We start from the raw sequence: 144,179 nt of genomic DNA on the forward strand, positions 1-144,179 counted from the left end.
TTGACCAATGTGTTTAACACAGTTTAACACATTGAATATTTTTATTATTCTTCTTTTCCAAAAAAAAAAAAAATTCTATTTTTTTTCAATCCTGCCCGACATCCTAAGTAATCCTAAGCATGAACATGTCAAACACACTCATCAGAGTTTTGTGTGGAGGTTGGGCGGAGAGTTTTCCCCGTTTAGGACGGCTGTACAGTGCAGGTCTGGGGTAAAAACACAAAGCGGGGCTGGGCTGGGGCTCCCAGGGGCCTGAACCCCAACACAGAGCAGGGCTGGACCGGCTGAGCGCTGTGGCAGAGCGGGCTTTGATCTGCGGAGCATTAAACGGGGTTCCTGCGGGCCTGCTTCACACTCCGTGACGCTGGGTCTGGGGCTCCTGCTGAGTGCTCTCTCTCACACCACAATGACAGGCGCTCTCAAAGCGCAGTTCCGCTCTCACACCGCGTACGGACACATCTTCACAACCACCCCCAACGCACACACGCTCGTTCAGGGCTCAGAGTCAGCGCACACACACACACACACATTCAGGGGTCAGAGTCAGCGCACACACACACACACACACACACATTTAGGGCTCAGTCAGCGCACACACACACACACACACACACATTCAGGGCTCAAAGTCAGCGCACACACACACACACACATTCAGGGGTCAGAGTCAGCGCACACACACACACACACACATTCAGGGCTCAGTCAGCGCACACACACACACACACACACATTCAGGGGTCAGAGTCAGTGCACACACACACACATTCAGGGCTCAGAGTCTGCACACACACACACACACACATTCAGGGCTCAACGTCAGCGCACACATTCAGGGTTCAGTGTCAGTACACACACTCATTCAGGGCTCAACGTCAGTGCACACAGACACACATTCAGGGGTCAGAGTCAGCGCACACACACACATTCAGGGTTCAGAGTCACACACACACATTCGTCCAGGGTTCAGCGTCTGCGCACACACACACATTCAGGGCTCAACGTCAGCGCACACACACACATTCAGGGTTCAGAGTCTCCGCACACACACACTCGTTCAGTGGTCAGAGTCACACACTCACGTATCAGTGTGAACGGCAGTGTGCTGTCGAGGCAGGCTCAGCAAACCCATGCTGATGTAATTACAGTACGCAGGGGGGGTGCGCGTCAAACTCAAAGCACATAAACACAAAAAATAAACACAACTGTCAAAACACTGCAACTGCCTGCATATGCAGCGAACGACTCGTCAAACAGTCACAATTTGTCCTCAGGGAAACCCTTTGTTAAATAAAGAGCACAAGTTATTTGTGTCTATGGCAGGGCAGAGTGGCTCAGTCCTAACCCCCACGGCCGCTGTGGTGAGTGTGGGAGGGAAGGAGGGTCGCCCCTGAGCTGCTAATCTCGCTGGCGGGGCCGGTTTTGAGGTTGCCTTCGTCTCGGCCCCCGCATTTGGCCCCGTTCCCTCGCTGCTTCCCGGGGGCCACAGCTGCAGAATCAGTCCAGCGGCTGTGAAAGTTCCAGATGCACCGCAAACGGACAACAAAGCCGGGCTTAAACCTGGGACCTGCCGTCTATTCCGGGTCTTTCCGACTTTCCAGCCCCGTGCTGGAAAAATGTGTGGGTCTGGCTGGGATCCAGAACTTAAAACACTAATCCCATGTAAGACTCCATTTGCTTACAAATCTGTATGCATTCAAATACACATGGGAAAAGATCACCTTACTGATTAAAGGATCATTGCTAATTTGCCATTTAGAATTCCATAAAAATATCATTTTAAATCTGACATCTTGCAGGTTAACTACCATTTAAAACTATAATACCACAGAACAAAGCAAACCAGTGACACAATGTATGGAGCTTACCCTATTCCAAGAAGAAACATCCTGAACCAAAGACTAACACGAGAAAGTCACCAAAGTAATCCGTTAGTAGGGAATGAATGACTTAATGAGTTAACCCAATTCATTACCATTCCCCACATTCCCGATCCCTCCCATTCCCAACTATAAATATGCTCCATGAAACCACGCGGCAGCGCCCATTGATCACATCCCAGGAATGTTGGGAAAATAAACACGTCTAAGCCAGCTCACAATGGGCCCGATTCTCACATCAGACGGGGCTTAGGTTTTATGGGCACATAGGCTGCTGTGACATCACCCAGGAAGATGGAAAGTAGCTTCAGCACTAGCCTCTTGAGACTGCCATTATTCTAAAAAGCACATAACCGTTTTGACACATGCATGCAAACAACAGTTAAGCGCTGTACCACGAATTCCACAGCCAAGTTTACAACGTAATTTTACAGGGGAACTGCAGAAGGGGGCAATTTTCATCTTTGCTTGAACGGGAGAAGAATCCTGCTGAAGATTCTCACAGATCATTGCCCTCTCTGTGTAAGGTAACCAATGGTCGTCTGTCAACGCAATGTTCAAATATGATAATATCAACCCCCCCCTTTTGTAAAGAGAATCAAATGTATCACTTATATACATAAAATATGAAAAACAGCACGGATATTTTCAGTCCAGTTGCAGAGTCAGGGCATAAGACGACAATTTTAAAAATAAGGAACAATGTAAGATTCAACCCCAGTCATAACCATTAAAAATCACAGACAGAGAAATAATTTCCCAGGAAAAATAAACATCAGGTGTACTGAGTATCACCATATAAAAATACTCCTGTAACACTTTGTATCAAACTCGTATAAAAGTACAATTTTCCAACAAAGTATCCACGTGCATCTCCGCCACCTTTCTTAAAAGGCCCTGTTTAAGCAGCAGGTGAGGCAGTAAGAGAAATGCTCAGAGGAGATCCATCATAATGGCTGCCAGACCCAGGAGGAATATCCTACTGCAGTAGCAGCTTCATGATAAATGACATTTCCCCACTATCTTTATCGAGGGCCAACTTGAATTCATCACGTGGCGTGTCATGGAAATTATGGGCAGAGAGGATTTCCACTAATGTTTTGGATAGTTTTGGATTATGCTTTCAAAACATCTTAAACGGCTGTTTTTGTCGGACTTAACAGATATACGCACTTTGCACAACATGCCAAATTACTTTGTTGACAAGAGCTTTGCTTCGGTTAGCATTTAAATGAAAATTATGCACAATTACGGTCTTAAAGCATCACTCAAACGAGCCCCAAAATATGTTGATACAGAGATGTGCAAGTGTTGGCAGTTTCGTGACTGCAGTTGGCTTTGGCTACCGCTTGCTCAAGTTGCATTCCCACCCAAAATCCCAAAATCAACAGATGAAAAAACAATACTTGTCAGATTGAACATGATTGGCCAAACCTATTTTACATGTGGAGAACAGAAGACTACACATTTGCCACTGTGCAGCAAATAAACTATTGTTCTTATGCTGAATAGGTGACCCGTTGTATTATATTGTAATCTGCTACACCTATTATTGTGGACTTCCTGCGTGTCATCATATTCCAAAGTCCATTGGAAATTCACTCCACTCTCCAATGACATCAGAGTTTGAGTATAAAGGAGGCTGAATGTGTCATGCAAGGACATCCGAGGCCTTCAGCCTTTATTTTCCCAGCGTTTTTGATGCATTATTACACAAGGATACAAGAAACTGTTTACGTAACTCAAATGACCCATTTCAGGATGAATATGCCCGTGTGACAATGGAGCTGGCAAATTCAACGTCAGAAAGACCTTGTGCTCGCCTCTCTGGGTTTTACATAAAACACTCGACTGCATCTGAAGAAATGACAGGAGTAGCTTATTCACTTTTCCCAGCCATAACGATAACTGTACTGTATAGTCCAATTGCAATTCAGTGATTGGCATTCATTAAAATATATCCCAATACAATTCGCAAGAAAACAATAGTCTAAATAAAAAGGAATCTCTGACCCCCTGTGGGAGAGGAATAATAATAATAATGATTATAAGGGGAGGTAAAATGTTTTGGAGCGCTGAAAGACAGGGTACATTCCTACATCGCCCTGTCTGTCCATCATGTCTGATAATGCACACACTGCACACTGCGTCACAGAGAGGCAGCCAGCAACACCACTGCGTGAGGAACACGGGAGTGTCACGTGCAGCACCTGGAATGAGCGTGGACCGGCCTGTGGCCGGAATGCGTGGCGGAAGATGGGAATCAGCAGCCCGGAGGACGGCATTCCTGCCCGGAGGGCGACTACGACATACCTCCACCGCAGCATGCGGCCAGGCCCGTAAACACAGGCTAAGCGCCGGGCTAATTGTACATTACAGGCCCATAAGGACAGCACAGATTACAGCCAGGCCTGGGGGGGGAATCTGCGGTTAGACTCTTAATACCACGCGGTAAGCTCATTAGCCTGCACTGGAGACCCATTGCGGGGCATTTTACTGGCAAAATCATTTCACACATGGATGTTATTTACCATTAAAACTGGTAAATAAAATTCCATCCACCATTAATTGCATGTCCTTATTCACCTTTTTCTCATGGATTTCAGTCAAACATCTCGGCAACTGGGAGTCCACTTCCAGTTAGCAACTGGGAGTCCACTTCCAGTTAGAAATTCACTCCCAGAATACTCAAGCTCAAGATAACATATAGGCTTAGCCTACATATTTTTCAAGGCATAGACATAACTTAATATCCTCAGAGCTATTTTGGTTGTCATTAGTCAGGCACACATTACTGTAGGCTATATGAAAGAGGCCTTATAGAGCTTTACTGCAGCACAAGTGCACGGGCACCCCGGTGTCCAGCGATGACATCATCCTTTAGGCCAGGATAAAAACAGTCAGGCAGCAGACATCCTGTCTCTCCCCCCTCCCCCCTCCCCCCTCTCAGCTGCTGCCCCTGAAGCTGAAGTGACTGTCCGTGAAAGACAGCCTTTGTGCCGCTCTGCCCTCCAACTAGAGCGCAGCCCATTGGCCGCTGGTGCACTCTGAAGGACCCGAGTCAGCCAATAGCATGTGTGATTGTGAATAAAGTGCGTACTGAACACAAAGAAGGAGAAGGTGGTCTGATCTGGCACTTCTGTGAGACTCCGGTGGACCTAATGCTTTTTCTCCTCACCTGCCACGGCCTGGATTCGGGAGAGCACAGACAGGCGTGTGATGTCAGCTGCTGCATCTTATCACATCACTGCTCACTTGTCAGGCTCACACAGACATGGGTGGGAGGCAGACAGGTCATGTGCAGCTAAACAGGCAGAATTACAGCCACTCTGTCCAACAGAGGGGTCACTGGACTCTGTCAGTCAGGCCACCCAAAAGTGCCCCATCTCTGGGCAAAACTGGAGCCAACTGGCCCTGCGACACGGTCAGCCAGTCAACCCTGGCACAAGCCAGATTCCATACCAGACACGTGGGGCTGAATTTTAATGAGCATCCAGAACTGAACTGAGAGATGACAAAGTCATAATGTATTGTGAATTAAAAAGTATCATATATTGTGTGTGAGAAAACATACATGCAAGCCCAGTTTCAAACATCTACAAGCGTTTCTAAAGCAGATCCACACATACGACCACTGTCCTGGTAACCATGGTTATTACACCGAGGATAAACATTCCAGCCACTTCAAGGACATGTGCTTGTGAGATGAATACACAGAACGGCAGGTCAGCTGAACAGAAATGAACCATGCATTTTTGCATGTGCACAGGCAGAACAGAAGACATGCATTCTTGTATCACTAAACCGTGACAAGGATACTTGAACGTGTACATTAAAACGACAGGTTTAACTTTTAACCTATAGTCTGGATCAGTTTCACCTTAAGAGGAAGCTATGAGCCTGTGGGCCAGTTGATGCTGTGCAGTCTGGACTCAGAACAGGACCATGGGGTCTGGACTCAGAACAGGACCATGGGGTCTGGACTCAGAACAAGACCATGGGTGCCCAATGAGTGAGTAAGAGGAAGATATAGTACAGTAAATGTTATTTGGCACACAGTTGTATCCAAAGCGACTTACAGTTGATTAGACTAAGCAGAGGACCATCCCCCCTGGAGCAATGTGGGGTTTAGGGCCTTGCACAAGGGCTGTGCAGATTTTATAATGATCTGATGCTGTTATGTCATGCTGTCATTCAGTATATTGTGTCAACATGTTACTGATACACGGCCATATTTAATATTCAACTCTGCTGAGATAATCAAAACTAAAGTCTATAGATTGTGTTAAGACTTTCAGCAATGTACAAAACTGCCTACAAAACAGCCTTACAATAAAAGATAACATCAGAGACACCAGAAAGAGAAAGAACAATGCCAATCCATTTCCACTGGAGATCTGTTGTTTACATCAAAGCTCAGATCTCGACGCTTCCTTAAGCAAGCACAGCCAGGCCTGTGTGACTTAACCCTGATAAATAATCAATTACTCTGACAGGAATGGCTAGGGTGCATAGAAGTGTCCGTTAAATGCACAGTTCATCCCTGGACTAAACAATACCAGCTCAGCTCTTTAGACCTATTTGCCACTGCTAAATGCCTTTTGCTTGGTGCGGTTATAAAATAAATAATGTAAGGTATTCTCCATTAGCTTCTAATGGAGTCATAATATGTCAAAACTGACACCGTTTCAAACATGCTAGAGCCAGGCCAGCTGTGAAATTAAATTAGTTCACATTTTCAAAGAAAGCTACAGCTGATCAGAAACAAAACTGAGACAAATGTTTAACTAATGCAGTCTCTTTTATAAAGGCCCTGAAATACTAATGAGCTAAATGGTGCGGACCGTTCTGTAACATAACAACATTAACACAGCCATATGCCGTCTGTGATAATTTCTGTTATTTATTTGAAGGCCCTGCAACAGCTTGTGATCTATAGAGACATTTGTGAATTTATAAAAGGAACCAGATTTTCTAAATCCTCTCATCAAAGAGCCATTTAATTTAATAGTTGTCCAACGTCCACGTTTCAAACATTGTTTCCTAAAAAGAATATAACTAGATTATGAAATGGATCCAGTAATGTAAATTTAGGCCATTCACAAAGATGCCCTTTAATTTACCACTAAGTGATAGCCATCAGTCTCAATTCACTCATTTATTCACAGAAATGTGTTCAGTGTTAACTCAGCAGTGAGAGTGTGAGTCCAATAAGTGATCACATACTGTCAAAAATGTCCTCTAATATTGTTGATTCAACACATTTTACTGTGTTGAGCATTTTAGCTCCATCACCAACGTTGTACAGGTGAAATAGTGCACAAGAGACAACGCATATCATGACAAACAGACCATTTCACCACATAGCTTTCTTTAAGGAGTCAAGTGTGACACTGAAAGACGTAGCAGCTTCACATTTCAGGTCTAGCCACGGTCGTTTTACCTATGGGTTACATTTACAGGCAGTGAAACTAAAAACATCCATGAACTGCAGTATCATGTCAATTCAACAGCTAAAATGTGTCAATGTTGATACAGCAGTCTAAAACCAATTCATACAAGAAGCAGAATTGCAGCTATATGTGAACATACTGGAGCAAAAATATTTTAAACATGTATGCAAATACTAATTTCTCAAATTGTTTTGGTTGATTCCAATTTGATTTTGATTTGCATAAAATAAAAGCAAATTTCTCCATCAAAACATGTCTGATTATCAATCTGCGCACGAAACGTCAGACAGTTCTGGTATAGCACACTATGCTCATTTCACATAAGACTGTAAGGAATACATTAAAAAATGAAGAAATACCAGGAAGGTAAGAAAGGTGCCTCATCACTCATTTTTTTCAGACAGGAAAGTCACAGAGCAGATTCAGAGGCAGCTGCAGAAGGCATATGGCAGCTTTGGGAAGGTGAAGATTATACCCACCCAAAACCATAATCTAGCTGACCCATCGTTAGTTAAAGATTTACCAGGACTTAAGACAATTACAATTCTGAGACCCTGGCTGTGAGCAACATGAAATAAACATGAGCATCCTTATTTTCCAGAACTCACAGACTTTTATAGGATGTTATTTTTTTTATATACCAGTGTGTAAAGTTTATTTGAATTACAGTAATCTATTCTGCACAGGCCGACAGGACATAGGCAGACACAGTCCTGAGTGGTTCCCTGCAGGAAACCCTGCCACGTGGATCAAGGTCACTGCGCTATTTTGCGGACTGAAGCCAGCCACGCCCTTGCAGGATCAGGATTCCCCCCCCCCCCCCCCCATGACTGTGTGACACATATGAAATATTTGCTTCTCTCCTGACGGAAGCCTGTTTACCCCAGAGCTTCTGGGACACAGATCTTCCTGAGACTCACAGGAAACCCTGGGGTGAGTCACCGGCACAACAAACGGTTATCCAAAAATATGATTCCGTGATAGATTGATGTCGGGCCCTGATGTTCTGACACAGCAAGGCGTTCATTTCGAGTAACAGGATGCAAACTGCCACCGTCACCACCAGGCAAATTCAGAAGTACCAGTCAGGTGACAGCTCTTTTCCCTCTACTGAAATCTAAAACACAGTGGCACAGGAGATGAGAAAAGCAGTTCACTCCCACGTAAACAGGACAGCCTCAGAAAAGATGGTGACAACAAGCCCATTCATTTAAATACGGGCCTGTATTTACAGTCTGCAGATGTATTTACTTTATGCTTTCACCATTCAGGCAGCTACCAGCAGTTATATCTGTACAAAAATATTGCAGAATTCTACAGCTTTGCACATAAACCTTGCATTAAGTACAATACTTATCAAGATTTTTGTGACTAAGATTTTATTGCCATCATAAGACCTCATGCACAGATGCAGCATTGTCTTCAACCATTGTTATGAGTTTGTACACAGTCAACAAAAAAGTTTGTAGTCAGTCAAAAATAGTTTACAAATGATGGCCTGTGGTCATTTTCACATTTTTACATCATTATGCATTACACAAAGTAAAAACTTACTGAGCATAAATGCTTGTGGAACTAAAGCATCAGAATGCCTGAAAATGTAGACCCGTGTGATAGATGGCAGTTCAGGCATGAATGTTTCTAAAAGGTCATTAACCTCCGCCCTGCTCCTCATAACAGCGATGAGATGGGGAGAGATTATCTTGCCCATTACAGAAAATGAACTCTTTTCATGAATATCTAATGAACATCCTTCACTAAAACACTTCATTTCCACTGTAATAATCTACCCGGCCTCATTCTCCTGTAAAATGTAAAGAATCAGCACACTACACTGAGAGACCTGACATGAACATTCAGCAGAACTGTGCGATAAATCTCCATGTTCTTCTGACAGGGAGCCTGGGGTGTATACAGTTTTGTGCTGATGACATCACGTATGGGAATCTCTGGAGAATCAGCAGAGCTGTATTATCATACTCGTGTGAAGGGCCCATGTAGTTTCTCTGGATAAACTTCACAGAGTATCATCTTCCGATTGTGATCCGAGATGTTATTGTAGGGCGGCCTGTAGCGTAGTGGTTAAGGTACATGACTGGGACCCGCAAGGTCGGCGGTTCGATTCCCGGTGTAGCCACAATAAGATCCGCACAGCCGTTGGGCCCTTGAGCAAGGCCCTAAACCCTACATTGCTCCATGGGGGACTGTCTCCTGCTTAGTCTAATCAACTGTATGTCGCTCTGGATAAGAGTGTCTGCCAAATGCCAATAATGTAATGTAATTGTGCTGCTGTCCATATCTCTATATGGTACGTCCAAACCCCAGCAAGTAGTGCATCAAACGGGTGCATCAAAGCAGATTGCATCACATTGTGGACTTTTAAACAGAGCTGTTGAGCAATATGATGCAAGTTTTTTTCCTTTTATTTTTTTTAAAGGACACAAAGACGTCAGCTGTCTCTTGGGACTCTGTGGTCATACTGGGCTTGGGACCGCTTGCTTTCAGTCAGGAGTCCGAACGGCTTCATAAACCGTAATCGTTTCCACATTCAGCGTGCCTTTAAGAAGGGCTCGTTTCCAGATTGAAGATTTGCCTTAAAGGGCATCCATGTTTACTCTGAGAAAGATTAACAGTAATTAACCTTGCAGATGTTGAGACTGCGCATTACTCCCCAGCACGCAGAGAGGAGGAACTGCAGGGGAAGATTACAGGAGGCTCTGAGATCAGAATGCATCATCTCTGTGAGCCCCGTTTATAAACAATGCGGTCTGTCCTGGTTTTTAACTCAATGCACCCTCCGTGCTCTTTAATGGCAGCAGGAAGCTCTGATAAACTCTCCATTCGGGGTAAACAAGGGAGGCTACATGAGCTTGATGGTGACATGAATGATGATGACTGATAAAGGAAAATCTTACGGTTCTGTGAGAGAGCAGGAGATGCGGAGCGGTAGGGCACGTGTTTACAGTGGAAAGCGGAGAGGAAGAGCTCTTAAACTCGATCAGATGGCCTGGCACCCTGTGCCAGGGCAGAGCTGCGTGGATAACGCCAGCGTTCCTGGGGAGGCAATGACTCTGCCTGGCCTGTTGTTTTGCTGAGGACATGCTGTAAAAATGTACACCAACAGCCTGTATCCCTCTGACTTCACACACAGCAAGCACAGATCGACCAAGCACACTGTTTGAGACTTTTCTGCCCCCCCTGCAGGCCCTGAGCTGACGCTCACACTTAACAGTGTTTTATTAAGACAAACTAAAACCCGCCAATTCATTCCAAACTGCTTCCCAGAGAGTTAACTTCAAACTCTACATGTCCTTCCATTGTCCTGTATCTGTGTTTGGTTTTAAACTTCTGCATACAATTAAACAGCTTCAGTTGGTTCTTGCCTTGGCTAAAGGACTAGCACTGGGCTCAGGAAACAGCCAGGGCTTCAGCAACAGAGGAACTGTCCACTCTGTGCATTTTTGTGCCGATTACACAGGCCACTGGAGGCGAAGACTGCAGGCTGGAGCCCTTTCGCCCAATCCGGGCCGCCTCTTAGCTCCAGCCAGGACCTCTCACCTCGGCCTGAGAACGATCCACCTCCGAAGGCTTCCTTTCACACGGAGAAAACACCCCAGGCCAGGCACACACCTGCTGGAGCTATCCAGCCCTTAATCACCCTGTTAACATATCTTTAGGAGCTGAGAGCCATCTCCACAAGGGCCCGGCTGGGTGCCTATCTGCCCAGGAGATGGGAAGCGGAGCCCAGCCAGATGGAGGGGAGCCATGCTGGACCCAACTGGCTCTCCTACATGACAATCCTCCCAACGTTACTATGGAGAGCCAGAAAGCCAACCACCCAGCGGACTGGTATGTGTGTGAAGTCAGGCAACAGCTGGCCTCCCCCGCTTTCTTACAATATTAATTACTCTCATTGTGCTAATGGGGCACCTTTAAGCAGGGCCTTTTACGAATACAACAACGGCTTGTAGCTGAATTCTGAGGTGGGACTTCTTTGCTCGCATGCAAATTTTGACACAGTTATGCAGGTAAGGCTTTCAGACTCCAGAAAGCTAAACTCTGCTCTCACACACATCTTTGGCACAGGGACCACACAGCTGAAGGCAGTGGCGTCAGTTCAATAAAATAACACGCATACTTTTTTGCCAGTAATATTGTTTCAGAACAGGTTGTGTTAGTTCTGAGCTCAAGGGGCGTAAATAAGCCATCGTCTCCAGTAACCGCTTTTCAGCTGCAGGCTAGATTCTGCTCAGTGCGCTTTGTTTTACATCATTTATTCATCAGAAAACAACGCAAATTCAGCGTCAAAAAGTTCTGCTAAACTACAGAAACTAGTGCATTGTGGATATGCGTTAAATGAAAAGTTTGTGTTTTATAAAAAGCAGCATGTGGAGTCACCCGACACCGTAGCGCTCGGAGCGACACGCTGAATTCCAGAGACAGGTGAAGAGAGGAACTCACCCGTGAGAAAGCAGCTCCGCTCCTGTCCCCAGGCTCACCGCGAGCGTCTCAGGGAACGCAGAGAGGATCCGTGCATCTGGATTCCTGCGGCTGCAGCCGCGCCAGAGGAAAAGGGCCGGAGAAGGACTGGAGAACGGGGTGACAAAAACATAAACCAGCAGCTCCTCACAACATGCGCTCCCTCTCTCTCTCTCTCTGAATGTCAGCCTGGCGACTCCACCAGCGTGCTCCACCCCCATCCCTCTCTTCCTCCCTTCCTCCCAACCTCCCTCCCCTCTCTCCCCACTCCATCCCCCCCATCTCCTCCTCCCTCCCCCCTCTCTCTCCCTCCAAAACCCTCTGCTTCCCTCATTTGCCCGTTTCAGCACGTGAGCTTTCCGCCCTGACCCTGTGTGAATGCAGCAGACAGCTGGGCAGGAGCGCCCCTCCCCCAGCAGTTAGAGTCCGACGAGGGGAGCCTTTCCGCTCATTAACGGGAGTGCTGTGTGTCCTGTCCTGGGATGGACTCGCTCAGCCTTCAGCACTGTGTGAAGAGGGGGGGGAACCCTAACCGTATGAAGGCTGTTAATGTAACAGCCCTGAGATCACTGACAACATCACAGTTCAGCTTAATTAAACACGGTGACATTTCTGTTCGTTAATGTTAAGAGCCAGTGAGTGAATGCTTTTCAGCCTGCAGCTGAGAAGATCCTTTGAGGCACTTTGAGTCTAATATTTTTTAATAAACAGTTTTGGTCTGCTGTTGCATTTGAATTTTGGTATCTGGTATTTTGGTATTGAAATCGTTCCTAAATTTAAATACTGAAAAGCAACCGTCCCACCCACCCCACCCAACAGGTGCTGAGTAAATTTGACTAAGGTGACTCACCTGACTAAGGTGAAAAATACTCAATGCTGAATTTGGGTAAATAATATCATTATAAGAGAGATACATCATAATAATTGAAGACGTGTTAAAATGGTCCTCCAGAAGATCAGATAAGAATCAATTTGGGTACTCAATTTGGGTACTCTATAATGAATTTCGCTGAGCCAAACTTTACAACAATAAGATGTATTCTATTCAGAAATGCACCGCTTTTGTGGTGTTATAAGACAGGGTGTGATGGGAAGAGTAAACAATAGCTCTCCATCACTTCACACCTGCAGAAGGCGTGGACATGGCTCTATTCAGGTGCATCTGACTACCAGCTAGAGCAGTAACATGGGCACAGGTCGAGCAGAAACTCCCATGGAAATTATGAGTCATCTGAACAACAGTCTGAACTCCTACAGCCTATCGAGCAGTGAATGTGAGCATGGCCAATTCATTCAGCCCTTCCATCAGGCGCCACTGAATGGAACTGACAGCAGTATAATTACATAGAATTACATATAGAACAGAGAAAAGTATGCTCTGAGTGCATTTAAAATTCAATGTGTCAATCAGTCATCATTTTATCGCCTCTGAATTGCAAGATAAATATTACAATTCTAAATACCTTGTGAAGTTCCTAATCTTGTGACTAAGATTAACCCGTACCTACCAACAAAAGTAAAGTCTAACATTAGCTATTTAATTTTCATTTAGATCACTGATTATTATTCAGAACGCCATCATCAGGCCTCCCACATTCATTAATATATAAAGGCCATTACTAAAAACTCCATTATTTTAAACTCATAGCTTAACATTTTAGTGTAATCTTTTTAACACATAATGAATTACAAAACACATTATGTCTCATTATTTAGACCCATTTGTTCAAGCAGTACCCATATAGCCTAATCTTTAAATAATCAATATAGTGTAATATAGTGATATAGTGATGCAAGCAATCATTACCAGGGAAAGGAGCATATTAAATTACTTCCTTAAACAATATATTGTGTGACGAAATGGGAGTGATCATCCCAAACTCGTGACAGTCCAATTATGTGAGGAAAAAGCACCAATTAAACATGACAGCATATGCATGTAAACATGAATGCTCAGTGCTTTCCAAACACACCCTCACCTCTTCACCCCAAAAGCTGAGAGAGAGAGATCTAATTAACTCAGATCTCCCTGGGGAATGTATAATAAAAAAATATTAAAATGAAAGATTCTGGGAATATTCAAATCTATATTAACAGCTTTGCCTGCAGAAGAACATCATCACTCAGAGTTAAGGAATTCCTGAATAAAAAAATGAATCACTGTCAAACTGATACATGCTAACCCATCACTCACCTTAATTAACCACTAATACCCATTCAAGTCTAGGCATAGTTAGTTCAAACCCGAGCAGGTAAGCTTTACTGCAGTGAATAAAAACTAGGCTAGACATAAGCTAATTCCATTACTTCTTGACAAATGCAATGATCTTTACATGAAAGGTCTGATTAAATCCAGAAAATCGGGCAGAGACATGCCACAATCTTACATTTAATGCCTTTATACAGGTATTTCTACCTACCTGTCTTAAGCTGACATCTTACATTTGATTTGAAAAGACAGCATTCATTGCTAGTTGTGTCACACTGCCAGCTATAATGCTCAACTTAACAGCAAAAAGTGATAGTGAAACTGACAAGTTTGAAATTAGTTAGCATTCCAGCTGTCAGGAAATCAAGCGTCTTTCACCGGTCTATGCCGATTTAAGGACAGCTGAGCCATCACAAATGGCATTGTCAGGAAAGTGAGTTTCATTTTAACATCTGGAATGATTTCCCACTCCACTGCGAGCAGCAGAGTTAACAAAGAACACGTGCAGTAGGCAACTTCACTGCACAAAACATTAAGCTAATTCAACTTTGAAACAAATTAACACTCTCCACAGGGAACATCCTTCCCAGCACATTTAGCTATTGGCATCGGACTGAAAATCTTCTATTTATCCTACACCATTATTTTAAACAATAGAGGGTACTGAACAGAGCCTAAAATATACATTTGCCTTAAAGCACGTATAAACATTAACATTAACCTGTGTTCATTTATGTGACCTTTATCCAAGACATCCAGGGTTTGTGAGAGATTTTAATAGCAATTATAACGGTGAAAATAAAAACCATCTAGACTGCCCTGGGCTGCACAACCTGAAAATGCTTCCAATAAAAGTGCATATTAATTAGCGGCACGCATAACTTAATCAAGGGTTTGTATAAACAGGTGATGTCGGACCCGAGGGAAATTCCCATCAGTGTAAATGAACAATGCTCTCTGTGTCACCGGATGGTATGCTCCTCAGCTCTCTCTACGAAATGCCTATAGAGAGGAACTATGGCGTAATCTGAAAATACCTCCAACATGTACTGACATGCTCAACAACACCTTTCCAGAGTAGAGCTAATTGAGCTAAAATAGTAGCCTATACACCATTAAAAACCAATGCTGCCAGACTTATAGACTAGACTACATTTTTAGCAATGTTGTGTGAAAATTAAACTGAAATATAGAACTAAATGAGATACTACACTGCTTGACAAGACTTTCTACATTCCTCAAGTGCACAGAATTCAGAGCTGAGCATCTTCCATAATGCTACCTTACGGTTATTTATCTGGAAAATGACCTGTCTCCAGTGTGCCGTGCCACTCCTACCCAAATAAAGCAAGCCGCTGTCACAAGCTAAAAATTTGAGCAGGTTTTCCACCCTAGGGAGCAAATTTCCCCTAGGCCAGAGGAACAAGCAGTACACATGGGTGAACACTGCCTCTTAATCCATACAGGGCAGGCTGAAGCCTGCACAACACATTGTCTTGCACAGCTGACTGGAGACATAGCTGATCCTGGATCAGTATTTGACATTAAGCAGGGCATAAACCAAGCCGAGTGTCGGGGAACAATCAGTCTGGCGTGTGTGGGTGTATGCGAGCAGTCGGCTGTGGTCAGCCTAAGCAAAAGGATTTGAGCCCCGATTCTTGTTGGTTGTCCCATCAAGTCAATCTGCGTACAGCAGAGTTTTGACGTGGGAGAAGGGGTGCATGCAGATGTAAAATACAGGCTGGTACTCGCCGCTTGAACTGGGCTGTTACTCATTGGTTTCCAATGCTACTTTTGTTTGTTGCCCATGTGCAAAATGTTGTGTGTACCCTTTTGAGTAGCCTGCTGACCACTGGTCCAGGATCAGATGGGTTGAGGGACGGAAGCCCAGATTTTCCTTGATTCTGGTAAATACAAGCCTGCCTTCTCTGTACTCTTCAGCAGTGCATGAATCAATGCATGCAGCAGTTACAGCAGGCATCAAAGCCAAATTATGAAAAATAAATTAATGACATGAAAATATGTTGGGCCAGAAAATTCAAGACAAATGGGACTGCCTTAAGTAAATGAAAACCTCTTCGACTGACTGATGGTCATTTCCCCCTCAGCCACTTTTGCATTTGAAGCAGTTCAACAATTGATGAACGTTAACAGAAAACAGGTGTGTATCACCGAATCTGTTCCAATTGGAAAGCTAACGTTAGTTACCTCAGGAAGACTGAATAAGCGGTCTTGCATGGATGTAAAGTAGCATTAACATCAATACTGTCATTGTCACTGACTGTACTCATTGGCAGTGCTCAACTGTAGCTCACGTTACTGAGTTAGTTTAGTAACTGTTTAACATTATGTAACAGTTAATACTACTCATAGCTAGCTTTCTGTGTCAGTACACGATAGCCATTTTCAACAATCTCCAGTCCAACTGTGACTAGCTAGCCAACTACACGTCTCAGCATTAGCTAGCTAAGTTAACCGTTTTTACTACTAGGCTAGTTAACTAATGGACAGGAAGGCTTGATGGGTTTCTGGTTAGCTATTTTATTTCCTTCAACAATACTGAGCCAGCTAAATTAGCTAATTAATCTAGCCTAGCGCAGCGCTACTCAACTCTACATCCCGCGGGCCAGTGTCTGCAGGTATCTGCAGGCGCAACTTACACCACCTGATTTCAACAATTAGTTTATTACCTGAAGCAGGTAAAATAATTGGTGAGATCAGGTGGTGTAGCGCACGGTCGGAGCAAATACCTGCAGACACTGCGGCCCGCAGGACGAGCAGTTGAGTAGCGCTGGCCTAGCAAATTAGCTAGATACCCATCTGAAACGCACAAAGCTGGCTTTAGTTAGCTAGCTAGTTAACTCAACGTTACGAGCTGAATTCTGGTTAGGGTAAAATAGCTATGAGTTCATGGTTATCAAGCAAACAAACACAACTAGCGATAATTTGACGTTAAATGACTCACCTGGCTCCAACAACCCCACGATTGAAACGTGATAGAAATTAAGCAACTGACGTTGCGCTAGTCCAACGGACAATTAAGTTGCAGGCAGCGACTTAAGGTTTCCTTAAACTGCAAAAATGAAACTATATAAATGGTTTGAAAAACATTCGCTTAACTTACACAATGGAAATAAAATATCAAACATGCAAATTATACAAGGTGAAATCGTTTTCATTAGATTAACGTTAGCCAGTTTATGATGAGATTGACTACAAACGTATCATCCCATCTAATTTACTTAGATCTCCCTCCTATGTCATCATGGTTTTGATGAGCTAATTTGGAGGTGTCGACCAACAGCTGTATTCCACGTGATAACCGATTTTACATGAATCTGATTTAGATTTCTGAAAAGATGTGAATTCGCTGACAGCCATGCTTGAATTTATTTTAACCATATTTTATTGTTGGACCCATGAGGACGTTTCAAGTGAACATTTGACACAGCGATGTTTTTCCATTCAGTTTCTACATAACAATCATACCATTGAAAAAGACACATTTAAAATCAGAAGTGTTTTTTTGTTTTGTTAGGCCAGTACAACATTCTTTGCATATGTAATCCGTGGAGAACCTTGCTAGTTAATATTACAGACAGTTGCCGTGGCACACGGCCGCACACAACGCCAGGCACTACGATTTATTTCCAGGACCCTCTTTCATAGTTTGGGTCTACACCTTTTTGAAGGCACGACCTCCCATGCTAGTGCATACCTTGTCATCCTGTTACCTGCATTCTCGGGGGATTTTACTTAGGTAATGAGACAATTGTATACAAAAGGAAATTCAAGAACCTAGTGGCACAAGTAGCAACCTAGTGGCTCTGTTGACTCAAAATCCATCCCATGTTCTACACTGCTGTCTACTACAATGTTATTTCAAACATATTACTTACCATACGAAAAACATATTGTACGCCATGGCTTTCTTACATGTTCACATTAATTTGTATGTGAATGTGTGCTGAGTGTTGCATTTTCTATATGGTGGTGAACAGTGTTTGGCCTCAAGTAAATTAATTTCAAAGTGAGTAGGCCTAAACTGTAGCTCGCATGCAATATTTGCATCATACTGTCTGTTAAGTTGGTAGGCTATATTAACATTTAAGTTGGAACCACAAGAAGTCACTGGCAGGGAATGGCATGGCAACAATATCCATGTCCGAATCAACACACTTGCCTATTGAGTGTAGAAGTTGTTTCATGAACTTGTACGAAACTTGTGCACTCAATAATAGGCAAGCGCACTGATTCAGACAGTAGGATTTTAAACTATGAAAGCACACAAAGGCGGACTCCTCCTTCCAATTTTTTCCAGTCCTTCCTTTTTCTTTTTTGTCAAATGTAGCCAGTCAATATGCCCACAATAAATGCTTGCACAATACTGACATGTTACTACATTAGTCACACAATTTGTACAAGTTGAAATGCTGAGGATAATTTATCTACAGTCAAAAGTTAAATTGTATGCTCTCCCTCCATTTCTGTGTGTGTGTGTGTGTGTGTGTGTGTGTGTGTGTTAATTTATGTCTATTTGTACTGAATAGATAAGCATGTATTGTGTGCATATTACTCAGAAAATCAATGGTAGTACAGTATTGTAAAATATCATCAAGATTTCTTGTCAAATAACCTTGATTAGGCACTGTATGATGCCACTGTTTAAGCCTCTATATACCATGTCAGTACATCAATACTCAATCAGTTACATCAGTGACAACAACAATTTCAAACATAAAATGATACAGTAGAATGCAGCAATGATTGACAATACACAAGAAACATTCATTGTTGTTCACTTTGGTAATTAATTCTTTGTTTGAATCTTTCCATCAATATTAATGAAAAAATATATAAAGATAACATGGCGCTCATAAATAAGGCTGTATTCATAGTTCACAAATAAATAAGAGTACTGATAAACATGATGATTTAATTGCTGCTTTTCAGTCACCTCATGGGAAAAATCGAAATCGATGCCAAAGCTGTACATGATGAGTGTAAATGGCTCCCCTGTGAAAAGAATAATGAATATTTACCTAAAAATTCTCAAGATTGTTTGTGCATCATCCAAACTTTCAGAGACACTGTGATACTCCTCTCTGTAAAGTTGCATTTATCTTGTCGATCAATACATAAGGGGGGGAGAGTAAATATTACTGCTCAGGGTTATATATAAATGTTTTATTAAATCTTGAATTATTTGAATCAGAGAAAAGAGTGGAGCTCTGCCCTCATTCTAATGCCCAGAAGGGAAAGACAATGCCTATTTGGACTATTTTGAGACTGCAGGACTCTTGCCTCTTTCCAACATTTAAGTTTCAGGATAAAATCAAACAGGGCTACTGCATTTTATCACAAGCAGCATCTGTCCAGTTAAAACATCATTGAGAATGTGACAATAAGCCCCTTTTAACATGCGTACCTCCCCAAATGTAGGCTAAAAATACAAATTTGGGTACGAGCATCTGAAATGACCAAACTGAAAACACCTACGGTAACTGACATTATTTGACATTGTGACATCATTTCATACTGTGTGTAAGCAGCTTTCCCTGCAAAGAGGTGCCCTGTCTACCTGCACAATTCTCCCATTTCTCCAGCACATCCACCCAGAAGAGAACATTGAAGACACAAGATTCTGGGCTACGCTAAAAAAAAAAGATGTTCAGAAGTAGGATAATCAGAAGTATGCACAACATTAGGCCAACTTATTAAAATGAAAATGAAAATAATTTAACACAAAGGGTAGATATCGTGTGGAGGAATTAGCATGAGCGAGGCAGACACACAGGTGTGGGTGTGGTGCAGGCAGGGTCTCGGTGTGCGCTGTAGCTTCAGCCGCTACAGCTGTGTGGGTCCTCTGCTACGCGCCTCGCTGCCAGGAGGGGGCGCCGTCACCAGGTTCCTCAGATACCCACAGGGGTTCCTGTTAAACGCGGGGGGTTTCCTCCCCGCACCTCCTTGCGAGGGAAGGGGAGGCTGCGGAGGAGGTCTGCCGGAGCTCATGAGTGGCTGCACCTCCTGCTGCTGCGGGGACTGGGGATCCTCCTCCTCCTCGCCTGGGTACTGGAAGCGGGCGCTGAGCGCGGGGGCCGCGCCTCCCGGCCATACCCCCTCCTGCCTGCAGATGGCAGTCACCCGCGGGTGCTGCGGCTCGGCCAGCACGGGAGGGGAGGCCAGGCTCTCCAGGGACGAGATGCTCTGGTTCCAGGCCTGCTGCAGGTCAATGGGAATGATCTTAGTGGTCTCCATGGAGACGCAGACGGGGAGGGTGCCTCCGTCCCCCTTCCAGGGCAGGTGTTTCTCCGCACTGGTGGGAGACGGGGGCATGACGGAGGGACTCTGACACACCTCCATTGACGCTGAGGCTGAGAGAGACAATGGAGAAACAGAGCTTTAACAAAGGACAGCAAGCAAACACTGTTCTGCTAAACTGTTTAGATCTGTTACTTCTACATAAATTATCTGCAAGATAAAAAGACTTGAATTAAAAGGGTTGAAACGCATTTAATTCAGCATTTGTGGCCTCACCAACCTGAATTTGGTTCCACCTTTGAGATTTCTTCTGCCTTGCGGGCCACAAAGGTGATGCCTATATCCTCTTCCTTCTCTTGATCAGAGTTTTCACTCTTCTCTTCCTCTGATTCTGCGGTTAGGACCACCGGAGCTGCAACCAAACAATGTCATCCTCTACTACTAAGTTGGTTTAATTGATTGGCACAGCACCACGCTGAATGTGTCTCTGATAAGAAATACAAACTGATCATATAGTTTAAATGTATAAAAAAACTGTTTCAACTATTCTGAATCCCCTACCTGTGTCTTGCCAGCTGACATTTCTTCTTGGCTTGCCATTGACATCTAGCTCCTTTGCGTCTGAACCCTTGCGCTGTAAAATAAACCAGCATAAAATGTTCGCTCTTATATTCATTGTGCTGATAACTGTTACTGATTAGGGGCTACCAGATACTGTGTGTTACAAAGAAATTAAACAGTAGCCTCACGCAAGAACTATTCAGATACTCATACTCTATTATGAATATGAGAAACAATATCTTAAAAAATATATATATACATTTGTTTAAAATGCAAATATTTTTGTAATTCTGGGAAAGTATGTATGTTGAAAATACCAGTTACATGAATCTGAATTCTTCTTCATAAAATGGAGAACTCTTGCCCTTGTCTACACTCAAATTCAGCACAGCTGACAAGATCAGATTACTGTATATGTGGTCATCTGTTCAGACATAATTCATACGGGCTGTACTTTCAATTCCATGCATTTAGAGCGACTTCTCCTATTTGGTGTGTGCCTATATTAAAAATGTACATTGTAACAACCAGCACGCCCATCATGGGGTACTGTGTGACAGTAGAACATTGGGAAATGATGATGGATGTTGGAGCATTTTCATTCACATCCAATACCTCAATAAACTCTGTGGTTGCTTGGTTCAGTTCTGGACAAATATGATCCATATGTGATTTCTTGGGTTCAGAACAAAATCACTTAATGTGACATTTGTCATAAAGATGGATATGTATATGTGACATAGGGTACACATTTAGTGTAATCTAAATACTTGGCTTGAAACCTGAAGATTGTAGATTCAATTGTTTTGAATCGTGGGTGGGCTGCCGCTGTCTCGGAAATGAAGTGACAGTGGAGGCACACACAAGGATCAAATTTCCCAAATGTACCCTGAAAATTCTGTAATGTTCCCTTTGGGAACAAAAAATGAGCAAATTAATTATATATTGCTGGCTAGGGGTACAATTTTATGTACCTATAGGGTACTGCCCCAGAGACATTTGTCCCTTTTTAGGCACTTTTCGTACCTTTATTTTTGAGAGTGTTGAGAATAGTCTTTTACATGAGGAACCTTCATAAATATTCAGGTCAAAATATATAAGCTATCTAAGCTGTCCTGGATAAGGGCATCTGATAAGGGAATCGTTATTAATGAAAGATGCTAAGCACAAGCATGACTTAAGTTGAAATGAGTCTACTGAAAAAACACACATCCCTCATCCCTCATGCCAGTGAATAGAATATACTTATCAACATTTCAGCATTGTCATTAATCAACACGAACAGTATCAACAGCCTCGAGTCGAGCTCTGAACATCTCCTCCCACAGACGATCAGTCATGACCCATTAGATGCTGCTTCTGTAAGGGTTCTGTCATCAAAGTGCCTTTGAGAAGCTCCTCTAATTGGTCTCACATCACACCGAGGCAGTGCAACACAGCACCACAGACCACTCTGCTCATTCCTGCGCTGTGAAACCTGCCATGACTCATTGTTTTAGGGTACTGGGGCCGTAATGACTCCCTGCAGGAAACATTATGAAAGGCTGCTATTGATGACAGAGGCCTGCCTTTTTCTGGCTGCGCTCCTTCTTGTGACGACCCTTGCCCTTGTGACGGGTGGACTTGAAGGACTCGAGGCGGCTGCGCATGTTCCTCTGGAACACCTCCCGGTCCTGCCTCTCCTTGTCCCCCACCGTCATGAAGTGACGGCTGTAGTGGGCCTGATACTGCAAAACAGGAAGTGACACCACGTGGCGAGGGATTAAACGTCAGAAAAGACCCGAGAGAGAGACAAGCAGCTGAAACAGCTGGTAGCTGGTTGACCAGTTAGACCAGCTCCATACTCCAGCTCACGATATGTTTTGAAACAGCTGGTAATTGGTATTTTAAGCTGGTCATAGCTGGATTCTACACCAGGGGGGTTAAGGGGATGTTCAGTGGGAGGACAGAAACATCATGGGATGTTTTAGGGAGAGGTGAAGGTCGAAAGGGTTGTGATTTGGACTGACTGGTTGGAAGATGAACAGGATAGGAGGATGGAAGAAGACAGATGACTGGCACACACACACTGAACACAGGGCAGAGTGACAGAGACTAGACACAGGGCAGAGTGACAGAGACTGAGGGACAGAGACCAGTTGGGAGGATGTGGGCTTTACCCTTCGCCGAGGCTTGTACAGGTTCCCCGCCAGGAGATGGTGAGTCTCTGTCTCCTCCTCCACCTTCCCGCTTGGGACCATGTCAATGACCTGCAGGTCCAGACACACTCCACTCTCATTCCCCCGTCTGCCAGAAACAAGATGGCAGACACACATCACTCTCATTCCCCCGTCTGCCAGGGGCAAGATGGCAGTCACTTACCAAGGACTTCCTGTGCAATCCAATGCAAGAACACTATCCTCTAATCATCACATTTATTGATTGTTCATGCAGTATTCAGACATATGTTCACGCTTTATTGAAAATAACCATTCATGGTATAGTGTAGCTATTATAAGGACTCACATGCATTATAAACACGCATGTGCATGCACACACACACACACACACATTCACAGAAGAGCATATTGCTGTACTCACAGGTAGTTGGAGACGTTGGTGACGTCTGAGAATGAGGTCCTGCTGGCCATGGATGGCAGAGAGAGCCTGGCAGAAGTCAGCACATTTCCCCCCTGCAGAGACACAGAGGAACAGCCTGCTGGCTAAAAACCTTCCCATCATTCCCCACAAAACCCTACGGCCTCTTCAACTGGACACAGTACCACTAAAATGCACCTTTTCTATTTTGAAGAAAAACAATAGATGAAAAAACAACAGGCATTCGGCCATTGTTAAAGATTCATTATCTCATGTGCATCTATAAATGTTTTTGCTGAAGTAATTTGCCTTGATAATGACTGCTAATTATTATTATTTGGAATTTTTGATACAATCAACATAATGCCTGCAAATTGCTTTATATCGTTATGGTAATGCAGAAGAAAACGGATTCTCTAGATGAAAACTGATTCTCTAGATTCTCTGATTCTCAACAATGCAAGCCTGTTGAAATCAGTCAGAAATATTAGAATTAAAAGTCTCCTTATATAACCTGAGTTATACAAAGAGCAATTGAGTTCACTTGACATGTTGGACAGCTTAGAACCATTAGCAGCCTTATCCTTATGTTACATGTGCTTTCTCCTCTTCACCATTTCAAAGGGATCTAATCTAAATCCAGTCAATCTTTGTGGTCCTTCAAATAACCTTCACTTAATCCTCTTTTTATTCATAACTTCACTTCCCCTTTCTGTCCTTAGGCAAAGTTTTAGTTTGTTCTTTCCTCCCTGTTCATGACTGGGTGGTCTACTTTGGCAAAGAATAGTTTTTAAAAGGCTTTTTGGCTAATATTAGCAGCTCAGAAAAGCACAGGACGTTGTGTGACCTAAAACTAAAGGATAGAGGAAATTATATTTTTCCTGGGTTCCGAATAATCAAAAATAGCATTGACTTCATGTCGAAAGACAAATATTGTCAATCCCTCCACTGTGCTGTTGAAGACCACCATCTGTGTTCCTGTGGTGCATATACCATGAGCTGTTTGGCCTCATGAAGGCGTCCACTGCTTGTGAAAGAACAGGGGTTCTGCCGTATTTGTAACTCAGTCATGTTTCTGTGCATGTGCCTATGTGCATGTGTAGAATATGGATAACAGAGTAATCATTGTTGATAGTATTCACAGAGGGACATTTCCTGTCTTCCCCAGGATAGAGTGAATGAAAGGAGAGACAGGGCCCAGTACAGGGTAAGACACAGCTTTCAGGCACTGCTGTACTTGAACAGCATTTACATAAAGAAGCTATGAGAGCACAGGCTAATTCATCTCATTCCATACAACTGTTTCAATCTGTCAAACACCTTCTTGTGTTTCCTGTAGGAAAACTAAATGTGTACATCATGTACAAAGTATAAAGTTTGGCCAGGCATTTACTCATAAATCAAGCACATAGGCACTGCACAAGTGGTCGTCAGTCATGTCAAATTCATTAAATAAATTGGTCTTTATCAGAATTAGTTTGTCGATGACTAACTCAGTGTTATGCAGAGACGTGTTCGGTTATGTGTTGGAAAACTGCTCCATCTGGTGTTCTTGTTGGGGATAACGTTAAAAAGGGGTAATATCGTGCTTGAGAATGGGATCTTGTGGTTTTCATGTTTGTCCTGGTGCTGACACTAAGCTTTGGGTTCAAATATTCTATTTCAGAAGGCAAACACCCTATAATGTGTTACTCTGTGCACTAAACTTTGATGAGCCCATATTTTAAAACAAAGCATCTGTGAACCAAACTACATTGAAATACTATATCCATACATTAGAAATGACTGCACTATATTCCTCCTCTCAAAAGCAATCAGTGATTGGGTGGTTAGGTTCTAACTATGTGGGTGGCCACAAGTCTAACAAATCCAAACAAGCTTTTACAGGAACCACACTCAGCCACCCTGAAAGATTGCAATATTTAATCTTTACAATTTCAATTCCGGTTAAATTTGTAAGATAATCCATCTCAATGTTCTTCCTGTCCCAGAATGCACTGGTTGAGACTGCTGTCTCTGGAAGCTAAGCACAAGGCTAGCACACTGCTAACACCATATTAATCAATTCTGCACAGTCAGACACAACCAGCAAAGCATACAGTCAGCTTCATTAGTGTTTGAAGAGAATACCTGCACATGAAGTGATCAAAAAATGCAATTTGCCACAATAAGCATGAAAAACAAGAGAAGCAATGCAATCTGCTGTTTGCATCAGCACTTTACAAGCTGCCTGTAGAAGTGATTCCAATGATGCATTCTTTAATAATGAAGTCAACATTGCTTTGTTTGGATTGGGATAATGTTTAATGAGGACAGCCATACTAATGAGGATTTCACAGACAGCACGGCTGACTTCGCCAGTGTAACGACTTTGAACCTTCATACAGTGACTCACACTTATCAGCAGAATGTGCAATTAACCTTTGCCTTTTTGCCAATGTTTACTGCTGCCAGCGGAACTGAAACAAGCATACGGGGAGGGTCAGAGAGTGAAAGCAGCCTAATCACCTGCTGCACTCTAAGCCCTGCAGCCTTGGAAGAGTGTCTGTTGCATTCTGACCCGCAATTCAGGAGCAGTACTGAGCAAGTCAAATGAGCAGCCGTCCCACCTGATCTATGAGGCTGATGGCATCTCTGATGTTGATCTTCTGGTACACTTCCCAGAGTTCACCTTTGTGGTACACAGACTTTCGCATCAGTAGTTTACTCAGATAGTTCTTGTCAAACTGTTCCCACCTGCATTCGCGAGGAGGGGACAAGAAGAGGATGCCAAAAAAAATGTGCACTTATGATGACGACTTATGTTTAGAACAGCATTCCATGTGTATTTTCCTAGTTCTGGATGTGATGCTTTGACTTGTGGTAGAACCTATGCACTTGTAAGTCGCTTTGTATTAAAAGCGTCTGCCAAATGACAAAAATGTAAATGTAAATGTAAAATGATGCTGTATGGGGAGCATGCCTTATGTACAAAATATGCGCTCAAAAACATCCAATATACACAAAATATTAGACGTCAGGGATCACCATAAACATCGTCATGTTCGTGCAGTTCTTTTGCTGTGATAATACAAGGTGTTTTAACTCTTTTAACAAGTGAAACGATGGCTCTGTCACTTCACTAGGCAGGGATACTGACTTGTCTCTCCAGTGGTGGTAGCCATTCAGCCCAGCGATGTCTTCCACTGCAGTCAGGATGTGGTCAAATGCCTGTAAAATGTCAAAATTTGAAGCAATCCTCATTTTCTGAATGGGCCTGGACTCTTTGTATGCTCGATTTTGCTAAACACATCTCTTAATCAAGAGAATGTAAAGTAGTTTCTCCTTGTAACAAACAGCACACAGGCAGGTTCAGTTTTTTATTTCTGAACTATTATCGTTCCACAGCTACAGTAGGTGTTTAAAGTAGGTACCACACTTTCAACCTCTCTGTCAAAGTGCTTCATACAATCCCTTTTCAAAAAAGAGGCAAAGAGTGCATTACAAAACAAAAATGCAGTTATTTGTCAGAGATCTCAAATACTGATCTTTATAATAAAGGGCTAATATACCGAGAGAATAAAAACTAGCAAACAGGAATCATGACAGGAGGTCTACAGAATTTTAAAAATGTCAGGTCACTGTAAAAAAATGAGCTTTCTTTCTTGAGACTTTCTTTTAAGATTTTCCACCAACTGCCTTTCTCCTAAACTGTAATACCTAGTTGTACCCTCTCATTGCTCCAACCTCCGTTTTTGGAGGGTACACACTAACACTCGAGTCCTCCGAAATACAGGATCAATTTCCTCCCTGCCTGCCCTTTCACTGCAAACCAGCTGAGCTGCCACGGCTCCTATCCTGTAGCACCGTGCTATTGATACAGCTGTCACAGGAGCAGTGCGAGTGCCCCATCCATCAGCAGTGAAAGGGTGTGGGATATCAGGCTGACTGAATGCCTGCCCTCCCAGGGCAACATTTGGCCAAACATTCAAAACGCCAATACGTTTCCAGCGTGATTGGACCCGGGCCACGGGGAGTATCATTCCACTCACAACTGGGGAGGCTACATTTTACACTTAATGACTACCACAGGGGCTCTGTGTATGATATGGAATGATTCTGCATAGCACTGTCATAGGATCCTTAAAGGAATGCACTGACATTTTGGGAAATATACCTTTTTTCCGACTTAGATCGTTGATTAATCTGGTTAATTACGTTTCAAATAACATGTTTAACACTGTAGCAATATTCACATGGCTTACATTGCTTTCATAGCTCATTCTCATTTCTCTAACACTGTCCTTTTATTCCCACCTCATCAGTGAGAGACCATCTTAAAGGGACTACTTCACAATGTTACAGTGTGTTCAGCAGTTATAGTTCCAACCGTCTAACAATGTCGCTCCTTTAAAAACAAAATTTCCCGCACATGTATTTCAAATACACATGATATCTTGTGTAAATAAGACAGCTTCAGAGTTGCTGTAAAGTGTATTTCTTCACTTTGAAGGAGGTAAGCTAGTGACTCCTGTAGGCTTCAAGTCTTTATGCTAAGCTAACATGTTATGCTAACATGGAAACCGAGCCAGTGAATGCACAAAAATGAAAATTAAGTCGAACATCTGGGTAAGTCTGGGTAAGTCAAAGAAAAGGTATATTCCCCAAAATGTTGCTGTTTTCCTTTAATGGCAGTAGCTCATCTCTGTACATGTGTAAACTCACTGGGACTGACTGACACAGTTTGTACAGTCCTTAACACAGACAATGAGGGGACAGATGGTTCACTATCACTGGGCCAGTCTGGAGGAGTGCAGTCAGAGGAGAGCAAATCCTCCATTCATTCTGCTGCTCTCTTCACAGAGACTGGGCCTGTCTCTCCACAGAAACTGGCTCTGCTTCTGCGCAGATAAAAAGCACTGTGATGATAAACTTTTTTCACTCGAGCAGTAACACCAGCTGCAGTGTTTAAAAATACACTGACGCATCAGTGCAGAAACTGCCTGCAAGGTCATCGTTTTTTTTGAGCTAGTTCCACCACCTCCTGAAAAAGTTGCAACGAAGATAATTCAATTTAATGGCCAATTAATCAAACAGGAGTAGATTCCCATAAATACAGATTACACCACACGTTATGAAAACCTTGAGCATGGATCTGAAGATTACCTATTTGTCTTGCTCTTTATGCGATACTAAGTACTCTGTAGCTGTTATTTTTGTTGTTAACTTTTTTTACTTATATTGTAAAGGTTCAGCATATTGAAGTTTTAGGATTATACACCATTTTTTAACTTACTAGTATAGAATTGTTCAGACAATAACTCTGGTTAAGAGCATCTGCAAATGTAAATTAAATGTAAATGCAGTGGTTGATGTGTGAGGTGCAGGTGTGGTGTATTAGCACTGTAAACCCTTAAAGGTACTTACAGGTACTTAAGCTGAATTTCTGAAGCAAATGTCCAGCAGTATACAAGGATTATATGTCAGAAATATTCATTCATAAGAAATATTAAATAGTGAATCTGGCTTTAGATCAAAGCAAATAAATGAAAACTGCAGCACTTGTGTGAAGTGCTGACTCTCCCCATGCACAGAGCTGCAGAGGTTGCGTATTCCAGACCGTTTATGAAAAATAAGGCTTGCAGCGCGGCGCTCACCCTCTCGTGGATTTCCTCGTTGATGGTGGGCTTGCGGTTCGTGCTGCGGGGAACCTTCAGCCACTTCACCAGAGGCTTGATGGTCAGGCCCTGCGCAGTCACAAGCAGAGGGTTTCAATTACCGTGCAACATGGGCCCTGGCAGATCTGCCTCCCGCAGACCAGTGAGGCCAAAGGTGCCGACACATTCACTGGGCTAATCGCAAATTCCTTTGGGATGTCGGTGGGTGAGGAAATCACAAAATCCACAATACATTGAGTAAACACTGAATTCAAAAGGTGATCATGATTTTTTTAGGAAAAAGCAACACCGCTTTCAGTAGAGCTGTCAGCAGGTATATACGGTATATATATCGTAGATAAGTTCTGGTTACAATTGGAATAACATTGCTAACAATAAACATAAAGATATGTTTGACTAAAGTTTCACCACAATTATTTCTTTTTCATCACACCTGCCACAGTTACTGAAACCACCATTCTGAGAGCAGAAGTGTGGAAAGCCCCACAGAAATGAGCAGACACATTTAAGACAGAGAAGTTCCAGAGACTGGATAAAGAGCACGTAGCTACTCTACTCTAGGAATTTCATAACTTGGTAGCTAGCATGTAGCCTCTCACAGTTTGTAGCATATTATCTAGCTGGGTTATCATGCTACGTGACTATCCAGGAATAGATCAACTAGCCACTGATGTAATCATGTTTCATGTAATTTCCTATGTGTTGCTCACACAACCCTCTTTCTCAAGGCATTCTGATTTTGTCATACAACATGACTGTGCATTTTATCATTGGATATAACTTAGGAAACAGGTCCAGGCTGCTTGACTTGAGCAGGAGACAAACCTTGGTCATCTCCTGTCTTCACCGATTGGTTGGTGCGGGTCAATTATAAAATCGTCATTTCAATCGTAATTGGCTATTCATTATTCATGATCCAGTCAACATTGGAGCTATCTGTGATCACATGGATGTTTGCCCAAGGGCCCTGTTACACTACTCGGGTTACAACATTGGGTTTTCCGGTTGTCTTTGTTAACACGCTTCATGATTTTTTAATACCCGATTCCAAATCATCTTCCTGGTTAAAATGGCTGATCCTTAGGATGTACCTCGGCGCAGACCTGACCCGTGCTGGCGCCACCTGCCCCACTCCCAGAAGACAGTGCAGCGAGGGCTGTAATCGGAGGTCACGGGGTCTCCCAGGCCCCACCCTCCCCATTCATCATAATCACCGCCTGTGCCTCAGAGCTGGATTAGTCATCTCTGCAATTTAACCTCCTCTCTCCTGAAAATGTCAGCCCCTGCCAGCAATTACCTTTTATTGGAGAGAAGGCTGCACAGAGACAATGGAACGCAGGCCCAGAGAGACGGGAGCTGAGCCTGGGCAACAGCTACAGTGATAATTACACAACAACTAATTAGGCTGCTGTTTTATCTCCAGTGTGCTATATTCATTTCACCAAGCTGCTGGGAGCGGACTGGGTGGAATTTCAGTGGAATGCCCTGAGAGGTAATAAGATGCTCCTCCAATGGCCTGTATCGGTTTCATTCTCATTTGTTTCATCCTGTTTGGAGATTGAGAGAATAGGGCGCAACAAGGCAGTTTTGCGTAAATCAATAAGGCATGGATTGCTACAGGGAAGCTGTTAAGCGATCATCAGAGCTCCATGTTAACAATTACAACCGAAAACACCTACCTGAAACATGACTGTGAAGAAAATCACGATGATTGTGGTTGCCACAAAGTAGTCCTTTGCTTTCACATGCTTAGTCTTGAGCAATATAACCAATGCAAATGCGACTGCTCCTCTCAGGCCACCGTACGACATCACCACTTGGTCAATCTTGTCGAGCGGAACCAGTCTGAACCGGTTCAACACCCAGGTCTGCATAACAACACCTACGAACACAATAAAGAGACACAGTCACCAACGAACAGCTGACAGGCAAACACATTTTTAATAATCACCGTCAAATGAAACTGCTTTGCAATAATCCAAAATTAATACAATTTGCAATTTGGCATTATCCGGAGTCAAATCTCTCTCGTTCTTTCTCAATAAATGATGTCTGTTGATATATTGGAATAATTCCAAGAAATGTTCTTCACACAATGAAGAATAAATATCTCATTCAGTGTGCCCAGTAATGTTCCATCCATGAAAAGATGACTTTCACAGCCGATGCCAGTGGAATGGCCTCAGCACGGTGTGGATAGAGTGATCAAACTCACCTATAGCTCTGAACAGCAGGATGAAGATGAGTGTGCAGGCAACCAGGCCTGTGTCCCAGGCCCACTTGGACTGATCCACCGCAGAGATCCCCAGGAAGATGAAGATGATGGTCTCTGCGATGCTGGCCAGTGTCTTCATGGTGTATTTGACTGTGGTGCGGGACTTCTGGGAAATGTTGGCCTCCACATACTTGTTGCAGCCTATGCCACAGAAGGTCATGCTGCCAGTGGGAAAAAGGTTGATGTGAAAAAAGGAACTTACTCCTGAGAGAAATTAATCTGTTAAATGAACGGTAACCTGGTGTCCCTTAAAGACATTAAGGAAAGGCAATTTATAGCCATGAATTCAATTCCGAACTGTAGGCAAGTACTCCAACAGTTTCATTTTGAAACTCTAAATTTGTATGTTCAATCCCCAAGTGTGGTGCTACGATTTTTCCCTTGGGCAAGGTACTTAACCTGAATTATAGAGAATATCTAACTGAATACATTATTATGTAAAACATAAGCTGTGCAAGTTGCTGTGGATACATTATCCACAAATTCTCTGTTAATTAATATTATTTATTCAGTATGTGTGCACAAACAGATATTCACACACAGTGCATTCAGGCATAACACAACTACAGTTGTAGTGCACTGAGATTACACAGCATGGGATGATATACTTCTTTTATCACTCAGACAATAATATCTGCTCTCAATGGTTTACACTGTATCTTTATACAGATCATTTTTACAGTCATAAAAAAACAAAGCTCTTAGTCATGGCCAGAAAGATGCGGAAAAACAGCAGGAGAGATGTGTTTTTGACCGAATTAGCAGATTTGTCCATTTTGATAAGAACATTTATTGAATGGTAAAATAAAGGTTATGCAGTATGCAGTAGTAAAACTTAAAAATGTCAACATGAAGAAAACAAAATAAAATACAATTGAATTGATAACCTTTCCGTCTATTGTAAAATGGAAAGGGTACTTGAGCTTGAATGCCTCCGGCGGAGATGAATTCATTGGTCAGATGAGGGCGCTCTGGCTTAAGATATGAGTCACCATTTGGTGCCATTGACAACACACATAGGTTATAAAATATGATGAATGCACACAAGGCAACCTTGAACATACACCACTGAAAATATTGCGCTAAAGCTTGCAACATACCATGTCTCGATTTACAGACCACACTCCCGTCTGATCAAAGCGAGTTATTAACCCAGTCATGACCCACACATTGAAATACACCCCGTTCACACAGGCTGCTTTCTTTGTGTAACTAATCTTAATCCTGCTCACAGAACACAGAGTTGCAGTATGTCATGTCACCTCAATTTAAAATGGACGTTGGCTCATACAGATGGAGATATACAGTACATACATCAATCTTGAGCAGGGAGGAAATGGGATAGGCATAATATGTATTGTAGCAACTATTATTACATAACTGCTATGAGACTGATATCCTCTCTCCTCTCTGGTGTTGCTTCGAGTGTGGGTGATTTTGGAAAGAAAGGCTCCCTTACACAGCGCTGCCAAAACAGATAAGAAAATGCACCATTCTTACGCAACAAGTCCGAAAAACTGTGGCGATAAAAGACGGCAACAGCGTCTCTGCTTGTGTCACACATGGTGGAGCCCTGTAATTTCAGCCCAGCTCCTGACAAGAAGTAATTTGGGCCATCTGGTTAATTTGGTTGCTGGTGGAATACTGATTGAGGTGTTTCATCAATGCCTCTGCGCCTCTGCTCTCACAGGGCGGCGGGGTGCACACCCACTTCCGCCTGCGCAAACCGCAACCTGCTCCCCTCCCTGTGCCTTGGCTTCCTCTTTCACTGCAGGCCATGAATTACGCCCCCGCACTGTCCACTCTTTTCTGTCCACTATTCCCTGCACTTTCACCCGTCAAGAGGGTGAACCTCATTAATGTGACTTTCCTCGTTTCTGTAGAACGTTCCGGATCAGCGGGGCCCATCTCTGTGCTCCTCCTGTAACAGGGACTGACTCACACAGAGTGCCACATGTTTTGGTATGACTGTGTGGTTTTTTTTTTTTTTTTTTTTTTTTTGCTTGACTGTGACTGTGATTGTGACTGTGCTGGAGGATTGTCTCCTGCTTAATCTAATCAACTGTACGTCGCTCTGGATAAGAGCTTCTGCCAAATGCCAATAATGTGAGGGACCAGTTGCCCCGCAGTTTTATAAAATGGCAGGATGTTTGTGTCCGCGTGCAGGCGCTACTCACGAGAGGATGGCCGACAACGAGAGGAGCTCGGCCGTCAGGTAGGCCAGGTAGACCAGCAGGAAGATGAAGAGGGGCTCGATGATGCGCACCTTTTTGGTGAAGCGTGTGATGAAGGCCAGGATGAAGGCGAAGATCAGGCCGACTACTGTCCCCCCAATGTTGACGACGAGGAAGGAGGCTGGGGGAAGAGCAGAGGGGAGGTTGCCATAGACGACGCAGACGGTAATGGAGCAGGAAAAGCCATCTCCATCCCCTCCCCAAGAACACACTCCCACTACACTACTACAGTCTTCCGTTGTTTCCATCAAAGAATAGTGATGAAATTACACAGAGGACTCTTTTTTAACATCCATTCAAGGATCCCGTTGCAATATACCAATATCATGACAAAACTACTAATTATCCCCGCAGGCTTTAGTCATGAGCAAAAGCCAACTTGTCATTTTGGTAAAATGACTACACAAAGATATTTGTAATTTTTCTTACCAATTCCTTTAAAATAATCTGCCGTGTCAATATTCCCAGGTCCCACCTCCACAAAAGAGATGTAAACTTTATATAAGACCTAGGGAGAAGGAAATTATATAAATTATCAAAGGTTATTCTCTTTTTTTCCATATTTTCATTTTCATCCAACACATTCTAACCTCCCTCTTTCTGTGCACCAATATCACCTCTCAGTATGTTAGGGCTACATATTCAAATAGACATTGACATAGATTGATACATGCATGTTTTTGTAAATAAAGCACATACTGTATATCATATATTGCTTACATTTTTTGTGCATTTAACAAAAACAGCAATGTGTAGCTGAAAAATACAAAACTTAATTTAAAGATCTCACAGTGAGGGTCACCACTTTACTAAGCTGTTCACCATTCTGATCTGATTACCATGTGCTAGTGACCTAATGATCTTAAACTAATCTTGGAATAACCCTGAGATCATGATTGTGTTAGTATTTGGCGTAGTAATCAGCAAATAATAATATTTCACATTTATATAATCCATTACATTACATTAATGGCATTTGGCAGACGGTCTTATCCAGAGCGACGTACAACAAAGTGCATACCCATAACCAGGGATAAGTGCGCTGAAAGACCCTAGAAGGAAGTACAATTTCAACTGCTACCTGTACAACAAAGATAAGGACCAGGGCCCATTAGAATTTTTTTTTTTTTTTTTTTTTTTTTTAACGAACAAATAAACAAACAAACAACAAAGCAAAAGTGACCAAACTTAACTATCCAAACACTTAACGCTTAATCCATAACAGTTAATCCATAATACTTGGACTAATAGTCCAATTCATTAATGAACAAAAAGGTTCTTCATACGAATGGTTTACGTTTCCTGAATTCCAGCACGTCTGTAAAGAGCTAGCCTTCATCCGCCATTCACTGTTTACACAGCGTGTGTGAAATTAAATGCACTTCATTCACTGTGGGATACACATAGTAGGTTAAGTACGGAACTGTCATAAATACCCATTGTCCGTGTCAAAACCTGTAAAACTATGTTTATATGTTGCTGGCTATATGATTTTAGTATAGCCAGCACGGCTTAGGAGTCACAACTTAAGGGCTTTCAACTTAAGACAAATCAGTACAATACCGCAACAGCTTGTGCCCTAGCACAGCAGTTACATAACAGCTCATTTATAAATGCAGAGAACATTTTACAGGGGATTAATGACTCTCATTACGTATTTACAGTATGTCGATCATCTTAACTCCAGCTAAAGCGTCAAACAGCCGTTTCACAAAACCATGGCTCCTTTTCTTTGAACTACTTATTCTTTTTAAGAAAATGACTTTTAAGAGACCAAGCAAAATGCACATGCAACCGATTTAAAACTAGCAATCTGTAGAAGGTTTGTATCAGATTGCAGTGCAGTTACTGTGTAAAACACAATCGGCGCTTAACAAGCCTTCAGGATCAAACTAATATGATACTATAAAGTAAATCTGATACCAAAACCCAGACATCGGAGTGATCACGGCAGAGATCAAGGAATTGAGGTGGAGGTGGAATAATTCAATAATGAGGCACATGGACACATGCCTTTATAGCTTAGTTATTACAAAGGGAATTGAGGGCAAGTGAAACAGAATGCATCAAAATCAAATCAAAAGGTCGTGGAAATGACAGGGTTGAACTTTATGTCACTGAAAGTACCACCAGGTGGAACAGTAATGTTCATTCCAGCAGAATGTCAAAAGGTGACTGAAAGGCTTCTGTGTTTCAGTAAAATATGCTTGTTCGCAGCGAGCCAGCCAGGGTCATCCGAGCAGAGAGATCAGCCGGAAGATTAAGTCCAGAGTTTAAGGGGTCACGCTAACAAAAGGACCTTGTTGAGGCGATTGAAGCATTCCTGTAAAGACGGTGGCCATGTAGCCAGAGTCTGCGGTGCGGTGCGAGAGGGAATTCCTGATGAGACTAGACTCAAATCCAGGCCATGCTGCCCCCTCAGCATAGTCAGTGCTAAAGACTGGAGCACAAGCAGGGACCCAGTGAGAGTTTTTGTGATGAAAATTAGCTCTAAATCCTCTGCGTTCAAGTTAAACACCGGCTACATTTGGTTAAAAAAGTGAAAGTTTTCTAGCTGAGTAGGACATAACCAGGCTGTATCCAAGTACACTGGGGTTAAGCTAGTCCGTTTATATCAAAACGTCTCTTGACCTAGATCCCCCCTTCCCTCGAGACATCTAAATTCTGGCTTTTGCTCACTGGGGACATTCATGTGAACTGATTACCCCAGGGCCCTGCTCTTGGCCATGCCTAATGGAAAGAAAATCAGTGACGAAGGAAAAGCAGAAGCTCTGCTTCACAAGCTGTGCACTGACCCCTGGTTCCACTCCTTATGTATGCATACTGACAATGAGTACAAGAAATCCACTGACTCACCACCGTGACAGCGTCGTTGACCAGTGACTCGCCGAACACGATGATGAAGAGCGTATCGTTGACGTGAACTTCCTCGAACACGGCCAGCACCGCCACAGGGTCCACAGCTGAGATCAGCGCCCCGAACAGCAGGAACTCCATCATCCCCGCCTCCACCTTCTCATCTGACTCCCCCGGGAGACAGGAGGTTGGGTTAGGGAGCCGTCTGCCACAATTCATCCAAGACTTCCCTCAACACTGCACTGTCAGAAAAGGTGCTGAGGCAGACCAAGTACTCCATCCATGCTGAACTCTTGCTCTATTTATAACAGCAAACTGTCAAGAGGATTTAAGCTGTACCCATAGCAGTCTCTGACAAGACTGTCCAAAGGAGATCTGGAAAAACTGAGGGCACTCCTTACAAACAAACCTCCACATGGACAGGCCCAAATCAGGTGGTCTCTCTGTGGCCGCAAGACATTTTAGATGACTTACAGTTCATTAGACTGAGCAGGGGCCAATACACCCTTGAGCAATGTGGGGTTAAGGACCATGCTGAAGGGCCCAACAGTGGCACTGGTCTTATTGTGGCTACACTTGGGTTTGAACCAGCAACCTCCCAGGTGCCAGTCAAGCACCTTAGCCAGAACTTGGCAATACAATCAGAACAACCCATATTTGTGCTGGCTCTGGCACGCTCTCTGCTCAAACTCACCGATTATGCCAGCCAACTTCACCCCATACAGGCTGAAGCCCGTACAGAAGGCGTTCCACAGGGTGCCCACCACGGCGTACATGAGGATGGCGCCCAGGTTATCGAAGAACAGGCGGCTGGGCATGAAGTAGCCGGCATCCCCGACGATGGTGGGCAGCAGGAAGAGGAAGAAGAGGCTGGGCTCCAGCTGGTACAGCTGCTTCTTGTTGGCCACCAGGACGATCCCGCCCAGGACCAGGCCCAGGAGGATCAGGAGGCAGCTTTCCGGAACCACGGTCGTGAACCGGTGGGAGAAGTGGAACACTGTGTGGAAGACAGGGCATGCCAAGATTTATTATCCGCCTGGGGTGAGATTTCCAATTTGAGACGACCTTGCCTGCACACACTCCTGCTTCCATGTATCATGCACACTTCGAGGAAAATAAAAACCTTAATCTACTTGTGCAATAAAGTACAAATATCTTCAGTGGATTAACAGACAGCTCTGTGTTGTCATCATATCGATAAGTCAAATCAAAGGAAATTGTGAAAGTAGAGTAGACACTCTTGCAACTGACAGTGTTCTGTCAAGTAGTATAAAGCATCTGTGTACATTTCTTTATTCAAATGTGTAAATATATTTGGTGTGATATTTGGTAAGGGAGTGTGAAAAATTGAATGTGAGATTAAAGCTGAAAGCATAAGGCTGAAAGTATAAAACTCAGATGAGTAAGTCTTGGCAAGAAAGATATGAACAACATACAATATGGCTAATAAAGTATATCGTAGTATAGGAACCTTACATACTATAATGTACAAGTATACACAGCTTGCAAAGAAGGTCCAACAAATGAATACACATAATTGTCAGGAATGTATAATAGAGTTGGTATCTCAAGCAATACCCTTTAATGTTTCTCATGTTACCTTTCAAATTACTCTCATCATGTGACATCCTTAGCAGAGTCCCCCAGGGACCTATTCTTGGCCCCTTTCTGTTTATTCCCTTTGCGCAATAATATCCTCCCATACCCCATTCACTGCCATGCTGATTATATGCAGCTTTTATTCTCCTTTCCACTGTAAATTTGTCTCAATGACATTTCAAGCTGGACTACCAGTCGGCATCAATGCTGCCAAAATGTAGTTATTCTACCGATCAGTGACATCCTCCTTCCTCAAGGAACTCTCCATTACCCTAATTAAATAACATAATGGTGTCTGCCATCTAGAGGCCCTTATGCTGTCCAGACTGGACTACAATTCTTCCCTTACTGATTTCCCGGCATGGGCCACCAGTCCTCTCCAGATCATTCAAAGTTCAGCTTATCTGTAAATTTCCAAAGTACATACCACACCTCTCCTCATTTCCTTAAACTGGTTACTGGCAGCTATTTAGTCCTCGACACCCATTTTATTCACGCACACATAGACTACAAAGGTAAATACCATTACTAACAATGCACTATTTACCGAGCCCTTCGAACTTATGCAAACAGACACACATGGACCAGTCGACATGGACCTACCACCAGGGGTTTACCTGATTTATTTCTACATATGTGTGTTACACTTACTGAGCACTTTATTAGGACACCTACTTATTCATAAGATTATTGAATCAGCCAATTGTGTGGCAGCAGTGCAATGCATACAATCATGCACGTACGGATCAGGAGCTTCGGTTAATGTTCACATCAACCATTAGAATGGGGAAAAAATTTTATCTAAGTGACTTTGACCATGGAATGATTGTTGGTGGCAGACAGGGTGGTTTTGCAGAAAATGGTACGAAAAACAAAAAACATCCAGTCAGCTGCAGTTCTGCAGGCAGAAACGCCTTGTTAATAAGAGAGGTCTGAAGACAAGACTGAAGCCGGACTGGTCAAAGCTAACAGGAAGGTGACAGTAACGCAAATAACCACACATTATAACAGTGGTATGCAGAACAGCATCTCTGAACATACAACGCATCAAACCTCTAAGTGGATAGGCTACAGCAGCAGAAGACTTAATAAGTCAAAAAAATAAGTCTAATAAATACTTAATAAAGCGCTCACTGAGTGTATACTGAACCATGTTGTAGAAAGACACATTAGACTACACAGTGGCCCTGTTAAATATTAACAACCCCACATATGTAAGGTTTTTCTTCACTGTAGTTACATTTGAGTCCTGTTTGTTATAGATGCTGAGACCAATTTAATAGATTCGCACAAGCTGTGTACCCATACTGATTCCACGAATGGCATGGCAAACAATTTGATACTCTTATAAGAACTGGTTCAATTGTTAGCGCACACATACACATCAATTAACAGTTTAAAACATTACATGTAATGCCCCACTGGAACCTGTTTCGCACAGTGTATAGCACACTGAACCATCTGAGCGAGCGTACAAAATGCGGTGAGGAAACATTACATTAGCAACACATTTTAGAGCAACCATTCCTTTCGGTAAGAAAGGTTGTTAGAGTAATATACAGTATATTTGCACATGACCTGTTAATTTATCATGAGTCAAAATGGTTTGCTTGCTTTTAGGATGCCTTATCCAATCAGTGTGCTGATACAGTCACTAATGACAGATACGAGAGTTACAATGATTAGCTAAGTCATGTTCCCAGCCTTTCTGAGTACATTCTGAGGGCGTGAGCAACATAAAAGCTCTTTCTCTCTTCATGAGATTAATCAGAATACTGTGAATCATCAGAGAGCCGATTACACTCACACACACGCACATACACACGCACACACACACACACACACACACACACACACACACACGCACATACACACGCACACACACACACACACACACACACATATGCACAAAACATGCATTGCAGATACTGTACATACAAACATTATATTTGAACAAATGGCTACAGTAAGACGAAGATAAAAAAATATCTTCCCTGCTGAAGAAAATAGCTCACGCTAGGTTTCGAAACAGTGGTTAGTTGGTTGACCAGTTCAGACCTACTCCATACTAAACATGGTTTGACCAGCTCAAGCTATGTTTTGAAACAGCTGGTAACTGGCAATTTAAGTTGATCATAGCTAGATTTTACACCAGGATTCACAACACATTACAGGCTAGTCAGATGAAAAACAAGTTTCACAATCCTTGCCCACATACTGTTTTTAAAAAGTAAATTAAATGGGCATATTCAAAGTGAAAATATATATCTAGATCCTGGATCATTGATGAGACAGGTTCACCCTCACAATGAACTGTTAATATTTATCTATCAAATCACACCAAAACCTGTGATTGTATTCATGAAGTTTATGGCAAGCCAAGGGTGAACAAACTGGGTTATATGTACTGTATATGTGAGATATGATAACTTTACATGCTACTATTTTGCAAAAGTGAGGTATGACATATTAATTCTATAGAATGTGTGTAATGACAGTTACAGTGAAAACACAATGCCTAGCCAAAAGCAAGGCTTCAGTGCTTCATGCCTCTGCTACGTAGTCACTGTAGCGCAACAGGAAGACTTCTCAATTTGACATCGCAACATTTTCTTTCACTTGCCGTATCACCATTGTTCTTCCTGACTGCAAAGTCATTTCCTGAAATACTCTGCTTCCTTACAGCAAAAAGGGCAGGGTGAAAATAAGTGTGAACATTGCAAAAGTCTTAGAATTCTTTCCCTTTTTTAAATACAATTCAGAAAATGTATTGTACAACAGTAAATGCAATGAGTAACATCTGTGAAATTGATGAATCCAAAAAATCCCAGCTATGACAACAATGTAAAAGACAACCATTCTCCTCCAAATCAGAGAAGCCTTCTCCCTCTACCATACATTTCAGACACAGAACAAAGTCCTGCATAGCTTGTACATAACTCCATCCATCCATTGTCCTCTGTTATCATTCCAGCAAATGGCATTATCTCCAAAATGAGCACACATGGTGAGACATCATCTGTGGCAGTTAGAAAGAAAGATTCTGACATTCCTCTTTCTGTGCTAGTCTGGGATACACACAATAGCAAGAATCCTGTAGTTGTTTATTATTTTTTAAAACGGCATCATGTGAGGGTGGTTTTAAATAACCATTGGCACGCCATGCTTTAATGATCATAACTAATTTACAGTTAACAAACTAACCCATTCTGTCTATCCCCACTCACCCCCACACCAAGCATCACCTCATATTCAGCTACTGGTTTCCTGTTGCAGTCAAACATCCTCATACAGACTGCCCCCGCTCATTGGGTTAGTCATCTCTGCTTCCAGGCTTGTGCCCTGCGCTTCACCTTAAATATCCCCTCATCCGTCCTCTCTGCTACACTGTGCGTCTCCATGACGATGCCCATCGTCCATCAACTGCCGTTTTCTTACTACAACTGACTTCTGATTTACCCAGGAGTTACATATTTGTGTTTTAAGAGGTTATGATGGCTCCATGTTGCCTTCAGGCAGCTACCACAGCTTGTAGTTTCATATGTACGTTATCATAATGTCCAATAATGTTTTCTGAATGACCCTGAATGCTGGTGTCAAAACATTTAAATAACACATATAAAAACATAATTTTATTCTGTTACTAACAAAATACTGCTTCATTGATTTGACAATGACACGTTTAATAACGTCTTTATTTGGCTATACATTTATCTTACCAAAATCTCAAGACAAATGATAGCATTAAATGTTTGTCCAAACCATTGCAGCTGAAAAGCCTCTTTCTGTTAAGGCAATCATTATTTCAAAGGAAAACAGGATGTGCTTCCTAGAATTAAAACCAGCAACTGTTACACAATGAAGCCAGTACCAAGGAGATATAATGATATAACTGCAATGCCATGGTGATTCTATCCAAGATGCATTAATGGCAGCTTGCTTCATTTGAAAGACAACAGATGGAGGCTATGCTGGTCTCAGAGGAAAACATTTCTTATGGTATTAGCTGAATCCTGGCAACAAGATATTTACTTAATTTATTAAATTAAACATGTATAAAACAGTGTAAAGCTTCATTAGTCTTAACTAATATCTTCCTCCTTTTATTTCTGGCCAGTTCCTTAAACACAAAATTGATTAACAAATTGTTTCACACAATGGAAGCATTGTGTTAACATTAATGTATATATATTTAAAAGTAATCCGTTCAGATTCTACTACAGGTTGTTAGCATTATAAATATGAGACAGGAGGCTTCTTCATATAAAGTACTGTAACCACAATATAGAGTTACCATAACTGCTATGAAAACTTTTTTTAATTTGGCCACCCAAATATCTGGTCCATCGCCATAAAATGAGGCCCATACTGCTGTTGCTTGTGTGCTGGATTCAAACCCTTCCCGACATGAGGTGTGTGAGGGAACAGTGAAGAGCTCTGTGTGGTTGTATGAATACAGAGAGGACTGGAAGCGTGCTACTGGCTTCCCAACCTTGCATTAGTTTACCTTGGGACCTCTACTTGAGGGCCACAAACATTCTCAAAATCTCCACATTTGGGGGTGAGGGAAGAACTTAGAGAATGTGAATTAGGAGACAGCACTGAGATACAGACCATGTTGAAATTCAGGAGGGACAACAGTGAGACAGTGAGACTTAAACAGAATATTGATGGTCCAACACAGATCAGACATCTCTGAGACTCAAAGGAGATAACATGGAGAGTCAGAAAGAACACAGAGCACACTGACACTGAGACACAGAGCAGACTTACACTCAGAAACAGAGCACACAGAGACTCAGACACAGAGCACACTGACACTCAGACACAGAACACACTGACACTCAGAAACAGAGCACACTGACACTGAGACACAGAGCACACTGACACTCAGACAGAACACACTGACACTCACACACAGAGCACACTGACACTCAGACACAGAGCACACAGAGACTCAGACACAGAGCACACTGGCACTCACACACAGAGCACACTGACACTGAGACACAGAGCAGACTTACACTCAGAAACAGAGCACACAGAGACTCAGACACAGAGCACACTGACACTCAGACAGAGCACACTTACACTCAGACACAGAGCACACTGACACTCGAACACAGAGCACACTGACACTCACACACAGAGCACACAGAGACTCAGACACAAAGCACACTGACACTCAGACACAGAGCTCACAGAGACTCAGACACAGAGCACACAGAGACTCAGACACAGAGCACACAGAGACTCAGACACAGAGCACACTTAAGACACAGATGCATTTTGATTGCTAACAAAGCAGCCATGAATGATCCAAGTTTTGGCTTTCCAAAATACTGACCGTTTTTGTAAGCTTTTTCCTAGAATAAATCAAACTCAGGAAATAGCTAGACTCTTTCGTAATTTCCAAATACGGGCATAACAAGCGATCCGTTGTAAAAATGTTCCATTAGCACGTTTATAGTTCGCTGTTTGGAGGCCAGTCTCAGTGCCTCATATGAATGAACACGAAGCATGAGAGAAACGTCTTGTCCAAGGTCAGGTTGGATCAGGGTGGACCAGGAATTGATGCTAAATTGCTAATGGTCATTTTGATAGACGGGAGCGGCTAATCCGAGGCTGCAGGTGTCAGAACAGCCTTCGAAAAAATGCTTCTTCTTTTTTTTTTTTTTACACCGCAACACAGAGTCTAAATTTACTGTTATAAAAAAAGACATAAATTTTTAAACCCATTGGCTGGATATTTATTAGGCAAGTCCCCGTCTGGTAGGAGTATGCACAGAATGTAAACAATGCAATAGAGCCAACATTATTAGAGGTAGAGGAGAATTCCTGAAATCTCTTGTTGTTTGCTGAACTCAGGACATCTAAATGAAGCCAAATATGACAGCTTTGTTTTGTGCGCAGTCGAAATAATTAACAGAAGAAACGCACAGGTTTTTGGTAAAGTAATTCCTCTTTGTTCGTGCAAAGCTCCGATATTCAGTGTTCCTCTACAGTTAACTCTTCTCGTTGAAAAAAACATAAGCTATTCTTTTTCTTCAGTGAAAAAACTTTCGAGAAACACGTCTGTTACCACTCCAGCTCGTGGATAAAACGATTATGGTGTAATCAACAACAACCTGATGCATTTCACACGACGTCGACAAGTTTATCCTAAAATGCAAGATTCAAGTTGACCACTCACGTATTTTCGCGACACTGGCGACCAGAATCCATATGGCGATGATGTAAGGTGTCTGCACGTAATTCCATTCCCACTTAACAATTTGGTATCCCCCACCGTGGTGAGACGATTCGGTCGTAGGTGGCTCGCACGAGTCTGCGGACCTTGCTAAAGCTATCCCAGCAGCATCACTACGCTCTTCGGAAAGAAGATGAGGAGCTGTGGGGGACGGCACCGGCGCAACGGCTACATCACGTCCCGCGCGAGCAGATGTCTCAGTCACTGAAAGGTCAGTTACAGCTCCGCTGGCTGTGGACAACACCAGCAACAGAGTGACGAGCATCTTCTTGGCACAATCAACGGACTGTCATGTTATCCTTCATACATCTGACGGAGAAGCGTAAAGACAGGGGTGAGCAGTCACCGGCGCGTAGTACAAAAACACCTCTCTGCCTTGGCGAGAGCGGAGGTTTCGCTCTGGCGTATCTTAACACGTGATGGCTCCCAAGAGAGAATAGGAGAGTTTTATTAAAGCGCTACAACATCGCAGTGACATCAGCCCTTGCGTATATTGAGCCATTGATTTTGTCCACCACTTATATTGTTTATTTAACCTATTTAAAGGGACGTTTACCTGTAAAACGGATATTATTTTTGTAGATGTAGGTTACTGTAATCCAACTAACCAAGTAAAGGACGATTTGTATTCACTTTGATTAAATGTGTGTTTGTGGTTAACCCCGATTATACTAAAGACTAACTGGGTGGGAAAAGGAACTACAAATATATACGTGTGGGTTATTAAACATCTAACACCTTGGGGTCCACTCAATTCTGAATTTTTATAATCCGGGGGATGTTGATGTTTGGAAGATGCTCTACATCCACCTGCTGGCGGTACGGTCACATGGATCTAAGTTATATATGATTTCGAGTGCTGGACATGTATAGATCTATGCTGTAACTACTGTAGCTAAGCACCTTTGAACCATTATACTGGTACACCATAAACTAACGATACGCGCGCACCACCTTGTGGACAAAAGGGAAATATAAATGTAGGCTATTCCGTTCAGAATCAGGACCACCAGGACCATTACTGTGGTATCCATTAAAAATAAATGACCGAGAAAACAAATGAAAAATGATATAATAAAGGTGTTAGTCAGTTGCCATATGTCCCTCAGTTTAATACCAATGCTTAGATTCAAAATAAAAATAATTTCTGAACTCTGACAAAGCTCATTCAAATCCATGAAAATTTATTTTGAAAGGAAGACATTGCATTTTTTATTGATACATCAGTCATTTGAAAACATATGGGTCTTGTATGCATACATTTAAAAATTCAGCATATCATGGATTAAAACAAGGTGAAATAGCATTCAACAGACAAACACTGCTTCTGCTAATGTGCCTCATAAGACAGTGGTAGAGAGTTTTGAACACCAGAACATACCGACACAGATATATTCATCTTGTAAACACGGTGTTCAGAGCAAAACAACCCTGCTCATAAAGAATACCAATTTAAACAAGGGAATACATATAATGTGATATACAAGTAAGTATTACCAAACAAATATTACTACACCTAACACTCCCAGTGCAAAAAAGCAATATCCACAGAATAGATGTATCATTTTTTCCTTCACAATACACAAACCAAACATTGCCATTTCACAGGCGAATAACTATTGTGACCTCAGGTTTAAATTTAAACAGTCCACATGGCACCCAAGTCACTGTCAGAGTTATGTTGCTTCCATGATACACTGTGTGATCGAGGTCATGGTGACTTGAACGGATTTACTTAATTATACTTTTGCTTTGAAACTGATGTGGACAACGTGAAAATAACAAGTTAATGTAATGGCATAGCCTTTTTCAGCTTGTTCTTATAAAACCATGTAAGCCATATAAAACTGAACTAAACTCTTCAAGCCCTAAACTGAACAGAATCCAACATGGACCGTGATGGGACACCTCTGTACAGTCCTTTGTCAACTTGAGTTAACCCAGAATGCTTAAAACATAACATTATCAATTCAATATATTCAAAAATACTTACTTCTGTACAAAATATTCAATTAAAACTTTCGACATTGTAGCTTAAAAGTATGTAACATCAACTCATCTATACACATAGCAACTGAAAATATGTCTCTAGCATGCACTGCTCAAATATATTTTCAGATACCCAGCTTCCTCTGTTCCATCGTGGGTCTGAGGAAACTCAAAGAAAACACTTTTGCTTATGTTTGTGTTCCAGCACCATTTATTTGACCAAAGCCTTCGTCGTTCATCTGCTGTCCACCTGGAAAGTTTGTCTGCAGCCCTTCTTGAAGCGAGTACCCGTTCCACAACCACTTGTCGCACAGTTCCCCTCCTGCCTGTGGGCTCGTGGTACAGTTTTCCAGAGGATTCTCCCTGGCCACTCACTCATTATCTCAGTGCAGATGGGCCTCTCCTCACATCCGCTCACTGCCTTTGCACAAGCCCAGGGCCTGAACCATGTTCTCACACACGCTCACTGCCTTTATTCACGCCCAGGGCCTGAACCATGTTCTCATACCCGCTCACTGCCTTTGCTCAAGCCCAGGGCCTGCACCATCTCCGAGGTCAGTCCACTCTTCAGGGTCCTCCGCACTGGAACACAACACACACACACATCACATAAACACAACCATAAACACACACACACATACACACAACCATAAACACACACAAACGCACACATCACAAACATACAACCATGAACAGACACAGTACATCACATATACACAACCATAAACAGACACACTACTACACAACCATAAACACACACACACTACATCACATATACACAACCATAAACACACATACTATATCACATATACTGTACATATTCATAATCACACACATCACATATACATAACTATAGACACATACTACATCACATACATGCTGGCACACAGACACACACTCACATGCATGTCCATATGTACACACACACACACACACACACACACACATTTATTGATAGCGATGTAATTTTATGTCATTTGACATAACGGCCATCATAAATGTCATTTTACGGAATGTGTATGACAGTGTTACGCCAGCCTTATGTTGAAGCCTGGGTTCAAGTGAAGTGCAAAAATCACTAAGCGTATGACACAGAGCAGAAGGGATCCCTGGGGAGAGGGGTGGGTGCAGTTGTGCAAACACGTACAGCGGTTTTCCCACCGGGGCCAGTCTGGAACTGAAATTCACAGAGCTACTTTCTGGGTGGCATTCAAAAAGGAAATGGCAGTTGGTTTACGGGGCAGTGTTATTTATGTCTTGTGAAGAGCCTTGTAGCCGACTGGCATTCCAACACCTTACCCTGCTCACTCCCGATCTGGTGTTCACTCCCGCTATTAGAGCCAGTAATGGGAGAAACTGCAGGGCGATATGCTGCATGCTTGAGATAATCTAATCTCAGTATTGTGTGTGGCTCAAAAAATAGACTAACGTTGAGAAAGGAAATGGTTATTGGACTAACTTTCATTGTTTTCAATATTCAAGGGAACACACTCATCATCAGCACGCTCTAATGTTTGACGTTTCCACTGAATGTGTGATGCCATAATAGTTGAAACAGACAATAGGTAAGAAAATAATATATTAATAACGGCATGATACCAGCAAAGACTAACAAAGCCCAAGCTTGAATAGGGACATCAAACTTATTAGCTGCCAGTGCTCCTCTCCAACAGGGAATTAATGGCCAAGGCTGACAGTATGACTGCTTAATGCAGCATTGCTTTCATTTTACAGTCAGTATTTTACAATCCAATTGAATAGAAATATATATACATATATATATATATATATATATATATATATATATATATATATATATATATATATATATACACACACACACACACACACACACACATACATACATACATACATACATACATATATACAGTATAGGTGTCTGGTATTCCATTGGAATTAAATCGTGTCGGTGGAGATGAATTCTTTGTGGACTGTGAGTAGAGGGCGCGGGGCGGTAGGGTGCAGGTCTTTGGTACGATACTTACAGGACTTCCTATTGAGGCGTGAATGTTTGCGTGTTTTTGGACTGGACGGTCTCTCGGTGGGGTTTTGCGTGACGGACTTCACCAAGCGGTCCATGATTTCGTCCGTGGCGTCGTCCTGTGGGTTTTGGTTGTCCTCCTTGCCTACGGACATGTTGGGTGGGTTGACCTGGCCTAAACCTGGTGAAACACAAAGAGCAGCATATAAAAACGCTGTCTGAACACAGCCCCCCCCCCCAAAAAACACAAAAATAGAATCAGACCTCAAAACAGCACCACACAAACATGGCTTCAACAAATGTAGTACATGCTGTATCCTCCACAATTAAGCCAAATTGTTCTCATATGATAAAATCTTTTCTGAGAACACTGCGTCAGCAGCTCGAGGCCCACAGCAGACCATGTTTCTCCGTGGGTCAGACTGATCCCCAGGCCGACAGAAAGAATAAAGAGCTAAACGCTAAGCGTCTGAGAAGCGCTCCAAGCACAGAGTGTTCTGCCCCGGCGCCTTACTTCTGGCAGCACGGCGTCGGCGAACGCCGGGGTCCCCGCTGGCAATCAGCATGTTCTTCATGTTCTCGTGCTCCTCCTGGGAGGGTTCGGGCTCGTTTGAGCTGCGGTTCGTGCTTTCCTCAGGCTGGGGCTGTGGTGAGACGGCACCGGAGAACTTCTCCGTCTGAAAATGGACAAAAGAGGAAACTCAGCTTCCATAGAGTATGGAGTATCTAACCATCTACGGTTTTAATAGGATAGGAGACAAATTCTTCATTCTATGAAATTGAGGGTTTATGATTACAGTAATATAGTACACGTTCCTCAGGGTTTACGGTACAGCACACAGCACACACAGCTGCTGGTCCTGAGCCAATGTCGGGGGTGACATTGGGGTGACATTGGCTCATGTAGTAAGAGTGGTCATCTGGCAGTTGGAGGGTTGCCACTTTGATCCCACCCTGGGTGTGTTGAAGTGTCCCTGAGCAAGACACCTAATCTGGAAATGCCCCTGACAGGCTGGTTGGTGCCTTGCATGTTAGTGTGTATGAATGGGTGAATGAGAAGCATCAATTGTACATCGCTTTGGATAAAGGCGCTATATAAATGCCAACCATTTACCATTTAGCTCGCCCTCACCTCAGTGATCAGCTTCCCGCGCGTCTTGGTCCTCTCACGGTGTGCGGCTCGTTTGTGTTTCTGCGTCAGCACCCTCTCCCTGGAGGTGCGGTACTCCAGGGCGAACTCGCTGATGATCTTGCAGAAGTGCGTGATCTTGGTGTCCCGCACCGAGTAGGAGGGCTGACCGAGGAACAGCAGGAAGGAGTGGAACCTGCCCAAAAAAACCGTCCCTGTGAGGCCAGGACACTTCCCCTCAACACACCTTTAGACGCACCCTAAATCTGCTGTCCCATGAATCAAAACGCTGCATTCGACAGCGTACGGCAGTGACTGCACGTTGAAAGAAACTAGCGCTGTCGGGGGGTGAAACTTCATGTCATCCACCCAGGAAGCAGTTAGTTTGTTAAACTACAACAACCCACAACAATATGTGATAGTAGTAGGTTGTCTGCGGTTATAAAAGGCTAAATTGTGAACTTGCTTTGTTAAACCAAACATTTTCTGGTTCAAGAAACAAACTGGGCTAACTCAGCTATGTAGCCCAAGTGAAATGGCTCTGTATGGGCTCTGTGTTGCTAGTGGAGTAGGCTACACCTGCCTGCTTCATACAAAGCTGTGATTGGCTGGACACCTAGGAAAGGTCAGCTTCAGACAAGGTCATAGTTTAAACGATTTGAACCCTGATGGCTCTCAACTTGGGCTTTATTTTGAGCTGTGCGCCACGCCAGGCTTAGCGTTGCTGCCAAGTCAAGCTACAACACTCCTACAAACAAAGGATTTTATATGCAGTCATCTTTGTTTCATCCATTTCCTTCACAGATGCCAAAGATTGATATACATGGCTTCCGGAATTTACAATGTCATTAACAAAGTCAAGCTAACATTCCCATGTAAAGCCAACAGGTTGACAGAAAGTCAAATATCCTTCATTCCACATGAAACCCATCTGGTCCAAAAAAAAAAACAAAAAAAAAAACAATAAACCAAAATATTATTTTTTAAAAACTCCGGAAAGCGGCCTATCCCTTTAAAATACCCCACGATGAACTTGACTGCAATTACCTCTAATTACAAACTGACCTCTCTATCCCTCCGCTGGGCTAAACACAGGAAATGCAGGCAGTGAAGAGATAAGCAGACTCAGCAGAGGAAGACATTTCACGAGGGCAGGAGGTAGGCACGAGACGTCACCTGTTGATAATACGCCTGTGCACCACTTTCAGGATGATGATCTTCTCCGTGCAGTCCTTCAGAAAATCCGTCATTCTGTTCCTCAGAACCGCCTTTGTCTCGTGTTTGGCCAGCACCTTCAGGTTATCCCACGATGCCTTGCATTTCCTCTCCAGCTGCACCAGGTTTTCTGACAGCTGCTCAAACTCCACCTTAAGCGAAAGGTTTTTTCAATTAACAGTTCTTAATTAATTGATACAAATACCAGTCACTCTTTACAATAAGGTAGATCAATTGGCAATAAATAATGTAGTTGTTAACAATGAATTGATGAACACATTAATTAAACATGAAATTAACAAATACATTAAACTAATGAAAAGTTAACATTTGTTACATGATATTTATACATTAGCAAACCGTAGGATGAACTTACAATGAGTTAACCATGAACAAATACGTTCCAATTTTTCATTCCAATATGAATTGGCAATAACTAATGTAGTTGTTAATGATGTACACATATATTAACAGCGCTGTACAGACTAACTTCTCAGTAGTAATTGGTCAATAACTACATTATTTCACGCCAATTCATATAATCTTATTGTAAAGCGTTACCAAATTCCCAAAGGCAGAATTTGAGATTAAGTACAGGGGATACCTCACATTAGCATAAATACTAAAGAAACATCCATTACTTTAGAATGCATTTTATTTATTCATGGGCATATGGCTTTGAATAATAAAGTGTGTCTGTGTATTTTTTATCTACAGTAACAACTAGTACTGCATTTCAATTCGGCATTCCCAATGCTTTTAAACCTTTCTTTCTGAAACACACACCAGTACCCAATATTGTTTGTAGATGATTTGTGTAACTGAATACCGAAACAGAGAGAAATCTAATTGGTACTGTATCCTTTGTTGAATTTAAGTACATACTAGTATGTAAGCACCATACGTAGTTGTACACTCACTAAGCACTTTACATGGCATAGAGGTTCAGCTGTTTCTCAGACTGGGGGAAAAAAAAGGTGTCAGACAGGGTGTTTTGAATCTTTCAGAAACTGCTGATATCCTGGGATTTTCACCCAGTGTCTACAGTTTGCAGAGACTGGTGCAAAAAAAAAAAAGAAAAAAAAAAATCCAGTAAGCAGTAGTTCTACACACATATGAAGGCATGGCTGTTCTCCACACTATTTACCAGCCCCAGTGTAACTGGGATGACGGTCATGAGGAACCAACGGGATTGATTGGGACGAAGTAAATCCAGGCGAACAACAAACTCTCTCGCTCTCATGTTCTAATGCATGTCCCAAAACTAGAGAGAGAAATAATGTTGCGGAATCATATCAACAATGGCCCGGAGTCGGGAATCCGGGATAACGCAGGGCTCACCTTCGCAGAGCGAGTGATGGCGGGGATCTCGGAGTAGATGTCGGATGTGTCCGGGTAGTTTTCCACCACAAAGTTGCAGGTGTGATGTAGAAGAGACTGTCTGTGCACTGTATCTTTCACCTCGGTTACCTTCTCCAAGTAGCTGAGCTCAAAGCCCTTCGCCTGTCGGACGGACATTGGTCATCAGTGTGTCGCCATGACTCAGACATTAGACACATTCAGCCCAAGCAGAATAGACTATGCAGTTCCCAATACTTCATGACTCACCAGCGCAAGAACACATAGACAAGTTGTTTTTTATGACGATAGTGCTTTTGTTCGCTAGAGCTGATATAGACATTTAGCTGTAGCTACTGGTCATTTATGACGCATATGAGAATGCAAGGCCAATTTTGTGCCAGTAAATTCGGTGTATTTTGAAGTCCTATTGCTGGTTTGATTGCTGGCATGCACCGTGAACAGAAAGTACCCAAAAGCACATTTTTTAAAATTTATTGTGGATGGTTTTGAAGAAAAATTACTTTCTGCATTTGACACAGAATTAAGTGAAGATTTAAAGCTGTACCAGAATGCTGCACAGGATGAACTTGCCAATAATAGTGCACTGGGAGACCACTCACATTACTGCTGTTGAGGAAGTTTCCAATGGCCAAAAGTGTTGCTAGGATGCGCTTGAATGTTTTGTTCTTGGCAAGTTGCTCCATTCCTAACTTCAGATCAAACAGAGGCTCAGCAATCTCCTAAAAAAATGTCAGGAGCAAACACAAAGAGGGAGGTGGGGGGGGGGGGTGTGCATGAGTGGCTCACATTCTGGATGACTGCTAATGTCTTTGCTGAAGGCTCTACCTGCTGGAGCAGGTCTGGCATTGCAGCTATACTCTGATATGGCATTTTACTTTTCCTTCATTGGTCCTATCGAAATAAATATCTAATACTAAAATGACTATAAAAAAAAATAAATGAAGCTTCACAATATTCTCTGCCGTACATAATCTTAAATAATTTTATCATTTATTTTTGTTGCAACAAAACAAACACAGACCACAGATATCTCTTCAAAAGGAGTGTCTGTGGATCAAACATGGCAGAGTGGGTGATAAATTGTGTAATGAAGCACACGCGTGGTAGCATTCACAGTAACATTTCCCATGAAGCGGTAGCCTGCCGTTGCTGCATTGCATGATGGGTGGCTGACCTTCTCCAGGTTTTCGTAGTTGAGTTTGAAGGCCCAGAGCTGCAGCCTGGCGGCCAGGCCCCCGATGGAGGACAGGGTCAGGAGGAACTGCTCCGCCGTCCCCAGGGGCACGTCCGGATTGGCCAGCTGGGCCTCCTGGATCTTCTGCTTCTCCTCCTCAGTGGGGATCATCGTCAGGATTTTCTGTTCTCAGAGGGAGACGCGGTACAATTAGTCACTGCTCGTTTATTCTGAGACTCAAACATTTTATTCACAGAAAGGATACCTTTTTTAGTAACCTTTTCACAGTAACAGATTTATTTTCATGATGGCAAAAGTTAATGCAGTACAGCTTATGTAAAGAGACCGGGAGATTTGCGTCCCTTGCTTATAACGAGAGCGCATTAGTCCTACCTCAATGCCTTCTTTGCTGATGGCAAATTCATCAAAACTCAGAATGGCGGCTTTAATGACGTGGCGTGCAGGTAGCACAGTCATCCCGATGTTAATCGCGTTGCTTCTCTTGGGATCCAGGACGACAATCTCAGTCTTCTTCACTTCTGGTCCTTTCTGTAGCAGACGGTACCGCAACAATCAGCAAATGCACAGATACTTTTACAGCGTACTTCTGCCCATGAATTAAAATAAATTAGAAGCTTCATGGTTACGGTGAAGAAACAATGTTCATACACAATACAACACAAGAATCTTACTTGGTACATTTTGGGGGGACAAAACAAGTTAGTTACCTTGGCAACAGGAAGCTCTTTGGCCTTGGACTCGAACAGGTGCTCCAGCTTGGCTGTGTCCACGGTGACCTTGTCCAGGCTTGCCCACACCGTGCCGCGGCCAAACTTGCATTTCCTGGGGCTGTCGGGCTGCTTCAGCTCCCTCCAGAAGAGCTTGACCGTCTTCCTCTTCTTGGTCAACGCCGAGTCAGGGGACTGCGAGGAGGGCGGCGGGGGAACGCCTGGCGGGGGTGGAGGGGGTGGGGGACCTCCGCACGGTGGGGGAGGGGGTGGAGGAGGAGGGGGAGGGGGAGCTAGTCCAGGACCTCCTGGGGGAGGAGGAGGAGGAGGAGGTGGGGGAGGGCCCCCAAGGCCTGCCATAGGTGGAGGAGGAGGGGGTATGGCGCCCCCGTTGACCACGCCCGAGCTGAACGTGTCCACGTCCAGAACGTCGATGTCCTCCTCCTCCAGCAGGTCTGAGAAGTCCAGGTCTTTGATCTTGAGGGCCTTGGAGCTGGGCTGCAGCTGGTCCCAGCTGCCCTGGCTCCGGGACAGTGGGGTCATCAGGGTGGTCTCCAGGCTGTGGGAGTGCGTCTCGGCGTCGATGCTGTACTGCGGACGCATTCTCCTGCCGGGCCGCTCCTCGGCCAGCCGAGCGTGGACCGTGCCCCCCACGCCCTGCAGCTCCGCCCGCAGGGGGCTCTCCTCCTCCCTGGGGCTCTGCGCCTCCTCCGCGGGCTTGTTCGAGTACAGCATGTCCATCATGAACTTCGTGTTGCTGGAGAGCGTCTTCTTCTGCTCCGCCATGCTGCCCTGACACTGGCCCGCTCCACCTGCCGGAAGAGAGAGCCATGAAGCACCTGAGACTTCAGCAAGGGGTCCATGAAGGTGCTGTAGGGGGTCTCTGACCAGACCCAGACTTCATCTGCAACAACTATATATATAGTTTAAGAAATGTAAAAAACATATAGAACCCATTTTAACTTATGACGGGGGTCCCCTGGGTGCCTGTGAGCCTGGGTGGGGGTCCCTGGATCAGAAAGGGTTGAAAACCCCCTGGAGAAACACATTCTGCCTGCAGCTGATGGTTGTAATCTCCCACCTCTTGTGCAGCATATTTTCAACAGATAAATAAAATACTTCCATATTTCCGTCTGCTCCATAGTACAGTAGAATGTGTACTGTGTCATGTACTGAGTCTCAGCATGCAAGGGTTTTTCAAGAATGCATCCACATTCATCGTAACATCAAAAAGCATGCCCTCTCAGTATCTACGGTAAACTGAAACAAGACATTCCTATAAGTCTAGGAAATAGCACTATAAATCCGGACACCAGACCAGCAATCGATAAATTAAATTATATACATCGAATGAAAATAATGCTATATCAGAGCGAATGAATGGATGTTACCTTTAAAATGTGCAGCACTGGAGCAAACCTCAGTGTTTCCACAAAGAACCATCCTGAAGCCCGAGTCTGGCAGAGCTGCTGCCTACATGAGCTACTGCGGCAGACTGACTTAATTGCTGGGCAGATCAAAACTGAAGAAGGAAAGCACCCACATCTCCTTCTCTAAACATGTCAGTTATTGGCCCAATTTAAACAAATCTACGGTCCCTGGGCAACGGACTCGTTTCGGGCGGAGTCGTTTTGGCGGTCAGCCACAAGAACGAGAGATGTTATCCTACTGATCATAACTGCACGATGAAAACACAGCACGATGCTGGCTCTGGGGTTTTCATTTGACTTTCATGCTTTCATTTGATTTACCCGTTCGATGAAACCAGTATGTGATGCATGCAGATTAGCCTTTGAATGTATTATTTGCTTTTATTAATCAAGTTGTCATTTGTTGTCTTGACTTTTGATCAAATATTCTGCCGCTCGGTTTCATCTTCATTGTTGGAACGTGGCCGTAAAATTTCTCATCTCACAGATTGAATTTAAGTACTTCTTACATATCGCTAGACTGCATTTGACTTCAGCTACATGTCCGTTTGACTTAAAAGCAAGCTGGGGCGCAGCATAATTCCATGGCAGGCATTATACATGCAGGGCTCAGTAATAATAAGATGTTTATAGTTTGGTCCAGAGAGAAGTGGAAAAGGAGAAAGAAACCGAGATGGAGATGGAAGGAGAAAGCGCCAGGGTCCAGTCTCTTGCCTGTTTCATTCTGAGCCGCCTGTCTGTCTCCCGTCGGCTCCAGGGTGCTGGGGGAGGGCACGGGGGAGGGGCTGGGGTCTTGGTGGTCTGCTTTCTGATTAAGGGGTGCCCGTTTCCCGGCCAGCCTGGTGCCTGAGACAGAAACACAGAAACGCAGGGTCAGGGTGCCGTCCACAGCCCCACAGAGCTGGCTCAGTGCTGGCCATACCCTACCGCTGGTGCCGGCAGTGACCACCATCAAAAGCGGCTAACTTGAAGCTAGCTAACTGGCTACAAACAGCCTTCTGAAAACTAATAAAAACTGTATCCAATTTCTCAGTGGGGTGTTTGAAGGAGGCCAATTTTTATATGTACGAATATTAAGCACTTTTTGAGTTACTACAACAATAACCAGTGCAATGATAATGCAATTTCCAGAAGGCTTTAAAGTCAAGCAACATGATTTGTTGTTTTTTGAAATAGCCAGTAATCATTCTAAATGGACCTGAACTGAATATGGGCAAGAGTGCCCCCCCCCCCCTTCCCCCCCTCCCTCCCTCCAAAAAAACATTCTGTCATTACTATGCAAATGGTCTTGTCCCTACTCTCCTCTCCTTTGCCAAAAAGACTTTTCATGTGCCTTTATGCAGCCGTCTCCAGCCTTTATCATGCATTTACATCTCTGGGGCTGCAGCACAGACGTATTCTCTGCAGAGCCTGGCTCTCAGAGCCACAGTGAGATCAGGAAGCGTCATGGGAAATCTCATCTCTAATCTAATCACAACCCAACTGTCTCTGTGCCACTTCCTCAGTCCTATACACACACTCTGTATCAGACAGGAAGTGGGCAGCATACCATCCCGCAGATACGAGTGGAGTTTTTCAGTAAGAAATATCACACTGCAATTGTGAAACAGAAATCACACCAGTGTTTTTCACAGCACACTAGCTGTGGACTATGGTCCTTTGGTCACTGGTCGCCCTGTGGGTGGGTGAGAGTTTGGGAGTGACAGTTTTTTTTAATGTGACCATTTGAAATACGTCACATAATTCGCCAGCTAACGTGGCTTGCCACGATGGATAACAGCGCACGTCAGTCCTCTGGTTCATTGAGAATATCTCATCAGAAGGTTAGCCATTCATAACACAGAATATGTCTGCACTGTGCTGAAGCCCTTGTATTGTGTTGGATTGTGGGTCTATAGTGAGCAGGAGGTTCAGCTTCGTCTCTGGGCTCGGAGTAAATGCACAGCAGTGTCGGGGTGAATGCACGGCAGAGCCCAGCTCACCCCGGGAGAAGGGCTGCTCCTCAGTGTCCCTGCTGGGGCTGCTCTCTGGCGGGGAGCTCTCTTTGGGGTCCGGGGACATAGGCTCCTCCTCCGGGGCTTGGGCACCGCTCGCAGGGTAGGAGCGCCTGTTCTTTTTCCCCCACTGGGTGGCGACCAGGTTACGCAGGAATTTGTCTCTGTGGGAAGGTGGCACAGCCGCAGCGAGAGACGTGAGCAGAGTGGCCCCACAAACCCCACACTCTCAGCACAGGAAGAGCCAACACAACCTTAACCCAAGCTCACCAGCTTCAAGAAAGAGTCTTCAAAGCCCCCTGCTTGCAGAATGTAACCCACAATGTTAAGGTGTAAGTCCAATGAGATTAGAATGTCCATTTCTTTTGAACATTCTAATGCTGATGTAACAAAACTAAAGTTCTTGAACACAGACTTAAGAGTTTTGAAAAAACTTTCCAAAATAGCTCTTGAAAGTGTTCATGCACTGTATGTGACAGTGAAACTTTTAGTTCAGTGATTGAACTAAAACTTATAACCCTCTGGGAAATGCGCACAAATCAGATCTCATTGCCTTATTCCCGTGAATAACCACCACAGCCTTTACCTCAGGAACCCTCCTTACCTGTACACATCTACTCGAGGGTAGCGCATATATTGTAATACAGTCACAAACCTCATATTCCCACAGCATAGCACACATTTCAGCCCCACCACAGAAGCCAGTTTCCTGCATGTTGAGCCCTCACCAGCAAAGAAGCCAAGCCCATCTCCATAGCCCTTATCCAAACCCATCCGATTTCATTTGGCCAAGAACAGCGATTGAACAAAAGAAAAGCCCCCAGCATCTCACCAAAGGCAGACATAATATCGCAGTGGTGTTGTTATGGGAGTATGAACTGGACTGTATCTCTTGAAATGGTGATGAAGAAATAACACTTCACAAAGTCTGTTGTCCTCAGTGCACATTCGACAGTAACAGGTTAGAATGCACATGCATCTTCTTTCTGTCTCACTCTCAGCTCTAGAAATGATGGGTAACTCTATTAAAGGGGTTTGGAGCATTCTAAATCATTAGATTACATTCCCTGCCATGCAATATCATTGTGTTTACCCATTTACCCAGGCTTTCTTCATGAGCAAATACAAGGTAGATTATGTATGACAGACTGAGTGCAGCTTGAAGATCAGGCTGCACTTTTCAGGACTCAAGTTGCAAAGCTATATTACAGAAATGTAAAATAAAAAATATATAATTTATGTTGTTCTCCTTAAAAAGAACTTAGCCTGATAAACACAGTGATCCTAATAGAAAAATCTAATACTACATAATCTGTCATTTTACGAATTAAAAATATCAGCGTACTGTCGATAAAATAAAATATTAGTCTAAGATTACAGTATTTGCGGTTTCCCTTAATCAACTTAACCTTAATATGTGCTCTTCCTCCATAAATTAGTGATGCAACAGTATGTAAAACATACAAATAAGTCTGCAGTTCCAGCCCTTGAGACCGAAATAGTTTAATCGATGACCGATTAAACTGAACTGGGGGTGTGTGCGTGTATGTCAGATGTCACTCATGTAACGCGTGCAGTTTCAAATCAAGTCCACCCATCAATCAGACACCACCAGGCAGACACCACCAGGCATTAGGCTCCCAGCCCCAGAAGCGAGAGACGCCGCAGCCCCGATTTCCTCACGTCATGCAGAGAATATGCACCCGCATCTGGGCCACAGCTCCATACTTACTCATAATTCCTCAGAACCGGCTTGTCCATATTTACATTACACACCTCTGCGCTGTAGACAGACAATTCGTTTTTTACACACGGGAAAATCCATTGTGCACCATCATCGCTAAGGTGGATACTGCACCAGATGTTGACAACTTCCTGTTTTGTGTAACAGTTACATGAAAGGAAGCAACTCTTCCACATGTCAGAAAGAAAAACAAGCAATGACACAGAAGGTGAGGAGGGAGAGTAATAGCACAGCAAATTGGAGAGGAAAGAACAGGACAGCAGCAGATTAAAGAGAGAAGACTGCACTTCATTAACTATGGCGTTTTGTCTCCACTTTTTCTGATTTTCTACAGATTCCAGACTAAACTAAATTGAACAGAGCTGATTAATTATAATCACCCCCCTTCAACAGGTTGAAGTGATCTACCCCTTGTTATCATAAAGATTCCTGGAGTGCGAGCGGTTTGGTGTCTGAATCGCTCGTCTGTCACTCTCTCCCAAATTACTGTGCTAACTTTCACGATGATTTAGCATGGTAGCACCTCCAAAAGCCACATTCTTGGCCGTTGTTACTTACCAAACTGTGCTGGTTTGGTGCAGTCTGTAAAAGGCAAGAGGTTTGAAGCAGACAGGAATGTTGGAAGGCAGAACAGCAAGGAAAGAGATTAGGATTCCAGCCAAATGTTACGAGGGAAGAGAAGAGAGAAGGAAACAGCTATCAGTGTAACAGAAAGGCTGGATTCCAGCTCCATTATAAAGGTACAAGATGTTAACAGGCAGACGAATACAAGAAAACAGCTAAAAGTTAAACGTAAAGTTAAATGTAAAAGCTCAGTCAACATTAGGCAAAAAAATAAATGGTAGGAAGTTGCTTCATCTATTGATTACGATGCGTCTACAGGAAATTTTGAACAGCTTGTACGACATGGCGACTTTTGAAGTGCTCAGAGACTTGCAGTCTTCCCAAACAGACAGAACAAGATGACAAGTAATACTATTAGAGCTGCGTTAACTCACAATCTGGTGCTCACTGCCAGACTGCTTCAGAATGAAACGCCCGCAAGGCAAACTCAATAGTTTAAAATGTAATCGCTCTCCAGCTGTTTGAGAGACCATAATGTGGCCATGTCGGTCTAGCCCCCTTATTTTCGCAGTTAATTGTAAGGTCCCATCAGTACTCTTCACAGCAGCCCAAACGACCCCTCCAGCCCCAGGTAGAGGTACTCACTTGAAGACACTCCGGCCCTCAGTCTGCTGCTCCTGCTCCTGCTGCGGCTCGCCCAGCGGCTGTGACTGCTTCTCTGGGGGAGCGGAGACTGTGAGAGACGGGCTGTGAACAGAAGCCGAAAACACACACACACACACACACACACACACACACACACACACACACAGAGCGAGAGAGAGAGAGAAAGAAAGAGACAGAGTGAGACACAGCCAAGGCAGTGACAAGGCAACAGCTTCAGTTCCGAGCCTCCAGACAACAGTGTTTCCCCGTCAGCCCTGTCCATCAAATGGCCCTCCTGCATACAATGGGCACTTAGCCGAGTGTGTGCTTGTGTTCTTGTGCATGCGTGCGTGCGTGCGTGCGTGCATCTCTGTGTGTGTGTGTGTGTGTGACTGACAAACTGAAGTGTACTGTTGTGTACGGTACTGCAAGGATAACCTCACAGTTTTGCTGCACTTCCAACAGCAAGAAAAAGAGCTATATATATGCACAAGCTACGAGATAAATCATTTCACATTGATACAATGTCACTATGATAATACAAATGGATATCAATTCCTGGAATGTTAGAGAGGCATGGTGATATATTTTATTTATCTGCCTTAATAATACAAGTTCAAATCAATTAAGTGAAAAGAGTGACCGAAACAGCTAGAACAACGCATGCAAATACTTATTATTATTTTTAATAGGCACCAATTCCATCTGGTTCAAAGTATTCAGGAATAATTTAACCATGTACTGCTTCTTGTTGCAAATTCATATCATTTTAATTTGAGTTAGCAAAAATATAAATGCTGCCTTGTTTATGTTTTTGCCAGTAGACATAACCGGTTCTTTTGATCCATTTTGTTCAATGAAGGAGCATTTGAATGTCTTCTTGGAATCATTAAACATTCACATTTCTGTATCAATAGGCTTTTGATCAGGAACCGATTTAACAGGGTCAGGAAATCTGGAAGTACTCCAAGCTCAGCAAAAAACACAGAAATGTTTAAAGCTGGCACTTTGTCTCTACTTTAGAGCATTCTGCCAAGATGACAATACGAGGGAAAAAACAGACGGACTGAAGGTTTTTTTTTTCTCCATGGAAGTCTTTCTGTGGAAGAGAGGGAGTTCTTCCATGCCACTCCAGGGAAGGAAATGCTAACCCTCCCTCTGAGAAACAACTAAAGCATTCATATCCCTACAAGGTGCAAGGCCCAATGTGTTTCCTGACCATTACATATTATCATATGACAGGCCTTAATCTAATAGTACCTGATAATTATTCAGATAACTCGCTAGAAAAACATCACATTTCTGCTCTTTATTTGATCTCCACATACCTGTAATATTTAAAAACATTTTTACTAATTGGAGGAACTTGAGTGAGAATGAAAAATGATGTATTAAGATTAGACTGCAAAGGGTTAGAGGTGCAGGAAGAGAACAACATTAAAAGCAATGGATTCGTTTACAGACCTGCTGGAGGTTGGCGAAGGCTCCTCGGCTATTGACCCCGCCTTCTTAAACAACCTCGACCTTCTAGAAATTCCCGAAGGAGACATATAATGACTGATGAAAGAGCGCCCCCTAATGAAAGGACCAGGAGAGTGAGAGAAAGGTGCGATGAGTGGTTATGTGAGGAGAGAAGGTTAGGTTAACCAAGAATGAGACCCACAATGCAACACTCAAAGGGTGACTCCACTGAAATCCAGAGTTGTTCATGCAAAATGAAAAAAGGGGGGGGGGGGAGGGGAAGAAACTAATAGAAAACAGATCACCCTGGATGAAGCTGTGAAGACAATGACCACATACCTTAGTTTAACAAACAGCAGAACAGATTTGTGTATTTTTTATATTTATACATACAGTATAAATATGTAGTTCCATATAAATAAAGGTAACTTCAAAAGCTGAAAGACATCATTACCATACAACCCAATTAAGCCAAAGCAGCTTTGAGCATTGCAGATGGAGCAGATAAGTGAAAGTCTACCCACTACAGCTAAAGGCAAACATTAAAAATAAACTTTCGGCTTAGCATCAGAAATGACAGAAATTTGCCAAAATGACATATGTGCCTTATTTCAATACAAACACATAGGTTATAAGATCATGGATAAAGCTGATTATATACCCTTTCCAATAACATTTAAACATTTTCCAGGTATGCATTTGCTGTAATTGACAGTCACTGGACTTGTAACTGCTCAGAGACAAGTATACACAAATACACATAACCTCTTCCATTTCTGCCACAATTCAGAGAAAGGATTCTTGCTGACCTACTCAAGAGAGTCGGGCTCCAACCAAAATACTTGCTCCCCACTTATATATCGGGTTTGTCAAATGAATAAAATGCATTTTATTATTGTTTCACAGGGCTATACTTAGAACGGCATGTAGCAATTACGGTATTTTCAGAACGGAATGCCAGCGGATGACACATAGCTGACGATCGACAACATCCAACATCCGATGAACTGGCCCGCAGCGCGATGTGCTCCGTCCAAACTAAATCACAGCGAGTGGCAGTGCAGACCTCAAGCATTCACACGACGCCGAGGTCTGTTCCAGCTATGGCCTTCACCCAAGACCAGCGCTCTTCTCTTCCCCAGAATCACCCTGATGGAGATAACGCTCCGACCTTCTGCTCGGTCCCGCTGGATCACCCGTTCACTCGTTCACCTACGGCACGTCGCTTCGGGTGTATACGTTCTGTCCTACCCGTGGCCACCTATTCTACTCTTCTCTCTCCTCCATTCAGGAGACCATACCCATCTTCCTCATCCTCTTCCTCCTGTACTCCTGTAGTATATCAGCTACTCTACAGCTAAACGCAATTCCTCACCAACATGGTGCAATACTTTGTGCACGTGTACATACAGCTCATACATTATTTTTGTATCCAAAACAATAACTTAAAAAACATATCAGAGATTGGTACCTTTCCCACAAAATTAATTATGCAAAGATAAAATATCCTTACAAGATGTTATTTTATGTTATACATAAAATGCAATGACTTGACTTCTAGACAACTTGACAACTGCAGATGCACCTGGATATTTCAAACACAACCATGCTTACAAACAAAAACCCACGTCGCTGGACATAAACGTCAGGTTTATGTCCGATAAAACCATTACCAAGGACAAAACTAAATTAATTACCAATCGAGATAAAACTTACATGAAACATAACTTTCAGATCCTACAAACAGCAGCCCTTTCCTTCGTCTGGCCCGTAGCCTTACAAGAGCACTGCGGTGTTCCTGTTCTCCGAAAGATTTACACTCACAGAGCCCTCCTCCACGCCGGGAATGTCTGGGATATGTCGGAAAACTCATGACTCACAAGGCGCACACAGAGAGACACAGGGAATACACATCCTAACGCTTACAAGCATGACTTACTTACACTTACGACATCACTGTCCTTTTTCGGAGTTATGTATTTAAAAAACCAGAATGAATACCCCCCTCAGCTCCTTGCATGTATTTCGGAACACACTCATTTCCGGCCGCATCGTCAAAAGACGGTAAGCTTCGTCCCCAAAACTTTTCCACTCTGCACATTATTCATTACATTTCAATGGTGCCAAAAGCCACAGCTGATATGATTTAGAAAACAAGGCATAGCACCTTCCCGTAACCCGGTTTTAACTCATTCAGTGAGCCAAGTTGGGTGGGTTATCTATTCATCAGGAAATTTATACAAGATGTTTATCTGTTGTAGTTTGAGTGCCAGTATCTGCACAACAGCTCCAAGAAGCCCTTGCATACTGCAGAGAAGAACGAAAGAATTGGAGCGAGAGCTCCATCATAACATTCATACAACACTGTGGCGATGTCCTTGCAACAATATATGAGAACATATTCCCTGTGTCTGAGGGAAAAGGGTGAGAATCTCAGAACACATCTCTATCATCAATAAAAAGACACATGAACACTAAATCTCTGAACACTTAATCTCAACCCCATGCTGATATGCTTTGGCAACACATTAAAACACCAATAGTAAAAATCTACTCGTTATATGCATTTTTATATTGCGTGTTTAGTCTTGAGATGTTTTTAAATATTATTACAAGTGTCTTTTGTTTTAATAAAATTCTCACATTAAGATCAGTGGTTGACATGACCACAATGATAACACAATGACTCATCAGGACTAAAACTTGTCCTCAAAGTGATCTGGAAATGACTCAGAAAATCTATATAAGCAGGTTAAACTGATCAGCTAATATTGCTAATAGTAGACAGTAGTAGACAATGATTAAAAAGCAAAAAATGAAATAACAAGATGATGCATATATGTGATATCCCAAAAGTCAATGTGTCATAAACTAATATTTTCCAAAATTGCATCACAATGCCGGAAGTAAGGAAGGAAATGTACCTCTGTAATGACAAGTAGGAAGATTTTTATAGCCGACAGTCCTTTTATTAAAAGCTAATGAGATGACTCGTAAACTTAAGAACGTAAAGTCCTCCATCAGGTGATCACGTCATTAAATATCCTTTAATGGACTTATTACTGAATAATTTCACTATCATTTATTGCAGTGTTTATCCTACAGATTGCCGTTTTCACAGAACATTACCACTGAGCAGATATTTGAAGACTCACTTTTTAAAATACTCTCCAGGCTAAACTGGCAACAGAACCAATGAATAGAATGTCATCATAGTTGGGTGTGCAGATATTCTGCCTACCTTTCCGATTCAGGACTTTCCAGCTTAACAACATACCTTGTGCGAGTCATTAGCACAGATGAGAGTTTTGTTTTTACAGACACTGGACACATTACTGGGTTCTGTCAGTACGTATGGTCACTGGGTTAATAACAGAAACAGCTAACCCCAATATCTTTACCAGTCCTGCAAAAACATTGCACTCTCCATTATGTTTTGGAGAGCCTGCTGTATAAACAAGAACTAAATAACTTCAGCTGAACATCTGTCAACTTCCCCTACCACATTAAAATTGTACAGAGAAACTATATAAATAAGCTTTATTGGTTTCTGACACATTGGAATCCTGAGAAAAAAGAACAACCATTTTAAAACACAAGTATGTTTATGTTCAATCTCTGCTGGCTACCCAATATAGTAATCCAAAAGCAAGAATATATCATACAATAAGCCTGAATGCCAAACACAAAGCATGAACCCTCCACATATCCTAATATACATTAACATCATGGCATTTCAACCACAACCTTTCCTGCTGGCCTTTCCACTTACTGGCCACAGTGATGAAAATACCCAGGACATTCACTAACACAACAAAATATTTATAATGGCCCATCTTTGATTTAGAAGTACTGCATCTTTCCCACATGGGAATGTCTTTTGCTCTGTTGGTCATAATAATAAATACATCACACACATAAAATTAAACACAGAATTCAAATATTTTGTGTCCAGAGACCTCTCCTAGAAAGAAGGATAAATGTTGTCCCCAGAAACACATTCCCTTCTTTAACCACTTCCCTGCTTGCCTAGGTGTAAATAGATTCAGGGAAAACTGATTCATAACCCATGCATCCCCTCCCTGGGGGATTAGACCCTAAGGCAGTGAGCTTCAGCGTGTGGGCACATTGGTAGCCATGCGTGGGCAGCGTGTGCGCGCAGACACTCACACACACACTCTCATGTGCATGCACACACACACACACACATTCACACACAAACACACACACGTTCACACACACACACATTCACACACACAGTCGCAAGGGAGCAACAGTTCTCTGCGAGGCAGCACACGCCAGAACGCGCACGCAGACACACACTCACATGCTTGTGGAGAGGCTCTGCTCCTGATCCGTGGGAGAGACGGCAGCACCTGGGCTGGCCATCGGTGGGAGTGTGGGAGAGGACCTGGGCGATCCAAGGTCTGAGCAGCTGGAGGTGGGCGTAGCTGGTTCTGAGCTCCGGGGCTCACCCAGCTCAGGGGAGGTGGTGGGGCTGAGGCCCGGGCTCCTCTTGCCTGCAGTGGGGCTCTCTGACGAGGAGGAGACGGTGCCTAACGACACGTCAGGGAAGCTCTGTCCGGATGACCGCCGGCTCCTCCTCCCCTCCTCCGAGTTTGAAGAAACCTTGCGGCGCTCTTTCTGGACGTGAGTCGATGCCTCATACAGCTCTCCATCCTCGTGTTTCAGGGCATTCTAGACCGCAGGAAGATGAACACGCATGTGTCAGCAAATGGCATTTCATCTTCCAAACAATTTGTTGAAACAGCCCACAAAAATCAGTCAATTTATACAGATGAAAATAAACCAATTTTCCACATCAAGTTTTGGGTGAAACATTATGGCCAAAGGCCACATGCATTATATTCATTCCAATTCCCTTCTGTGACTGACAGAGTGTAATGTTGACAGGCACAACTAGCCACATCTTGAGAATTTGTGCTCATTTCAAACACTGAATTCTGTTACAGTGTTAAGGTACATGACTGGTGGTTCGATTCCTGATGCAGCAGCTGTTGGGCCCTTGAGAAAGGCCCTTAACCCTGCATTGCTCCAGGGGAGGACTGTCTAATCAACTATACGTCGCTCTGGATAAGAGCGTCTGCCAAATGCCATTAATGTATTGTCATGTAATGTATGCAATAAACTGTAGCCTAAGGCATACTCACCAAATCCAAACTTGGCTTTCGTTTCCAGGTAATTAACTGAACAATTAGTGATACTTTCTTCACACCTGACTCCCAGGTAAAGGGAGAGTAGAAAACTAGCTACCTCATTACCTCATAACAGTCCAGGTCCCACCTCATAACTAGCCAGTGAAGAGCTGTTTCAGGTCCTACCTCATATGTAGTGAATGTCTGTTTCAGGTCCTACCTCATATGTAGTGAATGTCTGTTTCAGGTCCTACCTCATATGTAGTGAACTGCTGCTTCAGATCAGGTTCGGTCCCTTTGCTGCTCATGTGCTTCTGCATGATGCGCTCCATACCCTGCTGCTCCAGACAGTCAGTGACGTCGTAGAAGGAATCCTGGTCTGGAAGGGCTGCCAGAGTCTGAGTCCAAGAACAGGCAAGGGGTTACAAATCTCTCTCTCACACACACACACACACAGAAACACACATACACACAGAAAGGTATGTAGACTCATGCACACACAACAATGCAAACTCAGGTTCGTGAGTTTGCTGTATAAAATAATCGCTCCCAAACTGATGAGAATAGTATTACTTTTTATTAACCGTATTTTAAGGAAATGAAAGTATCAACTAGGCTGTCAGAAATCAGTGCCATATCGTGTAATAGTACAATTGAGTTTCATCATGTAGAAATGGTTTTGAAGATATGGCAAATTGGCTTAAGACAGAGAAAAATACAGGGCCTCTCACCATTTTGTAGTGTATGTTTGTCCACATTCCCTGAGTATGTCCTTCTTTGAATAAATGTTGGGTGACTAAGTATTTAGAAGCCCACACAGTGGCATACCTTGTTGATGAGGGTCATGGTGTACACCAGCAGCTCACTGTCTGAGCCATTCCTCTCCTCCAATATATCAGTTAGGTAGGCCCAAGGCTTCACCCCTGGGGAACACCACATACAGGGACACTCACGCAAAGGTATTCCACATCACAGTAACGACACCGTAACCACAAACATGCCCATGTCAGACACTCACCCCTCTTGCCATCGACGGTGTTAATGGCCTGGATGAGCAGTGGGCTGTTTGTCTCGGTGTACTCCACAAACACGATCAGCAGCTTGAGCGCCGTTTTCACCACGAGCCGAGACTTCGCCAGGAACACAGAGACACACAGGGCTCAGACAGGCAAACAAAGCAACGGACGCAATGCAGCACTTCTCCACAAGATGGCACTACAACATCTCATTAAATTTAATAGATGCAGCCACAGAGACAAAGTAATAAAGAATGGTCTCATTAAACGAGCGAGTAACCAGTGAGCAGATAATGTTGGCTCATATTGCTTGTTGGGAGTTCTTAGTTTTTCATCAGTTCAATGCAGTGCAATTGCTGACATTTTCTGGTTCTATGCTAGTGTGCAGGTACCAATCTTTGCAACATATATTATTTCTGGATTAACAATGTGTGTTCAATTTTCTGAGCTTGCAGCCATAGTGCCATGAGAAACCATGCAAATAAGTTACTATTGTAAGCATACGCTTACATCATTAATACTAAGGTCAGCATGACTAGTAAAATGAAGAACATATTTCCCAGAAAAAGGAACTGAAAAAACTGCTGTATTGAGACCGGAAAAAATGCAACCAACTTTTTTTCTTTTTTAAACTTTCTCATTTCAGTGAACCGCTCCCAAGCCCACATCGCTCTCTCATTCAGCCAATGCTTCTCTGAGCTTCCCATTTCTCTCAGCTGTCACAGCCCTCATTCCATTTCATATCGGTGCCATTTCTCGCACCTGTGCGTTTCTGTTCTGGGTTTCGCCGCGGTGCAGGGGGGCTGGGACTCACCATGCTGCCACACAGGGTGTAGAGCCACTGCACCGTCTCGTTGTGGTTAATGACCCCGTTCATCCCGTCCACAAACAGCATGATCTGGCTGAGAGCTGCCAACAACGGACAGGGTGTCGCGTTAAAGCCGTACCCGTATACGCAGCATCACCGGTGTCAACCATGCCGGTATGACTGTATCACCACTGTTCTAAATTCATCTGTCAGATTCAGATTTTTTTTATGCGTGAATTCTAGTTCAGTCTGTGGCCTCTCGTGAGTCACACTCTGTAGCTCAGGGCCACTGTGGAACCAACCACATCTTCCGCCGTGTTTCCATCCAGAGCTTTAAAAGGCAACACCAGCTTTGCATAAGAAAATATTCCAGTTACGCATGAGAAAGCGCCCCTCCTAAACGTGAGGAGCACTCAGAAAGATTCCTTTTAAGCTACATACCTTATGTGCTTGTTATGTCCAACTGCACATTTACAGGTCATACAGTTCAACATAAAATGTAGAGTTCATTTGACATCTTAACAAATTCATTTCACATTACCATATTACAAGCATGAACACGATAAATGTAGAGTAAGCTATTGACAATTATCCAGAGGAAGGCTGAGAAAAAGCTCCTTCACAACCCTATCCTCCTAGTGCCTCCATGTTTTCACAGATAACAACAGAATCCAAAAATATATCCAGCTCCCTACTATCAGTCGCTTCCTACATGCGACCACATAGCAGGGCGTGAGCGTGTGACCTGTGACTCCACTGAAGCCCACCTCGGAGAATGTAGTTCTGATGGGCCCTACCTCGGAGAATGTAGTTCTGATGGGCCCTACCTCGGAGAATGTAGTTCTGATGGGCCCTACCTCGGAGAATGTAGTTCTGATGGGCCCTACCTCTGAGAATGTAGTTCTGATGGGCCCTACCTCGGAGAATGTAGTTCTGATGGGCCCTACCTCGGAGAATGTAGTTCTAGAATGTAGTTCTGATGGGCCCTACCTCGGAGAATGTAGTTCTGATAGGCCCTACCTCAGAGACTGTAGTTCTAGAATGTAGTTCTGATGGGCCCTACCTCAGAGAATGTAGTTCTAGAATGTAGTTCTGATGGGCCCTACCTCGGAGAATGTAGTTCTGATGGGCCCTAACTCGGAGAATGTAGTTCTGATGGGCCCTACCTCGGAGAATGTAGTTCTGATAGTTGTGATCAGCTTCAGTGCCCACTTTGATGAAGCACGTCAACCCTTCGGAATTTACAAACTCTGGCACGAGGTCTTTGTCATCCTGTAGAAATCAGTAAACACAATAAAACACATCAATTCACTTCACACTGAAACTACAGATAACAGCCATAAAGCTCTCTCTATCGCTCCCTCTCTCTGTACAAGTGTGTGTGTGCGCGTGTGTGCGTGTGCGCGCGTGTGCGTGTGTGCGTGTGTGAGAGAAATGAGAAACAGAGAGAAGAAAGAGAGACAAAGCATTTCTGTACACAGAACACTGGACATTGGAAAACAGTGCATAAATAAATCATCCCCGGGAACATTTGTGCAACAGATTCAGAACAGTCACAGCTGCTGTCATGTGCATCAAATAGCATTTCCTCTCTTGGTCGTCCAGTTACCCCCCAAACAGGCAAAGGCAACATCTGCCATCCATACAACAAGGCAGAATTTAAGAGCACACAGCACATTTTATTAGATTTTATGGACTGCGACCATTGACCTTGAGCTGAATACAGCTCCAGAGGCTGCGGGTAATGGCACTGTGGAACAAGCGCAGTATTAAGGACAGGGGAATGGCCTCAGTTTCATAACAGTAACCTTCTTATCCTCTTTATCTTTCAAATGATTTTAATTATGTGCCGGTATGTGTGGCATGCACTTCCTTCATTTCATATTCTGGAAGCGAGGTTCCGCGCCAAAAGGTCAAAGGGCAGAATTATTCTCCTGCCGTTTTCTTCTCGGCTCTCAGCTCTGTACCTGAAAAAGCTGCTTCAGAGAAAATAGGGATCTTCTGAGCTCTGGTCCATGGGAGTTGTACAGCTTTTCTGAAACAGAGGATCAAACGACTGCATTAACTCTACTGCACACACAAAAACACAGCAATCCACTAATCATCCTTATCATTTACGAACATACATAACTTGGAAAAATGCAAATGCATTCAATTCCGACAAGACCTTTACCCACTAAAACACAAGTGCAAAATAGCATTGCTGATGACATACACAAGAAGTTGCAGGTGTACTGTACTGCATCTCAAAGTTTGTCACGTTAAGGACTTTGTACACTGTTCCATGCGCAAATAGGGCATGTTCTCTCATTTCTATCAACCATCTAGAATCTTCCATTTATTCACAGAAGACTGCTGCAGATTTCAACAATCCCTTCGCGGAACACCCAGAAGATAATGACCAAGATACAGTCCGTCTGGGAGGAAAGATTAATTAAACAGAAGGCTACTGGGGCTACTGCTCTAAACAAAACTGTCTTCTGTTTCTCAGGAATGTAAATATCTGCAATGAGTTCCACCTGAAGTCAGTGTCCTGCTTTACTCGGTTGTTTCTGGGGCATAAATAGTGAGTCATATGTTATAGCTCAAAGTTAAAACCAGACAGGGAATCCCGGCCGGGACAATTAACGGGGAAGGAAACGGGGAGAGCGAACAGGGAGAGGTTTGCTGCTTGTGTGGGAGGAGTAAGACTCCTCGCTCAGAACACCAACGTCAGCGTCTTTCTGAGAGTGTCCACGCATGCATGGGGTACAACGTCCAATCCGCTCGATCCTGAGGTCTGCAGTTAGTTTATTCAACGCCATTTTTAGTTGTTCAACACAGGGGCCACAAGGGGGTGCTTCCTCCAAACAAGATGAAGGCAAATATCGCTGTATCCCAAATGACATGTTTCCCCGAGAAAGTAAATTCCTTCTCAAAACATACGACGGTCACTGCCTGGAATGGACTTCATGTAAACAGTCTTTCCTCCGGCCATTAAATAGGAGCAGAAAATGCCTAATCATGTAAAACCAGCTTCATCCTGATTATACACAGCTGGTGTATGACTACAAGAAAGGGTGAAAAAGTCAGTGGCAGCAGAGAGAGAGAGAGAGCCGTTAAATTCCAATGCGGTGGATAACATTGTGAGTTTGTGAGATCGGACCACAGACAAATGCCCAAGCTCTCATTCAGCTCGACTGTATACAGGACAGCCTCCAGGGCTTTTTGAATCACTTTCAAAGATGCCACAGCTGTGCTCCAGAGCCAAGATATGAGGCAGCGTTGTTCTGGTGAAAAGATCAGCTCCCAAAGACTCTCTCACCAAGTTTTAAAATACAGCCAGTATTCTTCCTGCTTTTAATGCCGCTGGCCTGTCACTGCTGAAGTCATGTGGACAGCGGACTGTATGCGCGCATATCCGCCGATGTCCGCATTTCTGAAGAAACGACACTTCACCCCGAGCAGGAAGCAATGTGGGGATCCACAGCGATACATTGTTCTTTGTTGACAATGGCTCCCAACTAAAGAGGCTGTATCACACTGATAACAGTCACACTTTGCTGGCCTATACCAATTTTAGAGTTTATAACTGAACGTACACACACACACACACACACACACACACACACACACAGAGGCAGTGTTTCTTTTATCAGGGGTTAACAGCTGGGACAGTTCGAGCTATAAACATCTCAAATGCTAAAGACAGCCAGGCTGAAGAAAGTGTGGCTTTTATTGGTAAACTTACAAGGGAATGTAGACACAGACAAAACCATAAAAATACTTTTCCTGTGAAACGCTGGCTGCGGATATTCAGAATAATGCATAAAAGAAGGGACCAGAATGCACCGTTAATGCAAATATTTAATCAGCCGTTCATGTGGTAGCAACTAAGTGCATAAACTCATGCAGATGTGGTCGAGACATTCAGTTGTTTATCAGACCAAATGTCAGAATGGCAAAGAAATGAGATCTAAGTGACTTTGACCGTGGAAGACTGTTGGTGACAGATAGGGTGGTTTGAGTATCTCAGAAACTGCAGTCTCTAGATTTTGCAGAGAATGGAGGGAAAAACAAAAGAAATCCAGCAGTTCTGCGGGCAGAAACGCATTGTAAATGAGAGAGATCACGCATAGGGCGGCCTGTAGCGTAGCGGTTAAGGTACATGACTGGGACCCGCAAGGTCGGTGGTTCAATCCCCGGTGTAGCCACAATAAGATCCGCACAGCCGTTGGGCCCTTGAGCAAGGCCCTTAACCCCTGCATTGCTCCAGGGGAGGATTGTCTCCTGCTTAGTCTAATCAACTGTATGTCGCTCTAGATAAGAGCTTCTGCCAAATTCCATTAATGTAATGTAATGTAATTACAACCATGGTATGCAGAAGAGCATCTCTGATCACACAACGTGTCAAACCTCTAAGTGGATAGGCTACAGCAGGAGAAAACTTGTCTAAAAAATAAGTTGATTAAATACCCAATAAAGTGCTCACTGTGTGTATATTCCTCATAATTTTACGGCACATGGGACACCACTGGACAGAAAGCCGTTCCCAAGTTCTAGTTTATAAATAAATGTCCAGAATACCATTGGGAGAGAATCCAGAGCAGTTCCAGGCCTTTGACCTCTGTATTTTCTTAGTGGGTACAAGTATGAATTTTGCCTCTCATGTCCAGTATAAGATATCAAAAGCCCTGACCTCATGTTAAATTTATCAGTAAACAAAGTCCCTCGCAGGAATGAGGAAGAAAATGCCAAGAATAGAGGGCTGATATGAGCAGCATTCAAAATATGTTCTGCGTGTATCTATGACACATGTCTCAGATATGATGGAGGGAGGACAATAAACACATTGGAATAGATGTTTACAATCTGATTCAAAACAGTGACTTCATCCAGACATTCATGGTGCATGAAATCCCACAACTGTTTTTGTTAGAGACCACATCACATCACTCAGCTGAAGGAAAAAGACTCATGTAAAAATGCCCGCAAATAAGGAAGTTCAAGGGGGGTCCTTCGCTATAAACAAGGAGATTGTGGACAGAAGTTTGTAGACACAGAACAAGCATGAGTGGTCAGAATAAGAATATAATGAGCCAAAAATGTAGATAATGTTTAGTTCTGTGTTTTGTTTTGCCCGTTTAGAAACGTTAACAAGTAGTTGGTTACCCACTTATTCAAAAGTAATTCACTGAAAACATCACACATCTTGGCTTATTCCCCTGACATGCTCAAAATAACTAGCTAGCAGCCCAATCAGTCTCACATATCCATTTGAAAGGTCACCTGGCACAAATGAGCAATAGAGGTTGAGGCACCACTGACCAGTGTTATGATTCCACACATTGCCCATCCAGACCGTTTCCTGGAAACTAGAAGCAACAACTTCCGGATGCTGGTATTGAAGGTTCTGACATCATACAATAACAACCCCCCCCCCCCACAACCCCTCGTTGATTTTGAGTCTGAAAATAAAACACAGGCCATTAATGAGGAATGTTGGCATGTTACTCTTGGTTCTCCACTCACGGTCTTTTCACTTTTCTTTATGCATATCTGTAAACGCTAAAATAACATTCTCAACGTAACTTTTGTATGGCACAGGCCTCAAACAGTGAAATCGAAATTAACTTTTTCCTCAATTTAGTTTTCATAACCATACACATCTTAAAATATATATTCCAAAATAATTGTATTTATACAATTGCAATACATAGTTTTTTCCACCCACAAGATTTGATTTTGGTGTGTATCAAATGTCCTATTTTCTGTTCCCCTCCAATCAATATTCTCTTCACACAGTCATGCCCCTCCTCATATGTGCTGCTCAAACTTCCGTTTCAGCGTGACTTTAAGGTCAATTAGAAAAATATTTCTTCATCCTTTACGAATTTAGATCAAGTTTTACAGCTACACACAGGGTATGTTCAGCTCTTTATTCCAAACCATCTTTTTAAAATGAACATTACATACAGTATGTCCTTGAGATTTTAGCTATGGAGGGGGTCAACGGCGCAGTTGCTTAGGGAGATCTGTGTCACTTTGAACAGTTTGTTTGGTGCTGTGAAGTCTGTCAGCTTTTTGGAGTCTGGCTGTTTGGGTCCCATTTCTCCTGGCTTGTTTTTGTTTACGTGTGTGTGTTCTTTCCCCTACTAAAGTCTTCCCTGTTTGTCATTTTAAAAAAGGTTACAGGCTATTCAACTGTTCTGCGTTACCGTTTCTATTCAAACTCTGACTTCAAAAGCATTACTTTTCTGGGCATTTAAACAACAATAGTTCAACTATGCAAGTACTGTAAACACAATACTTGTTTATATTTATTAACAAAAGATGAAGATGTTCTAAAAAGGGATGATTAAATAGCCCCCTAACTGTTGCGTGAGACATTACATTTTATCGGATTTAGTGAAGATGCCTTTAACCCACATTCCACCTGAGGTTACACATCTGTGGCCTACCTTCGTGCCTTTCATAAGACCAGAGAGAACATAACTGTGGCTGTTCAGCTAGGATCATGCCACCATAAATCAATGACATCTGAAATATTTGAGTAAATGTTCAAGTAAAGGTACGATCCCATTTTCCTAACTCTATAAGGCCTGTATTTGAGGCAAGCACAATGATCAGGTAACATGAAAGGCATGAAAAAAAATAATTGGGTGTTTCAAGCAGTTCTTCCTAAAAAAAATAAGAAATGGGCTCAGCATAATGTTCCTTCAGTAAAAAGAATAAGATTAAAGGAATTAGACGTACAGTTCGTACACAACTGGTCGTGATTAGGTAAGACACGTCTTGGCACCAGACTTTGGAATAGGCAAGTGAGTCAGGCCAAAAGCTCATGGGTTCTGGGAATATGCCGAGAACACGCACAGACTTACTGGGGAGGAAGGAAAAGCACTGGGGAACGCAGAGAAGAACAGAAAAAGAGGAGGAAATAGAAAATAAAGTTCAAAGAGAAAAGTAGCAGCAGTTGTGATTAATGCCAGAAGAAAACAGGATGTCCAAAAATGTCAGACAATAGACAAACAATAAACAATCTCAGGGGGAACAGTTAGCTTTTCAGAGTTACATCCAGATGATCGGAAATCATTTAAAATGCGATTCAGCTTATATTTAAGAGATGAAACAAAGTTAGATCCCTACTGCCACCATTTGAGGAAGACCACACAAGGGCCAGCGGAGGAGGGTATTCCCCTTCTCACAGAGCAAGAGTGGCTCCCCTGGTCAGGTAGCACCCGTGGTCTCTCAGTGCTCAACCACCTCAGCAGTGTAGTCCCCCAGTGCAACAACCGCACAACTCAGGGAAGAGAAGTGATGGCTCTCTCAAACGCATAGAGGACATGGCTGTGATGGGGCATACAGTAACTGGGAGGAAAAATTATTATTATTATTTTATTTTTATTGGACATAAAAACAACTTTACTGCTTACAATGCATATTGAAAAGCACAGGTTGTGCTCTCATTTTAAAATCTTTACAACCACATGGATAGCCCACTTCATTTTTCTGTTTAAGCAAGCTTTCAGTATTTTATCTCACTAAAATATATATATTTTTTTTAAACCAAGATACTCATGCAAATCATTAAATTTGGAAATTCCCATACTGTACACAACTCTACCCGGTCCGAGCAGGAATGCACTCTGGATTTACAAGGTCTTATCAGGCAGGGCTGATGAACACAGGACAAGGGCTTGGATCAACCAACAACATGCAGATTATAAACCCTTCACTTCAAAGCTTTCGTGTGAACAGGTGGTATCGAGCTCCTATCCGGTGAAGCTCAACATCAAAGACCTCAACTGCAGTGAGTATCACCGTTCCTGAAAAAAACAACACTCTTACTGACACAGAATACAACTGCAGCGAGTATCACTGTTCCTGAAAAAAGCAACACTCTTACTGACACAGAATACAACTGCAGCGAGTATCACCGTTCCTGAAAAAAACAACACTCTTACTGACACAGAATACAACTGCAGCGAGTATCACCGTTCCTGAAAAAAGCAACACTCTTACTGACACAGAATACAAGAAGCCTCTTGCTGGGGATGCCCAAATGTTGAACTCCAGTCTTTCATATAAACGACAGATTACTCTGCGATTCTGTATAATTTCCTCCTCAAGAACCAGAAACATTCTCCTCCATAATCAGGCAGGGACGTTTAACTTCTTAGAACATGCAATTTCACAGAGGTAAACAAGCCTTGTTCATTGCCTCGTTCATTGCCTCGGTTGGCTTACGTAGTATGTCTCTCAAATCGAATAAGCGCAAGTGCCTGTGGCAGAAGCCTCCGACAGCAAGGCAAGGGCAAAAATACTACAGACTAGAGCAGGATATTGCCTTTGAAGCACAGAAAGCAATAGCATACCCACCACCAGTAGTGTTTGGTGCAGGTCAGTGTGTGCTGCGCTACACACTTCGGATTGGCATACACACTCAAGTAGTGTCTTTGTTGGCCTAGTTTATGTTTATCAGCCTATCCACCGACTATAAACATGCCATTTGCAGCATAATACTGCAAATCTCTGCAAACCCCATCTTTTCTTCCACTGATATGTGATTGTATTACCGATATCCAGTTGCCTATATCATTCATAATGTAAGAAAGCACAAATTACTACACCTATGGTTGACAGTCGCACATGAATCCTGCCATTTCGAAATTATATAGCACACTATAATGTAGAAAGCTGGGGAAATATGTTCAGAAGATAGGACCAGAAATCTAGTCAGAGGTCACATTTATAGTGCTTTAAGCCTTTAAGGGAGAGTCTGCTCACAAGATATGCTTAATATACATCTCCAGGCCCATATAAGGTCTTCTGCAACAAAAGAGACGTAGATCATTAAAGAACAAATTCTTGCATAAGCTGCCAAGCTCTGAGCAATCTAAATTATTCCCCAAATGTGAAAGCCCAGAGCACAGGCCAGCTGTCAGCCTTATAACAAGCGCTATACATGCAGTGTGCCAGGACTGGACCGTGCCTTCCCTCGCTGGGCCCCAGGTTCTCATAATGCCATTGTTCGGAGAAGGTGGGAAACAAATGCACAACAAACAATACTGTGAAATGAAAAAGTAAAACATTGCTCTTGGAATGTAATGCAGTAGAACGGTGCTGCTTTGCCAGGCTAGTCTGGGCTCTTGAGAGGTGATGGAGCCAGTGGGGAAATATTGCGAAATGTTTAGCAGGGGTTTGACTAATGATGTCCAGCCACCAAACGGACTACACGGATATCACTCTGCAGCGGCTTGGGCTCCTGCTCCAACTTGGAGTGTCTCCAGTGATCACAATGAGTGCACTTGTCAACAAACCCAAACCAAACGCGAAAACATGTCCACTGCTATTTGGTTTAATAAAGTCAAAAGATTGTTCACACGAACCAAAGAAGATTAGTTCATAAAATAGATATGCTTAAGGCCTGGGTAAATGACCATCAACACAGTATTTTAACAGTTTAACAGACATGGCTCAGGCAGTAAGAGCAGTTGTCTGGCAGTCGGAGGGTTGCCGGTTCGATCCCCCGCCCGGGCTGTGTCGAAGTGTCCCTGAGCAAGACACCTAACCCCCAAATGCTCCTGACGAGCTGGTCGGGGCCTTGCATGGCAGCCAATCGCCGTCGGTGTGTGCGTGCGTGTATGAATGGGTGAATGGAGAAGCATCAATTGTACAGTGCTTTGGATAAAGGCGCTATATAAATGCCTGCCATTTACCATTTACATGATTACATTAACAAATTACAGACTGCATATTATGCAAAGGACAGAAAAAGAGGAGGAGTGGTCAGTCTGAGCAATGACCCTTTGTCTGAAAGGTGACTTGATCTGTACCTCTCTAACTACATACCGAATGCCAAATTATCAAAGTGTGGTCGAGTGAAAAGCAGGTCCCTGAATGAAAACAAACCGAATGAATCCATGCACAGCACCTGCAACATTAACAACTCTTTTGACTGGAAAATGAACAGGACATGATGAGAGATTTTAAGAATGGCTAAACATATCATGCAATAAACATAAGACCGTAGTTCTAATTCTGTTGCTAACCTAACAGGACAAGGCCTAAGCCAGAAAACCACAGCCGTACAGATTGTATTTTAGGATCTCCCCCTGAGAGGAAAGTTTTAAATCAGCCGTTTTATCCCATTGCAATAATTTGTAGGGTAATGAATCTGGAAAATAACTTCTGAAAGTGATTTCAAAGCATTTCAGGACTGTTTTTCTGAGAATAAGCTGTTCAGCATCCAAAGGAACAAAGAGTGGCCATTTTAAAACTACAGACGCACATTAAAGAATGAAAACGTTTAGCCTCAAGGCTCCAAATTATTGTAATATTATCAAAACACCTTAAACCCCTACAAATCACATCTCTTCTGAAAATGATATAGATGTTGAGACCACGTGTTAATGCCTCGATGTGACCGGAGACTAATTATACCTGCATTTGTATCTGCATAAAAATACTTTTAACACTGGACTAACAGATATTTTTTGTCATAAACCACAGATATGCTATCCTGTTACTTGACCCATAGATTATGCTGTACTGTACATGACCACTCCAGTCTCAGCCATACTGTACCTGAATACCCTCTCAATTAAATTAAACATTCCCTTTCAAGGAGGTTTATTCTGACCCTACATTTCTAAATAAAACACTTAAACATATGGATGATAGTCTGCCCATAGGCTGTGTGTGGTGGCAGTTTTCATGAGCAGTTAAATCATCTGGTAGCACTTTTCCCTTGTCTAAACAGCTCTGAAGCAATTATAGATGCCTTATCAGCAATGGCCTTTTGTGCATAATAAAATTGGAATTGAGAAAAAAAACAAAACATGAAAAAAAAAAAAAAAAAACCTTATGTCCTTTTGTAGCTCGAGCTTGTACCCCTCATCTGAAACTTTTAGCAATATACTGAGGATATTAAACCATCTTTGCAGAGTGAACATTTTCATTCAAACCATTTAAGCATCTAAACAAATCATTTTCATTTGAGAGGGAGTTCAATTAATCAAAACAACAATACGCAACATGTGTCATATTTAAATCGTTTATGTTGATTAAATAAACCCGGGCAAGACCTTTCTTAAATTGTAGGTCCAGTTTAACAGTTACATTTCCCTGCAGCACAAAGAACTCAGTAAAAATGTCTTTCGCCATTGCCAGCCTTCTTAATTTATGATAAGCACTTAAGTCAATATTATTGTTAATCTGATTATAAGCACAGTGAGGCTGGCAGGTTCCTACAGGGAAAGACATAATAAACAGCCCTGCTAATAAACTGGGATCAAGAGGGAAGTTGGCAATATCATGTGGAATAAAGGACGAGATAAAACCAAATCTTCACATTAATCACAGCGTCCTCTCCACTGTGAAGGGTTCTGGTGGTCCTGTCCCAGCACAAGGCCCTTTTACTGTGTGAAAAGAAACCTGTGTATATTTTATCTGCTGAAGAGGGCTTCTGAGGGCTGAAATGTTGTAGCAAAGTTCAATAAATAGGAGCAATAAGAGATAAGTATGTGGGATTTTCCTTCTTTTCACATTGAATTCCCCTAGAATGCCAGCACCTCCAAAAAGACTGGCATGTGTGTATAGGTGTTTTCTACATTGTGTGTTGATAAGGCATTATCATCAAGGGTGATGTCACTCCTTTCTTAATGGTGCCAAGTGATCATATTCACCCCAGGTTAAGGAGTTTCTTTCCTGCAGAGGGGCATCTTTCAAAATAGCCTTGTGCCCATCTACAGAGTGTGACTCGTATCCCAGTGGATTTGGGAGCTTTAGACTGATGTGGTCTGAACGTCACAGCCTCCTCGGTGACCAGATTTAAACCCAGTCAAGTATTCATGGCACATTCTAGACATATGCCTGTGTGAGAAAGTGTTTTGTATATGCAGTATACGTGTGTGTGTGTGTGTGTGTGTGTGTGTGTGTGTGTGTGTGTGTTTGTGTTTAGGAGGCTTCATACGGTATGTTCCAAGTCATGTTGAACCGGTCAACCTTACCCATAACATGTCTCAGAGATGCCAATTCCTCAGCTATTTTAAAAGACATCACGTTCTAACATTCACTCTTGAGTCAGAGCCCTTGCAATGCGACCTTACTGGCTTATGTCATAACCCGGGGATAATTAAGCGAGTGTACACACCTAACAATGTGATCATGGAGTTATAATGAAGAGAGATATCTTCAGCCCATGACGCCACAGAACGACATGTAACACAACACCGCTACCGCGCTCTCAGCACTGTTTATGATGCTCACAGACGGGAACAGTGCGAAAAGGCCCAACCCCAACGGCATTAACGAGCCCGAGTCCGAGTGATCCCGCTCTACATTTAGCAGCAGAATGTGAAATGTCTGCCCAGTGCGTAATGGCCTTCACTTAGACTCTGTGAAGGGACTGCCACACATGGGACACATTCCAGGACAGACACAGAAGGGAGAAATGCCAGTGGGATCTCGGAGGCTGGGTGAAGACTGCCCATAAAATATTATATGCACTGCAAAAAAGGTCTGTCTTAACAAGTGTTTTAGACTATTTTTGGTAACTAAGAGGTAGTTCAGCTGCAAAGTACTCAGAGGAGCTGCACGGTAAGGGAGTTTGACTCAGGTGCACAAAGGTTTTCGTCTTTCTAAAGCCGACATGGTCAGAAAAGAAAGTGGTGTGGTGGCCTGAAAGCAGCTCATCATCTCTTTGGAAAAGCAAAACAAAATTAAGATGAATAAAACAAGACAAAAACATTTCCAAATAGGAACCTTTAGGCTGGCAAGTAGGTCTATCCGAACATCTACCAGCTCAAAGTCCAGATATAGAAATATCCTCAAATACGGCAGCAGAATTCCTGCAAGCCACAGTATTCCCTGCTGACCTGCTGCTCTTATGTGAACAGTGTGGCAGTGGGCAGACCAGAGAGCATTAGAGTGGTTTCGTATTGACAAATGCAGACAACATCAAGCCGAACTAGCGTGGGTCTTTGTTCTTATCAGAAAAAGTACCAGCTTGCCCGTGCACTCATACAGTTCCAAAACTTTCCAAATGCTGATTTGAGGTCAATCTAGTTCATTGCTAATCTTCATTTGATTTTAGTTTCAATATCAGGTCGAGATACACTAATGGTTTAAAAGAAAAAGGTTTTTTTCCTTTAAAGGGATACTATGCAGGATTTTTTGCCTTGCTGTGGTCCTCCATTTGCAATCAAAAACGTCTCCTCCTCCAACCTCAACCCCGTTTTATCTCTTATAACCATTTTTAGACCTTTTCTATTTTTATATCTCTGTTTTTCAATAGCGGTCACCATTGAGGAAAAGCAATTCCAAGGTTGACTTTTTAAACAAGCCCTGCTGGCTTGTCCTTTTGCACCGCTGTACTTGTGCTTCTTTACATCTGCCATTGCAGCAGCTAGCTAGCTAGCTAGCTACAAACACTCCACTGAACCCTGATCCCACCCCACAGCCTCTGCCTGACCCTCCCCACACAGAGAAGTGGGTCACACCCATAAATGCCCTGAACACATCTTAGAAGAAATACAGGCAATGAATCTGTGTGTGCCACACATATGGCACACAATTTCTAATATTTCCAAGGTAGAATACGCCTTTAATTAATGCATGAAAACTGACCAATGCTACGCAATACGATTAAAGCAGCGGGGAATAAAGAATATGGCTGTTGTGAGTGAGAAATCCTTAATATGTTCTTAATATGCTCAAAGCTATATACTGCCTGTAGTGTGAAGTAATTCGGGAGTCAGAAGTTCATATAAAGCAGTGGCACTGTGTATTTTGTTAATCACAGGGTTAGCCATTAAACTTTGTTCTTTCTTCATCTGAGCCCTGATGTTTACAGGAACCAGCGTGGGGGGGGGGGAGTGAAAGTGAGCTGTGTCCGTTTGTTTAACAGTAAAGCTGAGATGTTGGACAGAGCCTTATCAAATAGCTTTAAGCGTTCTGGTCTTAAATAATCATGGGTGAAAACAAATGTGTCTGTGTCTGGCAGGAGATTGTGTTTTCCCATTACGCTATTTAACTGCATTTCCCATTACAGCTCCATTACCACAACCAGACAATTGTACATACAGCTCTTTTCTGTAAATAAACCAACCAATGAAGGTCAAGCTACTGTATGTTCATGAATATAGTAAATAAGCTTTCGGAAAGACCCTAAAATAACATCAGCTGATGACATCCAACAAACGTTGATTCTCACACTTAAGCTACAAATACAAGACTACAAATATATATATATATTCTTATTATGAACAATTCTGTCCTGCTGGTCAGTGGTCATGTATACATACATAATATCCTAAATGTAGCAAGAAAGCAAGCTTAAACAAGGCTGCATGATAAAATTCTATTTCTGTAATCACAGTAAAATTGACCCCTGGTTTGGTTTTGTTCAGTTTCTCACTTACAAAAACCTTACACTTTTCCTCATGACAGCAGGAAGTAGGTCATGCTTATAATGCCCCTGAGACGCATTGTTGTGAAAAGGCACAAAGAGGCATGTCTGGAATAGCACCTTAGTTGTTACACAATACCTACACGACAGCCAAGATGTCATCCCAGACACCCACACCATGCCAATGAATTATCATGAAAGCAGCAGATCCAGTAAATGTATACCGTAATGCTGGCACAAAAGCTCATATTCAAGTAGCTACACGAGCAGGCCTACTTCCTCCGAAACAGCCCCTCCCTATGAGCACAGAGGAAACGCCATGTGTGGGCCACATAGCCCACAGAATGAGGCTGTCACCAGCCCACTCAGCCACCATCACCAGCCAAAGCCGGCAAGTCCTGGGGCATTAAAGCGAGCTTTCCACACTACCAGAGAAAAATAGACATGACTGCACAGAGCCGTTCGAGGATACGGCACATTACACGGGCTCTGTGCAGACTTGTACTCCGTAGCTCCGAGCTGAGAGCGTGAAGTCGTCCGAAAATGGAACGGCTCGCGATTGGCCCAGACAAACAATGTGTGCGAGAGGGGAATGAACAACAGGATGCTGTGTCAGCGAGAAGGGGAAAAACTGTTACGAAATGAGCAAGGAGCGACTCGGATCCAGGAAAGGCGGCGGGAAAGTCCATTGCCATGTTCCCTGTCTTTCAAAACCGTCTCCTATCTATCTTTCAGCATGTCTCGCACTTCCGAGACACGGCCCCATTGTCCCATTTCAACATCAAATGAAAGCACTTCTGCTCCAAGCATAGTAGACGGTTCGCAAAGTAAATCAGCGCTTTAAAAGAAGTGAGGGCATTTCATGTTCCATGAGAATAGAATACCATTATCATAGTGTACATGTTCACTGACGATACAGACAGTGCTGCCTGCTATGATTCATGGAAGGGATGTGAAGCCTTATTGGACTCCCTTGAGCCTGCTCTCATTTTAGCCACCACTGTGGTCAGGCCGGCTCCCTGCCGTGCCAAAGTCTCCAAGACCAGTTTCCACAGTTCTGTTACTGTGGTTACACCACACACACGCACACACACACACACACACACACACACATGCACACAGACACATGCACACAGTACTTGGGACGTCTTGTGGTACATTATGCAGACACACACATATTGAAACAGATAAAGACACACACACACACACACACACGCACACAGTACGTGGGACATCTTGTGGTACATTATGCATACACACACATATAGAAACAGATAAAAGACACACACACACACACACACACACACACACAGTACTTGGGACGTCTTGTGGTACATTATGCAGACACACACATATTGAAACAGATAAAGACACACACACACACACACACACACACACACACACAGTACGTGGGACATCTTGTGGTACATTATGCATACACACACATATAGAAACAGATAAAAGACACACACACACACACACACAGTACTTGGGACATCTTGTGGTACATTATGCAGACACACACATATTGAAACAGATAAAGACACACACACACACACACACACACACACACACACACACAGTACTTGGGACGTCTTGTGGTACATTATGCATACACACACATATAGAAACAGATAAAAGACACACACACACACACACACACAGTACTTGGGACGTCTTGTGGTACATTATGCATACAGACACATATAGAAACAGATAAAGACACACACATACACGCACACGCACACGCACACGCACACAGTACTTGGGACATATTGCGGTACATTACATCTCTGCTCAAGCTGTAATTTGGGTATAACGCCCTTATTGAATAAGTCACCATATTTTGTTTGAACAAAACCATTAATAACTCCATCCATCATTACACTTCTTTTATTTCCCAGACACTTTAATCCAAAGTGACGCACAATAAGTGCATATCAAAGATCGTAGTAACCACAACAGAACACGGGTAAGATAAGGTACAATTTGCATGAGCTAACCTCAGCAGGGTTGGAGCATATCCCAGCATGCATCGGGCAAGAGGCAGGAATACACACTGGACAGGTCGCACATGCCATTCACACATACCTATGGTCAATGTAGACAATTACCCTGACCTGGATGTCTTTGGGCAGTGGGAGGAAACAATGGTACCAGAAGGAAGGTCAAATAGACAAAGGGAGAACATTGCCAACTCCACACAGAAAGGCCCCAGCTAAGATTCAAACCAAGGACCTTATTCCAGCAACACTGCTACCCACTGCACCACTATACAGGCCATGATTCAATGGAAAAACTGCCAGGAAAATGTCATTCTCCTTTGGGTAAACAGGTAAGCTGCCATTATACGACACTGATCTTGAACTGAAACTGTATAAAGCAACGACAGGGCCATATGGAAAAAGCAAAAAATCAAAACAGACGATATTTCATTGTTGCACTGTACTAAGGGGAGGTTTATGACCGCCATCACGCTGGGAAAACAGTGAACAGGGAAAACACCTCCAGAGGAGCGAGTGTAGCCGGCACAGGAAATGGGAATGTGTGGGAATTACTGTGGAAAGACTCTGGTAAAAACGAATAAACATAAATACTAAAAAAAAATAAACCACACGGAATGTGATTCAATGCAGTCTTCAAAGCACTTTAAGCATTCATGGATGTCACGACTGATACTTTGCATGATGCTAAATGCATTTGATGCATTTAATCGACACTCACGCCTCCTTTCCGGAAAATGAATAGTAGTTTACCTTGAAGTGTTTGGGGATTGCGTACATCACATGTACGCACATGTATCTCAAAAAATCAACCTTTACATTACATTACATTATTGGAATTTGGCAGACGCTCTTATCCAGAGCGACGTACAGTTGATTAGACTAAGCAGGAGACAATCCTCCCCTGGAGCAATGCAGGGTTAAGGGCCTTGCTCAAGGGCCCAACAGCTGTGCGGATCATATTGTGGCTACTCCGGGATTAGAACCACCAACCTTGCGTGTCCCAGTCCTTTACCTTAACCACTACGCTACAGGTCGCCCTGTAACCTCTCTCGTTGGCTTATACAGTACGTACGTTTCCTCAGAACAACATTTTTTGAAAAGGACATCCGCCATATAACACTACCACAGTGACTCCGTAATACTCCAAACAAAACTAAACCAGTTCATCCTGCTGAACCACCCTATTATCATAGTAGGCTCAGATACACACCCACAAGCTCAGTGTGTGGAATCTGACGGGGGTTCAGGTCTTGGCGTTTGGAGACGTCTCAATATAGAAATCCTCATATTCCTGCAGACTCACAGCACTATAGTGTGAGCTCTCACCCCACATATTCGCAAATCTGTCATTTCATTTCATTTTAAGGGCGTGCGTTTCATGCAGGAGGAGTCCCGCTAGTGCTGACACGGTGCAAAAATAACTAGGTGAAGGCAAATAGCTCAAATACTTTGGAAACTGTTGTGCCACCCGATTTAAACCCAACCTTGAGAACAAAAAGATCTCTTGCTCAAAGGGAAAAGATAAGACTGGTTCAAGGAGTTGCATGTGTACATTTAAAAGCATCACAGGCCCAAGGCAGGAGATTTTGCCATTTGCAAGAGAATGAGGGGGACGGTGGGGGGCTTCCATTCCAATTTAACTGTAGGTCCACATGGGAACACACCCAAGGACTCCACACCCTACCCACAGTAGAATCACACAAGTCACTTTCCAAAGAATGTTACACAGCAACTCAAATTACATAAAGCAGATCATTATGGAGTCATTATTCATAGTAACACTTAAATAATAACCTCTTATCTACATTCTAGTTGAGTCATTGAAAAGACATGTCATTTCATGATTTTTCCTGAGAGAAACGAAATACTTCATTACAGAAACTGAACTGATTGATGTATTCCCAATGCCTCTGGCAGAAAATCTGTTTATATTTTGCATTGCACATCATTTTATCGGCTTGTACACACGATTGCTGCATTTGTTACAAAATAATTGAATTTCAGCTCGACTTTATTTCTCATAGATAATATGAGGCTACATGCTGAAAAACTACGTTTAACATATTGCTTTATTAAAAATTAAAAACAACACAGCACAGTGCAAGTTCTCAATAAGTTGCTACAATGCCTAATTCTAGTTTAAACAGTAACTCAGTTTAAGCAAACATTAACGTTACTGCCGATGCCACTGCTGGAAATAATGATGGATCACATACAGTGTGTGGACGGATCGGATTCCCACGTTTCAAACTTGGGAGAAAAAGCAATAGGAACAAAATCTTTTAAGCATTTAAAAAACATTCACTGCAAAAGAAACGACTCGTGGTTTTTCTTACAGAGCACTTGGAAGAGTAAAGCTGGTGGTGTGCGGAACTATTTGACACTGTAATTCTTGTGTGTCATCACTTGCATCAGCACTTGTGAAGGGAAATGCAACTGGCGACATTTGAACCATATTAATGAAAAAAACATACGATCATGACACTTAAGATGAGTTTGAAAAGGGACATTACCAAGGATGGAATGCACACGGACAGACAGCTGGGTTCTCAGGATCAGGATGGGTTTCTTCCCCTTGCTGTGGAGACAGAAGCAGAAGTCTTTCAGGAAGGGAAGCTATGCTTTCAGCAGAGGTCCCCAGACCAGATACTGTACTCAAGACAGCATGCATTTCTTTCCCACACAAGCAACCTGCACGGAGAGTATCTGCCAGTCTAGGAATTTGTGTGCGGGATTGTGAGATTGTGTCAGAGAAGGTGATTGAATTGTGTTTGGTCATTACAGAAAAAGTAAATCTGTCTTTATCTTAATGCTGTTGACTTCAAATAGTCGTTTGGGCACTGAACAACAATTTCTATGTAATTCCTAAATTAAAAAACAACATCAAATTCAATATAAAAGCTAAATAATGCCTGTGATTCTCAGTTTTGCGCTCAGTGGAGATGGCTTTGCAGCTTTGGCATGGCCTTATAACAGGCATCCAGTGAGCTTTTTCATCCAGGGACCACTTTCCTCTATTGACTGAAGCTTCTTCCTACAGTTGGTCAGAAAGCAGGGAACCTGCAGATGCTATTTACATCAGCAGAAATAAGACCTGAGACTTGGTACACTGACTAGAGATCCATTCGTGCAATCATACTCTCTATACTGTCGCCCGCTCCCAAAAAATAGAGGTATGCGTTCTGACAAATCAGCTTAGCCGGGGGGGATTATGGGATGGAAATTTATGGGGCATGGAGACAGGAGAGATGTGGAAAAAATTCTCCAGACGTGTGGAAGTTTGCACACAGCACTTCTCAAGCCTATGCTGCTCTTAAAGAAATTCAGCATCTCCACACTTTCCACCAGCAGCCATTTCAAATGAGGAGTGCTCCCTACCAACCTCCCCACATCCTCCACTGGCAGCCACCACACCCAGGCTGTTCAGACACACACCATGCCCTGGTATATGCTTGCTTTTCTGTGAGCAATTAATCATGAGATAACAAATTGAGGTTGTCATGAGCACAATAACTAGTTGGAGCGCCAAATGTTTCCATAACCAAAAAAATCCAAGTGAAAATGTTTGTATGACAATTTATTTGTATTTTTATTTTTTACAAATAATCAGACCATATGTTATTATGCACATTTATTTATGTATGTTGATGGCCTGCATTGCACTCTTTTTCAGAATATAAATTCAAACAGAAAAGTGGCCCGTTTGCACATTTCACAAGAGCCCCTTGGGTGAAGATTTTCCATGAGTCTGCACAACTTGCTCCTGAGTCACAAAAGCAACAGCACAAAGTACTGGTGTTTCAGACAACATTGAAATTATATTCAGATCACATTCTTTTTTTACAAGCTTTTTCATTGTCTGGCATATTAATAAAGTCCCACAGCAGTGCTTCCACATTTCATTAAACAATCCCTGTCTGTGTCGCAGAAACAATACATACGCAATGAATATAAACTAAGCAGAGTGCATGAAACACATTTTGTTTTAATAAAAGCCTTTTGACAAAGACTCACTTCACAACACTAAGCCATACATCATCAGGAGTAGGCCATTTACCTCACTGCTAGAGTGTTTGTGAGTTGAGCTCACTTATTGTTCCCTCAGACCTCCACCACGTGGGGGTGGGTGAAGTCAGGCGTTAGAACGATAGGCTCCCAGCCACCTGTCACTAAGTGAATACTGTAAATGATTTAGTGTAACAGATACAGGTCCTGACCACAGGTGATCTACCCTCACCATCCTGGGTGAGACAGAATGGGAGCGGCTTTTCAGTTTTCAGTACTGCACTAAACCGTCATACTGAGCACGCTCAGTGCACCATGACTTCTTTCTTGTCCTGACTGCCAGAAACTGCGATGTGCGATATATACACAATGAAACAGGTCTGCTACAACTAGGCCATTTAAGCTTGCAGTAATGGCCATCCCGGCTCATACAAAGCACTTTCTTGTATCCTGCGGAAGTTAATTTCTTCTATTAACTTCAAAAGGAAGCCACTGCCATTGACAAGAGACTCCACATTAGGAACCGGCTCGGTGCATGGTGGTGGCTGTTCAGATAAACCTGTGTTTCCGTCTCAGCCGGAGCAGAGAGGCTCTGAGAGACAACTCACCGTCTCCTGCATGGACACGGCATAATGTTGTATAGTGTGCAAAAAAAAAGACTATCAAAAAAATGAAACCTTGAAATTTTAACATCTAGTGGCTTATAAACACCATGGGGAAAAATTCAGGTTTTTATGAGTACAGTGTCATATTAAGATCTCTCATTTACAAAAGGTTCAGTTAATAAAAAAAAAAAAAAAAAAAAAAAAAAATTTAAAACCTTGAATCCACAGTGGCAGAAAAAGCTGCCAGTAGATTCTCCGAGCCATCCTTCTCTGAGGATTCCTTCGGCCTCCCCTACCCCAGTCCCCAGATCCCGCTCACATTCCTCCACTCTCCCATCCAGGTCTCCTCACCAGGACGGGAGTGCGGGGTCACACACCACCCAGCGCTATCTACATTCCATACCTGTCATGCCTGACTGACTTTGTGTGTCTGGCCCCTCTGATCACTTTCCTCACAACTGCAGCTTTTGTCAGTGTCTGCACCGTGCGGTTTCACCGAACCTGCTTTTGCGCTGAAGCGCCGGTGTTGTGGTCCTGACACTTCCGGTGATTCAGAAGGCCCGGGGGGGGGCGAAACGCAAGCGAGGCAGACGCAAGGCGGATTCGGCCGAGACAGAGGACAGCTCACCTGATGTCTTCGTAGAAGTGCTCCAGGTCATCCCTCTGCTCTGCCAGGGATGACTCCAGGTCCAGGTAATTCCCATTGGGGGCCAGCTGCAGGGCACACTCCACCAGCTGATGAGAACAAAACAGGGCGCGGTCAGTGGGGAACACCTCTGATAGTCGGTAGTCATTCTAACTACCGACTTGTCCCACTGAAATTCAGACATCACCAATCAATTTGAACTCTATTTTTCTTGGGAGGGGGCGACATTGTCGTAGGGGCGACACTGGCTCCGGAGTGGTTCGATTCTACTCTGGGTGTGTCAAAGTGTCCCTGAGCAAGACACCTAACCCCCAAAGGCTCCTGACGAGCAGGTTGGTGCCTTGCATGGCAGCCAATCGCCATTGTATCAGTGTGTGTATGAATGGGTGAATGAGAAGCATCAATTGTACAGCGCTTTGGATAAAGGTGCTATATGAATGCCAACCATTTATCATTCACCATTTACTTCATAATGTTGCACTGCAAACTGCTGGATGCAAAATGCTCACACCTTAAAATGTGGACTCAATGTCAAAGAAATCACATTATTTTTTACTTTTTTATTTTTTACATTTATTTAAAATTTAGAGGTCATGATGTGATCTTCACAGCGGCCTCACATACTTTTGCCATCAGAATTCTGTTATCAAAATGAGGCTTCTGCAAAGAACGACAAGCTGCAAGTACATGAGGAAATTATGAGACATGAAGTCAACACAGACATTCCAATGGCAGCACATCAATCAGTGGAGAAGCAAACACATTTTTAAAAATTGCGTAACATTGTAGCTACTCATTTAGCCAATTCCACTTTCCAGCGAAAGTCATAACATAGGCAAAACACATGCAGAAACAGGAGAAGTGTGTTCACCTGACCAATAAGAGCAACAGTTGCAGGCCTGCCTAAACTAGCAGAAGGTCCCAGGAACATGTAGGAGCAAGCAAAAAAGAAAAGACTTGCACGCTCAAGTAGCTATATATTGTACCTTGGCATGCGGATGGTTCATATTTTGACCACAATGGTCAGTTCTGACGAAGACCGTTGTATTCAAAATGTTAACCATCCACATGGTACCATACAGTGCCTATCATGATATGTTTTTTTGGAGCAGTGAGCGAGTGTACTAGTCTTTTCTTATTTTCAACATTCCCAGACCAAAAGTAAGTAAAGGCACAACAGCACTTCTGCAAGTTAACTAAGCTAACCAAGAATGAAAGTACATCTTAATACATACAGTTTACATCCATAACTTGGATGTAAGAGAAGCATAAACGATAAAAATCTGATAAACAGTCCAGGACTAATACTAATATATAGGCCTACCACTACGACTAAATTCATAAAATGTAGACATGTCATTTGTGTTCATTGTCAACTATTGTTATGAATCACAAGCAAGCATTCTCATTCCATTGCCTGGGAATTATTACTTTGGTATGAATGTTGTCCTGATCCTCCCAACCCCCAATAACAAGATGATTGAGAAGCATTCCCGGCTCTTATCTTTTGTTTACAGATCCCACCCTTTCCTCAAGTATGAACCCAATTATGCCAGAAATGACATTCAGGATGCCTCAAATTTAAAGTTGGACTGTTCCCATAAAGGCAACAGAATGTTAAAGGCAGCATCCTTCAGTAGCCAGGTTACCCAAAGGAATGCCAGACCAAAGTAATACAGTGCTGCATTAGATCAATTTCCTCTCTCTGAGAATTGGGCCCCACTGGGTTATTGTAGTATATTATATCTGGACCAAGAGACTATCGTTCATAAACAGGGAGAATTTATAGCCAAATAAAAACAAACAATTCTATTTTTATACATCTGAAAATGGAGGCAAACACAATATTCTGCAAGGCAGTTGTCTTTCAGCAATCTCAAATATCATAAAGCTACAATCCTGCCAAATTATAGCCCAAGGCTTTTCAGCAACTGATGTGTTTACACAAAGAGGCAAATGTGGTCTCCACTCACTTGTGTATGATAATTGCTATGAGGTTTTAGTGAACTTCAACACATCTACAACATGCTAAAGCAGACGGGTAAGAACATGCATTTAACACTTGCAGAGTGTAATACAGTAGCAGCAACTTTTTCGAGAGACACGACCAGTGTCCACCACTAGCTGGTGTCCATAATGTGACAATAACGAAACAACTAGCGTAAAGAATATACGTTTTTGTGGCTGAAAATATGAGACCGTGGGTGAGATAGGCAACAGGAAATGAAACCATTGGAAGTTGGGAAATAATTATGCCATTCATTTGCTCATCAGCCACTCACTATGAACTTGGCCGACAGAAGAAATAAAACACTTAATCCTGAAACGTTTTTTAAAAGACGTCTCTAAATAGGCTATACAGTCATACTAATTACACAATCAGCCGGAAATTCTGGAAAGAAGGAACTGGTCTGTTTGTAGAAACGATTAACTTCAACTTCATTCTGTTGCCTATTCTGTTTGGACAGTACTGTCACTTACCGCATTAACTGACACGAGCGGTAATTTCAAAGATAATTCGGTATCGGTTGTTCCTACTTCTTATTCAATGCCCCAGTATAAACTGGTAATTTTATAAACATCTACAATTGTGTTTTAAACACCCACTTTGATCACAATTGCGCCACTTGAAAATTAAACAAAACACCGAAGAGCAACAGTGTTGCCTTGTTTCTTGTCTATGATTTTATTCGCAAAACGCAAAATTTGAACAGCGTTCAAAACTTACCTTCAAAGGAGCGTCCACCAAATTATGAAAGCCAGCAATCTGCTCACTTAATGCAATATTTTCGTAGACATCGTGTGGTGGCGGTCTTCTTGGTTCGGGAAAGTTTGTGCATACGAAAGGGTCCGTATCTTCCAGGTACTGGATTCTGCATGTTACTGTCGCCATGGTTCTGTCTCAACAGTTCAGTAAACTCTTTTCAATGAATAACAAAATGATCTTGTGTGTCAAATAGCCATTAAAATATCCGAATAGGACCGTACCACTTCCTTTCCGCGGAGGTAAACTTAAACTGGAATCAAAGCGACACGATTCAGAGCTTTAATCCTCAGGGATCTGTGACGTGATCAGGAAACAGCCTGTAGACCTGTATGGAACTTCTGAAACCGAAGCGAATGACTCATGCGAATTTAAATAGAGCTGGCAAGCTGGCAGTATGTACCAATGAACTGTGTCCTATACCCTACCGCCAGCTGCTCAAGGAGTGACAAACATCATTCAGGAATAGAATGCTGAAGCTGAGCAGGAAATTAATTTCTTCAGAGTAAAATAATCAGCTGTTGCAACACTGCACCATACACTCAGTGGACACTTTATTAGGTATTTATTATAATTTAGTTATTTTTTGTATTGGTCTTATGCTGCTGTAGCCTATCGACTTAGAGAGATGTTCAGAGATGCTACGCTGCATACCACTGCTGTATTGCCTGGTTATTGTCACCTTCCTGTCAGCTTCGACCACTCTGGCCCTTCTCCTCTGACCTCTCTCATTAACAACATTTTTGCCCACAAAACTGTTGAACCAAAACCAATGATGACATCGATATATCGGACTTATACCATATAGTTATTCAAAAATTATGCCATTGATTTATTTTCCATAAGTAGGCTAAGTCTGTTATCCTGCTACGACAGTGATCATCACTTCTTATATCGGTACAGTAACTGTAGGTAGGCTACAAACAGTTTTTGCATGAAATCAGAACACAAGTCACAGTAGGAAAGTAAAAATAGAATAAGGAAATAAATAATGTGATAGTTTTGAGGCTCATGGGGACCTATGCGTCCAGTCAGTTAAAAACCCTGGGGCCTTAAACATTCGCTTCTCTCTCAGCACCATCTGGTGTCTCAATATAAAAATAGCCTCAAACTAGCCTACTGTCTATTTAGATAGGCAAAATAATTTTCACCAAGTTTCATACAAAAATTAAACACAGCAAATGTTTTTCTAGGTTGCTCGCCCTTTGATAACATCAATGCTCTCCTTCTCAAAACATTTACACAACATCTGGACCCAGTTTGGTAAATGTTTTGTGTGACATTATAAATTCATATAATACTCAGGGTTGTGAAATATCCATGTAATTCCAATTCCAAATAAACCATGCCCAGAGGAGTTATGTGATTCATTTTAATGTGATTAATGACGCTCTTAGAGAGAGTTATAAACACTAAGAGTTCCAAAATGCTCATTTGTGTCTTTACAGAGGAACTACCTAGTTCAAGGGTTCTTTGTTGGGCAAACTGGTTCAATCTGGCAGTTTTTACACTCTTCATACTAACCACAGGGGTTCTATAAACCACTAAAAGGGGTTCCTAAAGAACCTGCATTTTCTGAGTGTACCAAAACTAGTACCAACATTCTTAGTGCTGTGCCAAAACTTGCCACAGCCCTGACAGGCTATGTCATCACTCTCTTCATCACATCAAGAGCTGTCAAAAAAATATGACAGAAATCTTTATGAATCCTTTCTATTTAATGGCATTCAGCTTGTGATGCTGGCTATACAAAACTTGTGCTGTTAACTGGTACTTAAATTCAGACTGCGCAGTCAGAGCAGTGCACATCATGTGCACTTGCATAGACAAACTGCAGATATTTGATTGTTGGGGGCGGTAAGAACATTTGTCTGGCAGTCGGAGGGTTGCCGGTTCGATCCCGTGCCCGGGGTGTGCCAAAGTGTCCCTAAGCAAGACACCTAACCCCTAAATGCTCCTCATCAGCTAGTTGATGCCTTGCAGTGTGAGTGTGTGTGTGAATGAGAAGCATCAATTGTATAGCTATATAAAGGCGCTATAAAATTGCCAACCATTCACCATTTGATTGGCGAGAGGAGTTGCTGGAGCGTCATGCAGATTCTTCTCTCCCTTGGGCGAGGTGGCAGCTCAAAGTGTTCTGGCCAATGGGGCTGCCAGACACAGCCGGTACTGGTGTGGTTTTGCCCAGACTGTGGGATGCATCCATGCCCTGGATCCCAGTGCATTAGCAGGATGAGCCACCGGGCAATATGGCAATCAGCTTGGGGCTGAGAAAGTTCCCTCTCTAATTTGAGGCATGTTCACAGTTTACACACCACTGCCAATTTGGGAGCATGTAGACAATGATGGTTCTCCTCCGAAACGCATGATGAAACTAATATATCATACTGTAAATTAAAAAAACTTCTATTCATATTGGAGCATTTGAAAGCTGAATTGATTTCAATTCAAAATGGATCGATTGTAATCTCATGCTGGAAATATTCAAACTTGTCTGAACTCGGTCCTCCAAACGTCCAACCTCTGTCTGCGCAGACCTGCAGGGACATAAATACTGTACGCTTGGACCCATTTTTATGTTTTAGCTAGACTAGCGACATCTGGTGTTTTGTCAATTCCACCACAGAAAGTTTTATTTTTAATTTCTTTCTTGACTGAATTTGATTGAATAATATAACTTGTTGTATTTATGCCAAGCAGTTTGATGCATTGTTGTATACATTTAAAAAAATAAGTGAAATAAAGTGTTAGAGCAGGGATCTGGTAAGGCTGAACCAATGTACCCAACTCACATGTCGACAAAACATGTCCTGGGAAGTGTTGAAAAAAATAGCAAACTTGATTTGGGGTTCCTCCTGTATACGCTGTTTTTGTCACAGCCAATTTCTTCATGAATTAAGGTTACTGAAAACACATGTTGATGTTTTTCCATAACTCAAAATATGAAATCAATGGGGTACTGGAAGTGCTGAAAGTGCTGAAAGTGTGAACAACTGGTAACAGAAACTAAGCCATTTGTTAAAGAAAAACCAAATCAAATGGCAACAAGCCAAACAGGTCAGTCTATAACATCATCAGTTAAAAATTAAACTGGCCTGAAGCGTCTCACTGCACATCATTGGCCGTAGGTGGGAGCAAGTAAGGTAACAGTACTGCAGCTGCAGATTTGTTTCTTATCTGACCGATATTTAGCAAGTGTTTTCTACATCTAGTGACCAACTTGAGGTTGAGTTGCAACAAAGATGACAGGTTCTTGACACACCTGTTAAGGACAGACAGTGATAACATGAGAACAGGTGGATGTATACCTGCTCGCCCGATATACCTGTAAGTGCATGTACACTATTGATGGCCCTAATACAAACTTTTATTGGGTAACAATGCTTCAATATAAGTAAATACTTCATTTGTTAGGTTAGTGAAATAAACCATACGTCCAAAATTTATGCATATACTGTATCTAGGAAATACCATCAGTCCATACATTTGAACCATTTTAACTTTTGTTTGCAGCCATACCGCCACGCACCCAGCTCCTGCTGAATGGCTGAAGCTAAGCAGGTGTGGGCTCAGGATGGGAGACCTCCTGGGAAGAACTAAGTTGTTGGTGGGCCAGTAGCCATCTTTCCTCTGGTCAAATGATGTCCAATGGCCCAGTGCATTTATGGGGACACTGTGCTGTAGGAGACACTGTCTTTCAGATGAGATGTTAAACTGAGGTCCTGACGCACTGTGGATCATTAAAGATCCCATGACACTCTTCACAAAGAGTACAGGGTTCCCCGGTGTCCTGGCTAAATTTACAGCCCTGGCTCTTTCAACCTAATCATCCCCTAATACAATTGGCAAAAATATTGTTCTCTCCCTCTCCACCTCAGTGTGTCGAGCATTCAGGTGGGTGCTGGCGGTGGTTGAGGCGAGTTTTCTGCTCATCACTGTGAGCACTTTGAGTGCCTAGAAATATAAAATGTAATGATCTGAGTGTGCATATATACATACATATACATGTGACACCAGCCCAAATTTTAGGCCATCCCTGTCCACCTTTTCAAAATGGAGTGGTCGAAAAACAGATCCTTGGAATCTGTACCTTAGACACTAAGTCAAGTCAGCTTTAAGTAAAATGTATTTATAAAGCACATTTAAAAATAACTGACATTGACCACAGTGCTGTACAACTTCAATAAATAAAACAGATAACACAGGATAACAAGACATTACTCAAGGACAGTACACCAAGGCCAAGGAAAAACGATGGCCTTTCATCTGAGAATAGAGGGGGCAGATTTAATATAAAGAGGTTAACTACACTCAGTGAGCATTTTCTTAGGTATTTATTACACATATTATTTTTACTTATTGGTCTTCTGCTGCTGTAGCCTATCCACTTAGAGGTTTGATGCATTGTGTGTTCAGAGATGCTCTTCTGCATACCACTGTTGTAATATGTGGTAAATGTGCGTTACTGTCACCTTCCTGTTAGCTTCGACTAGTCTGGCCATTCTCCTCTGACCTCTCTCATTAACAGCATAACTGCTACTCACTGGATGTTTCTTGTTTTTCACACCATTCTCTGCAAACTCTAGAGACTGCTGCGCATGAAAATAAGGAGTTTTTGAGATACTCAAATCACCCTCTCTGCCATCAACAATCATTCCAAGGTCAAAGTCACTTTGATAAATTTCTTCCTCATTCTAAAACAGCTGCGTCTGCATGCTTTTAAGCATTTAGTTGCTGCCACATGATTGGCTGATTAAATATTTGCATTAACAAGCTGGTGTATAGGTCTACCTAATAAATTGAGTGTACACTGAGTGTATTTCAGTTAGTGTCAGTCACACATTTCTTTCTTAAGAAACCCTGACCTCCTTAATGAGTCTATGAGGCACCACGATGGTGCCTGAAGGATAACTGGATGATGACACACGATGATTGGGGCACTTAGTTCTTCCAAGCAAAACAAATCAGAGTGAACACGCCATCGGGATACAGCTTCCGCTTTCCGGTTCCATGAATTCCGACGGGAGCTACTCAGTAACGCATGAAGCCCGTTCATGGAGGTTGCCATGGGCTTTTTCTTTTTGGCACCAGAGCATGTGCATTTGGTATTCTTTCGCACCAGACTGGGTACCTAAATTTGAAGGGATGAATAGGGATGAAAAATAACTTATATCTCCTTCTGTGCTGCTCAGAAGAGAAAAAAAACTGTCCCTGGAGAGTAATTAGTTCCGTGTGAAGAATTAGTTTGCACCGTATGAAGTACTATCCGAAATCGCATAATTTCGCCAGCGCCAATTGATAGTTTTCGATAAGCTTCATTGGGGGGGGGGGGCTTTTTTAGGCGAAATAAACTGCAATACCTCCGCTAACCACTGGAGTTCGCTAATTTCCGGGGGAATGTCAATCCCTGGTCCCGTGTATGATTCACACGCTTTTATCAATATGTCTGCTCAATCATATTTAATTGGCAGGTATTGGCTTTCATACAGATGCTGAAATTATGCTTTCAAAATTTCAACTATACTCACACTTACGTTAATTTTTCTTATAATTAGTGCTGGGTGAAGTGGACACAAATGTAATACTTGAAGCATTTCTTCCGGCAATTACAACGGCACTTAACTTTATGTAGCTGGTCTTTACTGCTTCCTTAGCCCTACGTTAACGCCTAAAATTCTTTGCGTAAACCTGTATGTTTGCACTTACATAAGTCACAGTGGATACGTGAATCTGCGAAATGCCTAAACGTAAACGTTAAATGTGAAGTTACATTTTTCAGCAGCTTCACATAATGTCCACAGGGGGGGACTGTTGCATTTGGAATAAACGCTTTCAATTCAAACAACGGTCACACAGATACTTACCGTATAGACACCGAGAGACTAATACATTTAAATAAAATGAAACGTATTGCAATTACAGTACTGCAAGTACTCCATTTTTTCCACCATGGTTAATCAAGCAGACCACGGTCCAGCTGTGATTTATTGCATTTTGCTGTTTCTACTTTAGTAAAACTACTTGTGATTCCATAAAAACATCCCACATCTGCTCAGTATTTTGGAACAAACAATCAATCATTGGCTGCAGTGAGAGTTTTATTTTAGGCCTTACATTACAGTTGGACCAAGGCTGCTCTTTTCAATCAATTTTGATTACATTATTTTATTGTCTCTGAATGAAGCTAATGGGGAGTCGCATCAGCTGACCAGGAGGTAATCAAATATGTTGTACTGTAGATATTGACAGATGAGGCGTTCTCTTGGTCAAGAGGAACATATTTATATAGTTTTGTTACAAATGCAAAAACAATAAAAGAATAATAGACCAAAGTCCTGAAATTAAAGGAAAAAAAACTCATATGGATATCATCTGGGTCTTTACTGGAAGTAATTTTCTAAAGAGAGAAGAAATGGGGCTGAGAGAGAGAGAGTGAGAGAGAGAGAGAGAGAGAGAGAGAGAGAGAGAGAGAGAGAGATTATTGGAAGTAACGTAGTTTAAAAAAAAGAACAAAGTTTTAGGTTCACAAACAGCGGTGTGTGAGAAGGGATTATCTCTAGGATGAGAGCATGTTCTTATATTTTCTAACTGTAAATCTATTTCACCTTGCCTAACCTCCATATTATATAATCGGGTTTGGGGGTTCCCAATCGCCAGGTCATATCAGGGGAAACATGAGGATATTTATTTTCCTGTGCATGCTCCAGATGCATACGTACTGTGTCACTGTTGATCTTATTTTTACCCTGGTTTTCTCAGTGATATCAATCCAGATTTTGTTTTGAAGTTTTTCTATGTCCTGAACACATAATGATTAATGATTAAGATCTTTCTTACTTTTCTTGCATTTACATGCGTTTATCTATGGGTTTAAAGTTTCGTCTTTCACAGCAAACCAAGAGGTTTCAAGGCAATCTTTTAGGCCTGCACTTCAAGGCCTGTTTCACACCTATAAACAGTTCTTCTATAAATTACTATGAGAAATGCAAATAAGTTGCTCAGTTTCTGCAGTCATTGTTATTGAGACAACAGACCTATGATTGGAAATTCCTGTTTAGTTCCAGATTGTGCTGTTGTTCATAAAACCGCAAAATCTCCAGCCGGGATTCACATTACACTTTCTACCTGAATGTCTACCTGTAAGTTTGGGATTTCCTAATCAGCGGAGAGACTGATACACTAAGCGCAGATGAGCACCATACCACTGAGTCCAAATTACCCTGGAAAGTAGCAATGCAGCCTGTGGCTTCAACTGAACTGGAACCTCATCAGCTCACTGCATGCTAGATGCTTCCTCAGAATAGAGAGGTGACCTTTGTACTTTGCACAGTATCACAAGGCTTTGAGCTCAATCTCCACAGGGGCAGCCTATAGCCTAGTGGCTAAGGTACATGGCCGGGACCCAGAAGGTTGGTGGTTCCAGTGTAGCCACACATTGTTCCTGGGGGCATTGTCCCCTGCTTAGTTGAATCTGAAACTGTAAGTAGCTTTGGATAAAGGCATCAACTACATTTCAAATTATTAGAAATGTACCTGCATTGGAATGAACATTTTTAAGGCAAACAACTGTCACAGGCAAAAACACTGTACAGAGAGTGAGAGAGGAATACATCTCAATAAAATGAAACATATTTCTTCTCGCTTCCCTATTGCAATTACATACATGTACAAATTTGCTCCCAAGAAGCATGTCTATTTTTTTCACCATAAATCAAGTAGACCATGGTCCAGTGCCAAGTACCCCATCAGTGCTTTAAAATAACAAAAGAGATGAACTTGTACAATTCCATAAGACCTTGTCCATTCAGAATGGTTTAAAGGTCACAAGAATGTCACAAGAAGACACAAATGTAGAGGAGGAACCATATGACCATGAGTCAGATGTACCAAAAAAAACACCATGACGGGAATGGAGCGTGTACCAGAAAAACTGGAGGTGACCTACAGCCCATTTTACCCACCCTCACCACAGCACATACCCTTTCCCAGGAAATGCTACTGTGACTGTACACGCACACTGGATTATTAGCTGATGTAATACGACTGAATATGTCATCATTACTGCACTGATTTGATGTTATCTGTCGGTGATATTCTTTTTAAAAACTACACAATTGTCTTAAAATATTGCATCTGAACATGGCTGTGTCATGACGTTGCTGACACTATTGGCTTAGCATGTTACATACCCTCTCGGCAATAAATGCTCTTCAAGGGTTTTATCCAAGTGCTGTAATGTTGATGATGTCCTGGAAGAGTCTTTGAATCATGACCCCAGATCTCTGCTCAAATATCTGCTCTGTAAGGATTGCAATGCCATCAAAAAAGAAAGCTTATGTGAGTTATACATGCAAATTCAAATAAAATGCGGCAGAATATAGATTTCCTTCAAGGAAGTTGCTTTGCATCTCAAAAGAAGTTTGAAATGAAACTGGTTAATGGGGAATTTGCTGTTATCGCACACTTTTCCCTCTCACTGTCCTTTCTTTAGGTTTTGATTATGGACATCTTGGAGGCCAGAGCCACGTTTCTTTTTTTCTTTTTTACATTTGACAGAAAGCAGAGACTTGGCTCTCCTGGAGTTCAGACCCACAGCTTTTGTTGCAAACAAATGCTACAGAGCCAGCTCACAGCCCATAATCCAACGCGGATTTGAAAATCTAATTTTCATTTATTTATCTGGTGTTGACGTAGGTGAGATCGTATCAAAATTCATATTTATTTTCCCCTCCTTGTCAGGGAAAGGCTGCCTGCGGTGTTTCCGTGTCTCTGCCTTACAGCTGCATCCTGTCCTGGGGTGGACTCTGGAGTGGGCTGCTTGACCTGTGGCCCTGGCTGATATGACACGGGGCCCGGCAGAGGTCTTTGCACTCAGATCTGATGTAGGGTTACGCTGGCTCCTCCCCTGGTTAGGCCTTATCAGCTGAGGTGCAGACAGCACTGCCAGAGCAGAGATAAGATAAGTTCGCACACAGGTTGACACGTCTGAGGACCTCTGATTATGGGCTGGACGTTTGCCCGGCAAGCCCAGCTCCTCAGGTACTCCAAGTCTCGTTAAAGGCTACGGCTCCCTGGCTGCTGTGATGCAATAACCGGATGAGAGGTGACATACGAAGAAGCCCTCGGCGAGACTGTTGCATCAAACGCTTTCTCATTAAGTTATTCTTTGTGAGGATGGTGATTGGTATTGGCGTCCATAATGTCTGTGTTTTTTTTAGATACATTTATTTAACATCAAAAATCCCCATTTCATTTCCAGTTTTTTTTAGACATCTCAACCAGCTCAATGTACTATACATGTACTATATTAGACAAATATTGTGTTGGTAAATGGAAAAAAGAAATGCAAAAAGATGTTTTGGGGCACTAGGGAGAGATTAAATCAATAGTCCAAAAATGAAGTTATGATTGTGCATAGCATAATTGCAGAAATATTGCACGTACTGTATGTTGCATTACCAAAGCTTAAGCAAGCCATGCAAGGTGGGGGGATGAGGGGGCGGTTAACTATGAACACAGTGAGAGAACCAAGGGAACACTATCTGGACCCAATCCATCAGAATGTGCTGCACATTGACATTGGAGCACCCCTCCCCCCAAACAAGGTCTGAACTTTTCCCCACATTAGCCTATAATGCCTTGTAACGTGGGTATTAAATCAACAGATGCTATCAGCTTGACCATCTGTGTGCGAACCCAGCGGGTCGAGGGCTATGTTTAGCAGCGCGGCTCCTGCGAGTGACGGGGTATTAGCATTAGCATACCTGCTCCACCAGGGACGGACTTTGCCCAGTCTTTGTTTGCCGACTCCCTGATGTCAGGACTGAAAGACTGTTTGAGTATGAGGTGAACTCTTTGAACCACCCCCACCCGACCAAGCTGCTTCGCACCAAATTAAATTCATGACTAGCTTGTCACGCTCGCGGCTTGAATCTTATCTGTGACAATAAGCTCCAGGTACTGAAGAATCGCATACGTATATCCTTGGCCAAATTAAGGGTATCGTAAAATTGAGACCGATTTCACAATGTCTATATTTAGTTCGGAGGTAAAAAAAAATGTGGTGTGGTATCGGGGAAATTTGTTTTGGGGGAGTTGGCTGTCTGGGGGCTAGTTGAGAATGAAGCAAGCTATCGCAGCGGTTTGAGGATTCAGAGTGCAGTGTTGGACTGGATCTCAGATTTTTTTGCCTCTCCTGGGGCATCCACTGTGCTGCAGCCAGCAGCTCTTTACAGTCGTGGTGGCACTGTGCGCACTCTGGAGCGAACTTGTGTAAACCATTTTCACAGCCAGACTTTCCTGAAAGCCTGCCTACTGACGCTGCTTGAATTGTGGCCGCTAATTCCCTGATTCTGTGTGGTTTCAGGTCTCTAAGGCAGTGGTGCCAAGTATGTTAATTTATGCCTTTGCTTTTGGGGACATTTGGCCAGCATCAGCCCAGTTGATGTGTAACTTCGGCCTGCGTTACATGTCTTTATTGCCTCAAAATACAAAACAGAGTGCTTTCCCATTGTAAACCTGTAAACTTGTAAAAGTCTGTAATAAGCTTTGTATTGGTCCACATGTCTCTGAATTATTTGAAAACAGTCTGAACTATATACTTTACAAATTAAAACTGAAATGAAAGTCTCCCTTGACACCTCTCAGAAAGTATGGAAACAATGGACAATGTAGCCCACTAGCTAAGGTACATAACTGGGACCCGGAAGGTTGGTGGTTCAAGACCTGGTGTAGCCATGATAAGATCTGCACAGCTGTTGGGCCCTGGAGCAAGGCCCTTACCCCACATTTCTCCAGGGGGGATTGTCCTCTTTTTTTATCTAATGAACTCCTAGTTGCTTTGGACAAAAAGCGTCAGCTAACTAACACATTATTATTATTATTATTATTATTATTATTATTATTATGAAATGATTACAAAGAAAGAATGGTTTGCCTGGATGAAGCAGTCTGAACTACATGGGAAACACTATTTATGGTGCCAATAAATGCAGTTTGCCTGAAGTTTGCCCTGTGTAATCTCTGGAAGGGGGGAAATGTTCTCACTTGAACTATATAAACAAGTCTGTACGAGCTCAGTAAGAGTGAACGACAAACAAGACACGTTCTGTTATTTTCACACGCATGCAAGAACCTAACTGTTTTTGGGATTATGTAATATACCATTAGCTCAAGTTACTTTACCCCATAAATGTTGCCAGCACTCTGATGAGTTGGATCAGCAGGTACACTAATGCTCAAAGTTGGCACCATGGAATATTTTGCCCCGAGAAAAGATCTGACATTGGGCCCTACCACCCCAGCTCTACACAATTACAGCACACTTGAGGTCCCCTGTCAGTATAAACCCTTCCTAACTTCTCCCCATATGGCACTACTGCTAACACTGATATGCAGGTATGGCCACATCAACGGGCAACTTCCTGGGGAACTTTCTCCACAACTTGAAGCTTCCTTACATTTCAGAAAAAAGAAAAAAAAACGAAATCTAAAGCTTCACTGAGTGGCTGCACTTGTTGAAGTCAAAAACAGGAAGTTGCTGTTTCTATTTCCTCTCTAGCACTTTTTCCTCCTTTCTCTAATGCTCCAGCAATGGCCTAATGGAGTCTGTTTCCACTGCCTGATCACACTGGAAAATGCAAAGTTGTGCAGAAACAGGCATATACAGTATAATAGCAGTGTTACAGACAGTACAACATGAATCCAGGCGATTAAATATGAGCACATTTTTTACGGCAGCATGACCAGGCTTGGTGGACTGGATGCAACTGACTTTTCCCAGAATGCCCTGCTCCCACTCAGGAACAAAGGAGAGAATCACCTGAGAGGCCCTAGGTAATTCTGTAAAGATGGACATATCTTTAACAGCCTCAAGAGATGCCAAAACAGCAAACGTTACTTGCCCGTTTAATTGCATTTTAAAAAATACTTCCTCTCTTTTGCCTTGCACACATATGTTCCCTTTTGCTAAGTATGTGCTATGACCAATCACAGTCACCTGTCATTCACTTAACTGTGCCAGTTTATCACTACCGAGGACTGAGAAAAGCTGGATGTATACACGCTGTTTGTTTTAATCGGCAGAATCTTACTATAAACAGTATACCTAATATGTTTTTGGTTTTGTTTCCATCAACATGTATAATAAGCATGTTTGGGTTTTTGTTTTTTCACACCACTGGGGTGTATTCACTTCTCTTGCTGGTTTTTTCAGAGGTTCTGAATGCTACTCTGATCTGTCAATGGGATGTGTCACCTACAGTAGTTTGTGAAAGGAGGACACAGTGAACTTCGTGACCCCGAGAAGACAAAACTAGCCCTGTCTTGCAACAACTACAGACTGTTGAAATGTATTATGTACAAACACTCTCTACCTAAATTAATCCTCTATGGACAGCAGCTCATTGGGATGTGAGCAGAGGATAGAAAACACTCCGGGTTAGAGGAGTGCCATTGTGAATCGGCTATCCTATCAATGTCAGATGTAATTTAAAGGGTTAAACTTGTGTATGCAATGTTTTGAACTTTAAAGCAGAAAGAAAATTCATCCATTCTCCTTCCATCTCCAGCGATTCTCCAAGATCGTCCTCTACTACCAGGTCCTCCTCTACTCCACCAAAATATCTACCTATATTTGGAGTTCCCTTCCCAGCAGATCCTGCAACCTTCTGCACCCAGTAACCTTCCATCAGTGTCATTCTATAGATCACCTTCTAAAAACCATTAATCATTCACCATTCTTTAGGTTCCCCTGTACTGGCAGTAAATCATTCATCTTCATTTACTTCCCACCAGAGGTCCCCTTCCACCACAATCAACGATTAAGTGGACCAAAGGTTGAATTGCTGTGCCAGAACTGTATGCCGCTTTAGGGCAAACTGTCCAAAACATTTCCTTATGAGCACACTTTAAACTGGCAAATACTCTTCATAATATGCATATATAAATCAAATATGCACTTCTTCAAAATGTATCCGGGGTCTTCATTAAAATATCATTGAAAATGTGCTTTCGGTGTATCTATTTATATGATGTTCCAATGCCCATGGGAAGTTCTGCCACATAGGCCTGCTCTGAAAGCCCATTATGATGAACATCATCAGAATTATAGACTCAGTGCTTGGTTGTCAGTCAGGATGGAAGGAATGTGGAACTGAAGCTTGTTTCCAGGTAGAAAGCACATGGTCTTTTACCCATTTCTCAGCAATACATTCATGCTTACATTCATTAACTTGTTTGTCAACATCCTTAAATTGTGACTCAAGTACAATGTGTAACATCTGGGGTTTTTTTTGTTTTGTTTCTTGTACTCGCAATCTCCAAGTTCCTTCCACTTCCAGATGTCACAAAAATGCTGATGAGTCATTCTAAATCATTCATTTACTGTGGAAAGAGTGATATCTTACTCAATCTTTGCATGTTATATTGTATGTATAATGTAGTTTTGTGAGTTACCTTAATGCAAGTGATAAATTGTACCTTTGCCTGTGTGCTGTGAGACACAGCATGTTTGCTGCAAACACATGTGCAGGCTGTGTTCACATATGGCACAGGCAGTTTCCCAAGAAAACACCATAGTTAGGCTATTGCTTGATTCCTGGAAATGAGCTGCAGAATAACGGCAGGGAAATGTAATAAGCAGTGTGGCCAGTGAATGTAACCTGTACAGCGGTTTCTTATTGTTGTTCTTGTACAGTTCTGTGGGCAAGAGCAGTCTCGGTCAAAACCAAATGATCGCTTTTCCAGCATGCTACAATAATCATTCCACTTCACCACTAGTCTGTGCCATAACTTTTTGTTGTCAATGCCGTGCCCAATGGTTGCTGTTTATCTAATGCCCACCAAACAGCAAGTCATTCAATTAATATCTGTCTAAAAACCAGTTGAACGGAATACACTTATGAACCACCCATGCATCTACGTAACATTAACCGCAAGAATTTCATCGACAGCTATGGCCTTGACAGCCAGCTACATGACATAATATCCAAGTTAATGCGGAAGCGAGCTACAAAGAGGCGGAAAGAAGAAACTATTTTTATTATAGCTACAGCGAAGTTAGATCTAAATAAATCGCATATATTTATGTTAGCTTCCTTACTAATGGTTTATATTAGCTGTCTAAATATTACTTGCATATCCTGTTCAAAATCTTAAAACTGGATAGCTAGATCGACTCTTCTTCATAGCTAACTGGAAAATTTCGGCGTGCTCGTGCCTAACTAGCTGCCTGAACATATAGCTATGGTACCTTTACCTTGATTTTGTTTTCCGGTTGCTATTGAAATTTTGGAGCCACTACACTATGAAATTCGTGTTCAAAAACTTTGTGTGTGTGGAAGGGGAAACGTGCAAAATGTCCGCTCAGCGAATGCCAATGCACAACATCAAGGTATGTTGATAAACTTATTAGCTCTAGAGAATAGCTACTTGAAACCTGTTGATTAAACATTTTAGCCTTCTGAAGTGGAAAAAACGTAGGCTATTTTCGTATAGAAAATGTTTTCCTTGATATGTTCAATTCCATTCACCATCAAGACTTTAGATGAGTGAATATCTGAATCTGACGTAGCATGTTGTGCAATATTGTTTGCTGTAGCGTTGGATTGTGATGACAAAAACTTCTAAAACAATAGCCTACATCGCGAGAACAAAAGCATACAATTCTTCACATATCTTAATTGAAAGAGCACTAGGTTGGTGCATTGACTTGTCAATATGTACAACATCTGCCCCGCTCCCACCTACAGATTTTGAAGACCCAGTGCCACAATTTCCTAAAATCCTGTGGGGAAACGCTACAAGACCTGGTAGGTGTGGTATTTGGATCTGGACCTTTGGGGTGGTGGTGTCTGGGTGTTGGTTTGGATCAGGGAAAAACGTGGATTGGGGAATGCTCTTGGCTCCTGCTCTGCTACCTATGAAGTCAGCTTTCAAATGTGAAAAGGTGAAATCTTTTTTTTTTTTTTTTTGTGACGGTATTAATGGGCTGTGACACACCCATCAGCGGGTGGCGTTTAGTGGGTCCATTTTCAGATGAGTGGGCGTACAAGTGTACGAGCAATGTGGCTGACTGTAGATTAAGACTGTCGCTACATTTTGGAGACTGATTGTTTAGGACTGATACTCAATCCATATCTACTCCCCTCTCGGAGACGTCATTTTATTCCACAGCATGGAGAAAAAAAAGAACTTTTATCTGGAAATTGTTCCTTTGCCGATTATCTCTTACATCAGGCTTCCGGACCACAGAGTCCGCTCCGCGATCCTTAGCATTCAGTTCAACACCACTGTAACCTTTGCCCTGTAAGTGGTGTGCCACCCTGTCTGCTATGACAAAGCAGCTTTATACCCAGAGCTGACACCTTAGCTCAGTCGTCCTCAGCAGGCAATAGCTTTTCTGTGTGCTTTTTTATGGCTGAGATTATCTGATTGCTTTCAGGTTGCACTGGGGCTCGGTACTGAATTCACTTGTCCTAAATTCACCTCATTCGTCACTCTGGCAACCGATAAGGCAGCTGTGTGGAGCCAGACCCGCCAATAGCGGTAAATTCTGGGCGCGTGTGACACCAGCTGCCAGCAGTGTCACCGTCTGCAGCCGTGTTCTTCCGTAACACGGCCCAGGGTCTCCGAAGAGCTCACTTTAGAGTTCGGTTGTAAAAACGCCGATTATAATAACGCACTTTAATGACATGGCACTGTGTTTCTTTTTACGCAAATCCTTTTTGCAAGGGAGAAATAGTTTGGCGAGAGCGTTCACTGATGTCACAGGAGTCTGAACATAATTGAGGCGTGACACTGCAGTATTTGAGGTGCTGCAGGCAGCGTTCAGAAACCACTGTGATGTGCTCATTTGAGGAAGTGCTGCAGATTCAGTGGGCATATGGAGTAATCCAGCCTGGCTGTTCGCTGGGCTGTTTCCTCAGTGCCATGTCACAGAGCAGGTAGAGAGCTGGGCTGTTTCCTCAGTGCCATGTCACAGAGCAGGTAGAGAGCTGGGCTGTTTCCTCAGTGCCATGTCACACAGCGGGTAGAGAGCCGGGAGGGAGCTGTGCCTCGTCAGTGATTAGCGCTTGCAGGGTAAAGTTCCCCCAGTGACTGTAGGGACTTCTCGACTCCTCCCTACCTGGCTGTTTCCCTTAAGTCTGTTGCTTAATAGGCCTATCTGTCTTTCTTTCCCTTTAAAAAAAGAAATAAAAAAATTGGCACATCCAATTCCCACCCTAATTTGAAAACGCTCAAAGAACTAATTAGCTTCTTACAACAGCATCCGTGACAGGGTCCCCATTGCCAATTCGGCACAGCGTAGACAGCCCTGGTTCTCCTCTGAAATGTGGTGTCACCAGCCTGCTTCTTTTCACACAGCAGCCCGTAGCCAAGCTCGCACTGGGCTGGCCGAGGGCGCCGTTACATGTAGCTTTGTCTCACAGGCTGCAGGTGCCTGGTGGACCAGCAGGGGTCACTAGAGAACAACCTCGGGCATGGGGATCGTCACCGACTGAATCCTCCCAACCCTGACCGACGCGTTGTCCGGCTGCATATCGACCTGTGGTTCTCCCGGCCACAGTCTGCACAACCAGGGCCGATCCACTTCAGGATTTTGTGCCAACTTCTGGTCTTAATTATTTGATATCTTATCTGACATGTGTATGAGTACTGACTACAGCTGCAGGCTGCAAGTGTATCTTAACTAATTTACCTTGCTCAAGTACAGGCTTGAACCGTTTAATTTATAGAGCTGCCAGCAAATTAAAAACAAGGCAATTGGTTGGAACAAAAACCTGTACGCAGATCGGCCCGGAGTTGTGCACCTCTGATCTAACTGCAGATTTTTGAACTGTGAGTTGTCAGTCTCAACGTCTTCTCACTGCGTATTTCATCAGCTGAGCTGTGCACTCATTACACCAGATGGTTGTGTACCAGATGAAGAATAAACTCAGGCTTCCACTGGATGGGAGGAGCTGGGCATGCTGTGGCAGCATTTAGCTAAGGAGCATGTCTGGGTTTTGAGCCCGGTGTAGCCATGATAAGATCCTTGCAGCTGTTTGGACCCTTGAGCACATTGCTCCAGGGGGGATTGGCCCCTGCTTAGTCTAATCAACTGTAAGTCATTTTTGATAAAAGTGTCAGATAAATAACTATAACTGTAATATAATGAGCTGCAGCCTCGTGCAGTGCTTAGAGAACTGGGCTTGCAACTCCCAGGTTGTAAATGTGAATCCCAGCTGGGGTGCTGGTGTTGAGCCCTTGAGCGAGATACTTAACTTGAATTGTTTTGAGTAAATAACCAGCTTTACAATTTGATTGAATGTAAAAAATGTAGGCTAATCTGTCTAATTTTCTCTGGATAAGAACATTTGCTTAATGCTGGATTGTAATTTAATTGGTCGCAGTCACAGAATTAGAAGAAACACAATCTGCCATCTGAAAACCTCTGTACACGGAGCAGTGCCAGGCCCAATCACACATTGCCCCGCAGGACTCAGTGCTGGCCCGTTCCACACGCAGGGTCTGATACCAGACTGTGGGTGCGTTGCTCAACCCAGGACTAGTGCTTTAGCGGCTCGTTCCATCTGGAAGGCACGCTTCACATGTGTCTTTTGGGGAACTTCCATGCAGCCTGTAGTGTAGGTGTTAAGGTACATGACTGGGACCTGGAAGGTCGGTGGTTCAATCCCCGGTGTAGCTGCAATAAGATCTTTGCAGCTGTTGGGCCCTTGAGCAAGGCCCTTAACCCCATATTGCTCCAGGGTGGATTGTCTCCTGCTTAGTCGAATCAGCTGTGAGTTGCTTTGGATAAAAGCATCAGCTAAATACAACATAATGTAATGTAACGCATGGTCTCCTGTGACAAATGACCAATACATATGCTTTTAAAAGATTAAACGCATTGTGTTAAATGTATTTTCCAGAAGACTGTGTTTTCTGCTGTGGGGGTCAGGGGTCATTAGATTATCTGTGGTGCGTTGCTGAGGACTTTGGCCTCTCACACCACACTGGTACTGGAGAACTTTGCTAAAACTGCATGGATTTGGTGCGATGCCCAGTCGCTGTGTTCAATTTAAAGCTGCAAGGCCCATCTCATAGCATTTGTTCAACCATCTTGTTGGGATTAGCTTAAAGATTTTCATCTGCCCAGCTGCCCATTTCTGCATTAATATCCCCTCAGTTCCTCTCATTTTCCACAATCCAGCACAAATCGTGCACAGAACTGCACACACCGCGTACTCTCATTCCCCTGAGATGTCCTTCTGATTCCAGCCCTTGAATGTTGGACACTCAATTGAAAACGTACAAAAGCCCAGCTGATGACATGGTGCAATCAGTTACAGTGGCCTTACCACTGGTATATCCAGAGGGTAATGGTCACCCCCAGCAGTGCATTTTAATGAGAATTATATTTCAGTGGAGCGCTACAGCAGAGGCCAGAGTAAACTTGGTGGTGAGAAACAGAATGGTCCGCTGTCGATTGAATGTCATGAATATTTTTATTGACCAGGACATAGTTGGCACGCAGTTAGGCAGTTGATGATAGCGTTTTTTAGATGGTTGGATCGTCCACAAAGCTTGTAAAATAAAGTAGAGGGGGTATGAATGAGATACAAAAACAAACACATAAAGCATTTCTGGGCTTCAGACCGTCAGTTTCATGACAGAAATGAAGAAACAGGTGGAGGTAGGGTCTGGAGCCTCAGTTGGAAACTCTGTCAGGACAGTTACTGGTGCTTATGGGAGGCCGGAGCAGTGTGCTGTCCTGGAAGCACACACTGCTGAGACTCCTGCATCTGCTCCGATCGCACTGGAGAACTCCGAGGCTGTGACTTGGCATTGTGTTGGGGACCAATATGGAGGGCTCATATGTTTAGGGAAGGCCAGGAAAGAACAAAGCTGGCCCCTCTCTTCAAAGGCCTGCTCGGAACGCTCCGGAACGGGAGGGCTGACCATACACGTCGCCGCTGGCTCCGCTCTGTGCTCTGGGAAACGACTCCTGTTGCTTTAATCATGTTACAGTTTTTCATCCGTGGTTTTATCGTCGTGATTCTCTGGCTTTCTGCGGGAATAAAAAGTGTGCTCCTGGGTTCCATCTGGTTCTTCACTACTGCTGCAGTCCCCTTTCCCCAATCTACAACTATTGTTCTACTAGAATCACCCTCTTAAGTTTTCAGCATGGCTTTGGATCCGAGGTTCTCTCACTGCGGCTTCCTTCTGGTTCAGTTTCCTTGCAGTGGGCATATTCCTTTCCCTCAGAGAACGCTAGCTACATGCAGAATGCTGTTTCTTTTATAACAAATGGCCATACGTTTAAAATTCTGCCTTTGATTTTCATTTTATATTCACATTCCTGCAAGGCAGAGAGCTGAATGCTAATTTATTAGAAGCAGATTTTCAGAGACGTGTTTAGATGCTTGACACAGTGTGAGAACTCTAATTCCTGTTTGGTTTGCATGTGAAACATCAGTCAGTATTGAACTACAGCCATGCATAATTCCCTGCCTACATGTCTTACACCACACAAGTATGTACAGCACTGTGAAAACATGTTTAAACATTTTAGGATGTAATATTAGATTGTGGGCAACATGATAAAACAAGTTATTGTTTAATTTATTTTTTGAAATAAATGATCAAGTACCCATATCGCCCATGTGAAAAATGAATTGCCCTGACCAGTACCTACCAATCTCCACAGCAATGTGTAGACTATTATCAAATTTTTGGAAGCATTGTGATGCAATTGCTGCTAAATTTGTTCGCCAAAAACAGTTATTATGTTTAAGAGGCCAATTACTTTTTCACATGGGATCACCCATGTTTGATTTGATTAAAGGTTGTCATTGAATAAATAAAATAATGATTTCAAAATGTCTTTTGTGTTTACTCTGGTTCCCTTTGTCTCATATTAAATTGTCTCTTTAAGATCTGAGACCCTTCAGTGTGACAGAATAAATAGAATAGAACAGAATAAATATAGAATAAATCGGGAAGGGGGCAAATACCTTTTCACGTACACGGCCCACGAATAGCAGGGATTGCTGGGCGCCCGCGTTTCAGCGTGCGACAGGAGGGCAGGGAGAGAGAGGAGAAGTGGTTTGTGTGTTAACTGAACACCACGCTGACTTGCGTTTGGAAGACCCCCCGTGTCTGCCGAGCTGCAGGGGAGCCGCAGAGGAACGAGGTTGAGCAACGCGCTCACCATTGAGGAAGTTTCCTAACAGAGGGGCCTTCATTAGTCGCACATGGCGAGGGCTCGTTATCAGATTAAAACAAATTAAATCAAATTGCCTGAAACAATTCAATCAGTTGTCAACACAATTTTAGCTATCCATAGAGAATATACTCCTATTATATTTGAACGTTTACTGTGTGCTACCTTGTTTGGCTTTCTGAGGCATTGTAATGAATAAGGGCGTGAGTGAGATGCCTCCATCGTCCGGTGCGCAGTATGTGTTCCCGCATGCGTGCGTATGGGCTGTATGTACAGTTTACTGTATATGGCGGCCTGCGCTCCAGCCCCCGAAACCCTGTCCAGCGCGCTGGCAAGGCCCGCCGGACCGGTTGCGTTCGTAAGAGCCCGATAGACTCAATATCCTCCGTGGCCCAATCCAGGGCGGTTGCAACAGATCTGGCTGTGCGTGTCGCGCGCCAGGGCCGCTCAGTGCGGACGCGTTGAGCAATCGTGAAGCGTGCAGGCTGTGGTCCGGCCTCGTGCTGGCTGGCCCGCCTGCCGCGCGAACTCTCCGCTAGTTCCGCCGGCCTTCCCCCGGCGGGCGGCGCGGGGGCAGGTTTGGCCAGACTGTCTGACACTCCCGTTCCGTGAGCGTCTGCGCGCGTGACCCTGCCGGGTGGGCTGGCACCGGACTCAGACATACCTCCGCGGGACGGCGATGTGCGTCGTCTCTGTTTACCCCGCTGCTGTTAGCGCGGCCGTCGCCGCTTCTGGGTTTCGCCTGAACTCCCCTCTTGGTCGTTTAGATTGGCTGGCTGCTATGGATTAGGAATGGGGTGAGGAGGTCGTGTGATAAAAAAAAATAATAAAAAAAACGTATGCTCACGTCTCGCAGGGCAAGCATAGGTCAGGATGGGGAGAGGGAGATAGAGAGTGATACGTGACAGAGAGGGAGAGAGATACCGAGAGAGGGATACACTCAGAGAGAAATACAGAGAGAGAGAGAGAAAGAGATACAGAGAGAAATACAGAGAGAGAGAGGCTGAGAGAGAGATACAGTGACAGAGAGGGAGATACAGAGAATGAGAGAGTGAGAGACGGGAGACGCTAATCTCAGCTGCTGGTCCTGCTAGAGACCCTGCCAAGACACTTATTCGTGTAGTAATGCTGTATCATTCCTATTAATATATAACTGAATTTTGCGCTCCATATCTTGTCCATAAATATTAGCTGAAGCATCATCTCATGGGTGGCTTGGTTTAACACACTGGCGACCTGCGTGTTACATCTCCCTTAACAGACGGATGTGACCTGCGTGCTACATCTCCCTTAACAGACGGATGTGACCTGCGTGCTACATCTCCCTTAACAGACGGATGTGACCTGTACGTTACATCTCCCTTAACAGACGGATGTGACCTGTACGTTACATCTCCCTTAACAGACGGATGTGACCTGCGTGTTACATCTCCCTTAACAGACAGATGTGACCTGCGAGTTACATCACAAGACCGTTGAAATGCATTGTGATTTCTCCTTGGGTAATTATTTGGTTATCTTTCCCCCAACAGTGTGGTGGATACCCTCAGTCTGTGTGTTTCCGTGTGGCCTGTATGGTGTAAAACAGTCTTGGTACCAGATATGCATCCTCTGCTGTGGTCTGTGTGGGGGAGCAGGTGGCACAGCGAAGCCTCTAAAAATACCACTTTTTCCAGATAAATAGAATGGGGAAATTGCAAAAAAAATAAACTTTTTTTTTTGTGTTCTTAGCCTGACTGTCTGACCTTTGCACATTGTCCCTGAGCTGTCTATCACTTCAGTTTAATTGTCCTCCTTAAATCCAAACTTTTGCCTCATTTCCAGTTTGAAATGGAAATTCCCTTGTTCCCTTGTTCCTAATTCCCTTTTGGAGACGAAAAAAAAAAAAACCCTACTAAATGCGAACACACCATTCAAATTTGTCAACAAGACTATTGTATGATACATACATTGAGCTCATTTGGGCTCTTGCCAAGGGAAACGTGCCAGCACTCGGGATGTTTGGTACCGCATGGTGAGCTGATATATGGGGAATGTCAAAGAGTCAGCATCACTCTTTAGACATCCCCCATCTTGACAGCGTATAGTGAGCAGAACAGTCTGTGCTGCCTGTCACTATGCCCTAATGGCCTCCTATACCATTCTGGCCCTGCAGCATCTAATGGGGCAGCTAATACTGTAAAGTGTCAACAGCGGAAAGTGTGCGAGCAGGCCTGGGCCTGAGGAACAGGCTGTACGGTTTCAGGGGGGGGGAGGGATGAGAGGCAGACGTGATGTGTCGCTCGGCTTGGCCCAGGGCTGGGCTCCTGGGTCTGATGTACAGAGTGCAAAGTCTGAGTGAAGGGAGTCAGAATCTGAGAGGCCCATCCGTCCTTCCTGTTGATCATTGTCAGCTATTTTTAACACCTCTGTCTCCGGCGTGACGTCGTTCCACTTAAAGAGCGTTAATGTTTTACCTCGGACGCGTTGTGTAAGTATGTGCTGTGTGTGACATCTCTCCGACATGTATTGTATGTGGATCTGTGACTGGCTTATGTATGCGAGAGAGAATGTGTGGGTGTGTGCATGTGTGTGAGAGAGAGAGTATAGCCTAGATGTATGCTTTTGTATATGTGTGTGTGCATGCGTGTTTTTGCTTGCTTGTGTGTGTGTTTGTGTGAGTGTGTGTGTTTCTGTGTCAGTGAAATGACTTTTTAGCAAAGTATGCATTTCATAAGTTCCAGTTGATGAGAAGGCCACAGGGTTTATTGAATTAGGCTAGGCGAATAGGCGCATCAGTTATACCGGCAAAGCTATTTTTTGTGTTATAGATGCCTAATATTGTGTCTCAGCCGTTGTGTACTGTTCATGAATAATGGCAGCATGGAGTGTTTTTCCTCTGTACAATGTGATTACCAAACAACAGTGTGTTGATTGATTCTTCTGTACCCCTGAGAGATACAAGCACATGTACAGTGAGATCAGAAATTATAGATAACACATTTTCCATATTTGTATGGAAAAGGTTATGATAGAAAGACATTCAGTGTATTGCAGGCAAACGCGTCACCCAATTTTTCTTAGATTTAACCTGTAACATTCAAGGTAATAATTTCATACTCTTGCTCAATCGTGTTTGCAAAAAGCCAAATCAATATATTCTGTTGTGTTCAGGCTTCCGAGCCTGTTTTTCTTGGTTGGATCATTTATTCTTTGCTGTTTCCCACTGGGATAAAGTCATGATTTAACAGTAATTGCTTGTCATGAAATCTTGAGAGCAAACATACTCACCGTGATGTTCCTGCCAGAATGGGTGATTGGCCAACATTCAAAATGGCAGTCCTTAAAAAAAGCTTTGTTTTCTGAAATGTAAAAAGTGAAATATATTGGGAATAATTTATGGTTGTGCACGTGTACACATGATTAGGGTAGTTCTTTCTGAATTGTCCACATGGAAGTAGACGTAGATTCCAAAGCGTCCTCCTAACATCTGACTCAGTCAGTATTCGAACGGCTGACTAGTCATTAAGAGAATATTATACTGTAGCAGAATCAACCTTTCACATACATCAGTGCTCCCGAACGCGAAGGAGGACCATGGTCCCCAGGGTCTCCTCACTGTGCATCAGCAAACACAACTGGGGAACCAGGAGAGACTTTGCGTGCCTTCACCATGCGGTGAAATGATACGCAGAGGTGAAGAGAGCTGATGAACCTGCTGGCCCCTCAACAGGGAATGTCCAGTCAATATTATCCTTTTTAAACCGTGGTAGTTAAAGCTGGCCCACCAGGAACAACATGACCTAAGGCCCATTATTTTGTCCAGTGCATCGCGATTGTAGAGTGGGTTCAGCAAGTGCACGTGGTGTGGAGCTGAAAACCGATCGACCTCGAGTATAAAAGCTAGACAAACAAGAGACCACTGTCCCAAACAAGCCCCGCACTTCATCTGCATCAGGAACGAATGTTTATGAAACACACATGCACAAGGATGTCGCACGGAGAAAAAGGGCATTTGGCTGTATTTGTCATTGCAGTAAAGCGCATTGATGTTGTACATTCCTGTGGTACAAAATGGTCACATTGGCCTTTATTTAAAATATGGATCCAATGAAATGTCGGCGTATACATTTTTAGAGGACAGAAAGGGAAAGCACATATACAGCGGGGAATTAAAAAAAAAACTGTGGGCACATGATTTATTTCATGTTCTCAAATTAATGCTATTAAATCCACTAAAACAGTGCACTGCATCTAGAACCATGGTTTTCACCTGTAAAAACCTGAGGCTCAAAACAAGTTGAGAAGCCACCAGCATCTTGATTTCCCTCTGTATATAAACCCAAGGGAGGGACTTGCCTGTGTGTTAAAACGTAGTGATCCAGAACGAATGTGAATTAAGAAGATTGTCATTTTCTTTTTTTACACAAGAGTACACAAGAAATATTTTTAGATTTGCCTTTGCTAGCCTAGCCTTGCAAGCCAGCATTTTCTGCACTCTTTTATGTCTGTGTTCAGAACTGAAAATCTGGCGGTCAGCGTCTGAGAACATGAATGGCTTTATATGGAGAGTTGTCCTATAAGAACTGCTTTTAACATTTATTAACCCCAATTATCATACAAATTACAGAAATAAATGGCTACATTCTGAAATGTTTAATTCTGTGTACAGTAAAGGCTTCTCTTAAGGCTGATGGAGGTCTATAGCAGCTGATAACGTTGATATTGCTTTGTTATAGGCAAAGCTGTTAAGTTAGGTTTAATACTAATTTGGAACCCCCTCCTCTACTCATGTGATCAGTTCGATACATTTTATAACCACCAACAGCCTACATATTAAGTTATCGAGTACTGTTTTCTGAAGCCAGGTTTCAGTCAGAACCATCATGTGATCATTTGTCCCATTTGCCCAGATCGTAATCGCATCCTTTTTCAGCATGACTTCTGATGTTGGCAAAACCACCTCTGCTTCCATTTCTACTTTGTCTCTTGCTTTCTTCTCCACAAATTGAAGAGTACAGCCGTCTAAGGGGAAAACAGAGTTCAATTCAGCAAAATCGATTTAGTTTGACATTTTGGCTACAGTTAAAGCTAAAGGAAACTTGATCTTAAATCTGGTAATTCCCATGTTATGCTAGAGCTGTGTGTTCTATCAACTATGTGACACAGCAGGAGCAAAAAATCAATCAACTTTACATGATGATGTGATTGTTATGCAAATGAGTCACAGATGACATGCATAAACAGACGCACATGGCTGTGGTCGCTAGGTTGCACAATGTATGTCTCTGCAGTTAATGTCGCTGGTGATCCTGGTGCCGGTAATATTCCTATGGTGAGGCCATATGTGTGAGCTGGAGGTGCCTGACCTCCCACAAGATGCTGTCATGAAAGATGCTTTGTTGCATTCGGCACAACCGGTTGGCTGATGTTAGGATGAATTTGCCTGGCAAAGTGTGTGTTGTTGCTGCTCGTATATAGTGAAAATAGTGTGCCAATGTCGAACGAGTAGACATGTCCAACATCTAGCTAACTTCACCTCTTGTGTATGTTTTCCAGGATTTCTTTTATCCTTTTTTCAGTCACAGAATTGGGTTATTCCTTAAGGAGAATATTCCGGAAAGCCAAGTTGTCAGAAACTGCCTGCTGGCTGAGTAAAAGATGAAAAACCCTCTTTTAGGCAGTCATGCCAGTGCAGAACATCATCTTATGTACATATCTAAGCATGTGGATTGACTATAGAGTCAACGTGTCATTAAAACTCAAAGTAATACGGACTACATGTACAAGCAAATTTTAACAGGGTTTCATCTTCATCTGGAATACACTGCTGAGAAAAAGAGCTGTCTGAGAAGACTTTTTATTACTTTTATTAACTGGAAGGACTGCATTCCAGCTTTTGGTTGAGACAAGTTTAGTGATTTAGATTTGAGGTGTATGGAAAAACTCATGGCAGGTTGTGGGCTAAACTCAGTAGTTTACCCGAGAAATTTAATTGGAAATGATGGCCACTGAATATATTTGGATTGCCTATTCATATAATCCATTAACTAAGAGATAATGACTTGGCATTCATCATTGTGTGATTGAATTTTCCATATATTGTATAGCCGACAATGACAAAATCACAAAAAAGGGCAGCTGGTAGCTTTAAAAATAGTTTGATAAGTTTGTGTCAAGCTGTATGTGCTGATTTCTTTTTAATCCTTTGCATGCTGTCATGCTCCAAACATTTGGTAAAGTACTGTTTTCACTTTTCAAGTTTTTAGACTTGAAATGTAGGTTTATCATTTTCTTTAGGGTGTTTTGGCGAAGAATATGTTGATGCACTTTTTCGCTAGTATTTTTTCATAGATGTCCTTGCTGCGTCCATGTTTCACTCCACTCACACCTCCCTGTGTCATAATACCAACTATATCATAATAATAACTATTATACCTTATCCTTGATGGTATAATTGGCTGCCCGTGTTCTGTGTCTCTGGATAGTTCCTGAGTGCCTCCAGTGAGGCCGTGAGAATAATCGCTGAAACCTCAGTCACATGCCTCTCTAGACAGGTGGTCAGGCCTGTTTCTTCACACACGCGAGAAGTCATTAGTACTTATTGTATGAAGTAATAAAAAAATATTTTGTGGAATGTGTCTTTTTTCAATCAACAGTCTATTAAATGTTTTTTACACACACACACACACACACATCTATAATATATATGTATATATATATATTTATATATAGGATTAAAAAGCTCTTGGTTGTTAGCATGTGATTAGGAACAGTGTGCATAGGTAGTACTTCTGTTTTGATCACACCAGGGTTCTTCCCAGTCCATTGTGGCTAGGTTCTTTTGCGATGAGAAAGAAACCAAATGCTGACATGACTGGTTCCACGATCTTAGGTCTTAGCCCAGTTTAACTTTTCAGAATAAGGTTTTTACAAGGGCTGTATCATAACTGGAATGAGTGAGTTTTCCGAGCAAGAATAAGAATATCGTACCACCTCTTAACTGTGGAACTAAGTGTACTTCCAAGGATGATGCAATCTGAAGGTGTATTTCGGTTGAATGGCATACATCGCCTTTATCTTAATGTATGAATTATGAAATCATAGCCTTTGTCAATATAATTATGAGACAGCACTTTAGTCCCACCAAACCGATTGAAAGGTCATTGTGCCATGTTTGTGGGACATTAAATAAGACGCTGCTCCATATCTGCGCAGCTGTATTTCACGCTAACGCTAAAAAGGGCACAATAGCAGTGCTCACTGTGCCCGTCTTCTGGTTGCAGGATTGTCCAAAGGCTGTTTGCTCAGTTTAATCATTTTCTGATAGCCTGTTATAGACCAATGCACCTTATCATTCAGCTCCCCTCCCCCCGTATTGGTTCTGTGTGTTTAAACTGCGCATTCATTAAAATAATGCTGCCACAGCCGTGAAGATAAGGATCCGTGACTCCACATCTTTTGAAGAAGAATAAAACGTCCAGGTCCTCCTTTATATTCAAGTGTTTACCTTGGCGTCGCTGGCGAAAGACTGCTGTCATTAACCTCGTGCAGCTAGCCACATCACTGTGCGCAACCATATCAAATTAGCATATCCCCCCCCCCCAACTTCAAAGTCTCCCCCTCAGCCAATAAGATCAAAGATACCACAGTTACTATGCTGTCTCCCGCAAGCTTTGTGATTGGCTGAAAGCGGTGCTCCCTCATTGGCTGGCAGGCCTCTGCCGTTGGGTTGGCAGCAGGTTGAGCGCTGAACAGACAGACAGCCCATCAGCACATTTCGCTGGGCACAGAGCTTGCTGTGCGCTCAAGTCCAGAGTCCAAGGATGCCTGCTCTCCCGCCGCCCGCTCCAGCTCAGCGCTTAACAAATCGCTCCCCAGGTCCTGATAGATCCAGCCTCTTGCCACACGAATCCTTGCTGTTTGGCAGTTTAATTGGTTTCTGGAGAGGATAGTGCAGGCCCTGACCTGGGAGATGTCACCCCCTGCTTCAGTATTTCTTCATGGACAGTGTCAGATGACGTCCAGCTGGACGCTGCCTCCAGCAGCCTGTGCTGAAGTCTAGGAGCCTTCAGTGTGTCCTCAGTGTGGCTCGAAAAATCACTGTGCTGACTTGCAGCTGTTGGTAAATCAGGCCACCTTGGTGGTTATGCGCACAGTTTCTGTACATTTTTGAAATAATTGTACTAGATATATATAAAACAAATTAAAAACTCATTGAATTGTGCATTCTGTATTGTATGCTGTATGTCTGTTTTATAACAGTTACGAAGCAATGCAGCTTGTTTGAGTCATTCAAACAAAATGTTTTACTTCCAGCACAAATTTAGTACTTGTTACTTCTACCATTCTCACCTTGGGAAGTATTGAAGAAATATATGATCTGATGTGCAAGTAATTGCAATGTTGATTAATATTGGCATTTCTTATAAAGGTATCAATCAAGCAGACAGGTGAAACACTTTATACATAGCACAATTTATCTTGACACCAGTTTAAAATTAATTTATTGCATTCGCATCATTCATTTAATTCAAAATTTCTTCATCAATAGTCGTGGTATTACTGAAACAGTATAAAATCCTATGTCATTGACGACTGTAAGAGGTCCCCATTAAGAGCATTGGCCAGTCAGGCAGCAGGTCAAACACTGCTTGCTTTGGTTAATTAAGTGGAAGATATTTTTTTCTTAAACCTCAGGTGTCATTTGATTTTCTCACTGAAAAATGAGTGAAGAGTTGCCTGGGAGATTACACATCTGCCCTGACACGTAAGCTCCGCAAATATCTGATGGCACCAGCAGAAAAGCTTTTAGACACGTTTCCACATCAATAACTACCCACATAGGTGTTAGCTGTGACTGCCTGACCCATTTCCAATCGATTCACACAGGCCTGTATGACCACGTTCGTTTTCAATGACGACCAATTCAGTTGATTCAAGAGGATGAGCTTCACTCGCCTGATCTAAAAACATACCTAACAAAGGCCACTAAGCTTTGGAAACAAATGCTTGTGTCCATTACTTGTGTTGAGGAGTCTTTAACTGGGCAGCAGCAAAATCTATAGCTTTAAAAATGATGATCTGAATTCTGAATCTGGTCTGATGCTGACTGTTGAGTGTTTTTTTTATGATCAGAATCCCATACATGGTGGGATTCTGAAACGTTCTGCATGGAGAAATGGTCAAAAAACCCTCCAAATGTGTTCTCTAACCAAATTATAGGAACATACTTATGGCTCTCATCTTTGCCAAGGGTGTTTGCACAAAGTATTAAACTAGTGGTGCCAATAATTGTGAAACCTGTTTTTTGGGGAAAATTTTATTTTATTTGAAAAATGTAAGACTTTGGTTGATTCCATTGAATCACTTATAAAGCACACTACACATTTTGGAAAAATTAAGTCAAAAGTGGTCTTTTTTAGTTTATAGTATTTTGTGCATATTTATCATGGGTGCCAATAAATCTGACTGTATGTTGGTGTACTTTATTGAGCGAACTTACTGCGGATTTAATACTGATGGTTGAGCAGGGATGTCACTCGCCCTCATACATTACAATACATGTGGAGATTTGTTCAGTGCATGGTTTGGGGACTGGTTCCTCGTACTCATATTGTACACTCTTTCAGGACTTAAGAGGCTGAGCATCATGTTTGCATTAGGAGATGTAGATGTAGTTTAGAGATATGACATAATGCTTTCTGTATCTCAATTTCTTCTCCAAGCCGCATCGTCCCGCCCGCGACCGTGATTCCGAGGCGCCCGTGCTGCTGTTTTATCGGCCGATCTCACCCTTGCTGAGGCCTCCCCCGCCCTCGGAGCGGCGAGCCAATTATGCCGCTCCATGCGAGCCGGCCAAACTCAGCTTTGGCAGGACCGGGAGTTGAACCCCGGTCCTCGGGGTGCAACTGCAACAAACTGATGCCCGCGTTAAGGTCCATTACTTTAGCCGTGCTCCCGGTGTATTTCAGATATTGCTATTTAAACCCTCCTCAGCTACTTTCAGATGTAGTAATACCATAAGAAGGTGATTGGTTTGAATGTGCATGGCAAATGAAAAAGCACAATGAGGCTCCCGCGGGATTCTCCCACTTGCTGTCACCATTGTACATTAGTTTCCATTTGTCTGCTTCTTTTCTCTTTTTGGAAGTGCTTGTTTGAGAACTTTGGCTCATGCGGTACAGGAAAGCATCTGACAGCCAGTTCACACAGAAATGAAGTTTCTATTCATAGGAATTCATACTGTAGGAACTGACTGACCTGTAATTCAATGAGCAGAGACAGTGGAGGCCAAATCTTCCAGTACTTAATTTTTATGTTTTCCATCAGAGGAAACACGCCTATGAGCGATACACATCTTTGCATGCTCATTCACAGTCAGTGTGCTTCTCCTGGCAGGTACGCAGTGTTCAAAATAAATTGTTTCCAGGTTACGACTGTGAATTGATTAATGATTGTTCACAAACCACAGTGCTTAAAATTGAAAGGTTTTGGAACTGCCATTGCAGGGCTAAGTTTGTGATTAATGTGAAATGGTTTTTAGGACACCCAGGCGATACATTTATATGTGAGGAAAAAGCATGTTTGTTTTGTTTTGTCCTAAAAGTTAATGGGTGATTATTTTTCCCCTCCAGATTTAAGTTCTTTATTGTATAGGCTTGTAATACAGATAGCGGAGTGCAATACTCAAACACAAGTCTTGATGTTCAAAAGACATTTGCCCGGCAGAGCATCCCACTGCTTTTACAAGGGAAGCAGTTCCCATGTTACAGTTGTGTTCAGCCAGTGCAAAGCAGCGCTGCATTACGAATCAGCGGGAAGGAGGGCATGTTCTGGAGGCAGCGGTCAGACGGATGTGGGATGTCTCTCCTGCAGTGCTCCCTGTCGGACAGGTTTTCCTCATCCGGCCGTTTTATCTGCAGCATACGAGCGTTCGTGTAGCAGCGTGTGAGAGATCCCAGTCACAGGCACTCTCGCAGAGCAAGGGCTTCGGTTACTCCCTTCCCCTAATTTGTCCGTTTATCTCTAGTCTGCGATAGCCTTTGCTGCGTTAGCACAAATTTCAAATTGTTGGCAGGGAGAGGGGGGGAAGAGGTTTGAATGTCCGCGAAGGGAAAGCAAACTGAGGAGTGTGTCTGCAGCCCCATTTCTGGGGGAGGATTTTTTTTTTCTTTTTCTTGGCCCAGAAAGACGATGTTTTGTTTAGTTTTTGCGTTGTTGTTTTTTTTGAACCGTGTAGGGGGATCGTAGCATAGTGTGCAACAGCTAGCTCTCTGTTACCCAAGCAAATGACGTTGACGACTTAGCCAGAGAGGAACAGGCCAAAGAGAGGTGACGGGAGTAATATTCATGTGACTAATCAGACTGCACTCGGCTCAGGATTAACTGTAGCTGTTTACACATCGTAATAGTCATCCATATTCCCTGGAGTCCCTCAGCGACACAAAGCCAAGGATTACAGATTTTATGGCTGATCACCCAATGAGGACATCATCCAGAAAAACATCTGTACACTGCCTTTGAGTTTGTATATTGCTTTTACACCCTCCCCCCTAAGCCCCAAGCACCTCAATATCATCTTTACCTAAGTATATACCCAAAGTGAAGTTGGCAGGTTAACGGCTTCCTTCAGAAAACATAAAAACAATGAGAGCATGTTTTGGACAGGAAGATTTTTCTCCGTGATCCAGACTTCCAGAGGATAGCTCTGTGTGTGTTGCCTTATCTGAACTGTTTAATGAAACTCAATGTTCTTGGCTGGTGAGGTTCAGATACTCAGTCACTGCTGACAGCCTCAAACTGTGTTTTATGAGCGGGCCCACATGAATGAGAGATTACAGAAACCAATATCCCTAACTTTATGCTAAATTATAAAAACCATTAGGGGCCTTCGGTTTTAAAAAGGCGGACGATAAAAAAAACACGACATGTTTTCCAGATGTTCTTCAGTTACAAGTTGTATGCCAAATTCTTCAAGGAGGTTTGCTTAAAATGAACGTATCTTGGAACCACTCAAGAAGCCTCTTTCAGAAAGAATTCGTCATTATTTTTATGTTTTTAAAAGTTTTCATTGTTTTATTTTTCTATTTTGCCCAACTGGTGAAGAAACATACAACAACAGAAATTTTATTGCAGCAATTAGAGCAACTTGCATGAAAGCTATCAAAAGGAATTTATCATTTAGCAGCGACCTAAAAATGTGTCTTGTGTTGACTTCAGATTGCCCTGGGAGTATTTACATGTTTACTTGTGGCTGGGACCTGAGATCATGGTGATGTGAATGGAACAGGAATTTCAGTCAATGGGAGATCCCCATTATAAAAAAGGGCAGCAGAAAATTCATGAGTGCACACTCTTCCAGTTTTCTGGGGAAAGATGATGTCAAACGGGTATCTAAATAAGCTTTTGGGGGGTCCTTTTGATCATGCACGAGGCCCCAGTTTCAATGTGGGCGCACCCAAACAGGACCACACTCACTGTCCCAGGAGAGTAAGGCCATTGTTAGGACAGTTCTCCCACAGACCTCCCAGCGACCATGTTATAGCACTTTGATTATGCCATCGATTTGGCCATGATGGCTACCCCGAGTGTTCACCAAATCCCCCCCCCCCCCCCAAAATTACCGTAATTATCGCAGTACAATTTCCTCCCTGAAAGAGAGTCGTAGTGTGGCGGTGTGATAACAACGAATCGGCGAACCGCCGTGTTTTTGATGCGGTTACCTACAGGGTTGATATCGTCAAGTGATGGATTACACCGTTTCTGAGAATAAGCAGTGAATCAGATGTTTTATCAAATCAACTTTTACTGCTTTATGCATTCCAGAAGGCCCTTGGCACGAGCGATCCCCCGCCCCGCTCCCTCCAACCGGTACCGCAGATGTGTTCTCAGACGTCAGCGCATCGCGGTTCGCAGGAATGTCACTCGGCCCACGGTTATTGGTTTATTTAATCTCTTTATAAATCACTGTTTGTTGACAGTACATTCGGTCCAAGAGTGAGGCAGCACTGGTATACATCTGTATGGCTCCTGGAACAGTGTAACACTAAAGTAAATATTAAAATATGTAAATTCCTTTGAGTTCACAAAGGAATACAAGCGATCAAAGTACAGTACACAAGAGCCACTGATAAAGAGGACAGTATCAACTGGAGCAGAACACGTACATCATGATGTCATTGTGCAGACGCTATGCCCGTTCCAGTTAGGACTCTGAACCTGCCAGTCTTATGTAGCTAGGGCAGGGCCCTACAGAAGGGTGGTGCTATGCAAGGCATGCAGTGGTTGTTATGGGCGTCTTTTTCGAAGCCTTTCGCTCATAAGATCCCGAAAACAATCTGATTCAGGAAAAAGAGGTGCTGTGTGTACCCAAAAAGTCTGTTGATTTAGCAAAAAACGGCAACATACAAACATGCGTATACCTTACAAAGTGTTTAAACCTACCAGAGTGGTTTTGTTAACAGTCGATTTCATATGAAAGTACTAGGCCCATACCATTTTCAACTGCCTATTTTTAAACATGACATGCCGAGTATTCAGCATCTCTGAAACCTAAACATTTCACCATGCCCATATAATGCCAAGTGGTATCATAAAAACCCACCCATAACTGATTCTTGGGATTTTATTATTAAAAGTTCTGTATATGGACTCCATCTTTATTGGATAATTTTGAAGAATGCCTGACATTTCACTCTCTTGCTATACAGTCTGAAAGCATAGTCAGAATATCTGATAGCCAATGTTAAGAGTTATATTTGCGGGAAACACATGTTCCTTTTTTTTTATAAATAAACTACTGTCGTTACTATTGCATACATACATCATTTTATTTAATAAGTTTGTATATTATTATTATTATTATTATTATTATTATTATTATTATTCCACAGGTGTCATAATTCAGTTTAGAGTTCAGAGCACAAGTGCAGGGTCTGTCTACCCGGTTTCAACTGACTGCGTGCTATAACTCCCACTTATCACCAATACCAGACAATGTGGATAAGATGCCATTAATCAGGATGTAGAAGCACAGATAGGCCAAGAACAACCATTTTCCTTCAGGCAAGCAGGGAGGCTTTCATTCACGGAATGTCAAAGAATTCCTTGGGAAGAAGCATATGGTGTAACATATTTTATTTTTAGATCCATGTTAAAAGGTTACTACGTTTACCAAGACCTTTAGCACTTGAAAAAAAACTTTAGCACGTGAAAAAAAACTTTTATCACTCACAAAATGAATAACCTATGACCAATTATGACTAATCATTGGTCATGCTCTTGGCTCAGCATGCAGGAAAAGGTTTTGCACGTACTAGAGGTCTTAATTAATGAGGCCCTGAGATACTAAGAGTGGTTATTAATAATGGTAATCAGGAAGTTACGCAGATTTTCCATGGAGATTTACTGAAGCTCAAAAGCTGTGCTGCGTAACGATATGGCCATAAGTTCATTGGACGAGTTCCTAGGTGGCTTTGAGATATTCGCTCCCGTCTCTTCCCAAGAGGACTCAAATGGCATGCTGTTACTGATTAACTATCCTCGTTTTGTTCACTGAAGGTGGTGACATTAAACGGTTCTTCTTTCACTATGCAGCTATAATTTAAAAAAGTGTATCTGTATTGCACATGGAGTGTCTTTTCCTTTGATTGCTTGCTGAGTATTTTCATTTGTAGTTCCTAAGATCTATCTGGCGGGCAATGGCAAGTAACGAAGAGACACGTGCAGATACTAAAAGCGCTGGAAAATATTCATTCTATTTTCGAATCACCTAATGGTCTGTTGAAACATCCACTCTATTGCATATCCAGTTGTCTCAGTTCTAATAGGGCGTTACATAAGCAGCACTTTTTCTCTGGTTGGAGAAGGTAAGGAGGAAAGGAGGTGTGTTTGCCATAGTACTGGACTGTTTGCCTTGGCTGGCTGCTGTTTGAACAGGGATCGGGTTCTGCGGTCTCCTGGCAGCTTCAGATGGCACCTGCATTCTCAGCACTGGTCATGGCTGAGTGGTGCGTTTCCCCCTTAGCTAGTCCGCCTGGTATACCCCTCTCCCACTGATAGAGACTGGTGTCAGGTCAGCAGTAGGGCTGTTCTTGGCTGGAGTCTTCAGCCTGGGGAGCAGTTTTCCTGGAACATGGTGTCTGATACTTTTTACATAGACATAGGTATAGTTTTACTGCCTGTGACCCAAACACTGTTCTTCGTCCACCGCCGTTTATGGCTAGAAAACATTTTTGTTCAGTTAAAGGTTTTTGCTTCATATGGTCTACTGTAGCGGATTTGACTTTCCATGGTTGCCCTATATTTCACTGTACATGCAGTGTGTCCCAACATGCATTGCAAGAGTTTGTAAAAATGAGAGCGTCGCTGACATCACTCCTCAAGCTCTGAAACCGAGGAGGGCGTGGCCTCTGTAGCACGAGAGAGCGGTGTTCCAGCACCTTCCGCTGTGCCGGGAAACCTTGGAATTTTTACAGCGAACGAATGTACGTCACCACTCCCGCGCGTGTCAGTCAGACGAACAGGGATGAGTCATAGGAATGTCTCGATTGATCCCTCCATTGTTATGGATGTGATATATTTACTGCAACGTTTAATGAGTGCTTGTGATAACGGCAATGTGTTTTTGAAGCAGACGCATTCACCAGTCGTTTAACCTAGTTCCTGGACCTGCCAATCCAAGAAGGTCAAGTCCATTGGTCCCTAAAGGCAGGATGCAAGGGTTCTGGAGGCTTTCAAACTCTTGCTGGCACCAGAGAGTTGGGATGACAGGCTGAGTATTCTCAACAGCCCTATAAATAAATGATTTATTCATCTCCCCTGTTGCATTTACTGCATGAAATACCAAGAGCTATTATACAACCAAATCATGCCCTATACTGAATGAATTCCAGTTGTTTTCACTTTTGGACACACAATACTTTGTAATTTCCAGTTCTTAATTTGTACCATTATTTGGCATGACTGATTGGTAAAACAAATACACGTTTTATCCAAAAGCCCTGGCCCCCACCCCGACTCCACTCCCCAACCATAAGAGTCATGTGAATATTACTAAGCTCTCTGTGTACTGTACATAACACAATGTCATTGTGTATAAAGATACGTTTTATTTTATGGATATCATTTGTTTGGCCTGGTTGTACTTTAGGGAGGGTGGGGTTGCAGGATTGGGGTGCGCTGGAAAAAATGTCTGTCGTAACAAGCTTTTTTTAGTCTTCTAATAAGTAAATAATAAAAAATCAAGAAAATATTTGCTTGTTTTCAGTTTGCTTGACAAGTGAAATGTGGAAAAAAAAGTGAAATTATTCCATTGGTAAATTTGTAAAATGAGTCAAACTGTCTTATTTGTAATATTTATGTCTTATTTCGCAAAAAAAGTAAAAGAAGTAAGATTAAGTCAATAGAAGTAGTAAAATACTTGCTGAGATTGACAAATGTTTAGTTTTTTTCCGTGTGAACAGTAGTCATTTCTGCCCTGGCTGGAACTGGACTCTATTGCCCTTTTCCTTCTCTCAGAGAGCTGATCTCCCTCCCGCTGTTTGCTCAGGTCTAATACAAGCTGCTTTAAGGTACACTGTCCTGAGAACAAACAGAAAAGAAATTAGATCATGGATTTGGCCTGCACAATTGCACATCTTTGTTCAAAAATGTAAATGCATTGTGTACGAACTAATGTCCTTTTGAATTCTGCAAACTAAGACAAAGCTTACATTGGACAACTTGAATTATGTGACTGACAACCACTGTGCCCTCCACCTTCTTCTTATTGGTATGTGAGGGTCTGAAGGCCAAAGACAACGCCTGTAGCGTAGTGGTTAAGGTACATGACTGGCACCCGCAAGGTCAATGCTTCGATCCCCGGTGTAGCCACAATAAGATCCGCGAGGCCCTTACCTCTGCATTGCTCCAGGGGAGGATTGTCTCCTGCTTAGTCTAATCAACTGTAAGTCACTTTGGCCAAACGACATGTAATGTAAAAGAAAAAAAAAAGTGTATTAGAAGTGTATAGAAGTGTCGTGTTCCCCATTTCTTTCCAACTACAATATTACGACACCAAAACGAAAGAATGTCTGGCAAACAGCAATTATAAAAACCTGAAAGACCAGCTGAAACGGAAGTCAGCGCAGGACCAGCTTCCACGATATGACCTGTACAGTGAAACGGATCCTTCAGGGTCATTTTCAAACTGCCATCCAATGAGAACTGGATTTTGATTGGAGGGAAATGGAAAATTGACAGACATTTAATCGACATACACAACCACTGATACACAATAACATCAAATCTTGTTAAAAAACAAAAATGCGCAAGTATTACAGTTTTATCATTTGGAATAAATACCTTAAGATGTTTGTTAGAATTGACTAAATTCAGGAAAAAGTTAATTTCAGCTTGACTTTAAAGTGTACAATCCATGAATCATAACCGACATAAAAGAAGAACATCAAAACTATTGAGCAAAAAACTTTTTATTTGAGTTTAAATTACAATGCACCTTACCATTTATTTTCTAGTAAAAAAGCAAGTCACAACTTACAGACAAATGCTGCCCAGCAACATTCGTACTTTAACAAATTGTCAATCAAATCCTCAAACGAAATATTGACTCCAAGTCATTTCCTATATAAAATGTTTTATCCCAATTTGAATTTTGTATTTATTCAATACATGTGTATTCATGCCTTTAGTTTATTCTCTGTTCAACAGCGCATAAAGACTGCTCAGCACATTTAACTGAATGTCTAATCGATTGGAACATTTTCCACTTTTGTTTCAGGAAGTGCAAATAATGTAGTTGGACAGTATTTAACATGCAACTTGGTTTATCATCATGCCGGTTTCAGTTAAGGTCATAGAAAAATTAAAAATAGAAAAAATTTGCGAAATAGTACACTAGACATCTTCAATGGGTTCTCAAAAAGCCCTGTTTGGCATGGATCTATCGTTCATCCTGAGGTACTCAAGTGTATTCAATAAGATTCAAGAGCTACTATTTAGCCTTTCTCTACCATAAATCAATTTTCAACAAGAATGATCTTTATTCGATATGGAATTGCAACTGATGTTGAAGGTAATTCTAAAATAAAAGTAGGAACAATCCATCAAGCCCTATGACCAACCACTCTGAAAACCACTGTCTGCACATGCTGAAACACCTTATGACATCTTCCACAATTGGGCCAAACATGTCCAACTCTGCCCGACTAATTTAGTTAAGTCAATTACTCCACCACTGCCCAGACAAGAAAATAGAGCTATATATCACTTTCCTTCTAAATTAGCATGGTTTAAAGGCTTAACTGATTCAACAGCTGCAAGTAATGGCAAAGAGGAGGTCTGGATCTCAGTCCTGTGCATCAGCCTTGGGCGTGTGCTTTTCTGGCAGTCAAACACTGCCGTGCTGCAGTGTGTGTATAATATTTACAGATCAACATCTCGTAGAGATTTAATGGTGGCTTACAAAACTTATCTATATGATTTAAGTTCTGTAGATCAACATTAAATCTGAATTAATGTGAATTGACTCACACTGACATGTTCAAAGACTCACTAAGAAATTCTCTCTGAGAATTCATGAATCCTGTTCCAAAATGTCCTAAAGAGCCCCAAACATACATCACCAGCAAACATTTCATTTGGACAAATACAGATTTACAAAATATACTTTACTCACGCCATTTAAGGAGGATTTTTATCTTTTTTTTAAGCATGAAAATATGCAGCCTAAATCGATGTTTATACAGTCCTTAGATCGTTCAAATTACTTTGCCCAAAGAATCTAGACAGACTTAAGTCCCTGTGTTGTCGACATATTGCATTTTCTGTGTTAATGTTAATTAGAAAAAGGGGGTTGCCATTTTTTACACTTTATGTAAAAAGACTAACAGCGTCAGATTGCATCTCAGTGTTGTTTTCATGTATTTCCCCTATGAATATAAAGAAATAAACAGTGTGGTACAATTCAGTGTCACTTATATGGAGGGGAGAAAAATCACTACACAGGGACTTGCCAGCTTGTGACTATCATACATGTAATAGAGTTAAATGTGGAATTTGTCTTTTAGAAAACAATGGCTTTTTTGAGGGAAATAAATTACTGCTGGTAATTGTACACCCATCTAACCCTACTGTGACAGAAAACTATGGTAGTACTAACAAAAAAAATTGGGTCATGATATCTCTTATGCAACATCTAAACGCAAGTGTAAAAGTGTAATATCCCAACCTGAAAAGCCTCGTCAAAATCTCATGAGAACAAAACTGCCCGTCCAAAAATCGACCACAAAATAAATGGTGTAGAATAGAGCTTTGTAAGCAGTGCTGCTCCGGTCAAGAGGAGAACTCCCGAAACGGTTTAGAGGACAGCGAACGCACGGTGCAGAGGGGCGCGGGGCCTTCACGGACGCTTGTTGTTGTTATTGTTGTTGTTCTGGCCGGCGGCGGGGGCCTCGGGGCCCTGCGGCTGCACGTTGTCGGCCAGGTTGTGGGCGTGCTCCAGGAACAGGTCCTTCAGGACGCTCAGCTCCTTGCTGAGCAGTTTGATCTTGGCCTCGAGCCGCTCGTTCTCCTCCTTCAGCTCGTTGACGCGCTGCTGGGTGTCCTGGGCCTTCTGCTTGCTGCGCATGCGGCTCTTCTTCACCGCCAGGTTGTTGCGTTCGCGCCGCTGCCGGTACTCCTCCGTGTCCTTGTCGGCGTGGGTCTTCTTCATCTTGCTGGGGGGCACGGCCTTGCCTCCTCCTCCTCCTCCTCCTCCTCCGCCTGGGCTGACTGGCACCAGCTGGGGCACCTGCTGTACGCCGCTGCTCTGCGCCTGGGTCTGGATCACGCTCACGCTCACGCCGTTCTGGTCTGTGTTGGGTCTCTGCTGCGACGGCTTGCTCATTTGGACCGGGTGCCTGCCACTTCACGCGTTCTTCTGCCGGTGTCCCGCAGTGAAAAGGGCTTAGAGGAGAAGATGATGGGCTGGAGCGGAGGGGAGATCTGGGCTGCGCTCAACTCTCTTTGAATGCAAAGCACCGTGCTGTAGAGCGGGGGAAGAAATGGGAAAAGATACAGATTGCAGTCGCTTCACTGTAAACATGTTAAAAAAAATTACAAATAAATACATATGCGAATGAACAAGATTTCACAATTTTCATGCTTTAACCCCTTATGGGCGGATGTGACCTGCACGTTACATCTCCCTTAATAGACTGATGCGACGCCAGAGTTGTATTTTATCATATGACCGTTTTTCAAGACACATGACCGTTGAAATGCATTGTGATTCCTATGCCTTTCTATGGGTTTCCCTTAGGGGCGCCTTTGTCCATAATGAGTTAAAGTAAAACAGAGAACGTTATGGTTCTAATCTAATCAAAACAAGTTCATTCACTCATGCTTTCAGGAAATGTATTTTCAATGTACGACTTAACATGCAAATTATTTTTGAATTAATAAATAAGAAGAATTCCAAATATATACTATTTTTCTACAAACTATGCCATTGAGATTACTCCTGTGGACAACAATTGTAATCACATTTCACTAGCAACAATGTACTGTAGCTGTTTTAGCTTGCTTGGCCAAGCCTTCAACAGCTTGTCTAGCTCGCATGCATGTCCACAAGCGTCGTGTCAACAGCGAAGGATGTGCACCAACCGCCGGAAAACCTTTTAAGAACAGCTCTTTGCACAGACTGTTTGGATCTGAATAGAGATTCCCTTTATTTTATCACAGAAATACGCTTACTTCTTCATGGAATCTCAATTTCAACTCCAATTATCCAGCTCATGTCAGAGGGTGCCGGGTGTGCAACATTACATTTTTGAGTGTTCAGACAAGGCGGTAGTTTTTAATTAGGCAGATAAATAAAAACTTTTTATTCAGAATAAGAAACCAATTTATTCGCTTGTGTTGAGATCTGGTTTGACAAATTTAAATTAGTCTGGTAATTTAGGTAGACTAGCTTGTAACGAAGATTACTCCAGCGAATAGACGATGCGTAACGTTACACTTGTCGGAAAATAAAGGCTGAAATTTAACTTTGAAGGCGATGCAGAGACGTTTCTTTTATAATAATTTGTAACTAGCTGAATTACACGTTACGATTAATATTGATAATATTGTTTTTGGTCGTTTAGCTTGCTATGAAGAGACACATGTTACATTCCGCAATTATCATAATTATGATAGTGCCAGTAAGCAACATTAGATTAGCAAGTTAACTCAAATGTAGCTTTTTAGCCAGCTAATCTGCTAATGCCAAACACTTATTGCCAACCTGTTATACGTGACAATAACCTCGTATAATTGTGTTAGCTCGCTATAAAGACTAGCTAGCTATAGATTAGGAATGTAGTTGATGAATGCCGTGCAAGCTAGCTAGCCAGTCAAGCTCAGTTAGACTGGAGACAAGCAGCAGCTAGCATTGCATGTGGTTGCATCATCGTGTATTTTCCTTGCTGGTCTGAACCATGCAACTTCTCATGTCCTGGGAATGGGGAAATTCCGTAGCCACGCAGAAATGAGCAATGGCAATACCAGCACTACCAGCCAACGTTAGGGTCTTAACAGGCTAGCCAGCCACACAAGGAATATTAGTTAATTAGCCAGCTTTACTTGCTCACTGTGAACATCATTCAAGCATAGCCCTAGCTAGACGAGTAAGTTATATTTGTGTGTCGCTCGCAACACATAAAGCGATGACTCATTTTGGGATATTACCAGTTTCTATCGTTAGCTAGCTAGCTAGCTACGCCCACTGTTTCGTAACACAAGAGTTCGTGCTAACTAGCTACAATTCATATTTCTAGCATGTTAGCCATTACAACTACCGTTATAATAAAGTTAACAACCTGGTAAAATGATTATATAATGCTGGATACTTTACGAAAAATTTAAAAAGTGTACCAACAAGAAAGCCCCCAATACCATAACTGCATATCATACAGCTAACATAACTACAAAGCTAGCCTGGCTAACGTTAGCTGGATACAATCAAATCTGTACAAAACGTGTAGCCTAACGTTACATCTCGCTAGTTAGCTAGCTAACGCTAGCTAGCTGGCAAGGCAGCCACACTTTTCTTCTAAATGTACGAAATAAATGAAAATCAACAATTACCTTTAATAACAGTAGCTTTCAGTCTGGTCCATCGAAGCAAGAGAAAGTGTAATTATTTCCTTTTTCACTAAAACGAATCTTTCTGTTTTTGTTTAGGACTGGAGCTGTTCGAAGTATTGCGAAATCTTTCTCGCCATGTAAGGAAGTCTACCAGCTATTGGACACGGGATGATGCAATATGCCTTATGAGTGACAAGCACGGCGACCAATTATAAACCTAGAAGTAGTTGGGTGGGGTTCATATAACAAGGACGCGAGTTTACAGTCTGTGGTTTCAAACCGCGCCGGCGAATGATCAAAGCAGACTGCACCTATCCCAGCTCAGAAAATGTCAGCGTCAAGTGAAAAAAGATGGAAATATGACATAGCCTACATTTGAACAGATTAAAGTTACGTTGGGGTAACAGCTACTTAGATCTCAGGATCAAACCATCATGCAAGCTACAGTTTACTTCAGTAGGCTTGGCAACTTTGTGTGAAACATTGGTTGGCTATAACTAATATCCTAGTCCTAAATAGCCTAACATTTCTAATATACTGTAATTAACGCATGTAGCATTTTTGGAAATGTGCACGGATACATCAGGTTAGCCTAAGTATGTGTTGACTAACAGGATTTTAATATGGAATTCTGGAAATTCACATTTGAACATTGTTTTGGGCACAGCTGGATTACAGTGAATTTTACCTATAAATAGTGCACCTTTAAATGGCAATTAATTAAATTGCAGTTAATAACCTTTCAAAACTGCAGGCACTTACTTAACAAAGGAACACTGAAGTAGTCTATGGGTTCAAGCTTCCTGTCTCTTCCTCCTTTTAAACTACAAAGTTGTTGATGGAATAACAGTTGCATCAGTAGGGTACATTTACTAATTAATATACTGTCATTTGAATAAATAGAGAAACAAAGTACATTTGGTCTATGGGCATTTAGTGTTAACTAGTCAGGTGAAAAGCCATCTTCATTTGCCAATGATTTTCTATGCAATAAGAAATATACCACATTTCAAATAAAGGGTTTTCTTAGGCCTGCTGCAGACAAGCGAATGAAAAACAGATAATATGCAAGGTAACCTATGGACTACAAGCACACAGATCACAATAATTTCCCTTTGGTTCATTTTCAAATTCTTGGGAGGTCTGAAAAACAACAATAATTTGATGATCTTGTTAGGAGTAGATGTGAAAGGATACTTGTAGAAGTAACAGCTGATCATAAAAAACGAAACAAAAAAAAACCCCTTGGCCTATGTGTCTTTTAATTGGATGGTAACTGCACAGCGAAACAACAGAGGGAGCTCCCCGTCTAGTGTATTTGCAAATATATATTGGTGTGGCAGGGCATGTGCCAACAGGTCTGACATTCTCTGTTCTAACAAACTGAAGTTACTGTTTTCATTGTGCTAATGGCTGCACACTGTCTTGTTAAGGGACCGATGAGATGCATAGAAGTCCCTTCCAGTTCTGAAAAATGTTGTGTCTGTGCATGTGTGTTTGAAAGAGAGACATATTTTATGTATGGATGTTTACAGAATGATGTAAACAGAAGTAGGATTTTAATATTATCACATATATTACACATATATCACATAGGCTTGCAGTTGTTAGGAGCATACAATGCTTAGTTTTATGTCAATACGTTTTATGAGAAGCTTTACGGTTTGCTTCATCCTGGGAGGGACAGTGCGGCAAAAGTGCCTAGTACCACGAACCTGTGCGACCTGATCGAAACGGGTAGTACACAGCTTCGTTTCCATTAGGCTGCATATGAATCAACTTTAAACGGTGGCTGCCTCCACAACGCGAATTTCTATCTCCTATCATATGCATATTTTTGTTTGGCGGACAGTGTCCATCCATTCAGTCTTTCAAAACCATACTTTTTCATGCGCTGCCACTGAGCAATGCCATGAATCCTATTTAGCCAATACAAATGAATGAATATATGATTTCGTTATTTCCTGTACTTTTTATTTGTTTGTTTGTTTGTTTGTTTGTTTGTTTGTTTTTAAGTAAAATTGTGTTCTATACATTGTCCTGCATATATACGATACAGGCATTACAAAAAGTAGTTTTTTTACACAATGTAAACGCTCAGCCGCTTTGTCTGAAACACTCACAAAACCTTATAGCATATTTTCACAACAGGATGAAATTTAAATTGGAGAAATATTGTACCCAAAATCTCGTTTGCATTAAAAATTCACCCTTCATATCCTATAAAAATATATTGTAGTAATGTCTGGGATTGGTTCGCACGAATAATGCTGATAAATAATCAGACGATTCAGTTATATTAAATATTGTTCTGTCAGTTCGCAATCAAATAGGACTATTCATATTGACATAATTATGCAGTGGCTACGTGTGGGGTTCGTTATTGGAATAGGAAATTCATCATGTAATGAATGGGCTATTTAATGATATTCAAATGTTCACGAAAGCGACAAAAATGTGATAGCTTCTGTTGGGAAACCTGTTACTTAAAATAAAATAAAAACAAATAAAAATGTACTCTTATTTTGTGAAAGTATTTTGAATTATCATATAATTTGCCATTATCTGTTTAAAAATGACTGCAAACTGTTTACACACTGTCTGTGTTTATTTTACTTTTCATTTAGGGCATTTTTACTTTTCATTCTAGGACATTGAGCATTAGGACCCAGAAAACTTTGTCCTGCCAGTACACCGCGATACATATATATAGTGTGCTTCGAGCATACTGTCAGTTGAGAGGTGCTCGTGCTCAAAGACCAGTCTAACCCAGACTCTGGAACACCACTCTTTGCAGATATACACTGTCAAGGCTTGTCAGCCCCGTCGCTACAGACCACATTCAAACTGCAACTCACCTTGTGAGAACACCAACAAAACCTGTGCTTTATTCGTCGAGCCACTGCGGCTTTCTCCGGTACTGCGACCAAGCTGGATTCCCGGAGCTCTTCACCATGTCTGGCGGGTTATAGATACTCCATGGAGCAGCCCAACTTCTACGAGGTGGCACAACGGCCCCTGATGACCAACCTGTCCCAGAGTCAGCAGAGTGCGTATTGCTACAAAGAGCCTCCTGCAGCTGGCGACCTGAATGAGATTTGCGAGAACGAAAACTCAATCGACATAAGTGCTTACATAGACCCTTCGACCTTCAACGACGAGTTCTTGGCCGATTTACTCCATAACAGTTCCAAACAAGAGAAAGCAAAGCTGGCGAGCGGTGAGTACGAATACCCCCATGGCACCGGCAGCGTGCCTGGGGCTCACCAACAAGCTTATGGCTGCATGGGCAGCTACGTGGATTCTTCCAAGCTGGAACCACTGTATGACAACCCATCTGCAACAAGGATCCGACCTGTTGCGATCAAGCAAGAACCCAGGGAGGACGGAGACGCGATTCAGGCTTCAATGCCGCCCAATTACCATCCTTCTCACCACCACCATCCGCAGCATCTGCATCTTCAGTACCAGATGCATTGCGCACAGACAACTATGCATCTTCAGCCCGGCCATCCGACGCCTCCCCCAACCCCTGTCCCGAGTCCCCACCACCAACAGAATAACCTACCGGGCGGGTCGATGAAGATGATGGGTGTCAGCGAGCGGGGAAAATCCAAAAAGCACGTTGACAAGAACAGCGTAGAATACCGTTTGAGGAGAGAGCGAAACAATGTTGCTGTCAGGAAGAGCAGAGACAAGGCGAAAATGCGCAACGTGGAAACTCAACAGAAAGTCATAGAGCTGGCAAATGACAACGACAGACTGCGCAAGAGGGTGGAACATCTCTCCCGGGAACTGGAGACGCTAAGGGGGATCTTCAGGCAACTTCCCGATGGGTCTTTTGTTAAAGCCATGGGCAACTGTGCGTAAAATGAACTGAAAACTTTTAGGACATTCAGAACTGGTTAAATGGTGTTTTCTGGATATTTGCTGTGTGTCTGACAGATCCAACTCTGTTTCAAAAGGAGCCAGGCAGCTGAGGTATACATGTATGTGCCTTTTGTACGAAACAATAAGCTCATTTTCACACGCTTAAACAGTGATCGAATGGTTGTGTGCCTTAATGTAAGAATGCGCTCGCGTATGTGTTTTTAGCTACTCAAAGCATATCAGTGCAGCTAAAGTAGTCTACGGTTTTAATTTTTAACTTTAATCTGTTATACAATGTTCAGAGTTAGCATCTATTTGACGTCCTTTCGACTCTGTAATTTCCGTCGTGCCTTATAGAGTTTGTATTATATCTGCAAAATGCAGTTCTCACTCATCTCGTATTTCTTTTCATCCATAAGTATGTGGACAGAATTCCTTACACATCAATTCTGCTTTAAGGTACAGAAATGTCTGTTTAGGCATGTGTCTGACAGAACTTTTAAATAAGAGACTGTAGATGGACTGAATTTTATACCAAAGTATAGGACTGGAATGCAGTGATATCTGCTCCATTTGAGCAGTTTATTTTATGCACTATATGTCGTCAAAATATGACGGAATTAAGCTTATTGTATTTTAAAAATTGCCATAGGTTCGGGTACTGATCTATTGAACGCCTCTCAGTGTACGCTTTATAGAGTTAAATCTTTATATTTATGCTGTATAATTCAAAATGTGAAAGGATGCCTCTATACAAAATGTCTTTTTGCCGTATCTTTGATGATTCCACATGAAGATGACTTTTTTGTGCTTTCTCACTGTTTTTTCAGTGAAACCCGTTTCAAAGCCTGCTCTCTGTTGTCAATTTCATGCGCACTGTATTTTATATTATTATTTTATTTTTTATTACTACACTCGAGCAGATGTCCGAACAGTGCCTTTTCACCTTTACGCTTGTCGTAAATTGTATCACTTGTCGAACGTTTTGGACCTATAAATATATATGGAAAAGGAAGCACTTTTTACAAATGCCATGTTGCCAATGTATAATACAAATGTTTAAATACTTTGAATTGTAAAATGAACATTCTATATGCCAAAATTGTGAATTATAATAAAAGATCTTTGTGTTATTACATGCTTTTAAGCTTTTCTTCTTGGTTGTATACTTGTGCTTATCGATTTGGCAAGTTATTGCTTTTCTAAATAATAGCCAATTCATGTTTAACAAAAATGCGAGTCGTTACACAGTGAACAGAAAAAACACATTCATTATATCGACATTCTGTATTTACGTACGTGAAACAAAACTACATGAACGTAAATCGCGAATTTTGCCTAAGCACATTAAACAAGATCTTTCTTGCTTTCTTGTGTTTGAAACCTTTCCCACTTCTATCGCAAGATGGCGCTTGTCAAATACGAGATAGAGCGCTGTCTTCAGGAATTGCTGTCATGCAATAAGAGTTGTGCTTTTTATTGATTAAAAGGCACAACTCTACAACTCATTTCGTTCTCATTTGGTATCTATCTCATATAGTCACAGTCAAAAAGGAATGACAAAAATCTGAAGTATGATCATAATGCAATACGTATGATAAATGACCGGCTGAACAAATTTGTCCGAAATAACTGTTTTACAACAGAAAAGTAAATACCAAATGCCATGATTGGTAAATAAAAGTCACTTGCATGTAAACATGTTCATGAGAGAAAAGTATTTATCACACACGTTCTGTTACACTGTCATAATCATAATGCTGAAATGGAATATTAACAATAATAATCTGACTTGCAAGGACAGCAGTAGGTCACTTGGATACTTAATTATCAATGAACATCCATTTGTGTTGGTTCACAATGCAACCAACCATTTGAGTCGAAGGGTGTCATGGAGGGGGGAGGGGGGCATTGACCAATATATGCATTTCTGTGTATGTATTTGTAGGTTGATTAGCAAAACACAAATTTTGTGTTATTCAGCTGGCTTATACCCACAACATTGACAAAGTCTGTCAGTACTGTGTAAAAACCATCCCGTTCATGCAAGAAGGACAATAAGGGGCTTGAGCGCTACGTCACTGAGCTGTGAAGGCGCGTGGAAAGGAAAACAGAAACGACAATCGGGAAAGAGCGCTGCCCTTGAATCAGAGAGGAAGAAAGGAGTCTTTTATTGTTGAACAAATGCAGAACCTCTTTCTCCCTCTCTACTTCAAGTACAGCTGGAACTTGATCTTATGTTGCCTGTGCAGGATGATGGAAATCTTGCATGTGCTGCATGGACTTCAGTGTCAAAGCCAAACTAAGTTCTGATTTGTGTGATAGCCAGAGAGCATATTCAAAAAAGGTTTGACAGGTGGGAGAATGCTTATGGAGGAACCCATTATTAATAATAATTCTCTATGTTTAGGTTATTGTGTGCTGTTGAACAATGCCCATATGAAGCCTCACAGACAAAGAAATTGACAAATTACTCAATTTATCATTTTATGTAAAAGAGGAAAAAAAGAGTGTTGCCTGACTTAATTGGCCTCATTGTCTTTCATTTAACTTTACATAATCAAGTACAATATGTGAAAATGGCCAATAAATGAACTCCAGCCCAAACTCATTTAATTAACACTTTACCCAAGCATAGCCAGTTTTACTTAGGGAAGTGGAACAGGCATGCTACCACATAGTTAGCCTGCAGTACTGTACTGTATTCACAGCCTTCCTTTCTCTGCATGTTGTACCTGTAAATGATGTTCATAGAAGTTGAAAGTGCTTTGAACAAGTTAAAACTACATTGGCCTGTTAGAACATTGAAATGCTACTTGTTGCTTTGTGACACAAATTCATCAGTTGACATTTCCCTCCCTATGTTAGTCCAAAAGAAGTTAAGCCAATAGAAACTGCATGGCTTGCTACGATATACCCTTTCAAGTGGGCTAATGCAAGCCTTTCATAACAACTGAGGTTATGTTCACCTCCCTGTGCTTAGTCCCAGTGTGTTTAGGGACTGTGTAGGCTGTGCACCAGAGCATATAATAACAGTTCTGGTCCTCTTATGGATTATTTTAGTAATTATTTGTAATTGATGATCATACAGGGATGACACATTGGAGGGCACTGCATTTGAGGAAATAAGTCTTTGTGCAAGGGCTAAAATATGGCCTCAATCAGCAAGGAGAATATACTGAAGCGGGATACCTCCAGGACAAGAGTATTTGATGTCCCATCATCATGTTTTAAATTGGGATTTACAACATGGAGAGGCAATCATGTTAAACTTATACTTTATTGCAATATAAACTGGCTCGGTTCCACACATTTAAATCATATTTTATATTTGCCTCTCTCAATAATATGAATTTATTGGAGCTGGCCTGACCTCAGGTAGTCATAGTCTTATCATATCCATTATTTGTGTCGTGGTTGTCAGATCCAGTTGTAGTTGCGTCAGAAAATCCGGAGGTAGACTAAAATACGTTGATTTCTGGCTGGAACTGTCAGAATGCATTGAACACACACTTTTGGCTGTCATGTTAAATGCATGAGGAGAATGTTTGTGTTGCAGGTGGCTCACTGCAGACCGTTGCTCTGAGGGGGCTGGGATGTGCCGGACTGTCCTCTCCGTGTACAATAAGGAGGTCACATTTAGTTACAAAGTTAAAAGAGACATGCTTTATGAAATTAAAGGGAAAATGATAATGGACGGTGTTAAAATAGCTTAACACTCGATGGTTCTCTTTCACCCATTCACACACACACAGCAACAGCGACTGGCTGCCATGTAGGTCGCGAGCAATTGGGGGTTAGGAGTCTTGCTCAGCGACATATGGACACACCCAGGGCGGGATCGAACCAGGTGTCTGCTCTTACCTCCTCCTAAGTTTATATTAATAAATGCAAAGAAGGGATGAAAACTGAAGTAAAAAAAAAAAATGCTTATTTGTATGTGTTTTGCAAGTACTAACATGAATTAACAACAACAGAAACAACAAGACTACAATGCTAAAAGCTGTTTGCATGACAATAGTATTATTTGACCCTGTTGGTTAATGGCTATAAAACACTACAATTGGGAACGCCACTAATGCGGTGAAAAGTAGTAAAGATCCGGGGGGGCCTATGAGAAGTCTTGAGTGGCAATAGTATAATGAAAATGGAATTAAAAATGACAGGATGTATTTACGCTTAAACTTAGTTTTCCATTTTCTTTGAAATGTTCAGTTATTTATTCATTTACTTTTACAATCAATTTCTCCCAAAATGGTCTAGTGATAGATAGCAGTCGTAAAACAGTCCAAACTCATAATGATAGTTGTATTTTCCAATGAATTTTATGGTGTAAGGAATGACTTGTGAAACTTAGCATGCAGTCCACTTTCTATCCTGGCCGTTTGTCTTTGGCTAGCTCTCACAATTCAGCATGAGTAATGTAATTATTCCTCTGTTTAGCGTTATACAGTTAAGAGCTTTATATGCCATTGAACTTTCTGGCTCTGTCTCGCAAAGCTTTCTGAATGTCTTCCACGATGCCACCAGTGAGTATGTTCCACCAGAGCACAACTGACGCTCTGTTGTTAGCAAAGCTGGTCTTTTAATGCAATCTCATTTGCACAGTAAAACCACACGGGACATATTTTTAGAGTGCAATATCGGAGAATACACAGTAGTACTATTTCAGCTCAAAAGTGATATACAGTGAAGTTGATGTTTCATTCTGACTGTGGACAGCCATCCTCAGTGTTTGTCCCCTTGAGAAGGCTGTTTCAACTGCAGGATGTGGTAGATCTCCTGCACTGAAGGGCAGGAAAGCATCCAGTGTTTCTGAAGTTATTGAAAAAAGGCCTAAGCACAGAAAAATATAAAGCTATAGCAACATTTTGTTTTGTTTTTGTTACAA

General features: G+C 42.6%; 4 protein-coding genes and 1 long non-coding RNA gene across 10 annotated transcripts; 1 reads left to right on the top strand and 4 right to left on the bottom strand.

Moving 5' to 3' along the window:
• Positions 1–17,409: 17,409 nt before the first annotated feature.
• Positions 17,410–44,709, bottom strand: slc9a5 (solute carrier family 9 member A5). Its single transcript, XM_061221723.1, has 16 exons — positions 44,235–44,709; positions 37,137–37,439; positions 36,443–36,606; positions 34,016–34,094; positions 33,530–33,707; positions 31,293–31,513; positions 30,757–30,959; positions 29,057–29,146; positions 26,560–26,630; positions 26,030–26,156; positions 23,424–23,515; positions 23,003–23,129; positions 22,412–22,570; positions 20,844–20,916; positions 20,563–20,694; positions 17,410–20,395 (listed from the first exon to the last, which is right to left on the bottom strand). The coding sequence occupies exons 1-16, from the start codon at positions 44,554–44,556 to the stop codon at positions 19,869–19,871; spliced, it is 2,868 nt and encodes a 955-aa protein (XP_061077707.1). The 5' UTR covers positions 44,557–44,709; the 3' UTR covers positions 17,410–19,868.
• A 749-nt stretch (positions 44,710–45,458) lies between these two features.
• fhod1 (formin homology 2 domain containing 1) lies at positions 45,459–93,477 on the bottom strand. 6 transcript variants are annotated; one of them, XM_061221480.1, is made up of 26 exons: positions 93,088–93,477; positions 90,342–90,448; positions 87,617–87,681; positions 70,676–70,743; positions 69,875–69,980; positions 68,715–68,809; positions 67,903–68,014; positions 67,713–67,807; positions 67,139–67,282; positions 66,056–66,426; positions 61,732–61,842; positions 60,268–60,369; positions 59,617–59,640; positions 59,047–59,097; positions 57,303–57,478; positions 56,035–56,166; positions 53,891–54,702; positions 53,556–53,711; positions 53,163–53,345; positions 52,588–52,707; positions 51,968–52,129; positions 50,588–50,778; positions 49,415–49,607; positions 48,797–48,959; positions 48,287–48,463; positions 45,459–46,862 (listed from the first exon to the last, which is right to left on the bottom strand). In XM_061221480.1, the coding sequence occupies exons 1-26, from the start codon at positions 93,250–93,252 to the stop codon at positions 46,783–46,785; spliced, it is 4,161 nt and encodes a 1,386-aa protein (XP_061077464.1). In that variant the 5' UTR covers positions 93,253–93,477; the 3' UTR covers positions 45,459–46,782. The 6 variants fall into 6 exon arrangements, with proteins under 6 accessions (XP_061077464.1, XP_061077467.1, XP_061077465.1 ...); XM_061221483.1 differs by lacking the exon at positions 61,732–61,842; XM_061221481.1 differs by lacking the exon at positions 59,617–59,640.
• Positions 93,478–117,371: 23,894 nt separating this feature from the next.
• On the bottom strand, positions 117,372–130,509 carry LOC133112129 (uncharacterized). The gene is made up of 2 exons (XR_009705041.1): positions 130,208–130,509; positions 117,372–118,333 (listed from the first exon to the last, which is right to left on the bottom strand). It is a non-coding gene; the product is annotated as an uncharacterized LOC133112129 (long non-coding RNA).
• A 255-nt stretch (positions 130,510–130,764) lies between these two features.
• cebpg (CCAAT enhancer binding protein gamma) lies at positions 130,765–135,580 on the bottom strand. The gene is made up of 2 exons (XM_061222839.1): positions 135,419–135,580; positions 130,765–133,334 (listed from the first exon to the last, which is right to left on the bottom strand). The coding sequence occupies exon 2, from the start codon at positions 133,194–133,196 to the stop codon at positions 132,711–132,713; it is 486 nt and encodes a 161-aa protein (XP_061078823.1). The 5' UTR covers positions 133,197–133,334; positions 135,419–135,580; the 3' UTR covers positions 130,765–132,710.
• Positions 135,581–138,134: 2,554 nt separating this feature from the next.
• On the top strand, positions 138,135–140,424 carry cebpa (CCAAT enhancer binding protein alpha). Its single transcript, XM_061222038.1, has one exon. The coding sequence runs from the start codon at positions 138,398–138,400 to the stop codon at positions 139,286–139,288; it is 891 nt and encodes a 296-aa protein (XP_061078022.1). The 5' UTR covers positions 138,135–138,397; the 3' UTR covers positions 139,289–140,424.
• Positions 140,425–144,179: the final 3,755 nt, after the last annotated feature.

Source organism: Conger conger, chromosome 15 (assembly GCF_963514075.1).
Source record: "Conger conger chromosome 15, fConCon1.1, whole genome shotgun sequence".
Taxonomy (NCBI): Eukaryota; Metazoa; Chordata; class Actinopteri; order Anguilliformes; family Congridae; genus Conger; species Conger conger.

Coding starts and splice junctions, on each gene's coding strand:
- slc9a5 (XM_061221723.1), bottom strand. CDS start 44,556: ATGCTCGTCACTCTGTTGCTGGTGTTGTCCACAGCCAGCGGAGCTGTA. Junction 36,607..37,136: donor GAAGTTGGCTGGCATAATCG/GTGAGTTTGAGC, acceptor CGGGGGAGTCAG/ATGAGAAGGTGGAGGCGGGG. Junction 34,095..36,442: donor TCAACGACGCTGTCACGGTG/GTGAGTCAGTGG, acceptor CCTTCTCCCTAG/GTCTTATATAAAGTTTACAT.
- fhod1 (XM_061221480.1), bottom strand. CDS start 93,252: ATGGCGACAGTAACATGCAGAATCCAGTACCTGGAAGATACGGACCCT. Junction 53,712..53,890: donor AAGAGCTTCCTGTTGCCAAG/GTAACTAACTTG, acceptor CGTCTGCTACAG/AAAGGACCAGAAGTGAAGAA. Junction 50,779..51,967: donor CCATCACTCGCTCTGCGAAG/GTGAGCCCTGCG, acceptor CTTTCGCTTAAG/GTGGAGTTTGAGCAGCTGTC.
- cebpg (XM_061222839.1), bottom strand. CDS start 133,196: ATGAGCAAGCCGTCGCAGCAGAGACCCAACACAGACCAGAACGGCGTG.
- cebpa (XM_061222038.1), top strand. CDS start 138,398: ATGGAGCAGCCCAACTTCTACGAGGTGGCACAACGGCCCCTGATGACC.